This window comes from Pristis pectinata, chromosome 13, assembly GCF_009764475.1.
Source record: "Pristis pectinata isolate sPriPec2 chromosome 13, sPriPec2.1.pri, whole genome shotgun sequence".
In the NCBI taxonomy this organism is placed as follows: Eukaryota; Metazoa; Chordata; class Chondrichthyes; order Rhinopristiformes; family Pristidae; genus Pristis; species Pristis pectinata.
In genome coordinates this window covers 29,741,951-29,867,088 of record NC_067417.1, presented here as the reverse complement: position 1 = coordinate 29,867,088, position 125,138 = coordinate 29,741,951, and the positions used below count along the sequence as shown (strand labels likewise).

The 125,138-nt window shown below is 39.8% G+C and overlaps 1 protein-coding gene across 2 annotated transcripts; it reads left to right on the top strand.

The window, feature by feature from the left end:
* The first annotated feature begins 16,623 nt into the window (after nucleotides 1-16,623).
* On the top strand, nucleotides 16,624-103,025 carry abcc12 (ATP-binding cassette, sub-family C (CFTR/MRP), member 12). 2 transcript variants are annotated; one of them, XM_052028072.1, is made up of 30 exons: nucleotides 16,624-16,713; nucleotides 32,426-32,559; nucleotides 32,654-32,812; nucleotides 32,911-33,058; nucleotides 34,622-34,855; nucleotides 36,339-36,512; nucleotides 44,507-44,654; nucleotides 45,054-45,202; nucleotides 45,308-45,415; nucleotides 45,560-45,823; nucleotides 45,931-46,002; nucleotides 47,200-47,324; nucleotides 57,523-57,595; nucleotides 58,562-58,765; nucleotides 60,333-60,467; nucleotides 63,148-63,247; nucleotides 63,965-64,054; nucleotides 67,168-67,257; nucleotides 69,684-69,787; nucleotides 77,066-77,266; nucleotides 86,373-86,599; nucleotides 89,649-89,786; nucleotides 89,907-90,093; nucleotides 93,101-93,190; nucleotides 93,282-93,471; nucleotides 95,722-95,881; nucleotides 100,461-100,539; nucleotides 101,579-101,692; nucleotides 102,350-102,514; nucleotides 102,807-103,025. In XM_052028072.1, exons 2-30 carry the CDS (start codon nucleotides 32,465-32,467, stop codon nucleotides 102,897-102,899), a joined length of 4,116 nt encoding a protein of 1,371 aa, XP_051884032.1. In that variant the 5' UTR covers nucleotides 16,624-16,713; nucleotides 32,426-32,464; the 3' UTR covers nucleotides 102,900-103,025. The 2 variants fall into 2 exon arrangements, with proteins under 2 accessions (XP_051884032.1, XP_051884033.1); XM_052028073.1 differs by lacking the exon at nucleotides 32,426-32,559 and having other exon boundaries at nucleotides 16,649-16,713.
* The last annotated feature ends 22,113 nt before the right edge of the window (nucleotides 103,026-125,138 follow it).

The following is a 125,138-nucleotide window of genomic DNA, read 5'->3' as shown; positions in this document are numbered from 1 at the left end:
GGCAAATTCAGGATTGTTTGTTTTCCTTGTTACTGAGAATTCAGTGGTGAAGTGACTTCTTGAACCACTGCAGTCCAATGTACTGAAGTACTCCCGAGATAAGTGATGAAGGATCAGCAATATATTTTTAAGGCAAGCAAATGTAGAATTTGTGGTGGGGGTGAGTGGAGAGATGGAATGTGTTGGGGATGGCAGCTTGCAGCGTACAAAGCTCTCAAGTTTCAGCCTGTCTAATCCTTCTGGATCAGAGAAGAGGTTGGTTTGGGACATGTTGTCGAAGAAGTCTTGAAATGTTGTTGCACTACATACTGGTGGTGGAGGGAGTGAATGTTTAACATGGTAGAAGTGCTTCCAATCAAGCAGCTGCATTGCCGTGGATGATATTGAGCATCTTAAGGGGGTGTTAGACCTGCACTTAGATACAAATGGAGATTATGACAACATCTGGATGATAAAAAGGCTTCATAGGATCAGAAGGTGAGTTACTCACAACAGACTATCTAGCCTCTCCAGGAGTCAAAGTAACTGATATTGCAGTGCAGTACATATAAATAGGAGTGTACCCATAAGAAAGGCATACCATATATATGATGTCTGATACTTTGTATATGAGCCCCAATATTGATTGAATATTGAGTATCATCATTAAGTTATATTTTGTTGCTCGCCCTATACTTCAGCAACAATAAAGAGCCTACAGATACTACATGCAGCAATTTCAGGCACATGAAGATTCATCCATATTATGTAAATCTTAATTATACTGAACAACCGGTCAGGTGAAAATGTTAGATAATGAGTCAACATCCGGAGCTGGAAATTGCTTCTTATCTTTCAATGCCATTAAAACAGTGCTGTGGATTTATCCTAAAACTGTGAAAGAACAGGAACAGGCCCTTTGGCCCACAATGTTGTGCCAAACTAATTAAACTACTGATGTCTAATTACACTAATTTCCTCTGCCTGCACATGGTCCATACCCCTCCATTCTCTGCACATTCATGTGCCTATCTAAGAGCCTCTTAAATGCCGCTATTGTATCTGGCTCCACCACCACCCCTGGCAGCACATTCCAGGCACCCAGCACTCTCTGTATAAAAAAAATTTCCCCACACATTTCCTTTGAACTTTTCCCCCTCACCTTAAATGCATGCCCTCTAGATATTTCGACCATGGAAAAAAGTTACCAGCTGTTTGCTCTATTTATGCCTCTCGTAATCTTATAAGCCTCTATCAGGCCCCCCTCAGCCTCCACCACTCCAGAGAAAACAACCCTAGTTTGCTCAATCTCTCCTTATAACACATGCCCTCTAATCCAGGCAGCATCCTGGTAAACCTCTTCTGAACCCTCTCCAAAGCCTCCATATCCTTCCTATAATGGGGCGACCAGAACTGAATGCAATACTTCAGATGCAGCCTAACCAGAGTATTATAAAGCTGCAACGTAACTTCCTGGCTCTTGAACTTAATGTCTCAATTAATAAAGGCAAACATGTCATATGCCTTCTTTACCACCCTATCAACTTCTATGGCCACTTTCAGGGAGCTATGGACTTGGACCCTAAATTCCCTCTGTACATCAATGCTGTTAAGTGTCCTGCCAGTAAATGTGTACTTTCCCTTTACGTTTGATTTCCCAAAGTGCAACACCTCATACTTGCCCTGATTAAACGCCATCTGCCATTTCTCCATCCATATCTACAACCGATCTATATCCCACTGTATACTTTGGTGATCTTCTACGCTATCCACAATACCCCATCCAATCTTTGTGTCATCTGCAAGCTTACTAACCCAACCATCTACACTTTCATCCAAGTCATTTATCACAGACAGCAGAGGTCCCAGTACGGATCCCTGTGGAACACCACTAGTCATGGATGTCCAGGCAGAATAAGAAACATCGACCACTACCCTCCGTCTACTATGGGCAAGCCAATTCTGAATCCAAATGGCCAAATCACCATGGATCCCTTGCATCTTAATCTCCTAGATGAGCCTACCATGAAGGACCTTGTCGAATGTCTTACTAAAATCCATGTAGACAACACCCACTGCTCTACCTTCATTGATCACCTTTGTCACCTCCTCAAAAAACTCAATCAAGTTAATAAGGTATGACCTGCCCCATACAAAGCCATGCTGACTGTCCCTAATTAGGTCATGCTTTTCCAAATGCTCATAAATCCTATCTCAAAGAATCCTCTCCAATAGCTTCCCTAACACTGACGTGAGATTCACTGGTCTATAATTTCCAGGGTTATCCCTATTTTCATTCTTGAACAAAGGAACAAATTAGCTACTCATCAGTCCTCCAGGACCTCGCCTACGTAGCTAGAGAGGACACAAAGATTTTGGTCAAGGTCCCAGCAATCTTATCCCTTGCCTCTCTCAATAACCTGGGGTATATCCCATCATGCCCTGGGGACATATCCGCCTTAACGTCTTCAAGAGACCCAACATCACTTCTTTCTTTACCTTAAAATGCCGTAGCATAGTAGTATGCTCCGCACTGATCTCACTGTCCTCCACGTCCTTCTCCATGGTGAATATCAACACAAAGTACTGATTTAGGACGTCACCTACATCCTCCACCTCCAAGCACATATAAATCTGCATATAAATAATGGTCTTCCATTGTGAGGTTTATAGAAATGTTGTCAGATTTCTATGTATATTACCATGCACTAACATCATCACTTTTGTTGTCCATTCCACATTAATTCCCTATTAAGTTCTTGCAGCTGCTGCGATTGGGCTGACTGGTACCATCGTAGCTGCCAGCTCTTAAAGGGACCCACCACAATACAAGCAATGCTCTTCCAGCCACTGAGAGAACTCATCTCTGAACAAATGAATGATGGTAGAGGCATGGGAGTGTGCTCCCAAGAAATCAAATAGACTTGAACAGGTTGGTGAAGACCAGCGTTTGAAGGAAACACGTTCTTTGTACAAGGGCACCATAGAAACCTCTTGACAGGACATCCTTGGCAGGAGATGTTGTCAAGGAAGGTTTCTATTCGGACATTAGTGCAGGTTATGAATTGCCTGTTCTATGGGAAAGCCTAAAATACAAGCAAAATTGCCATGTCTGCACTCCCTGCTCGTGTTGACTGAAGGCAAAGTAAGTAAAGTCCTCTCTCTCTCTCTAATTATGGAGACAGGATGCCTTCCTTAATGCAGCAGTGAACAAAGGCTGTGAAGTGTGGCAGAATTCCAAACCTACACCATCTTTTACAAATAGAAGTTTTTCCTCAGTTTAGACTGGTAGGGTCTGGGTCTAAGTTTTAAACTATGCTCCCCAATACTAGACATGCTGATCAACAGAAACATTTGCTCTCAAACTACCCTAATCAGTTCCGTTGAACTGCTCAGACCAGTTCTTAAACTTTCAAATTCCAGGAAGTTCAAACCCAGTGTCGGTATTCCCTCCTCACAATTTAACCATTGGAGTTCAGGCAGGGTTCTGGAATAGGAACACTGCCATCCTTCCAAGTTTGACGTATCCTTCCAGGCTGTGGTGTCCAGAAATGTCACAGTCCTCCAGGTGTCGTCTAACCAGGTGTTTATGTAGTTGCAACATAACTTCTATTCTAGACCTCCACAAATAAAAGCCAGCATTCCATTAATCTTTATAATGATTTCCTGTTCTTGTTGATGACATATTAATGATTGATATACATGGCTGCTTGCTCTCTTTGCACCTACGCTGTTATGTCATTTCACCATTTAGAAAGTACTCTGTTGTAAATGTACATACGTTGAAATCCATGTGCAACAGTTTAGCTTATTTGCTTATTTATTTCAATAAAGCTTTGGAAAACCTCATGTGAATCACATTCATCTTGTCACAACTCTTCAGAGTCCTGATGCCCATGTTGTCTCAAACTCCTCAGCTGCCTGCATATCCTTTCTTCCTTTATTCCTGGCTTCTCACAATTTCTTCATTGGAGCACTAACAAGGACAAAGCTATTTTCATCTGTCAATTTAAATTAATACAAAGCACTTTTCCGTATTAAAGCAAAACACTTTCCATTTCTGAACAATGCATTTACAGCACTATTTTTTTAAGTGTATGATTAATTGAAATTATATTTTGTAATCACTTGACAGCTCTTTGTAACTTTACTCTTCTATTTAGCCAGTTAACAGTACATCTTATCTTTATGTAATAGGCAAGCTTAGGCTTGGACATCGGGCTTTTTAACAAATTACCTAGATCACAATACATACGCTGAATTGTTGAGGTGCCAATACAGATTCCTGAGGAACACAACTAGATTCACCCTGCCTGTTATTTTCTCTCTCTCTCTCTTACCAGACACTTTCTGTAAGTCCATATAAACACCATTCATAGGCATTCCCCATTAATGTTGTTAGACACAAGCTAACCTTTACAATCCACGCTGGTCCTCTCTGATCAGCTGAAAATTTTCAAGGTTTTCAGTCACAGTTTCCTTAATTACAAATTCTGGTCATTTCCCAACAACAGATGGTAATTTTCTTGACAGCAGATGTTAAATGACATGCTTTATAATTCTGTTTCTCTCTCTCACCTTCTTTAAATAACTGAGTAACAAGTGCAGTTTTCTTACATGAATGAATGGTTCCTCAATTAATAAAACTGTGGAAGACCGTATTCAGTGCATCTAAAATGTTCTCACTTACCACCACTAAAACCCTGGGATCTAAACCATCTGGTAATGGGATTTGTTAATCTTAAATCCCATTATTTTCTTAATTACTGTTATTTTGTTTGTGCTCTCATCCCTGAATAATGAGAATATATCGCATTCCCATTTTGGTTTCCTAAGGACGTCTCACATATTTTCCTTGAAGTTAAAAATTGTGAAAAAAACATTTCAGGGCCATCTCTCACCAGTCTGAAAATTTGACTGGGAACTTCTTGGGACAAGAATCATGTCAACGTACATCAGTCCTTGCACACGATCCTTTTGAAACATTGCAGAGAAGGTTATTCCTATTATCTTGGGTTGTCCCAGGACCAAAACTGTTGGGGCACCACGAAGGTAAATTCCATATTTATCCTTCAGCTGACCCCTCCCACAGTACCAAAACCTCCCACATATCCATCTCCTCCCCAACCTTCTGATCCCTCCCACTGATCTCCGCACCTACCACCACACCCCACCCCCACCCGACCCTTCCGAGACCTTGAGGCATCTGACCCAGCAATCCTCCAATGGGCCCATAAAAGCACAGAGCTCTACTACTGACCCTTTTTCCAGCCATTTATTTGTTCACCTCCCCCCACCCACCCCACCTCACACCACACCCCACATTACTTATGTGATTGTCAAACTGACCTCAAGTTTTTGGCCCTCATCAGGCCTCGTGATCAGCCTCCTTCCCCCCACCCCCCCACCCTCATTCTTAGTCCTGCTCTGAAAATTTATGTTGCAAAAAGTGCAATTCTTTGGGTCTCAGACACAACTGAACTTAGCAGTGGTGGGCCTACAACTCCCAAACTGCCCATGGCTGTACTGTTATCTTGACCACTTAGGGCACCCATTACATTGTACAAAGATTTCAGGCTAACACTTCCAGACTCTCCTTTTTTACATTTACAGCAGCAACTTTATCAGGTCCGCAGCACTCCTAAAATGTTCCTCCTCACTTGTTTCAAAATACAACGGTAAAAATATTTTGTGTTGATTTTGAACTTCCTTTTCATCCTCCCTTTTTGAATTTCTCATTAATTCTGCTTTCCCCCTAACATCAGCACGTGTTAATTTTTGGCTTCTTGTGGTTTTTATTTTTTACGTTTATGTTCATTCTTACTTCTTCAGTCATCCATTGCTGTTTTATTTGACAAGTAGAACTCTTCCCCCTTGGAGGTAAACTAGTTCCATATCACATTACATTTATCTTCAATTTGTCCAACAAATCTTGTGCTTTTTTTCACTCATTAACAGATTTTCCAAGTTTATTGTTGATATCTCTGTCACATCAAATTGAAGTCAAGCTCACCTAAATCTAGAATCTTGGTAGTTATTCGTGTTTCTCCTTTTCAGACATTACATTAAGTTTGAACTTTTTAGATAAATATTCACACACCATTAGGTTGTTCATTAAATCTAGCTCATTACAAAATCTAATATGGTCTGTCCATTGTCAGCTCAGTGACATTTTGTTCCTATCTTAAATCCTTTTCTATTTCTTAAATCTATTCATTAAGCATTGACTGCCTACTTACCTCTCTTTATATTCTCTCTTTTATCACTGAAGTTACTTTATCCTTAATCACCAAGCCTACTCCTCCTCCTTGAACGTTTTTCACATTTTACTGCAGTCTTAGTGACCTGGTACACTTAGTTCCCAGTCCTGACCCTTTTGTAGTTACATCTCAATAATAGCCATTATGATGTATCTTCTAAATTGAATTTGAGCCTACAGTTTATTTCTTATGCTCTGTGAGCTAATATAAAAGAACTTATTTGGGCTAAAATGGCACAATATTTTACTGGCATGCTTCTTATACTTTTTTTTGAGTTTGATTGCTTTACATCTAGTTTCCATATACTTCTTGCACCTAAAGCACAATATTATTTAACTTTCTTCTATTTCATTTGTTTTAGGACTATTATGTACACTGCATTTCCCCCTTGTATCCTCTCTGCCATTTACTTGTTCAAAGTTCCCATGCCCGCACAAATTAACTTGAGGCCTTAGTCCCAGATTGGTTCAGGTCGAGACTATCTCACTGGACATTTATTTCTTGTCCCAGTGCTGTTGCTGGTATCCCATTCCACACTTGCAGCCACCTATTTACCTTTATTGTCCAATTATTTCACTGCCGATTTGCAACTAATGAGTAAAAATACAGTTATATCCCTTTGTTCTTATTCTTTATTGAGCTCCTAGATCCCAACATTACCCAAACTTGCCCCCTCCTCCCCATCCCCCACCCCCACCCGTTTCCCTGCTTAGTGTTAACATGGACCATAATGAATCCTTCCCCTTTCTCTCCAAGTTTCATTTGAGGTGATTTGAGCTATCCCCCACCCTGACACTGGATCCTTCACCCTGGCACTCGGGTACACATCCTGTGGTATCCTCATGATTCTGCACATGGAGAATGCTAATAATTGAAACCTCTATAGCTACAATATCATGTGCTTTCCTTTCTCCTGCTACTCAGCAGACAACAAATTTTTGCTCTCTGCATTTGTGCCAGCCTGCACAGTTACCATTGATCTGCTGGCATTTCCCTGAAAATCAGTCCTATTGATTGAAATCATGGCCACGCTCTCTATTAATATAAATTATTTTCACATAATATTCAAGTTATAAAACTCAAACACCATCTTATTTATTCAAACGACTTAACAAATTTTGGAATACAATCCACTTGAACAAAAAAGCCCTATGGAAAATCATCTTTAGCTAAATTGTGCTAGAGCCTGGCTACCCATTCTGACCCTGACAGAACCTGACTATGTTTTGGATCGACTGTTCACTCTGCTAAAAGCTTTGCATTCTGGTCAGGTTTGGCTGTGCTGTGCCAGCCCAATTCAGTACTTTATCCAAGTCAGAGTGATTTACTTAGTATTACTGCGTATGTTCTCTGTTCTTGATCAATAACAATTTAGATGTAGCATAGCAAGTCTTTTTTCTTGCTTTTGTACAAAGACCTCTGGGTTGGGTCTGGTATGGAAGAACTTATAAGCATGAAGCTCAGATTGGGTGCAGATTGGTTGTGTTCTGGTTGGGCCAGGTTTTAATTTTATAGCCAAACAACCTCTAAATTCTGCAGTCTGATTTATTGGACAATGCAGAGTGCAGACCACAAGGGGGCAGACTTGTTTAACTAATACAAAAAGGTGGATGCTGGCAATCCGAATCCTGAACTTCAGGTCATCATTAACTTTGTTCTCGTTTTTATAGATACTGTCAGAACTACTGAGCAGTTTTGGTATTTTCTGTTTTAAATTCATGAATTAAAAAAATCTTCAGTGATAGCCTTCAACATTTAATCAGAATTGAGTACTGAAAGAAGATGCAGCTCTCCCATTGCCAAGTATTTCACCCAAATTTGTTCTCGTTCAGTTTCTAGCTTTTAAAAAAATTCATTCGTTGTCAAGTTATGATGCTATCTGTTGTTTTCACTGATTTGCAGCACTACCAGGAATACATGCTTAGTAAACAAATAGGACAGCTCACGAGGGTTTATAGTATTAAATGTAGGTCTATTGGCACATCGTGCCTGTGCTAACTCTTAGATTAAGAAATTAAAAGCTAATTACAGTTCTTTGCTCTTGCCCCATGGGTCCATTTTATTCTCTGCTCCAAATATTTATCCAGTTTTCATTTAAAATATATTATATGCTCCAAACCAGCCATTCACTTCTGGTAAAGACACTGTTCCTAATCTCTCTCCTTAATCTTTTTTGACCAGTAATCATTTCTAAATCAATAAGCCCCAGATATTGGCTCCCTAGCTCAGAGAAATAGGCCCAGAAATTCTAGTGGATGTGCTCCATGTGTTGCCATGGTATCTGGCACAACTGAATGGGTGCTGCATGCTTTCCTGATTGAAAATGTGCCTCCAAGGAACTGGATCCAAGTCTAGATTCAGGGGGTCAGGATTGCCAGAGATTGTAACTCTGATTTGGTTTGTCCCTTAGGTCAGTTGAAGTGGGGAAGAGGGACTGGAAGTGATGTCGCTGGAAGTGAGAACTGGCTCAAGATCAGATGTAGGATTGTGGTGAGAGTTGGGGCAGGCAATGAGGTAAATAGTCAGAGGAGGGGCTGGGATTGTGGCTGGCAGTGGTATGGGATTTCATAGGGCAGAGTGCTTGAATAACACTTCGCTATTCATAGGCTATTGGGCATAATGTGGGTAATCAGGGTTAATTTTAGATTGAATTTGATCAATACCTGTAACCATGCTGTTGTGGTAAGGTTAAGTGTGTAAAGGGAGCAATACATTGTTCAGAAAATGCTGCAGCAATCAAACATTCAATTGTCAGGCAAGAGGTACAGAAGCCTGAGGTCCCACACCACAAGGTTTAGGAACAGCTACCATCAGGTTCTTGAACTGACCTGCACAATCCTAAACCAACCTCAGCAATGGAACACTATGGGCCACCTCTTGCACTACCATGGACTTGTCTTCAGTTGTGTCTTTGTTTTTTTTGCACTAAGGTCTTGCTTTTGCACAGTTTTTTTTCACTGTATGGTATAATTTTATGTATAATTTATATTCAGTATGTTGTCTGTACCTTTGTGCCTGTGATACTGTTGCAAGCAAGCTTTTCACTGTACTGTACTTCATACTTGTGCACTTGACAATAAACCCGACTTTGTAAGGATATGAATTCTGGGCTCTAAGCAGTTAAAATGGAAAATAAAGGAATTATGGTTAAAATCTGGTCGCATTTGCTTTTAAAATACAGAAATGCTTCAGGCTTTCAAGCAATTAACAAAAGTTCTTTGCATAACACCGCAGTCTGGGAAAAGCTGTTCCATTTTTAACAAGAGCAGGTAGGAACTAAAAGATGTAAATTTCTTTCTCTGTCATAAAGTAACTGTGCACCCATGATGGAAAAAGACAATAACCTCTCCAGAAAGCAAACAAGGCAAGATCAATAAGAGCAAGTTATGCCAAATATTTTTTATGTTGCCTGAAAATTGGCTGAGGGATCATAAAGCAGAGATGGTTTAAAAAAAAATCAAAAGAGTTTGCTGAGATATTTGCAAGGTATTCCATTTCTAAGAGGGGCTTCGAGAACTTTTCACTACGTGAGCTGAAGTGTAAAGAAAGCAAATGTTAAAAGCAGAAAGAATTGGTGATTACTTAATATTCAGCCGCGTTTGAATTTCAAGGCCCTGGATAGTTTGTGGTCCATAACTGAAAGACAGGAAACATATAGATCAAAGCAGCTGTGTCCTGCAGAACTGCTACTTTGAGGGGCATGAATATTTCAGCCTAACTCAGTCTTTGATGAATGGTGAAGGGGTGGCATAGGAGAACCAGGAGAGTCAGAAGGAGATATGATGGAAGATGCACAGATACGTTATCTCCAAATGTTTTTTCCAGTTTCCATCTCCAGGCGCACACCTAAACCCATTCCCTGGTAAAAGTACCACTTAATGCTGTCTCCACAAAATCTTCCAAATGTTCCAAATTCACTAAAAAGTGAACCACCATCAGTGCCCTCCCCTGGCCAACATTCCCAGCACTGTGGCCCAAGTTATTTTGTGGAAATCACATGCTGGACACTGGACTCCCAAACAGACACTCTGTTCTGAGCTCTATACTGGGAAGAGATTACCAACCAGGCAGAGGTAATCTGTTCCTGGTATAGAGCTGAGAATAGAGTGTCCTCAAAACATCTTTGAAGAGATGTAATATCCCCACTGTCTCCTGGGTATCTCTGGCCCATGACTGCCCAAAGTGGAGATGCTATTGAGAACCCTGAGGCCATGCATCAGCAGCACACAGATGCTCTGTGTAATCTTTGAAAAGGGCCCACCACTTCACAAAACACCCACCCATCTTCCCTGTCGGCCATCTTTTTACACCATCTGTTGGGATTTACTTGCATCCGCTCTGGTTTTGTGGATTCTGAGGTGGCTAATGAAGCCAATGTGGCAACCATGGACTGTGAGGTAGGAGGTGATTGATGGACCAGGTGTGTTGATGGTTTCTGCTCTCCTTCTGCTGCTTACCCAGGACTTTGGTGTGCTCCTGATGCAGGGTTTCAAGGTTCATAACATCATCCCTAATGGGCAGTCGTAGGCTAGGGGTTCCCAGGAGTCAATAGGTTGCACTTCTTCAAGAAATCTTTGAGTCTATTCTTGAATCTTTTTCTCTGTCTACCTGGTAATCTCTTCCTATGACAGATCTCAGTGCAAAGCAACTGTTTTAGGAGTCCAGTTTCAGGTATGTGAGTGACGAGACCTGCCCAAATGAATGTAACTAGGGCCTCAAGACTGAGGATATTGTCCTGGTAGAGGCTGCTGATGCTGGTTCACTTATACTTCCAGTGAATTTATAGTGTTGATAGTATTTTCCTAGTATCTTGAGGTGCTTGCTCTAGGTAGTCCAGATCTCAGAAGCACATGAAAGGCAGGGATCACTGCTGCTCAGTAGACCACAAGCTTTGAGCCAGCTCTGAGGTCATGATCTTCAAAATACCTTTTCCGTCAACCACACATTGAAGGCAAAAGTGAATTTCATCATCAACATCTGCATTTGCCAAGAGGTAGGTGGCTCCCAAGATATGGGAAGTGGTTCTTGTTTCCCTGAGTCCTGCTTGAACCTTTATTGTTAGAGAGCAGCAGGTGCAGGTTAGTAGAGTACCTTGGTCTTGCGGACGTTGACTGTAAGACCCATTCTCTCACATGCTTTGGTAACAAATATCCAATGTCTTAGAGCTCAGTTTCCAGATGTGTGCAAACACAGGCATTGCCAGAATTTGGAAGTTGGAAGATTCGCAGGAGCATCATGCTTGGATGGGGAGGGATGTCAGTACAGTGTGGGGATAGGTGGGTGAGATGGGAGCAGAATGATTAAAGGTAACTAATGGAGCAAGTTAATAGAGGTGCCTGTTTAGCAGAGTGTTGGAAGGACCTAGTTATTCTGGGAGTGCCCAAGGATGGTGTGGCAGCATAGAAGATTATCTTGAATATCACAATATAAAAATACATAGTAAGACAAAAATGTATTTCTGCCCCATAAAAGGTAGGCTCTGTTTGTACAGCTGAAGTAGAAGGTTTCACTTAGAAGTAAGAAATAAACCCTCCATTGGAATGTTCTTTTAAAGATAACCTCTCTCTTTCAGAGATCATGGTATTATTCTCATTTTAGTAGCAATTCCATGGCAAATAGTGGCCTGGGTTAGCACAAGGACATGTAGGCAACACGATGAAGACTTACTTTACATATTTGGAGTCAAAAGTATGTGCCACTATTTGTCAATATGAGTGGGCTTTGGGAATAGAAGGCCCCTGAGGAATGTGGAAAAGAGAGTGTGGGTCTTTCTGGAAATACATAGCCATTGTAGGCTTGTCCCAGGGATAATTAATTGCTGCAGAAATGTACATAAGTGACAAATCTGTTATATATGAAGGTCACCAGCTAGGAATAACTGAATAACAAATGTCTCTGAAGGAACTGGTTAATAACGAAGTATATATTGAAACAAAGGAATTCATTGTTATGACTGGGTATTGACCAGTATCTCCAAGGTCCAGGATAGTCACCTGGAGAAGGTGATGTTAGAAATAGCTAATTATGCACCTTCTTGCTTTGGATTAGATAAGCAATGTAGTTGAACCTCTATGTATTGGCCAGTTTATGGTATCTCACATCCAAAATGTAGCTAAAACAATTAAGGAGAGTGTACAATTAGGGAGAGTGCACAGATCTTGTGCATAAGGTGATTGCACCCCTTTCCTTCCTGTAGAAGAAAGATCTATCAAATAAATATGATTCTGTTTGACCCAAGAATGGACTTGTGTGAGTAATGTTTTTGCTCCAAAACCGATGGCATGGTCCCAGTTTCCTTTGCAATGCTTCAACGCTTTTATAAGTATCAGTCCTGTGTTGGAATGTGCAGGGATGGCTCGAATTTCTGGAGTGACTACAAAACAACCCATAAATAGTTATTATTGTGTTTCACTACAGGAAAAAAAGTCTTATGTGATTGAATTTATAGCCAATACATTTTGTTAATAATTATAAAAACCTCTATTAAATTTATTTCTACCCATCCTTATTATGAATTCTGTAGCATAAAGCAGAGCATGGGCATAGTACATGACAAGAAGTGGGGTCATAAGTAGGTAATACAGCCCTTCAAGCCTGCTGATGTTCAATAAGATCATAGCTCCAAAGCCACTTTCCTGTTCAATATCCATATTTCTTGATTTACTTAGTAAATAAGCATCCACAAGTCTCTGGAAAAGAGAAGGAGAAAAATCTGAAAGGTGATAAGGTGAATTTTAACTTCTGGCAAGAGTTAAATGTGAGTGGGTGTGTGGGAATAGAAGCTAGAATAGGTGGCAGTGAGCCATCTAGCCCTATCTGCAGTGCAAGCTTAAGCAATTTAAACTCATTTATGTAGCTGACTCCCAGAAATTATGTAACCTTGGCCAGACCAATAGACTAATCACTTTATATGGAACAGGTGCTGGGAGAAAGCTCGCCATAAGAACATGAAATTTCCCATGAAATTTGTTCTGTATGACAAAGGTATCAAAATAAAATTTGCACTTTGCAACAATACAGCCTCTAATCTCCATAAGGTTAATCTAACTGCAATGTGCTGTGTATCAGAAATGTGATCCAATATCACAACCAGCAAACACCTTCAATGAGGCTTCCTGCAATAAGATAAGATAAGATTAGATATCTTTATTAGTCACATGTACATCGAAACACACAGTGAAATACATCTTCTGCGTAGAGTGTTCTGGGGGCAGCCGCAAGTGTCGCCATGCTTCCGGCGCCAACATAGCATGCCCACAACTTCCTGACCTGTACGCCTTTGTAACGTGGGAGGAAACTGGAGCACCCAGAGGAAACTCATGCAGACACGGGGAGAACGTACAAACTCCATACAGACAGTGGCCAGAATTGAACCCAGGTTGCTGGCGCTGTCATAGCATTACACTAACCGCTACACTACTGTGCCTGCCCATATCTAGATTTCAATCACAGGGCTGAACAAGAATTGACAAATTTGCAAATAAGTTAACTTCTGTACATTGCAAGCTATGACTTATACATGGCGTGACAAAGCAGTTTTAATCTTTGGATGACTTTAGCTTCTAAACTTTCAAAGTTGTGCAATCAACTAATTTACAACTTATCTCTGCTAACTACACTTTTGTGCTGCAGTTATAACCCTTGGTCTAATTGTACTGATGTGTTACTGATAAACCCATTGAAAGTTTGTCAAATTATCTAATGTGGACAGAAGATTTCAACAGGTCAATAGCATCAGACTTGCTGAGTTTGTTAGGAGTTGCTCAAGTTCATTCAACTTTGTACAAATTTTGAGGTAAACAATTTGCTTGAGGAGTGATTGGGGTGATTTTCCAAGAACATCTGTAACACTAAGTTTATCTGTCACTAGTGCACACCTGAAAACTGCAGACATGATGTGCATAAAGCTTAGACTACTAATTTGGACAGAACATGGTTTTGAATCTATGATTTTTTCAAATAACTCTCAGCTGGCAGTGAATGACCTTGAAAGGCTGTAAATCCTCTCAATCCTGCACTACCATTTAATAAGATCATGGCTGATCCTTGCTCACTTTCTCACCTGACACCAATTTCTATTAAGTGTCCAAAAACCAATTGATCTCAGTCTAGAGGAGCCTCAGCCCTCTTAGAAGAGATTTCCAAAGTTTGACAACTTTGAGAGTTCTTCTCATTTCAGTCATAAATAGACAAACCCTTATCCTGAGACAGTGCCCCTTGTGTGGATTCTCCATCCAGAAGAGACAGGCAGATCAATTCTCTTTGAATCTCATATACTTCAATGAGATCATTTTTCTAAACTCGAGGGAGTTTAGGCCCATCCAACTCAATTTTTGCTCATAGCACAATACCAACTTCCCAGGAACCACATGAATCTACTCTCTCCTCCCACAGATGCTGCTTAACCCACTCAACAGATTGTTTGTTGCTCCAGATTCCAGCATCTTCAGTCTCTTGTGGCTCCATTGAATCTACCCTGCACCTATTCCAAGGTAACTGAACCCTTCCTTCTTTATGGAAATCAAAGCTGTGAATCCTGGTCCAGGTTCAGAATGACTTCCTTATTTTTGAACTCCTAACCCTCTGTGTTGTTGGCCTTTCCAACTGCTTGTATTTCTAATTGCCTGCTGTACCTGCACGTTTACTTTCCACATATTGTATCAGTGTATCCAGATCTCTCTGCAAACCTACATTTACTCATTTATCAATTTTAAAAGGATATCCTGATTACCTATCTTTCCAACCAAGTTGTACATGAAAATAAAAAAAATGATGCAGATACTGGAAATGTGGAACAAAAAACAGAAAATGCTGGAAACACTCAGCAGGTCAGGCAGCATCTGTGGAAAGAGAAAGAGTTAATTGTTCAGACTGAAGACCCTTCCACAATAATATGTTTCTTTTTTCCATATTTCTTTAAATAGTATCTAGGGTGTGTCATCTCAGGGATGTCCAAGGTTGAAAGTTAAGGGACATTGTGCATGAAACAGGCCCTTTGGTCCACTGAGTGCACATTGACTATCAACCACCATTTCTACTACTCCTAAATTAATCTCATTTTTCTCCCCACATTCTCATCAACTCCCCCTGATTCTATCACTCACCCCCTCACTGGGGGAACCTTACAGAGGCCAATTAACCTGCCAACCTGCAACTCTTTGGGACGTGGGAGGTAACCAGAGCACTCGGGAGAAATGTACATCATCACTGGGAGAACATGCAAATTCCACACAGATAGCACTGGAGGTTGGGATTGAATCCCTGTGACTGGAGATGATAGGCTGCAGCTCCACTAGCTGTGCCACTGTACACCCAAATATGTGGTAACTTTTTACGCCCTAGGGAATCCACTACTTAATGGAAGATGTGCATATATCCCATCCATGGCTCTTTCCACAAGTCAACTGTTGAAGATGGAGCTTGGAGCTGCACTGCCCTACCTTTACCTCTAAGTGAAATGTTGTCTCTGATCCAGATAATAAATGGAAAATATCCTGAAAGAGATGGAATAAGGTTATGTTTCAGAACTGGCGGAAGAAGTTTTCCTGGACATGTCTAAGTACAACTCCCATGTTAGTGACTCCTGTAACCAGAATGTTTCAGGATCTTTTGCACCTTTTTTAGCCCCTCTGAATTCTTCTTTGTCACTTTACACAGTGCAGAATGTTTTGGAATCCCAAAGGAACTCATGCTTGGTACTTTCTGAAGCATTGGTAGGGAGATAAAACCAAACGTGCAAAAAAGAAACTAATGCCTGGAGCAAAATGCAGTCAAGGAAAACATACTGAAGCAATCATAGATTTGGATACCAGTACTCAAGCGGCTTTGTGTCACAGTATTCCAGTAATCTGTCCTTCAACATATTACTAAGATTGCTGTGGTGCCAATCCAGGGTTCTGTCAATGGGTTAGGAGTATGAAGTGGATAAAATGTGTTGTGTGCTCACCCCATTGGCACCCTGCCAGTGCCCCTCGCTGCTTATCAGCAAACTAGCTCAGGACTGCTGCCAGATCATTTGTATGCTAGTTACAGAACACTTACATTGGACTTATTGAACCCAGTGAAGAAATAACATGAAAAATGTCGCATTTGGCACTTTGGAAATAATACAGTAAAGAAGAGGATTAAAGCTAAAGTCTCTGTGAAAGAATTCCTACTTTGACAGACATAAGCAGTGACATAAATCACATTGAAATAATTTTTACTGATGAGAGTATTCCTTTAAATCTGGGGTAGTCATTCCCTGTTTTCATGAACTTCATACCTTTGTACAGAATAGTTATTGCCCAAAATGAACTTTGAAATGAGGAGATTGAAAATGAAGGTTCTTATGGAAGCATGACTCTAGCAGATTGTCATTTAAATGGGAATCTCTCAAGCGATGAAAGCACTGATTATTTTGGTGGTGAATTAAATGCAACATAAAGATCTGAAGGGAAAGAAAGACATACACAGAGCAAATCAAGCTGAAGTGGTGAGTCTGACAATGGCTAAACTGTTAATATCATTTTGACTGTTACTGGAACAATAAGCTTATATCTCATATGAATAGTATTTTGCAGAAACAATGCTGAATGAAATTGAGCAAGAAAACTAAATTAAATTGTTTGTATGAAAAACTTGTTCATAATGGAAATTTCCCCATAACCTTCAGAAGAGTATATAAATTCAGACATGAATAACTTCACACAGGACTCCAAAGGAAGGAAATAACAAATGACAAAAAGTGACATTTAGAATATGTGCATGCTGGTAATTTCTCACTGGCAATATTGATCTCATTTATTTATATACGCTAACTTCTTTGATGTTAGTGCTCAGTTTTGAGAATCTTGTGATATATTGAGGTTCAATGTCATTCCAGTTTTTTTGTGTAAACAGGGTGATAGTGTGAGAAAAGAAAATCAAAAAATTATCTCGGATGTTAGATATCTGAAATAAAACAGAAAATGCTGGAAACACTCAGCAGGTCAAGGCAGCATCTGTGGGAGGAGAAATACTTGACATCTCAGGTCCAGGGCCCTTCCTCAGAACGGGGTGATTGGGTGACAAATATTGTGAAGAGGAAAAGCTCCAAATTACTGGACAGATGCCTACTTGATATTATTTTCAATCAGAAACAGGCGGAAGCCAAACAAATATTTTTAACATTATTTTCTATTGACGCAATTACGGTATAAACATCTTTCAAATCAGTCTGTGCTGCCACAATTGCTTCCTGAAATTCAATCACAAATCACGGCTTGAATAGGGCAAGAGATAGTCAGCTTCTGCAGTATTTGAAAGCAAATTCACCTGCTATAATTTAACCACTATGAATGTTTTACAAGACAGTAGCTTTGCTCATTTAGGATCTGGTGCAGTAATATTAACTATTACATTGTTGTTCCTGCAAATAAGCCTCCTGTTTTTCAGGGCAACTTACCATGTTGTGTTCAGAGTAAGAGGGATAGGAGGGGAAGTTAAACTTCTTCGAGCACTGAAGCTTGGTTCTGTGAGTGATCCAGATGGCACTAATCTACTCCCCACCTTACCTGCTGACTTATTTTTCATGGAACCCACCTAGAACAAGACTACCCAGCTCGGATATCTTAGAAGCACCTCTGCTACAGTGGCGGAAGACCAGGATGCCATGTCCATTGCCTATGTACCTGTTGCCCTACCAAAACCTATCAATGTGTCAAAACAACACTTTCCCTTTGAAGATGGCTTTATGATGTTCCCTCTCCCCCTATACAGTAAACACCTTATATACACACCATCACTCAAGTTTATTCAAGGTTTGATCACAAGAATTATTTTGGGCCTCCCGTCCAAATCAGTGGGAAGCAGGACCTCCTCATCAACAGAAGTATATTCATTATAAACAATCTCCACCACAGAAGACAGCGGAGGCCGAGTCATTAAATATATTCAAGAAGGAGACAGATATAATTCTGAATGCTAAAAGGATCAAGGGATCTGGAGAAAGGGCGAAAACAGTGAAATGGATGATCAGCCCTGATGGTGTTCAGTGGCTCAGTTTCAAAAGGCTGTATGTTCTATTCCTGCTCCTGTTTTCAATGCCTTTATATAACATATGAACCTACTGCTAACTTTCACCTAACATGGAATGGACATCTATCATTTTCCATGTTACAACGTGTGGCAAGAAAAGCTTCAGAAACCCCAATCATATAATTTCATGTCTGACCTTCAGGTAATGTTTGTCAGCAGTGTTCATCCCAAGTCGCAGCAGTATTTGTTGAACATCTTGTTCCTGTAGAGCAGAAAGACCTTGCAACATGCAAACAGTCTGCAAAAGGACTTAGGCATTCAAGTGCAGGGATATTAATCATGTCTACTCATCATCAACTACTTGATATTGGTATTTGTATAAACAATTTTGCTTCTGCCATAATTGGGCAACATTTACTAATAATTAATTTAAACGCTTGGTAGAGCATATTAAATCATTGGTGCATGGCGAGGCAACAGATGTTTTTTCTGAGGAGCCACTACTGTAAAATTCTTTTGCACACAAGGCCAAGTGTACCAGAATAGACCCTGAAAAGTTAACACAGAGAGAGGCCTTTCCATTCCACGCTCCACCATTGAAAACTACACAACAGGCAGGAATCTTGTTGAAGCTCTGGCACCAAGGGTTGGGTGTGGGGGTTCAGTGTCACAGAGGTGAGAACCTGGGTGAGGGGCAGGGTGGCTATGGAGATGCGAGATGTAGATCTTGTGATAAAAATGTTGGGTTGAAACTTTGGAGCTGTCTTTCAGTCATCTAATTGTAGGGTGATTTGGGTCACAATTGGGTTGGCGGGTGTGAGGAAAAGACTTGAGATCAAGTGCTCAGTCTGGTCCATTTTAACCAATGATGAATCAGGTCTCACCTGCTACAAAGACATGCTTCTGCAATGAATAGCCCATGCCATCCATGAGTCACACAGACTTGGATGAAAATCATGGAAATTGCATCCAGGCATAAGTTGCAAGCCATCAGTGTGAAAAGTGGGCCTTGCGCAAGTCTACATGCCTCCACGCACAGAAGATCTGGAAGTAATACCTCAAGTTTTGTGATCCATCTAATAAATCCATGATTTTCTTTAATAACCGTTCTTCATTTAAATTGTATTTTGTGAAGCATATAAACGTCATGCCATGCATTGGAATTTCTAACCCATAATTTTAAATGGCAGAAAGATAAACATAAAACTGGTGCTGGCCAAATCTGTTTCAAACATTAATCTGTTTGCTGTAATGGTACAAGTAATTTAACAAATCAGAAGGTGCAGTCTAAAGCTTTTTAATGGACCCTATCGCAGGTGTTGGGACTCACCTCTGTGACGTAGGTGCCTTTGACTATATTGAAATTTACAAACATCATCATTGTCAGAACCATTTGGAAATGGGGTGAGCTGAGGAGCCAAAGACCAGATGGCTGAACAAATTTCTGGCCACCTTCAAGATAATGGGAGGAACTGAGAAACCCAGACCCAATCCTCAGTTTGGAAAAACTGAGTGGCCGGTTTATATGAACTAATAAAAATTCCCATCTTGCTAAAGAAGTAGTGAATAAATTTTCATGTACACGAGAAGAACTCCAGACAATAGCTTTACATCTCCAGAGTTCTGTTCAAAAGGAGGCCAGATTAAAGCAAAAGTCTGTAAAATTCAAGGGAGAAAACTGACATGCATTTTGAAGCGTTCTTCATTATTTCTAAATCTTTCTTTTTCTTGGTAAATTAGATTCCTGCAGAATAAAATGTCTGTTATCATGCTGTAGCCTTTGTTTCCTTTTAGTTTGAGCAGAGTAATAAGCACTTTTCATGGTTTCTGGAGTATATAGAATTTAACTGTCCCTGCCCTTTTCAAAATGATTGAAGATACGATCCCAATAATAGTTCTATTATTTAATTATTATTTAAACAGTATCACTTATATAAATTCAGAACATGTTAACAACATGTCTTAAATTTGAATTCAATTTTAACTGGAATGCCATTTTGAAATATAGTTTAAGTACTGTCCATAAATCATGGAAAACTGCCTCTATTTTACATATAATTTTCATTGATGGTACATTATTTACATTTGTGTTTATTAGGTAGGGGAGGGGGAGAGGTGGAGCTGGGAGACAGAGCGAAGAAGAACTTCTGCCTGGAAAATGGATTGCGTAGAGCCAAGTTTTTTGAGTGCCTTGTGATTTGATTCCAATGTAGAATGAAAAATAGTTAAACATCTGCTCTCTACTGTGCACTGCATGGTCTGATTTTCCTTCTATTCATCTGATGCACTAATGTACAGATGCCAGGGCACACATAATGGCACCCAATGCACTCATGGTAGCCAATTATGTAATGTTCATGAACGTATGGCCCACAATATCCACAGATCTTTCATGCAGTTGAAGGCCTGCACGACACTTGCGCTTGATTCAATGTGACTTAAAGAGGAGCTGCCAGGAGAAGACCCCTGTGCTGGAACTTCCCTCAAGTAGGTTTGCTTTACGTACTGACTAGGCTCTTCTTCATGTACCCTCCTCCCAAAGTAGTGATCAGTAGAAACCCCAAATCTTATGACTTGTTGCATAACTCTACTCATCAGAGAAGTGATGAGCTGAGCTTATCTAAACATCAACCTATCAGTTGATCTGACCTCCACCATTCACCTACATTCTGACCTGAACCGTTTTCACCACTGACCTTCCTCTGATGATTAATCCACCCCCATGACTTCCAACCTCCCTTTCTGACTAATGATCTCTGCTTCTGATTTCTGACACCACCCTCCCAATTACCGTTCCAGCATCCCCAGCTACCAATTCATTCCCTCACTAATCCATGCCACTTGACCTATTCTGACCATCCTCTATCAATCCTTGCCTTGAGCTCTTTACCAACATTGCTTTACCTATCTCAGCCCCCCACACTTCTACTTAGCCCTTGACCCTGACCACTCTAAAGCCAGTCAACCCGAATCCCATACCAATCCCCAATCTTCTTCTCTATCCCTTGGCCTCACTGCCCAATGAACTTCTGGATCTGGAACCAGCCCTGGAACTACTGACCGTGTCTTTCATTGTACAAGGTCTTTTAGTAGCACATAACAACTTTGTCCTCATGCATTACTGAATTTCCCAGCAGAGAGTTCTAGTTAGTTTGCTATAAATTGATTATTTAATGCAATTAAATGTGGGCTTCTTTCAATTACTCTCTAGAGGAGTGATCACTATTTTTAGAACAGGGGCCACTTTGGCATAAAAAGCTTTCAATAAGAGCACCTATAACTCCTTTCTGGGGTTTGCTTCAGCCTTTATATTTCTTTATTTCTTTCATTTCATTCTATCTCATTTTACCTGATACCACGACTACTCTTCTCTTAATATTACACTCTACCTCACTCTTGTTCTCTCTGTTCCTCTCTTTCTTCCTTCACATTCTCATGCTCATTTATTTTTCTCTTTCACATCTTGTCCTCTTTCTCTATTTATTCTCTCTCCCATTCCTCTCTGTTCCTGTGTCCTGCCCATTCACACTAATTTTATCTCTCAAACTTTCTCTCTCCCTTTATTAATCCTTTGCCTCTGCCTTTCTGCTTTTCTATTTCTCTCTCCTCTTATCCTTCTTTATCTATTGATTTTTCTGCCTCCATTCTGTTTATCTGTCTCTCTCAGTCTCTTTCTCCCTGATGTCTCTCACAGTCTGGGCTCACACTAAATCACTCTTCTTCTTTCTCAATGTCTTTTCCTCTATCTATCTCTCTGTCCTTCTTTTTCATTACTCTGCCATTGTTTGTTGCTCAGTATTATACTCTCTCCTTCTGTGTGTGTGTGTGTGTGTGTGTGTGTGTGTGTGTGTTTGTTTATTTGAGTGGCTTTCTGAATTTCTGTTTGCTTAATCTCCTCTGTTTCTCTGCTTGACCTGTACTTCCCTCCAGTCCTGCCTCCTATCATTTTTCGCTCTGAGGGTCTCACCCTCAATCCCTGTCTTACAGAATATGAGTGAGCATGTACTGTATATTTCTGTATCTGCATATTCTCTCTCTTTCTGTCTCTCTCTTTCCCTCTCTCTCTCGCTCTCTCTCTCTCTCTCTCTCTCACACACACACACACACACACACACACACACACACAAACACACACACACACACACACACACACACACACACACACAAAATCTCTGACTCTCATTTTAATTACTTTGGAATTAAATACCAAGGGAAAAGTACTGCAGTCACAAAAAAAATTAGGTAATTGACTAAAGGGAGACATTGAGCGATAATCTTAAAAAGTGGGAAGATATTGGAAACATGCCAAGAAGTATGGGCAAAGGATCAATAAAGAGAAAAAATAAATATGATGACAAATCACGAAAAGATGAAACAGATTATAAAAGCTTCTAAAAGGATATTAAATGAAGAGATAAGAAACAGTAAATTTTGGTCCCTTACAAGCAAAGGCAGGAAAATTATAAGGAAAAGATGAAAATGATAGCAAAAATAAACACATACTTTGGATCTGTCATTCTGGTAAAAGTCACAAAAGCATTTTGGAATGAGCGGCAAAACAAGGAACTATTCAGATTGAGGAACTATATGAAATTAGGGCTTGGAAAGTAATGAGACAATACATCTACTGGATTTGCCATTCTATTTCCCGGGAATTCAAAGAAATCTCACAAGGGACAGTGTTTCTTTCTTTTTCCTAACTTTTCATAGATTATGGAATGGTTCCCTTGGATTGAAAGGTGACAAACACATCCCTATCATTCCAGAAGGTAGGGAGAGGATGAAACGGAACAGTACATTAGCTTGATGCCAATGTAAGGGCAGATACCGAGTCTAGTTTTATGGACCTTTCTAAATACCGGTGCCAGGGTACCGAGAAAATCAAAATGATTAGGAAGAATCAAAACAGATTTAAAAATAAAATAGATCAAAACTGCTCTCGTTTCCAGCCACTGTCTCTCCACACATCTCTGCCAGTTCCCATCCACTCTCCACACACCTGTCCCCATTCTTGACCATACTCTGTCCACACAGCTGACCCCAAAACAGAACATGCATCTGCTCCAGGCAGCCGTGAAAGCTGGTCTTAGCATCGACGGGAGCTGCCACTGAGAGGTGCTCGAGAAGTGCAAAAAAAGAGAGGTACTGTCACTCCAATATAAAGAATTCCAATGGGCTTGATAGGGTAGATGAAGAAATAATGTTACCACTGGCTGGATTGTCCAGAAGCAGGGGTCATTGCCAGAGATGAGAACACATTTATTCACCCAAATGGTTGAACCTTTAGAATTCTGTATCCAAGAGGGTTGTGGAGCCTCAGTTATTACATATATTCAAGACAGAGATTGATAGATTGTTAGATATTTAGGGAATAAATGAGGTCACTACAGGAAGTCGTGCTGAGGTAGAAGATCAGCCATTTTATTGAATGGAAAAAAAGGCATGAAGGACTGTATAGCCTTCTACTGCTTCTACTAATGTTCTGATGTTCTTAACCCCAGTTTCTCCATACTATCTATGTAATTGAAGTTCCTCATCCCTGGATTCAGTCCAGTAAATCCCTTCTGCTCCCTCTCTGACTTCACCATATCTTTCCTGAAGTGTGTTTTTCAGATCTTCCAATATTTTCGTTACAACACTCATCTGATAATTTTGCTCTTTCACGTTTTGCCTCAATTAATAAGGCCCATGCACACGTCTCAACCTGCTGCAGGTGAAAGTCCCTCAGGAACAATGTGAGGTGTCACTTAGGAGAAGGGCTACATTTGGAACACTGTTGGTGATTCCTAATTGAGAGGAGATTGTTGTGAACACACTGCAGTCATTGACTCTTCCTGCATGAGATGTGAACCTCTCCACATCATTTCCATTCATTATCTGAGTGCACTGAAAAACACCTGAGTGGTCCTTGATGAAGAATTATCTTCCCCCAGGTGCTGCTCTGAATCAATTTGCATGATTTATAATATGCAGAATGCCATGCAGAGGTTAAGCAGCTGCAAAGAAAAGTTAATGCTGCAAGCCAGTGAAGTTTGTTTTCAATTGGTAATGAGACAACCTCACAGAACTGGGAGTCATAAGACTCAGTTAGAATAACTGAACCAAATGAATTGTTCAAGGTACAGAATGCACAACTAATGGTGAAGGCTCCTAAGAAGCATATCTTTTCATTATTATTCAATCATTTTTCAGAGTCTGGGTGTCTCTGAGAAGGTTAGCATTTATTTCCCCATCCTCAATTGTTGGTGCTAATCATTGTCTGTTACTTATGTGGGAAAAATGTGTGTCGGCATTTATTAACTTGTTCTTCATTGCTTCACTGATCTTGCTGCATGCAGGCACAGGCTGAGGTGATGTGAATTGAAGTGAATGTTATACAACCACCAGCAAACAGGCTCACTTCTGACATTAAAGGAAAGTAGATCATTGATGAAGCAGCTGATCCTGCCTCTGGCACTGTCCTAAGGAACTCCTGCAGTAATGTCCTTGGACTGAGATGATTGCCCTCCAACAACCACAACCATCTTTCTTTGTGCGTCGTATGACTCTAACCACTGGAGTATAGCTCATTGACACCCATTGATTTCTGTTTTACCAGTTCTCCTTGATGCCACACTTGATCAGCTGATGCCTCAATGTCAAGGACAGTTACTCTAGCTCTCCTCTGGAATTTAGCTCTCTCGTCAGTGTTTGGGCCAAGGCTGTGTTGAGGTCTGGAGTCACAGAGTCCAGGCAAAACCCAGAATGAGAGTGTAGATTATTGGTGAGTAAGTGATACTTGATAGCATTGTTGGTGAACCTTCCATCACTTTGCTGATGATTGAGGGCAGACTGATAAGCTGGTGATCAGCTGGATTCAATTTGAAATCACCCATTAAATGTGATAACTCTTTATTCACACAATCCTGGGCAAGGAATCACTTTTGACTGACATCATCTGACCTGTTCATGCAGCATTTTTGAATGGACATGAAGCCTCACAAAATATGGACAACATTGAGTAAATGCAGCTTCTGCTCTGCTGCTCTATTCTTTTCCTTTAACCCTTTGTAAAAGTCAATAGTCGCTCCTTCCGAGTTTCCTTAAGAGCCCTTGCGGAACACACAAAGAATCTTGAGAAGAACTAACTTGAATTCAAGGATTGCTGGAAATATACCATAGGTCGCGGAACGGTTGTAGTAATTTCACACTTATGTTTATCAGTGCACTAAGGGAAATCTCTTTAATCTGGAAAGCATCCCCCTATGGCAAACAACTATCTACTCTAACGGCAGCTTTTTAATAGTTGCTTTTCAGTATTGAGCTTTTTTTCCCAGTTGCAGCAGGCAGAGCAGCAGAGGAGAGGAGCCAGCAGCTTTTTGAAGTTATTTTTTGTAGCTATAAAAGGGAAGCAGGCTCTAGCAGAGCAGCCATTTCTGGGAGTGGCCATGTTTGAGTTGTGAGAACCATAGGTGCTGAGGCTTTGTTTCAGGAGGCTTCGGTGAGAGGAGATTCAGCAGGTAAGTGCAGGTAAGGGTTTCCTTAGAATTACTCTTCCTATTAGAGTAGCTGTGATGGCAGTTAGAATCAGAATCAGAATCAGATTTATTATCGTTGACATATGACGTGAAATTTGTTGCTTTGCGGCAGTAGTACCATGCAGGACATAAAATCTATAAATTACAAAAATAAATAAATAGTGCAAGGAAAAAAAGGAATAACGAGGTATTGTTCATGGGTTCATGGATCGTTCAGAAATTTGGTGGTGGAGGGGAATAAGCTGTCCTGAATCATTGAGTTTGGGTCTTCAGACTCCTGTGCCTCCTCCCTGATGCCATGTTCTGAGGGTCCTTAATGATGGATGCCACCTTCTTGAGGCACCGCCTCTTGAAGATGTACTCAATGGTGGGGAGGGTTGTGCCCATGATGGAGCTGGCCGAGTCTATAACCCTCTGCAGCCTCTTGCGATCCTGTGCATTGGAGCCTCCATACCAGACGGTGATGCAACCAGTCAGAATGCTCTCCACCGTACTTCTATAGCAATTTGTAACAGTCTTTGGTGACATAGTAAATCTTCTCAAACTCCTAACAAAGTAAAACCACTGGCGTGCCTTCTTTGTGATTGCATCGATGTGTTGGGCCCAGGATAGACCCTCTGAGATTTTGACACCCAGGAACTTGAAGCTGCTCACCCTTTCCACCACTGACCCCTCAATGAGGTCTGCAGTGTGTTCTCCCGACTTCCCCTTCCTGAAGTCTACAATCAGTTCCTTGGTCTTGTTGATGTTGAGGGCAAGGTTGCTGTTGTCGAGGGCAAGGTTGCTGCTGTCATACCACTTAACCAGCCAATCTGTCACTCCTGTACGCCTCCTCATTGCCATCTGAGATTCTGCCAACAACAATGGTGTCATTGGCGAATTTATAGATAGTGTTTGAGCTGTGCCTAGCCACACAGTCATGACTGCAGAGAGAGTAGAGCAGTGAGCTAAGCACATATCCTTGAGGTGTGCCTATGTTGACTGTCAGCGAGGAGGAGATGTTGCTACCGATCCACACTGACCGTGGTCTCCTAATAAGGAAGTCAAGGATACAGTTGCAGAGGGAGGTACAGGCACCCAGGTTCTGAAGCTTGGTTATTAGTAGTGAGGGAAAGATAGTGTTGAACGCCGAGCTGTAATCGATAAACAGTAGCTTCATATATGTTTGTGTTGTCTAGGTGCTCCAAAGCAGAGTGGAGGGCCAGTGAGATTGCGTCTGCTGTAGAGCTGTTGTGGCAGTAGGTGAATTGCAGTGGGTCCTCATCCTTGCTCAGGCAGGAGTTAAGTCCAGCCATAACCAACCTCTCAAAGCATTTCATCACAGTAGATGTGAGTGCTACCGGGTGATAGTCATTGAGGCAGCTCACCCTGCTCTTCTTGGCCACTGGAATGATCTGGGAGACTGCCAGTGTCCTTGATAACTTCACCTGTAGGAAGTGCACCCAGCTGCAGCTCCTGACTGACTGTGTGGAGGAACTGGAGCTGGAGTTGGACATACTTAGGATCGTCCGGCATGATGAGAGGATCATTGACAAGAGTTTTTGCGAGCTGGTCACACCTAGGTAGTGCAGGATTCACTTGTGGCCATTCCTCTCGGCAACAAGTATACCCCTTTGGATACTGCTGGGGGGGTGGTGACCTATCAGGGTACAGCAGCAGCTCACAGGTCAGTGGCACTGTGGCTGGCTCTGAGGCTCAGCAGGAAAGGGTGAAGTCAGGCAGAGTGATAGTGATAGGAGCCTCGATGGTCAGGGGGACATTCAGGAGAATCTGTGGCCACAAAAGAGATGTTAGGATGGTTTGTCGCCTCCCGGGTGCCAGGGTCGAGGATGTCTCAGAGCAGAAACTAGCATGGCAGGGGAATGGGAACCAGGGCAACACGTCAGAAAGTGGAGGGATTGACTTGAAGGTAGATGTCACAACCAGTAAGTCTGTAAGGAAGAACAGGTAGGAGCAAGTTGATGGGACGGACGGGTAGAAGTGTATTTACTTTAATGCTAGGAGTATTAGGGGTAAACATGATGAATTTAGAGCATGGAACTATGATGTTGTGGCCACTTCAGAGATTTGGTTGAGACGGGGATAGAACTGGGTGCTTAATGTTCCAGGTTTTTGATGTTTTAGAAAAGATAGAGAGGGAAGTAAAAGAGGGTGACGGGGGTGGGGGGAAGGGGAGTTGCATTATTAATCAGGGACAATATCACAGCTGCCCTCAGAGGGGACATAATGGAGGGTTTATCCACTGAGTATATAAAGGTAGGACTCAAAAATAAGAAAGGTGCAATCACTCTGATGGGATTATACTACAGACCCCAGTAGCCACTGGGTCATTGAGGAACGGATATGCAGGCAGATTAGGAAAAGGTGGTGTCATGAGTGACTTTAACTTCCCTAATTTGGACTGGGACCTCCTGAGAGCAAGAGGTTTAGATGGGGCAGAATTTGTTAGGTGCAGCCAGGTGGGTTTGTTAAATCAGTATGTCGATAGTCCAACAAGATGAGGGGCCATACTGGACCTGGTGTTGGGTAATGAGCCTGGCCAAGTAACTGACCTTTCAGTGGGAGAACCATGAGGGAACAGTGACCACAAATCCTTAAATTTTAAGATAGCTATAGATAAGGATAAGTATGGATCTTGCTGGAGAATATTAAATTGGAGCAAGGCAAATTACGAGAGTGTTAGGCAGGAACTAGGGAGAATTAATTGGAAACAGCTGTGTTCGGGCAAGTGCACATCTAACACGTGGAGGGGTTTAAACTGCACAGAGGACAGGACAGGACAGGTATGTTCCAGCAAGAAGAAGGGACAAAGATGGCAAAGTAAAGGAACCTTGGATATTGAAAAAGGTGGTGAATTTAGTCAAAAATAAAAAGGAAGCGTGTGTAAGGTTTAGGAAACTAAGATCAAATGGAACCCTTGAGGATAATAAAGAAGCTAGAAAAGAACTCAAGAAGGGAATTAGGAGAGTCCATGAAAAGTCCTTGGCAAGTAGGATTAAAGAGAATCCTAAGGCATTCTATACATACATAAAGAGCAAGTGGATAACTAGGGAGAGGGTAAGACCACTCAAGGATAAAGGAGGGAACATGTGCTTGAAGTGGAGGATGTGTGCAAGGTCCTAAATGAGTACTTTGCAAGAGTATTTACCAAGGAGAAGGGCGTGGAGATAGTGAGATCAGTGTAGAGTGTGCTAATATGCTAGGACATTTTGAGATAAAGAAGGCGGTAGTGTTGGGTCTCTTAAAGAACATTAAGGTCGATAAGTCCCCAGGGCTTGATGGAATATACCCCAGGTTATTAAGAGAGACAAGAGATGAGATTGCTGGAGCCTTGACCAAGATCATCACATTCTACTTAGCCACAGGCAGACAGAGTTTAATCCGGCCAAATGTGAGGTTGTTGCACTTTGGGAGATCAAATGTAAAGGGCAGTACACTGCTAATGGCAAGACCCTTAACAGTGTTGACGTACAGAGGGATCTTGAGGTCTAAGTCCATAGCTTCCTGAGAGTTGCTGCACAGGTTGATAGGGTGGTAAAGAAGGCATATGGCAGGCTTGCCTTTATTAGTCGAGGCATTAAGAGTCAGGGAGTTATGTTGCAGATTTATAAAACTCTAATTAGGCCACATCTGCAGTATTGCATGCAATTCTGATCACCCCATTATAGGAAGAATATGGAGGCTTTGGAGAGGGTGCAGAAGAGGTTTACCAGGATGCTGCCTAGATTAGAGGGCATGTGCCATGAGGAGATGTTGAACAAACTTGGGTTGTTTTTTCTGGAGCGGCGGAGGCTGAGGGAAGACCTGATAGAGGTTTATAAGATTACAAGAGGCATAGATAGAGGTATCTATTTCCTTAGGGTCGAAATGGCTAATATTAGAGGGCGTGTATTTAAGGCGAGAGGGGATAAGTTCAAATGATTTGTGCTGGGTAAGTTTTTTACACAGAGAGTGGTGGGTGCCTGGAATGCACTGCCAGGGATGGTGGTGATGGTGGCAAATACAATAGAGGCATTTAAGAGGCTCTTAGTTAGGCACATGAATGTGCAGGGGTTGGAGGGATGTGGACATTGTTTAGGCAGAAGGGATTAGTTTAATTAGGCATTTAATTACTAGTTTAATTAGATCGGCACAACATTGTGGGCCGAAGGGCCTGTTCCTGTGCTGTACTGTTCTATGTTCTAAACTGACAGCATTTAAATTGGAATTCAGCCATTAGCCCCTTTATGGAGGGATCATCGGGTATGAAGCAATGCCACGGACTAAGAGTCTCCATCTTACTGTCCTTACATCTATCTGTTCTATGCACTGGAATATCAACAAGAAAAAGAACTCACATGTTACATGAACCGATTTCAAGGCCAAATGATTGGCTTTAGTTTCTGCCACAGAAGGAAATGCTTGTAGAGAATACAATGAATTTTGAATTCAATGCTAATGGTGAAATGAGAAGAAGGAGTACATAGGAAGCACATTTGGATATTAAGGGATTAATCAAAAAATTTCCCTGTGAGGGAAAATATAATGAAATAGTGATCAGTTGCAGAAAATCGGCACAGTATTCCAAACTTCAAAAGCCATTCCTTATTTATGCAGGCATTTCCTTCAGGCGACTAAATTATCTTCCATATATGCATCACACTGCAGGAAAGAAAATTTCTACTGGTCTTTTTTGAATTGAGTGGCTTAGTCACAGTTCAACACAAACGGTTAATTGAATTTGCATCCCCAAAGGCCTAAATCATCTCTCAACTGGCGCCTGAATTTTTGACTGAGATATGTGGGCTGCCAATCTGGGAGAAGTCATTCCGAGTATAAACAGTTTGATGATTGAGTTTTGAATTGTTCATTCATTGAAATGGTAGCACAGATGGCCTGGAAATATTAACTCCAACACTCCTATTATGCTAGTTGTGTTTTTATACACCCAGTTGAGATGGAATGCATGACTGGAGAACAATGGTAATCTAGTGTATCTTAAAAGTTTTAATAAAGTTTTCAATATTTTCCAACAATGAAAATAACAGTTTTAAACTCTCAAAGTGAACCAATGTTTGCATGTTTTTAAAGGAGCATGTTGGAACATCTGAGAAGTGATGCTCCTATTTCAGTCTTACACAGTCCTGATTTCAATTCGTTGGTGCGGGGATGTGTGGTATGGGCTTCTTCTTTTTCTTCAGCATTCCCTCATGGTCAATCATGATTTGCTTTCACTCCAGTTCTTTAGATTCTGAGGTGCTAATCAGTACAACATGGGCCCACAGATTCTGCCACAGGTGGGATAGGGTAGTTTCTAATGTATGCACTCCTTCCACTGTTTACACTGAGCTTGTTTGTACTCCTGAAGAAGGGACTCGAGGCTATCAATATCAATCCAAATTCTTCTCCATTTTGTGCATTGATGGGCCAGGGATTCTCACAAGTCAGTGGGGTGGTGACATTTTTCCAAAGAGGTTTTAAGCGTTTTCTTGAATAGTTTTCTCTTTTCTCCTTGTAATTTCTTGCCACGACAGAGCTTCAAGCATCTGTTTTGAGCAAGTGAGTGATGTGACCTACCCAATGGAGCTAACTGAGTGTAATCAGGGCCTCAGTGCTGGGGATGATGGCATGGGAGTGGAGAGTTGTTGCTTAACTTGCCAGTGGATTTTGAAGATTTTGTGGAGACAGATTTAGTGGTAGCTCTCCAGTGCCTGCACTAGACTGTCCATGCCTAAGAAGTGTACAGGAGGACAGGGATCACTGTTGCCTGAGTGGCTGCAAGCTTGCACCAGGTTTAAGGTCTTGATCTTCTTTTCCTTAAATGACCAAAAGCTGTGTTGGTACACTGAAGGAGACGGTGAATTTCATCATCGACATTTGCTGTCATCGAGAAGTGAATTTGTGACTGAAGTTTGTCTCTGCCAGGAGAGGCCATGTTGAGAAGTGATGACCAGAGCACACCTGGAGACCTCAAGATGCTAGTTTTGGGAAGCATTGTGTGACTGATTCCGGGCTATCAAGAATCTTTGAGGAGGTCCAGCAGGGATCCCTGCCAGACCACAGGCTTCAGAGCTGACGAGAAGTTCCTCAGCCAGCCACAGGAACCGCCTTTCAAAATACTTGCAAAGAATTCTAATGTCTCGTCTGCCTCAACATTGCTTGTCATTTCAATGATTTCTAGAACCTTCAGTCCAAGCATTTAACATTTCCAATGAAAGCACAATATTTAGCATAACCATGTAAAGAGACATGTAAAGAGAGCTAAGTAAAAGGACATATTAAGATTTCTGGTTTAACAATTAAAATGGAGTGAATTCCACTTATTAAGTACTGGTGGCACAGTGACACTGCCTCACAGTTCCAGGGATCTGGATTCAATCCGGACCTCCGGTACCATCTGTGTGGAGTTTGTATATTCTCCCTGTGACTGCGTGGGATTCCTCTTGGTGCTCCCACTTCTTCCCATATCCTAAAGACGCCAGTTTGGTAGGTTAATTGGTCACTGTAAATCACCCCTAATATGCAGCTGAGTGGTAGAATCTGGGGGGAAGAATGTGGTGAGAATAAAAAATGAAATTAATATAGAATTAGTGTAAAAGGGTGGTTGATGATCATCGCGGACTAAGTGGACTGATAGGCCTGTTTCCATGCTACACGAATAATTAACCCTTAAGTTTTTAATTTCGGGTGAAGCTTTCCCAATATTGATACATATTGCTGCAAGTCAACAAAATGGAATTGTCAGAGACAAACGATGGGGCTCCAAAGAAGCAACACAAATACTTGCAAAGTTTGAAAACGATGATTCCTATTCGTCCAAAACCAAAGTAAGTGAAAGAATATCTGTTCTGCAATGTAAAATCCATTGGGATTTTCAGAATTGATTATACTTTATCATTTTGCTACAAAAATATTTCCCAGGAATCCATCTCCTGACCCAGTAGATGATGCTGGGCTATTTTCATTCATCACTTTCCAGTGGCTGACGCCAATGATGATGAAGGCATCCAGAAAGAAACTGAATCAAGATACAATTCCTCCCCTCTCCAAGTTCAGCTGTTCAGATGTCAATGCCAAAAGGTACGTAAATTCAGAAATATATTCTGGGTGCTCAGAAAGTACTATATATATAAACAAAATGAAAATGGATTTTGACATTTTCTTATGAATTTCTACAGATTTTTGCATCTTTGGGAGAAAGAAGTGGAAAGAGTTGGCAATAAAAAAGCTTCTTTGGAAAAAGTTACTGTACAGTTTCAACGAACAAGGCTTATTATGAATATAATATGTACAGTTATTTGTATGACTTGTGCTTTCTTGGGACCGGTAAGCAGATATTGAATGTAAATTAGCTTACTCATTATTTCAGTCTTACTTTTATTCAAATACCTTCAGATAACAGAAGCTTTAAGTACATCACAAATGACTAATAAACCTTAACTTATATTAATCCCACCTTATGAAAAATGATTATCGCTGATGCAAACCTGCCTTATTTATATCACCCCCACTTAGTGAAACATTTTCTCTGTTATTTAGGATTTTTAAAATTAGTTTTTATGGAGCTCAACATTTTTACAATCTCTTTGTAACATAATGGCTGAAAATATCTGGAACTATTGTAAACAAAATACACATAAAAATCAAACATACCTTAAACCTGAAAGCACAATGACATTGGTTATATTTTTAATGGAACCCTAAAGACCTATTTAATGGAATCCTAAAGACCTATTTAATGGAACCCTAAAGACCTATTTAATGGAATCCTAAAAACCTATTGGATCAGTGTTTCCTGTTGGATGTTACATTTTCAGAAGAAGGTCCGTAGGTCTAAATCAGCAGCATCATACAAATCACAGTAACAGGACAAATGTTTCTGCTAGTTTTAAAAGCCATTCATAAAATGAATACAAGCACAACTCCTGGAGGCCAGAGAATCAGGGAAACAAGCTATCACTATTTGGCACCGATCTGGCAAAGTCAGATTGGGTGGGATAGTGGCAGAAACAATTGAAACATGAGGATGTTAACCTCCCACTATGCCCCTGTCTCAGCTTTAATTTTCCTCCCCACCTATTGCCAGTGGGAATGTAAACTGTGTGGCACAGTGGTGCTGCGCTCCTGCAGTCGTCTCACTGATCTTGTGACCTGGGCTCAATCCTGACCTCCAGGGCTGTCTGTTGCTTGATCTTCCTGTGATGACCATGTGGGTTTCCCTGAATGCTCCGGTTTCCTCTCACATCCTAAAGACGTGTATGTTGGCAAATGTAAATTGCCTGTAGTGTAGATGGGTGGTAATAGTATTGGGGGGGGGGGGGGGAGGAAGGATTAATATGTCACAGGGAAATTAGCGGGGAATAGGATTAATGGGAGAGTCAGCTTGGACTTGTGCACTGGATAGATTCCTTCCATGTGATAATGAAATATGAATATAACATGAAAAATTATGCTGAGGAGATGAGGCTGTATGGCTCATCCATTTCCCTGCTTCTATTGTCGTAGGATCCATTAGAGTGGGCACATCAGTTACTTTCATTCTATCTGTAATGGTTAAACTTCAATCACTTGGTTTTGCTCCCTGGAATTTCCATTCTAAACTTCTTTTTGGTTTTCTTTAAGAACCATGAAACTTATCTCAACCCAAATTTTTTGTTCACCCCTCTGAATCCCATTTTCTTGCCTTGCTTCCTCTTTCTATTCCCTTATCTATGAAGTTCCTTGGACTTTTTTCCCCCCACAAAAGATTCAGGGTTTGCTTCATATTGTTGTATAGTCACAAAACAGAACGCTCCATTCTTGGACCATTGAAATGTTTCACCATAGCAAGTACAAAAATGGCACCATGTTTTTACTGTGTAATTGTTACTTCTGCTTCTTAATTTATAGGCAGTGCTGACTCATGCTATACTCCAACATGTTGAAGAAAAGTCAGAAAATCTTGTTTATGGAATTGGTCTGTGCTTTGCACTATTTATAACAGAGTTTTTTAAAACCATGTTCTTCTCAGCATTATGGGCTATCAACTATCAGACTGGTATCCGATTAAAAAGTGCCATCTCTACATCAGCATTCATTAAGCTGGTTCATCTTAAAAGTTTAAACAACAATTCCATTGGTGAGGTAGGCATTGATCAGCAATGTAAGATTATAGTAGTTGTCCTCTGTTAATTTTATTCAGTGAACATTAAAGCTGTGAGAAGGCATGTAGGCAGCCTGATGATAAATGTCTCTCTGATTTTTCCTGTTTTATTTCCTCTGGATAGGTATCAACCCTCCGTTTCATAAGTCCCTGTAATAGATACAATTAAAACTGTTTATACATAGTTACTTGAAATATTGGCTCAAACTATGTGGTTATAAATAATCTATTTGTATCTTGGCTGTGCACTCAGCCAAGTCCATTGCATTCTTTCCCAGCTTGCCACAACCTAGTCCTCCGTGACCTTGATGTGATTAAAGTTAATGAATGCCATGTGACTTTGGGCCAAAGAGGGAGTCTGATGGTTGTTTCTCAAATCACTTCAAATGTATTTCATTGGCATTAGAGTCTTTGGGAAAATCTAAAGCCATGAAAGGTGCTATATTATTGAAGTCTTTCTATTGCCTAATGTACAAGCTGGATACAGATTGGAGCAGACTCTGTTTGGCCTACCTCCTCAATCAAGGCACATTGAGGTCCAAAGGCTTTTCGAATTGGAGTGCCCTAGAAAGAAAAAAAAACCTCCTCAGTGCATCAAGATGCTAAGAACCTGCACAGTACCTCTAACCTTTAGTCTGTCATTTCTGGTCCAAATTTCTTCTATGACAACAGATTCATGGAACCTCTTCCAATATCTGAGCCCATTCCACTACCAGTCATCACTACAGTGTCTCCATTCCCAGTCTGCCAGACACCAGGAGCTCAGTCAGACTCACCTCACCTCTAAATGTTCCAGACCTGATGCATTACACTTGCCGTACCGCCATCATGGGGTCAGTCTGTGAAACTGTGATGGTATCTCAGCAGGCTCATCATTGAACAGTGAAGCAGTTCATGTGGTAGCCACAAAGCCACTGGGGACTTAGGGGTGGACTCTTAATTGAACAATTCAACCCGTTCAGATAAATATTTAATAACATAGCCTGAGTTTATGCTAATTCCTGTGCTTGGAATATAGAATGAAAGATTTTAGATTAGAAAGTTCTGCTTCTGAGAATTACAATTACCTATACTTAAAATATCAAATTTGGATCAGTAAATGGCCAATCAAGTAATTAAACATGTAATCACCATTTGGACTAAATATACAATTTATCATACTTTGAAAGGAGTTGTGTCTTCTAAGATTTGTTTCTGAAGGTATATGTGTCATTTAAACGTAAAATTTACCATTTCAATTACTACGGTATAATTCTGATCCTTTATTATTTTACTGGGACTTAAGGACTGTAAGTCCCTCCCCAAAACAGTAACAATATGTGACAAAATTTGTGATTAAAATGATACTGTCCAACTGGAATTTTATAATATTTTAGCACTAAATACAGAACTGTATGAAATCAGGGTCAAAGGGTGAATAAGTTATTTGAAATTAAGATAACACATTTTATTTTGTTTACACAGGTTATGAACCTCCTGTCAAATGATGGTCATCGACTATTTGAAGCTGCTTTGTTTTGTCCTCTTATATTTGGTACTCCAGTGTTGCTGATCAGTTGCACAATATATTGCTATGTTTTACTTGGACCTACATCATTATTGGGAATTGTTGCTTATATTTTATTAATGCCCTTTCAGGTATTTTACTGAAGTAATATGTCTGGTAGAACATCTTATTATAAATAGTAATACATCAAACAATTTATATGTGTTAGCTTAAATAACAAAATCATTTTAATTTTTAAGCCACAAATCAAAAAACTTGCAGATGCTGGAAATCTGAAATAAAATGAGAAAAGGCTGGAGACAATTAGCAGGTCAGGCAGTAACTGTGGAAAGTGAATCAGAGTTAACATTTCAGGTCAAAGGCCCTTCATCAGAACCAGTAAAGAGAGGTAACAAATTAGTTGGAGAGTAGGTGGGGGAAGTGTAGATCGGAGAAAGGGAAGATCTCATGTCGGGAGAGGCCAGTGTTGCTTTGTTGATACTGAGGTTTACAAAACTATCTAGTTAATAGATAGCAGGGCTATGGTGAAAAGGCAGTGGAGTGGAACTACTTGGATTGCTCTTAATAGAGCCAGTATAGGCTTGACAGTTTGAATGGCCTCCCTCCATGTTAAAATCATACTGTGCTTCTGCAAAAAAGATGGTGGCGTATTGAGAACCCATGTTACACTCTGTCCATTTCTATCTTCCAGAGTGCAAAATAAACAGCTGTACACAGATCTGTTTTGTGCTATACCCCAACTCAGATATCACTCCATTTGTCTGTGTCTGCTTCTGATGCTATATAAATCCAAGAATGTTTTTGCTGTTGTACCTTGCCTCACTTCTAAGGCGATGGGATCCAGTTACATTTAGGAGGTCTGGCTGAATGCTATCTATGTCATATTAAGTTTAGCTGTAGAACAATTAGCAATGGGTGGCATATTATTGGTATTTTTAATGAATGCTACTAGGAAAAGAATCATTTTGCATTTTTCATTCATATTGAAACCATCTTGCTATTAGAAAACAGTAAAATTTCTTGCTGTCATAATTGGATTCTATAGCTATATCATGTTCTCCATTAAATTTTCTTCCCATTTATTGTTATTTCATTTCATTATCAGTAGTTTCCTTCACTGATCTACCCAAAAGCTCTGATGATTTCTTTTGTTATTTCTCTTTATTGTTTGTCTCCAGAATCTATTGTGAGGTAGCTGACACTTACCTTCCCTCTGATACTATAAAGCCTCAATTCAACCTGGATAGGGTAAAACTGCATAAGGATCACAAAGCAATACAATCTGATGTTCTTTAAGTAGCTAATTTTACTTACAAATACTCTATGAATACAAATTTGCTGTTCTTCTTAACTTCAAACACTGAATACATACCGTCCTCTTTAACTACAGTATATTTGATTTCAAACTCTAATCACACACCAGTGATCACTGAGAGAAGTTTGCTTGCATGCGTACAAGTGATCAATCCTGTCTGCAGCTCCCTTGCAAGTTGCCTAGGTTTGCCTCTAAAACTATTCTTTTTATCATTTAATAGAATTATCACTGACAATTGATTGATAGAACCCTCATTTCCACCTCATCTCTTTTGATTATGCCATCCTAATCCTAGACTTGCCTTTGCTGAAAGTTCGTAAAAATGGTTTCTTGCCACTCCTACAGAACTCTGGTTAGACCACACTTGGAGTACTGTTCCAGTTCTGGTCGCCTCATTACAGGAAGGATGTGGAAGCGTTGGAAAGGGTGCAGAGGAGATTTACCAGGATGCTGCCTGGTTTGGAGAGTATGGATTTTGAAGAGAGACTAAGGGAGCTAGGGCTTTACTCTTTGGGGAGATAGAGGATGAGGGGAGACATGATAGAGGTATACAAAATATTAAGAGGAATAGATAGAGTAGACAGCCAGCGCCTCTTTCCCAGGGCACCAATGCTCAATACAAGAGGGCATGGCTTTAAAGTAATGGGTGGGAAGTTCTCCCTTTACAATATTTTTATTAAATCCATGAAAAATCAAGAAAGAGAATAATCAGAAGCCTTCAAAGTTATATCTTTTTCTCCAACGATCCCAAATAATGCAGTCAAAGGATTAAGTTTAAAATTTATTTTGAAAAGTACGGGAAAAGTTTGAAAGACCTCTGTCCAATATTATTAAAGACTCTGACACGTCCAGAACATGTGAATTAGAGAAGCCACTCCATTATTACGTTTGTCACAGGAAGGAGATATATCGGAATAAAAACGGGATAGTTTATCTTTAGACAAGTGAGCTCTATGGACTACTTTAAATTGAAGGAGAGAATGACGGGCGCATAATGACGAACTATTAACCAATTTGAAAATTTCATTCCAAGTTTCCTCAGAAATTGACATCTACAAATCTTGTTCCCAAGCATTTTTAATTTTACCTAGTGGCACCTTACTCATTCCTAGCAATCTATCATAAATATCAGATATTGAGCCATCATGAAAGGGTTCCAAATTAAAAATTACATCTAATAAATTTTTTATCAGGGCTCAAAGGAAAAGAATGTAATTGAGATCGAAGAAAATCTCTAATTTGTAAATATTGGAAAAAATGAGTTTTTGGTAAATTGCACTTGGTAGACAGTTGTTCAAACAAAGAAAGGTTTCCTCCAACAAACAGATCCTGAAAACAAGTAATACCTAATTTGTCCCACTCTTTAAAAACTACATCAGTCATAGAAGGTTTAAAAAAATAATTAGAGAAAATGGTACTGGACAAAGAAAAACTCAATAAACCAAAATATTTTCTAAATTGTAACCAAATCCTCAAAGCATGTTTAACTACTAAATTATCTGTTAGTTTATTTAATGATATTGGAAGTGAAGAACCAAGCAGAGAAATAACAGAAAATTTTTTAGCAGAGTTAACTTCCAAAGAAACCCATACTGGACAAGCCTCTTGATTAATGTAATGTAACCAAAATGTAAGATTTCATATATTGACTACCCAGTAATAAAATCTAAAATTAGGTAAGGCTAGACCTTCATTCTTTTTAACCTTCTGAAGGTGAACTTTATTTAGTCTGGGATGTTTATTATTCCATATGTAGGAAGATATAATTGACTCAAGAAAGTCAAAGAAAGACTTAGGAATAAAAACAGGTAAAGCCTGAAATAGATATATAAATTTAGGTAAAATATTCATTTTAATAGCATTAATTCAGCCAATCAATGCTATAGAAAGGGGAGACCAACTTGATAAAACCCTTTTCACATAATGCAGTAAGGTGAAAAAATTTTCTTTAAATAAATGTTTATAATTTTTAGTAATTGACACCCCCAAATAGGTAAAATGATTTCTTACAATATTAGAAGGAATGTTAATATCAAATGGTACCAGGTTATTCAGAGGAAAAAGTTCACTCTTGTGTAAGTTCAAATTTGTAGCCTGATAAATGACTAAAGCGAGAAAGTAAAGAAAGCATAGGAGGTAATGAGGCTTCAACATTAGATATAGAAAGTAATAAATCATCAGCATATAAAGAAACTTTGTGGTTAATACCTCTTCTGGAGATACCAAGGATATCCTCAGATTCTCGGAGAGAAATAGCCAAAGGTTCTAAGGTCAAATCAAAGAGCAAAGGGCTCAAAGGACATCCCTGTCTGGTTCCACGTTGAAGTTTAAAAGATTTAGAATTTTGAAAATTAGTAAGAACTCGAGCAGAAGGGTATAAATAAACTAATTTAATCCATTGGATAAAATCAGGCCCAAAATTAAATTTCTCTAAAGTTTTAAATAAGTAATTCCATTCAATCTAATCAAAGGCCTTCTCAGCATCTAGAGATATCACACATTCCGATATTTCCTTAGAGGGAAAATAGATAATATTCAGTAAACGACGAATATTAAAATGAGAATATCAATTTTTAATAAAATCAGTCTGATCATCGGATATAATTGAAGGTAAAATATTTTCCAATCTACGAGCTAGAACTTTAGATAAAATTTTAACATCCACATTAAGTAACAAAATTGGTCTGTATGAAGCACATTCTATTGGGTTCTTATTTTTCTTAAGAATAAATGAGATAGAGGCTTCATAAAAAGATTGTGGTAGTCTACCCAATTTAAAAGAATCTGAAAAAACTGCACATAAATGAGGTACAAGCAAAGAGGAAAAGGCCTTATAGAATTCTCCAGGAAATCCATCAGGACCTGGAGTCTTTCCAGAATGTAAAGATCGCACAACCTCGGCGATTTCCTCGTATGTAATAGATTGATCCAACTGTTTTTGGTTTTCAGAAGAAAGTATAGGAATGTTTATTTGCTCAAAGAAATTATTCATTACAGTATTATCTTTAGGAAAATTAGAACTGTAAAGTTTAGAATAGAATTCTCTAAAAGTATCATTTATTTCTAAAAGATCTGTTGTCCTCTCACCATTGGCTTTCAAAATTTCTTTAATTTGCCATCTAGCTCTGGAGATTTTTAATTGGTTAGCCAGTAATTTACCTGTTTTATCTCCATGGATATAAAATTGACTTTTATCTTTTAAAAGTTGGCTTTCAATTGGATATGTTAAAAGAAGATCATATTTAGTTTTAATTTCAACTTGCCTTTTATATAAAGCCGGATCTGGATACAAAGTGTATTTTTGATCTAATAGTTTCAGTTGATCAACTAGATCAGCTCTTTCTCTGTTAGCTTTTTTCCTAATGCTTGCCGTATAAGAAAAAATTTGACCTCTAATAAAGGCTTTGAAAGTATCCCAAACGATAATACTAGAAATTTCTTCCAATGAATTCTCTTCTAAAAAAAAGAGTAATTTCTTTCTCCATAATTTTAAAAAATATTTTATCAGATAACAAGTTTAGGTTAAAATGCCAAAATCTGTTTGTCTGAGGGAGCCCAGGGAGATTTAAAGATAGAAGCACGGGAGCATGATCTGAAAGAGCAATCTCTTTATAGTCACAGGATCGAACAGATGAAATCATTTGATTATCAATAAAAAAGTAGTCAATCCTGGAATATGTACGGTGAACATGAGAGAAAAAGGAATATTCCTTATCTTCTGGGTGCAAAAGACGCCAGGCGTCAATGACACCAGTTTTCATTAAAAATGATTGAAGAAGTAAAGCTGATTTATTAGGAGCAGCTAATTTAGTGGATGACCTATCTAATCTGGGATCTAACCAGCAATTAAAATCTCCTCCTAACACCAAAGAGTAAAAATTCAAAGCTGGTAGGAGTGACAAAAATCGTTCAAAAAATCCTGGGTCTTCCGTATTTGGAGCATAAATATTAGCCAAAACCATTGGTCTATTATTTATTTTCCCTGATATTATAAGAAAACAACCATTAGTATCAGTTATTACCTTATGTTAATCAAATGAAATTGTCTTATCTGTAAGAATTGAAACCCCTCTAGATTCAGCTTGAAAAGAAGAATGAAATTGGAGCCCATTTCATCGATTAAAAAAACATGCATTATCACAGTTACGAATGTGAGTTTCTCGTAAAAAGATAATAGAGGCTTTAAGTTTTTTAATATAGGCAAAAATCTTATTTCACTTCAACGGATGATTTAAGCCTTTCACATTGAAACTAAGTAAATTAATAACTCGATCTATTATAATATTATTTAAATGTAGGTTAAAAAAAAGAATAATGAGCAAACCATTGGAATGTACCAGCAAAAAGTACTACAGAGGAGTTACAGATAAGGTAGCTAAGCAACAGATTTGGCTGACAGCCCAGAACAGCTTCCCAGAAAACCCCCCACCCCCCTCCCAACGCCCACAGAAAACAAGCCAGCTAAGAAACAGCTGGCACCTACCTAAAGACAGTATAACCCCAATTATCTCTGCTCAATAACTTCAAGGTTAGTAAAATTCCAACCCAGACATAACAATAAAATAAACAAAGAAACCACAGTTACAAATGTAAAAAAACAAGTGTTCTTAGTTCAACACAGCTCTTACATGTTGCTTTTTTCTTATTTCAAACTGTATTGAAAAAAAAGATTTAAAAAAAGAACAAAACAAAAAAGAATCAAAAAACATAATCATCCCAAGTATTAGTAAGTGATTACTAGAAAAAAAGAAGAAAAAAAATAGAAAACAGAAAATGTTCATAACGAGGAATATGAAATCATTCAGTGGGAGTTTCCAGAAAAATCTGGGCTTCTTCAGACGATCAAAACCATTTTTTCAAGCCATTTTTCAGTACGATTCTGAGTCTTGCAGGGAAGCAAAGTGACTGCTTATACCCTTTCGGATACAGATCCGACAAAACCTTTTTAAATTTAACCCGTTCCTTCATAACCTATGGTGAGTAATCTTCAACGATTCTGATCTGACAATCTTGATAGTTAATCATTCCTCTACAACATGCTTCCGGAATTAGAAGCTCCCGAGTTTGAAAGTCATGGTAATTGATGGTAGATGATAATTGATCTGGGTTTGACTTGCCTAGGAGGTTTAAAGAAAGGTATTCTGTGTGCTCTATCAATCTTAGGCAAAGATTCTAGAATACCAGGGAATAACTGAGCCAAAAAATTTGCAAAGAATTCTGTAGGTTGATTACCTTCAGTCTTTTCTGGTAATCCTAGAATTTGAAGATTGGATCTTCTGCTCCTGTTTTCTAAGTCAATAATCTTCAGCTTTAATCTTTCATTGTCTTTGGCTTGCTTTTTACAAAGGTTCTGTAAATCATCAATTTTCCCATCCAAAACCGAAAGAGAGGCTTCGTTCACTTCAATTCGTCCTTCATGATCTTCCAGGCTTCTTTGAAAAGAATCGAATTTGGCATTAAGTTGTTGAAGCTGCTCAAAAATAGCTTCCAGAGTTGTAGGAGGAACATCTTCCTTAGTGGTTTTCATAGCCTTAGCACCTCTTGTATTCATAATAAGATAAAATCACGTTTAAATTTACTACTGAGGGTGAAAAGGAAGGATTTCAAATTGGGTTGAAGAGGTTAGATATAGTGAGAGCAGCAGCAAATAGCTGTTACTCCATCAACGGCTAGCAGAGACTCCATGGGAAGTTCAAGGGAGATATCAGAGGGAGGTTTTTCACCCAGAGAGTGGTTCATGCATGGAATGCGCTGCCTGGGGTAGTGGTGGAGGCAGGTACGTTGGTCAAGTTCAAGAGATTGTTAGATAAGCAGATGGAGGAATTTAAAATCGAGGGATATGTGGGAGAAAGGGGTTAGATAGTCTTAGGTGTGGTTTAAAGGTTGGCACAACATGGTGGGCCAAAGGGCCCGTAATGTGCTGTATTGTTCTATGGTTCTATGGTTATCTCACTCAGTTTGACGTTTTGACCATAATCACATAAAGGTACTTTGCTGGGAAAATGCTCTAGATTTATCAGCATATTGAAAGGTTGGCAAATGGGTTTTATTCTAGGGATGGCTATAACTGCAATACTTTCAAAGGCTGTGCGGCATATCCAGATCCACTGGGACCATCAGTAAAAGAAAATTTAAAAAAATAACTTCAAATGCTGGAAATCTGAAGTAAAAACAGATGCTGCCTGACTTACTGAGTGTTTCCAGCATTTTCTGTTTTAATCCCTGTGGGACCATGGCTGTTACATGTCTTTTGTAACATAAATTTTGTTAGCAGCCTGACAACAGGACAGTTGGATTTGAACAAATTCATGTCATTGTGTGATGTTTATTCTAGCCACTTCCTAAGGTTAATGTTTCATAAGCTCAATCAGCTGTATCTATGTCTTTGTGCGAATAACTCCTATATTCCTTTCACCTCACAGCTTATTTAAAAAATTCATTTAACAGTCCCAATTGGTTCTTCATGGCATGCTGCAAGATGAAGCTTGTCCCAATTGTTATTTGTGAAGATCACAAAACTGCTGTGACAATCCAGCTGCCTGACCTCCCCCCACCCCCACCCCCACCTCCACCCCCACCCTCTTAATATTGATTTATTTTGAGTTAAACGTATTTTTGCTGCAGGTCTGGTACAGTAACTAATATTAATCTTTGCTAGTTAATGATATTTATTCTGCATCCTAAAATATTCTATTTGTCTTTAGTTGGTTTTCTTGAGAGCTCTCCTGTAACAAAGTACCTTGTTCAGAAATTGATTTCTGCAATTCCTGTACAGGAAGGGATGTCAAATGTAATTTTTATTGGTTTCAGATGTTAATGGCACGATTAACCACGGCATTTCGAGGTAAAGCCATTGGGCAGACAGATACTCGTGTGCGATTAATGAATGAAGTATTGACGCATATAAAACTAATAAAAATGTACGCATGGGAAAAATCATTTGCTCATTCTATAAGTGGTAAGGTGCAGTATTTTTTCAGTTAAATGAAATAAAAAATAACTATGCATGATCTTGACATAAAATTTACATATAAAATAAGAATATCTCATAAACACAACTTGTTCCACATAAATAGCTATTTTAAAATACTTGCTATCTATGAAGTTTTGTACAAATTGCTAAAATTGCCTTTGGTTTATATAGTACAGTAAAAAAGAATGCCTTTAAAGCTGTTTTCAAAAGCAAAATGTGAAATAGCATCATTTACTAGTATAAAGCTTTTCAATAAAGCACATTATAAACAATATTAAGCATCATTTACTAGTATAAAGCTTTTCAATAAAGCACATTATAAACAATATTAATGTTACTTTAAACTTGGTGTTGATCTGGATAATTATTCATTTGCTACTATAGATGTGCGGAAAAATGAACAAAAGATTTTAGAAAAAGCAGGATACGTACAGAGTGTAAATTCTTCACTTGCCCCAATTGTACCAACATTGGCCACTGTCCTCACATTCGTTGTGCACACACTTTTGGGATATGAGTTGACAGCATCTGTGGTAAGAACAAATAGAAGGAATTTTGCTAATGAAAATACAGGTAACTCTGGTTAGTAGTAAAATAATTCCATTAAATTTTCCACTTTATTTCTCTTATCATTCAAGGCATTCACTGTGATCGCAGTTTTCAATGTAATGAAATTCACTTTGGCCACTCTGCCCTTTTCAGTTAAAGGATTTGCAGAGGCCAGGGTTTCTTTAAAAAGATTAAAGGTAAAAGAAAGTACTTTTGCTAATTTTACACATTAGTTTTTAAAAAAATGAAAGTTATTTTGAAAAGCATAATTGAACAATTCTGAATGTTCCCATTAATATTTGTACATTGCATTTGCATTCAATAATTTATTTACTTATTAGAAAATGTTGGTCATGGAAAATCCTGAGGTATATGTGAAAACTTTGCAAGACTCACCTTATGCAGTGCTGATGGAAAATGCATCACTTTCATGGAACAATGTAAATGGAAGTGAAGGAGAATCTGATCCTGTTGACAAAGTCTCAAAAAGAAAAGATGGCTTTAATACAAATAAAATAAATGAGCCCAATATTAATGGTGAAGTACTAGAAGTTACCCCTAAAGCATTAACGATTCTTCATAATCTTAGCTTCTGTTTGGAGAAGGTACATACCACATACATTTCAGCTGTTAAATTGTCATATTTATATTTATCTTGTTTTTGGGGAAATGTCCAAGAAGTTAACTAAATAACTTATGATAATTTTTTTAGGGATTGCTTTTAGGAGTTTGTGGAAATGTAGGAAGTGGAAAAAGCTCTTTAATATCTGCTGTGCTAGGACAGGTATGCATTTCTTACTGTTTAATAACAAAACTAATTCCATCTGAGTAGTTAAAAATAATACATACGTAGATGTATTTGCATACTTAAGCCAATTTGTTTTCAATCTATATTAAAGGACTAGAAAGTAAAGTTATACTTCTTCTAAAATCTATTCCTACATTATTCATTTATTATTTGTGATTGGTGCTGCAGGAGGCTTTCATCCTACTTCATATCCAGGAGCACAGCTGGAATCACTAGTCCTTGTTATCAAGCATAATATTTTAGTTTCTCCGCACAGAAACAGGAATTAATGGGCGGAAGGGGATTAAGGAAAAACCTGTCTTTAAGGGAGGAGAAATCTATCTAAAGGTGGGAGGATAGTGTAGATGGGGAATGAGATCGACAGTCATTATTAAAGGGGAAACGAAACTGGGTGGACATCGTATATAAAGGTTAAGTAAGGGGGAAGGGGATTGGTAACCAATGGGTAGATGGGAATAAGAGCAGGAAAGGCCAATTACTCATTCTACATCTGCGAGTCAGCTATACTCCTTCTCCCTGTCCAACAAGCAAGCTGCTTCTAGAGGAAATAACACCATCTGTAGCTCTCCAATAATAAATGAAAAAAGGCCAATGGACACATTTGTTATGTCTTTCCCATTGCTGTTATTTGGTAGGAAAGTGTGTTGTTCTGAGATTACGCCCTAATTTTGGCAGATAAAATGTATCTGCTCTTGACTACATTGATGGATACAATCTCTTATTGTGAAATTGCCTGAAGAATTCTTTAATAATCTGATTCATGTGGGATGACCCCATGCACTGAAATCCTTCTTAAGAAAGTGCATTTGCCATGAGTTAATCCAGCAAAATTATCCCAATATGGCAGAACAATCTAAAATAATAGAACAAAATCTGCTGCCAAAATAATGGTGAGTTAAATTCCCCCACCATTCCAGCAACCTGCGCAAAAATTCCAGCAAATTGTGTAAAGAAGAGATTAGTTGTAAATTGCAACAAATATGCCATTATTTTAGAAAAAATGTTACTGCTGCTCTCTCAATGAGCTTCAGGAAGTTGTCGGATTTGCCACTAAATCTTAATTGCACTCATCACTGAAAATTAAGGCAGGTACTTTACAACATTAGGACAATTTTCATGTTGAAAATGCTGTGCTATATGATCAATTTTAATCATTTATTTTTCTTGCTGCAGATGAATTTGCATAATGGAATTGTAGCTGTCAATGGATCACTGGCCTTTGTGTCCCAACAAGCTTGGATATTTCATGGGACTATCAGAGAAAACATATTATTTGGAAAGATGTTTGATGAGGAACGGTATGTGTGCTGTACAGATGTAATGTATTTGATTGATTTGATATATATTATAAAAGTACTGTGATATTGCAAAAGAAAACCTTATTTATAGCATTTAGCAAAATAATCACAAATATTTCAAATGCACCTCTTTGTAAATGTGCCCTTGTTTTTCCTTATATCAGATAACTAATGCTCTCTGATGTGATTTGAAAACAACATTTAAAATATCAATGCTTTCCTCTGGCCAAAATTATAACTAAATTTCAGCAAAAGAAACACATACCTTAATAACACTTCTGAGATCCTTCCAGACATCCCAGAATGCTTTGCAGACAGGGTAATATAGTCACTGGTGTAATATCGGAAACACTGCCACCTTTTTATTCTTACAAATCAGATTGCTGTAATATTCAGATTGTCTTTTTAAGAAATGTTTATTGATTGATAACTATGGGCCAGCACACCAGAAATAGTTCTACTTTTCTTTAAAGTAGTGCTAAGGGACTGACCACTTGAGAGCCAAAAGATAACCCATCTGACAGTGCAGCACTCCTTCAGAACTGCATTGGTGCATCAGGATGAGACGTGCTCACTTTTCTTCTTCCAAAAGGTGCACAGGGGGAGCTCTGTGATTCACGGCCTTAAGGAAGAGGACGGCTCAGTAACATCCTTGCAGACGGACATTTTAAGGATCTGCAGATCCTTCTATGCCAGTCTATACAATAAAAAGGCCACAGACAGCACCACCTCCCAGAACTTCCTGTCCCCTATCATGGAGGTCTTAGATGACAGCAAGCGGGAGAATCTGGACCAACCACTGACCCTGGAGGAGCTGACTGGCTCTGTCCGTTCCTTTGATTCGAATAAAACTCCCGGAAGCGACGGCTTACCGGTGGAGTTGTACTCGGCTCTGTGGGACTGGATGGGCCCGGACCTGCTGGAAGTGTACAATGCTATGCTTCTGTCTGGCAGCATGTCAGAATTCATGAGGAAGAGCATCATTTCCCTCATCTACAAGCAGAAGGGGGAGATGGCGGACATCAGAAATTGGAGACGCATCTCACGGTTGAATGTGGATTATAAGATCCTGTCCAAGGCCATCACCCACAGGGTCAAGTCTGTTCTGGGACAGGTGATCCATCCAGACCAAACCTGTGCTGTACCTGGCAGGAAGGTCTCTGACAGCCTCATGCTGCTCAGGGATACCATCGCCTACGTGCAGGACAGAGGGGTGAACACCTGCCTGGTCAGCTTGGACCAGGAGAAGGCCTTCGACAGGATATCACACACGTACGTGTTGGACATGCTCTTCAAAATGGTCTTTGGGGAGGGAATCAGGAATTGGATCCAACTGCTCTACACAGACATCTGTAGCACAGTTCAAATCAATGGGTGGGAAACAGACAGCTTCCCCATCAAGTCTGGAGTCAGACAGGGCTGCCCTCTCTCCTCTATCTTGTTTGTGTGCTGTATAGAACCCTTTGCCGAATCCATCAGGAAGGACAAGAGCATCAGAGGGGTGACATTGCCAGGCAGTGAGGGCACCCAGGTGAAAACCTCCCTGTACATGGACGACGTTGCTGTCTTCTGCTCGGACCCAAGGTCAGTTCGCAGATCAGCATCTGCAACCAGTTTGAATTGGCTTCAGGGGCCAGAGTCAACTGCGCAAAGAGCGAGGCCATGCTCTTCAGCAACTGGTCCGACGGATCCAATGTCCCCTTCATCATCAGGCCTGACTATCTGAAGGTGCTGGGGATCTGGTTCGGAGGAGCCGGGGCGTGCAACAAAAATTGGCGGGAGCGGATTGGGAAGGTGAAGCAGAAACTGGGACTGTGGGAATGGCGCTCCCTGTCGATAACTGGGAAGAACTTGGTCATCAGGTGTGAGGTGCTCTCAGGGCTGCTGTACTTGGCGCAAGTGTGACCTGTTCCTCGCTCCTCCAGCTTGGAAATCACCCGTGCCGTCTTTCAGTTCATCTGGGGATCCAAAATGGAGTGGGTCTGACGGGTCACCGCTCCTGGACAATGGGGGTAAAGGTGTCCCCAATGTCACCCTCATCTTGATGACCACCTTCGTCTGTCGCTGCATCAGGCTGTGCATGGAACCCAAGTACGTGGGCACCAAGTGTCACTACGTACCGAGGTTTTACCTGTCCCTGCTGTTGCAAAGGATGGGCCTGGCCCCGTGGCCACACAACGTCCCAGTCAGCTGGATGTTGCCGCACTACCTGTCCTTCCTGGAAAAGTTCTTCCAGACCATCACCTTTGATCTCAAGTGCATCAGGCAGTGGTCAGCACAGAACATCCTGCAGACACTGCAGGAGAAGGACTCGATAGATACTGTGGGGTGGTTCTCTAAGCAGACTGTCCAGACCATCTGGCGGAATGCCTCATCACCAGAACTCACCAACAAGCACCAAGACCTCACTTAGCTGGTGGTGAGAGAGGCCCTCCCAGTCAGATCCTTCGGGCATGGTCGGAACATCAGTCCCAGCGTGCGCTGCCCCTGGGAGGACTGCGCTGCGGACGAGACGGTCGCCCCCTCTTTGAGGGCTGTGGGTTTGTGAGGAGAGTGTGGTGAAAGATGCAAGGGTCCTTGTCATGGTTCATCCCCAGCAGCTGTGTAACAGAGGATTCTCTGATCTACGGGCTGTTCCCGGGGACACACACAGAGACGGACATCAGCTGCTGCTGGAAGGTCATCAACTCGGTGAAAGATGCCCTTTGGGCTGCCTGTAACTTGTTGGTCCCCCAGCACTGCGAGATGTCCGTAGGGGAATGCTGCTGACTGGCACATTCCAGGCTGCAGGAGTACATGATGAGGGACTCACTGAAGCTGAGTGCAGCCAACGCAAGGGCTCAGTGGGGAAGGATGACAGTTTAAGGTTCATCTGCCACTGGAGAGGGAGGGGCGGGGTCAGGCGAGGAAGCCCCTTAAAGATTGTAAATATGGGATTGGGGTATCACCCCAGGGAGCCGCACAAGTGGCATTGATGCTGTAGTTTGTGTAAAAAGTAACACTAAGAATTGATCTGTACACAAATGTAAAGGTTTGCACTGTTTTATTATTGTATACAGTTTTTTATTATGAATAAAGTTTATTTTGTTAAAAAAGTCAGCCTAGACTTTTGTGCTCATGTTTCTGGACTGAGATGGGAGGCTTTAAGTTCTGAATCAGAGGCAAGAATACTACCAAGTGAGTCACAACTAACCATTGATATAGAAACATATGAATAGAAAAGTACCTTGGCTCTGTGCAACTGTATCTTGCATTATATTGGCCTAATCTATTTCACAAAGAACCTTCTTAGCAAGTTGAAAAAAAATCAGTCTTTAGTGTGTCACAATAATAAGGTGCTGCCTAAGACACTAATATTTTTACTTATTAAGTTAATTAATATTGTTATATGGCCAGATGGTCTAGGTCATCAGATGGTTTTCTACTAGCTTACAGTAAATGCATAGTTAAGGTAGCATGAATATAGAGAGCAAAGCAAATTATGATTCTGATCTGGACCTTTTTTTTCAGAACTGAATACCATGCTGCGAACAGACACATTAATATAGAATGAAATAGAGGCAACATAATGGAAAAAGCAATCAATTCCGAGAGGAATTGTAAATGGAATAGTTGAACAGATCATCTCAGTCAAATAATGAGCAAAAGCATTAAATATTGAGATGCAAAGAGAATATACAGCTGAGAGGCATTGAAGTGTTTTAAAGCACACAAACTTGCGCATACCTGTCAAGCCCACAGACACTTGGACACAAACAGACGTGAAGGTGGAAACTCACAAAAAGAGAAATAGAACAGCTTGTGCTGCTTAAGTGGAAAACAGGGCAAAATGGTAGAAGTGGTGTTAATGAAACAAGAGAAGGCTTTAGGAAAAAACTAGAGGTACAGAAGCTGAGAATGACATTGTTGCATAAACATGGTTGGTTGTACACGGTATCAAAATTCAGTTGGCTTGGGAGGACCTCAGAGGATTAGAAACAAAGCTGATACATTACAGTAGACTGCAGTGAACCGAGGCCCAGATACACTTCATCAGTTTTTATCTACTCCTTTGTCGACCCTCATCCCACCACATCAACTATTCACACTCTCTTGCATTATGCTTTTACCAAAGTTGCACTATTAAAAATTGATTTGTCTCTTTGTGAAACATGTTAATGACCATTTCCAGGTCATTTTGCCTAACCTGGAAAATTTGACTGGGGCACATTCTGTTATTACTCCATCCTGGTGACTCAGATGCAACTTCTGTATCACAGGCACCTGGGATGTTATCATTTTCCAAGCAATGCATTGCTTCGTTGACTGCAGTGAGCCAAGGGTCTGGGAAAAGAAAACAAAACTAAGCCAACACCAGAGTGCAGGCAACTATCGTCATAGTATTTGATGACACTTGGAAAATTGAAATGCTCACTGTTGATTTTCAACTGCAGTCTGGATCAAGTCCAGTCACTGTTTCACTATCACTAAAAGAAATATGTCTGGAAGCACCAAGTTCTTCTCTCCAACTGGATGGAGTCTGATCTTCTCCTTCAGTGTATAAACTAAAAAACAGCCATGAGTAGCTTAACGTCAGAGTCAATAACAAGCAAGGAATAATTTCCTAGCATAATAATCAGCAACAGAATTGATCATAAATAGGTGAAATAAAATACATCTGCCTGCTGCAAACATCATTGCTATAATATTGGATATAATGGAAAGGGTTACTTATTTTTAGCCGAGTACTAAATTTTCAATGATCAAGTAAGGAGAAGTAGGATGGAGAATTGTGTTATTACACATAGGGTCAATTTTATGGGTACCTGCTGGCAACAGTATATGTTGTCTATCAGACCAATGCTGTAAATTGTGGGTGGATACAGAAGATGTTTTATGGTATGACTTCCAGGTTTAGCATATCTGACATGTTACAAAAGATCAATTCAAAACATTGTTGCATGTTTACACATGGGTCATTTTGAAGCCACTTAGCTTTATTTCCCATTCTGGCAAATATTTGACATGAGGCTTTGCAGCAATCATTGTCTTTACCTGCTCAGGATTGACTGAAAAATACTGAGGTGGGTGAGTTTTCCCACTGTAACTGCAAACTCATAAATTACCCAATGAGATACCAGTGCACAAAAAGACTCAAATTACTTCACTTTTAAGAAATTGAGGAATTATTTTACTGTGCACCTACTAATCCTTGCAAATATATTTTATAATAATGAATAATTTATACTTTTGGTTAAATTTAGTTTTGTTTACTTCATTACTTTTTATTACCTCCTTAATCATTACGTTATAAACAGAATGTGCTTCTGAGCACTCTTTTTGATGTCCTCTGCTTTTGTCACTGCCTCCAGACACACACTAATGCACAATAGCAACTCAGAATCAGAATCAGGTTTATTATCACTGATATATGTCGTGAAATTTGTTGTTTTGCAGCAGCAGTGTGGTGCAAGACATAGAAATTACTATAAATTAAAAACATAAATAAATAGGGCAAAAGAGGAATAACAAAGTAGTATTCATGGACCGTTCAGAAATCTGATAGTGGAGGAGAAGAAACTGTTCCTGAAACATTGAGTATGGGTCTTCAGGCTCCTGTACCTCCTCCCCAATGGTAGTAACATGAAGAGGGCATGTCCCGGATGGTGAAGGTCCTTAATGATGGCTGCCGTCTTCTTGAGGCACCACCTTTTGTCCTCGATTGCGGGGAGGGTTGTGCCCGTGATGGAGCTGGCTGAGTCTACAACACTCTGCAGCCTCTTTCGATCCTGTGCATTGGAGCGTCCATACCAGTGATGCAACCAGTCAGAATGCTCTTCACTGTACAACTGTAAAATTTTCAAGAGTCTTTGGTGACGTACCAAACCTCCTCAAACTCCTAGTGAAGTAGAGCCGCTGGTATGCCTTCTTCATGATTGCATCAATGTGTTAGGCCCAAGATAGATCCTCTGAGACGTTGATGTTCTGGAACTTGAAGCTGCTCACCCTGTCACCTTTGACCCCTTGATGAAGACTGGTGCGTGTTCTCCCGACTTCCCCTTCCTGAAGTCCACAATCAATTCCTTGGTCTTGCTGATGTTGAGTGTGAGGTTGTTGTTGCAACACCACTCAACCAGCCGATCTATCTCACTCCTGTATGTCTCCACATCACCATCTGAGATTCTGCCAACAACAGTGGTGTCATTGGAGAATTTATAGATGATGCTTGAGCTGTGCTTAGCCACACAGTCATGAGCGTAGAGAGAGTAGAGCAGTGAGCTAAGCACGCATCCTTGAGGTGCGCCTGTGTTGATTGTCAGTGAGAAGGAGATGTTACTACTGATCCGCACTGACTGTGGTCTCCTGATAAGGAAGTCCCGGTTGCAGAGGGAGGTACAGAGGCCCAGATTGTGAAGCTTACTGATTAGTACCGAGGGGATGATGATGTTGAACGCCAAGCTGTAATCCTGATGCCTGCTTGTGCTCCTGGGTTTCAACAGCAGATCTTTGAAGAGAGAGTATTGAGACTCCACCAAGACCTGTACTTCAGATGGCCTGCACTATTCTTCCAGTGGAAACAGAAAATTGGTGCAACAGCCATTTCACTGTGTCAGTGTCACCTCCTGTTGTTATAAATCCTGGCCATACCAGCAATACCCAGATCCTGAAGATGAATTTAAAAAAGGCACCCACTTAACAAGGAAGAGCTCTTGACACAATGAAAGTCAAGAGAGGTTGGAGAAGGAGGTCTCCACATTTCTTGATGTCTATTGTAGACTCTCAGGCAGGCTATTCAATACACAAAGCATATTCCGTCTTCCCATGTATTCTGCTCTATTTTAGTCTCATTCAAGTAATCCTGAGCAGAACTGCTGTTTGCCACTCCTCTGGGGTGTTAGCACACCAGTTCTCTTTGCCCTGTGTCCTAACTGCAGCCCACTGGACCCAGATGGCTAATTATGTAAAATGTGCACCTCCTATCTAGCCTTAGAGGTGCTTAGTGATGTTCTGAAAGAGTTCACAGGTATATTGTACTCAAGTGCTACAAGAGAAATACCAGAACTGTCAAAGCTTTCAAATATCTCAAACCACTTAACTGTTACTGAATGTCCCAATGTTCAAAAAAACAGAGAAACATTCAAAAATTAAATCTATTTAAAAAATCCTTGAATAAAAATATCTTAATTAACTGGTATTTACTTTAGTTCTTCTTAGCTCTTACCCTACACACAAATCAATGGTCAAACAGTCCCATGCCAAGTTCAGCTTGGCACAGGAGTTGGCACATCATTTCAAGTCTAGGTTCCTTCACAGGATTCCTCCATGAGAGAGTTCCGAAGAACTTTGGAGAATCACTGACTGCAACTTTGCAGGAAATCCCAAAGTTGCTCACAATTATGCAAGGAAATGTCAGCAGTAGGCCAGCTAAATACTCACAATTTCCATAAAACTCATGCCAATGACTACTATAAAATGAGATCAACTTGCATAACAATTGGTTTCTTTTGCTTCCATTTGAAAAGCAAACCCAGTATTGAAGACAAGGGAACTAATGCAAGGATTAAACCTCTACAGAGATATTTTCAATTACCCACCATAACTTCCATAGAAACTATGTAGAAAAATTTTGTTTGCTGCAGAAATGTTGCTTCTGCAGGGATTTCATGAATCTTCTGTCAATGTCCTGGTGGATGATTGGGGAAATCTCTGTGGAAATTGGTGACATGGTAATTTTATGTATTCTTTCTGAAATCTGAATGAAGTTGCAGCATTTTATGTGAATATACAGACTAGCACCCAAAATGTAATTAATTGAAAAATTGTATGTGAAAGGAATTGGATACAAAAGATGATTGTGGTCCCCTCAGCCAATTTTTCCAGTGCAATCAAGCCAGATTATCAAAAAATTTAACAATCACTGTCTGTGCTTTACATTGTACTTGGATATTCTGACTACATTTTACTGATTGGAAGTTCAATGAAACGCAGAAAGAAACAAGTTCAAGCTCAGATATAGCAAACTGTCAGATCTCCTTAAAATTCATGTCACCTGAAAAAATGCTTCAGTAATTCTACAAGCCAAAGATATTTTTCATTCTCTTGCTTCAGGTGATAAATTAACTCCACAAAACTGCTTGCAATCTTGAAACTGTATCCTACAGGGTAGTTGAAATGAAAAATATAATTATAGGGTAGTCAGTACACTGAGAAAGATTGGTCCATGACTGTAGGGTCAATTTCCTCTGAGCTGTGAGCAATACATTGTATCCCCTGATGGCATCCCTGATGGCATAGAAAATCCAAGTCCCCATACTTACAGTATTTGTATTTTTTATATTAGCACTGTTACTTTACTCATTTCCATTGTAAATTAAATGTGATCAATCCAAATTATTTTACTTTATCTAAGATCCCTGAAATTGAGTTCAATGCAATAAGATTCCGTTCAAAAATTATGTAAAAACAAGTAATTTGACAAGAGATTTTAACAAGAGGCACAATGGGCACCTAAATTAAGGCTAGACTGCAGAAGAAATAGGAATAAAAAAGAAGTGATCTATGATAATAGTTTTCCAAAGATTTAGGTGCATGAACCATGTGTCAGTCCCTGGCACATTTAAAGCCCAGGCCTTGAAAGGGAGAGAATGTAACTCTTTTCATCTTTTCCAAATTTGTGCTCTGGTTTCTGTTTTCAGAGCCAAAAGAATCCAAACTCTGGGAAGTGTGAAATGGAGAAAGAGATGAGACACAAAACATTCAAAAGATTTGATATTTGGATTAAACAATATAAAATTAATCCTAAACTGAAGAAAAATGATGTAGTTTAAATGAGTAGACACTCTAGTCACGACTCTAAATGGAACTTCTCATGTAAGACTAGCATTAGTATCTTTTCTGATTATGGAAAGCAGTAAGTATGCTATATAAAGCTTGCTATGTGTAGGTTAACATTATACATTAACATTTATGCAGCACACTTTGGTCTATCACAAAGCACGTTACTGTTAATAAGGTGCTTCTAAAGTGAGGTCATTTATAGCAGCTGATTTGAGCACAATGAGCTCCCACAAATAACAATGACTTAATAGCCTGTTTGAGATTGAAGGATAACTATCATTCAGGGCACTAAGGATAACTTCCCTGCTCTTGGTCAAAATTATTCTCAGGTATCCTTAATGTAATATACCAGCCAACAGATAGCCACTGTGCACACAACTCCCTTAGTACTGCATTGAATTGTATGCCTACATTTTTGTGACTAAGATAGCAAAAAAAGTATAATTTGTACTGAAAATCTAATGGAAATAGCAATCATCTCCCAGCATTTATGTTTTCTTAAACTGTACTCACAATAGTTGATCAGATTCATTTAATTAATTGAATTGAAACTGTCCAGCTACCATAGAAAGAGATTTGGATTTGTGCTTCAAGCATTCAGGTGACTAAGACAGTCTCTGAATTTTGAGACTGGTCAGGTGACGCAGTGGTGCCATGTTCCTGCATAATGTATACCATGGAGGATTCCTCATTCAATGGCAAAGAAAAAATAAAAAGTTGGATGGGACATTACACTAAGGATACTTGAGAATAATTTTGACCAAGAGCAGGGAAGTTACCCTTAGTGCTCTGAATGATAGTTATCCTTCAATCTCAAACAGGCTTTTTAGTCATTGTTATTTGTGGGAGCTCATTGTGCTTAAATCAGCTGCCATAAATGATTTCACTTCAGAAGCACCTTGTTAACAGTAAAGTGCTTTGTGAGGGACTAAAGTGTGCTACGTAAATGTTAATATACCTTGTTAAGATGTTTATGGATATGTTTGGTCCCTATATTAACTTCTGTATTGTAAACATAGCCATTTCTTTATGGAGCTCCTCAGTCAGTCCCGTCTGTGATTAGACATTAGGAATACATCAGGCACAATTTAATTGTATGGAAGTATTCCATTCTTTAAATGGATGTAAACTATGCAACTGACAAATGCTGCACTGTAGATAAAGGAAGGGCTGCTCCATGTGATTTGGGGAGGACTGTAGAACCTCACCATTTGACTAGGGGAGTACAGACTACCCATTGTAACCCTTTATGTCACTTAAGGGGAGGAGCAGAACTGAACTGCGCTGCACCATGGAACGATGAGGGGAGTGGGGCAGAATCCCACTGCATCCCACTGTGGTTGTAAGAATGTAATGATTCCACTACTTTCCAAATGTACAGGTATGAGAAGGTGGTTGAAGTCTGCAGTCTTGAACAGGATCTGGCTATGCTGCCCTTTGGAGATTTAACTGAAGTAAGAAACTCTCAGAGTCATAGAGTTGTACAACGTAGAAACAGGCCCTTCAACCCAACTCGTCCATGCCAACCATGATGCCGATCTACACGAATTCCATGCGCCGTACTTGAACCATATCCCTCAACTCCTTTCCTATGCAAGTAACTGTCTAAATGCCTTTTAAATATTGTAATTGTACCTGCCTCTACCACTTCCTCTGGCAGCTTGTTCCATATACCCACCGACCTCTGTGTGAAAAACTTGCCCCTCAGATCTCCTTTAAATCTCTCCCCCTCACCTTAAAACAACAAACTCTAGTTTTAAACTATCCCACTGTCCCCAGGAAGAAGACTCTGACCATCTACCCTATCTATGCCTCTCATTATTTTATAAACCTGTACAAGGTCACCCAGCCTATGCAATATCTCATAAGTAAAGCCCTCCACTCCTGGCAATATCCTGGTGATTCTCTTCTGCACTCTTTCCAATGCTGCCACATCCATCCTATAGTGTGGCAACCAGAACGGTACAAGTGCAAGTGCACTCTGACCAATATTTTGTACAACTGCTACACAACATCCCAACACTAATACTCAGTGCCTTAGCCTATGAAGGCAAACATGCCTCACTACCTTATCCACCTACGTCACTATTTTCAGGGAGCGATGAACTTGCAGCCCAACGTCCCTCTGTATCGCAACACTCCTGAGGTCCCTGCCGTTTACTGTATACACCGTGTCAGTGTTTGAAGTCCCAAAATGCATTACCTCACACTTGTCTCGATTAAATTCCATCTGCCACCACTCCACCTAACTTTCCAACTGACCTACGTCCCTCTGTATCCTTTCACAACCCCCTTCGCTATTTACTACTCCACCAATTTTTGTGTCGCCAGCAACTTTAGGAGACAAACCTCAGAGGCATTTGATCAGATGTTCTGTAATAAATAAAAATGTTAATTAAACTTTTGAATTTAAATCAAAGGTGGGAGAAAGGGGCATCAACCTATCAGGTGGACAGAAGCAGCGAGTCAGCATTGCTCGTGCTGTGTACTCAGACCAAGATATTTATCTACTGGATGATCCCTTGTCGGCTGTGGATGCCCATGTCGGGATGCACATCTTTGAGCAGTGTGTCAAAAAGGCACTCAGAGAGAAAACTGTGATTCTAGTCACTCATCAGCTGCAGGTGATCCATTTCAGCCTTGGATTTGTTTTGGGATAAGAGGAACAAATATTGAGTGGAGGGCAGGGTGCTCAGCTTCACCAGGACTAGTCCGCTCCAGACCTGATCAAAGCTTTGGTCCAAACATGGAACAAAGAGCTAAGTTCCAGTATGAGGCAAGAGTGACTGCCCTTTACATCAAGGCAGCATTTGACCGAGTGTGGAATCAAGGTGCCCTGGTAAAATTGAAGTCAATGAGTATCAAAGGGAAACACAGTTAGAGTCATTCCCAAAGGAAGATGTTGTGGTTGTTGAAGGTTAATCACCCCAGCTCCAGGACATCACCGCACAAGTTCTTCAGGCAGTGTTCCGTCCATCTATGGCTGAATTATCAATGACCTTCCTTGCATGATAAGGTCAGAAGTGGAGATGTTCACTGATAATTACATAATGTTTAATTCCTTTGCATCTCCTCAGCAAAGGGAATTTGCCTGCAGCATGACTTAGACTACATTCAGTCATACGTGGCAAATAACATATACACCACAAAAGTGCCACCTCCAACAAGGGAGAGTCCAATCACCATTCAATGGTCCTCCACCATCAAAGTCCTGGGGATCATCATTGACTAGAAACTCAAGTGGACCACGTAAACAAATACCCTGGTTACAAGAGTAGGTCAGGGTCTGGATTTCCTGCAGTGAGTGTCTCACCTCCCAACAATCTAAAGATCAGGAGCGCAAGGAAATACCCTCCATTTGCCTAGGTGGATGCAGCTCGAACAACTCTCAACCGGGATAAAACAATCAGCTTGATTTTCACCCCATTTATCACCCTGGCTATTTATTCTCCTCACCAGCAGCACACAGTGCGCACGATCTATAAGATACACTGCAGTTACTTGCACTGGCAATTCTAAAAACACCTCCTAAACCGACATTTACATCACCAAGAATGACTAGGGCACCAAGTGCCTGGGGCTACTATCACCTGCAGGTCCCCTCCAAGCTGCCCACATCCCAATTTGGAAATATATCATAGGTCCTTCATTACCACTGGGTTTAAATCCTGGAACTTGCTAGCCAACAGCAGTGTGGGAATACCTTCCCGAGAATGACGGTAGCAGTTCAAGAGGTGAATTGCCACCATCTTCTCAAGGGCACTTAGGGGCGGGCAATAAATGCTGGCCTTGCCAGTGACACCCAGATTCTGAAAATTAATTAAAAAAGCATTAATAGCAGCAACTTTTAATATTGAATCCTGGGTAGATATACATTCATTCAAAACTACCAATTTTCTCCATTGAAAAATAAGGTTTTCAGTGAATGTTAGCTCTAAAATAAAATTTCTTTTAAAAGAAGCAACTTGGATATATTTCTAAATTTATCACGCTGTTTAGATCTGTTTATTACTCATTTCTGAATAGTTTGTTACCTGTCAGAGTATACAATATACCATCTCCTGCTCTTAAATCCATTATGATGTTTGTGTAGATTTTATCCCAGTGATGTGGGAGTTCATAATTAGAAGCTTGTAGCAGTTTGCAAACAAAAAAGATAACTGATGTCCACATTTTTTTAATAATCTTTAGTACTTGGAGCACTGTGATGAAATCCTTTTATTGGAAGATGGAAAAATCAAGGAAAAAGGAAAGCATGAGACACTAATGAAAGAAAATGGACACTATGCCAACCTGATCAGTAATTACCAAATGAACCAACCAAATGTAAGCAAGTCACAGGAAGTTTGCTTTGCAATGTAAATTTACACTTTAACCAGTTTTATGCCTTGTAACAGCTTAACTTGGCATGAAATTCAGCCGCCCTTTATTTTCAGGCTTGTGAAAATTACATTCTGTTTATTCGTTTGAAGTATATATCCAGGGTTAATTTTACAAATGTACATCAGAATTATTCATTAAAATATCCTTAATAAATCAGGCAAAAACAATATAAAATAAAATACAACCTAAATTAGGAGTTTTCGAGTCAAGGTAGGAAATTTCAACTGTTCTCTGAATTTGTGCAAATATGTTATTAGGTGACTTGCAGTTTTAATTTGGCATATTTCTCACTTAGCTTTTGTGAGGAGAATAAACCCAGTTCAATGTGAAATGTAGGAAAGCAAGCCAAAATCAGCACCATGCATACTTGAAAATGAGCCACCAAGCATTATTAGTGTTCAATTCTATTTGCTTCTTGTCAGGTAATAAAATTCATGCTTCAGCTAATAAATGACACGTAATATTCACACCAGTTAAGTGCCAGTTAATGATGATCTGCAACAAAAATGAATTTAATCATCTCCCTTTTACAATCAATGGCATTGCCATCAGCTACAATTAACATTCTGAGGACCTCCATGGACAGACGTTAGCTGAACCATTCAGAAAGATACAAGGGTCACAAAAGCAGGTCTGAATATTTTACAGCAGTTGGCTCATTTGTTGGCTCCATAAAGTTTTTCACCATCTACAAAGTACAATGCAGGAGTGTGATAAAATACCATTCACATGTGTAAATAGGTGTAACTTAAAGAGCACAAAGAGGCTTGATATTATCAAAGCAATACTGTCACTTGCTAGGCACATCAGCCATCATTTTAAACATGCATTCCCTCCACTATTATGGCACCATGGCTGCAGTATGTTCTAACTACATGCTGCACTGCAGCAGCTAGCCATGGTCTGTTTGACAGCAGCTCCAAACCCATAACTTTGACTGCCTAGAAGGAGAAAGGCAACAGATACTCGTGATCATCACCAACTTCACATTCCCCTCTAAATTACACACTGTCATGACTTGTCATGATCACTGCTCCACTCAGTATCACTGGGTTTAAATCCTGAAATTGCTTAACCAACAGCATTATGCCTTTACCTCACAGATTGCAACAGTTCAAGTAAGCACCTTCCTTACACACTCTGTTCTCAATAATGACTGGTCTTGCTGGTGATACCCACATCCTTTGAATGAATAACATCACTTTAGTCAGTTATCCAAGATACTTGCGCCCATGCTGTTCACCAGTTATTCTAGTCATATCTCATTTATCCAATTCTTACTACTCTGACAATCTCAATTTGAGCAGGACTTTGTCTGCTCAGGAAATTCAGCTAATAAAGTTATTATTACAACTTCAACCTAACAGTTTTGGCTTAAAAATGATCTAAAGAAGAATTACAGGAATTATCATTCACAAGAAGACAAGGGACTACAGATACTAGAACCTGGAGCAATGCACAAAGCACTGGAGGAACTCAACTGGTCAGGCAGCATCTATGGAGGGAAATGGACAGTCAGCGTTTAGGGTTGAGACTCTTCATCTGGACTGGTCCCAAACCAAATTGTCCCAGAGTGTCCCAGTCCAGATGAAAGGTCTTGACCCGAAGCACAGATTGTCCATTTCTCTCTATAGATACTGCCTGACCTGCTGAGTTCCTCCAGCACTTTGTGTGTTACCATTCAGAGAGTAGTCTTATTAGGCCAAGGGGCCTTTTCCAGGTGGATACTTTATTTCCTTTTTTTTGGTACCAATTTAGTTTTCCTTCACAGTCAAGTTGTAAGCTTCTGACTAAAGGGTTGGCCTGTCGATTGGGTATTCCTAGTGTGGACAGCACAACACTGATGATTGTATAATTATCAAACAACAACCAAATGACAATTAGTTCTTAAAAATTGAGAGAATAGGTGATTAGATGTCTTGACAATGAAACACAAATTGATGTTGGGGAATTAAAGATGTGGTTGAGGAGTTCCTAATTCAGTTTCAACAGTTGCCAATCATTCTCTGCAGATAGCACCTGCTCAGTATTCAACACAGGACGTTGACCTATGTGATAATATTCTAAAATACCATGTCACAGATTCAGAGAGCTAGGTCTCCAGAAGAAATCCTTGGGATGGAAATATTCACAGTGTTAGTATTACCTAACATATTGGTAATGATATGCATCAACTCTTCAACTCTCCTTTTTGATTTAGCCCAGGTTTGTGTCTGGTTACTAAATCTGTAAAGGATCAGAAAACTTTGTCTAAATGTAGTTTGAAAGGCTGAAATCTTTAAGTATTATTTTCTCATGCCCATCCTCTTAAATGTACTTCTTACACTTGCTTTAACTTATTTAAATAGAGACAAGCAGACAAGCAGAGACCTAACAGAAATACTGAAAACCAAGAGTGAAGTAAATTGACATTGCATAAATATCACATTATTGCAAATTAACACAAGATGATTCAAATCGCCAGATTGATCCCGAGACCCAGTCATGAGCTCAGAACTGATCATTTTCCCTATGGTGGAGATGGATGATTTCCTAAACAGGTCTTTGTAGGATTCATGTGTTAGAAATGCTTGTGCTGCTGGAATCATCATTGAGAGTTTACAGTTCAGTATTTCTTTTGTAGGAATCAGAAAATAACAAAACAATATCATTAAGTTCAGAAAAAGGAAACCTAGATGGAACTTACCTCTCCAATACAAGACTACAAGGCTTGGACAATGCTGGTAAAAGCAGACTATTTTACTTAGAAATGTTACACAAAGAAACAGAGGTAGTTCATTATAGCTGATCAGTAGATCAGCTTTACCTGTCTTTGCTTCATATTCTTAAAACTCTTACCAAACCAAAAGTTACTGATTTCAGTCTTGGAAATTTTAATTGTCCCAGCCCCATAGTCTCTTGGATGACAATATTGCACATTTTTACTACTCCATGCAAATAAAACATTCACTTTATTCCTAGCCGGCCTAGTTCTAATTTTACTATTATCCCCTACCAGTACCCTCAACCCTCCCAACCGCCATCACCTACTACAAGATTAATGCCTCTTCCTGGAGGTTTGGTGCTTAAAGTTGCAAGAGGCACCACAGATGACATCTAACCAAGGCTCAGTTGAAATGAAGTATTATCTTCTCTAATATTATACTCCTCTTAAGAAAAACACCATTAGATCTCTTGATAACTTCTTGACCTTGTGTTTGTGTATGTTGAAATCTAAGTTATTTTAATTATTATCAGTATCTAGTTTTTTTTACAATGAGGCAAATTTTCACTTAATAGAGGGCATCAAGTGCACAACACAGTAACATCTGGGCATTGTAGCCTTCTAAAATTCATTTCTATTGATACTATTATATTGTGTGTTTAACGTGAAAATAATTTCCCTGTAAAATGTAATTTCAAATATAAAGCTTGTATAAAAATGTCTTGTAATATTTTAGCATTTGATATGACTGATGAGAAAAATGTTGCAACAGAAGAAAATATTGAGAATGCAAAGGTCATGCAGCGGGAAGGAAATCCTGAAAAAGGTAAGGTATTTAGAATCATATTATATTTCTTTTATAGGTTTCACTGAAACATACTGATATTTTCCCATGGGAATAAAAAAAAATTCAGATGTCACATACAGTTGTCACATAACATGATACATTATTTTCTTCCAAATCACACAAAATGCTTTCTGATTCAAATTTTCTTGCTGTTTTTCTTTGTAAATAAACTAAATTCAGTGGCCCCACAAAAAGAGCCTTGTGAAGCATGTTTAACCTTGTCCACTGCTTACAACGCAGGCTGCACACTAGCTTTGCACTGTCTGTTTATTACAATGATTCCTGCATGCAGCCAGCAACCCCCAAACTGCTCCTTGGGTGTACATAACAGCAAAGGGCCCAATTTGATAACTAACTTGGTTTATGTAAAGCTGACCCTCAATAATTAATGGAGAGAAGTTGGGATGGCAGAATTAGATGCAGAAATTTGCTCTACCAGTGAATTTATTCTGGAAATAGTGAAGAATGGCTGGCAAGAGAAGGGGGTAGGCACTCATGTTTTTAAATTCTGCACTTGGTGGAGAAAGTGGAAGGGAAGAGAGATGTCCTTTTCTCTCAAGGTGTCAAGAAACCCTCTGGATACATGAGAAGGTGGCGGGAATGATGAATAACCTGCAAAAACAAACCGGATGGGCTTTCTTTTTGTGGTGCTTAATGCATTGGCATGCCTGTCAAATTGAATTCAATCATCATGGGAGGAATCCAACAGCGACTTGGCACAAGGCTTTGTTAAAAGCATGCAGCCCAAGAAGCCTGTAGTTTCTAGTATGAAGCACCCACATCCAGAAGTTGGCAGAAAATCCTACAGCCTTTGATAAACCATTCCCTGTGCAACATGAAACAGCTTTAGAAAGTAACGTCATAGCATCAGATGGAAATAATCAAGTAGTAACTAACCTGTGAGGTATTACTGATCCCTTTGAATAGTGCTGAAGGCTAGATGGTGGTGGAGTTGACACTTCATCTTGCTGCTGAATAAATGGGAAGGTGAGAGGTGGCATTAGCTGCATTATTGTACTTCAATATGGCAGGATAGGTACAGAGCCATGTTGCACTGAGTTATATCATAGCCTTCTTGCATTCTTTCACAAGGTGTTTACACTGACCCCATAAATAGTGGACACAATGCCAATGCCATCTTAGAGCCCCGAGTATACCCCAGCGCCCAAGAGAACTCTGATAATCCCAAGTTTCACTTTATATGTAATTGAAAGATTATAAACTACTTTCCTAATACATTCAGATTTATTCTTGTTGACTTTTATAATCATTTGGATGCAGCATGGGATGTCAGATGACAATCTCAAATTCAAGGTCAGCCTATCCAGCTAGCCTGCCCTACCAAAGAATATCTTAGTAAGTTTAAGTTCAAAGTTAGAACCAGAAGGCTGATCAACAAACTTATTATATGGTTAAAAATCCCAGTTCACTGTTGCTAAACAAGTCACACTGAACTGTTTTTAACTATATAATAAGTCATAATTACATAACTTCTATTTCTCTGACCCTGAATAATTTTACAGATGTGGCTCTGCATTCCCTCAGAAAAACATTTTAAAATAGTAAGATTCCTAAAATAACAAAAGAATAATTTTAAAGTTTATCATATTTCAACTTCTGCTTTAATCCCAGTCCAAATCAGTTTACTCACTAACATAAAACAAAGTGATGAGTTTCTTTTTTTAATTTTACAAGACAGAGTTTCAAGTTAAGTGAGGTGTTAAATTTGACAACAATTTGTGGTTGTAATTAATTTGAAGTTGTCAGCATTTTCTGTCATTACTCTGTGGAACTGACATCAACATCTGGCATCCATACATGTGCAATTAAGGATGGAAATCTAGAAGCTGCAGTCACTATTCCCTCTGTTCCACAGGTTGTGCTATTGCAGTCTTTGCAAATGTAATCAACACAGAATCAATGATGGTGTGACTTTCAACATCTTATGCATTATCCTTGCTGTCAAAAAAAACATAGAAAGTGATAATCCTTGTTTAGTCACACTGAGTGTGGTTCTTGACAATATAATAAGTCATAATTACATAAATTCAGTTACAGATGTGGGTCTGCATTCTCTCAGAAGATCATTTAAAAATAGCAAGATTCTTAAAAATAACAAAAGGATAGTTTTAATGTTTATCATATTTCAACTTGTACCTTAATTCCAATGCGCAAGTCATTATTTTGCTTTCTGTACAATGATTAAAATATGAATTAGAACATATGCCTTTTAATTTTTCCATACCGTCTTTGAGAATCCTTCAGTCTGATTGGCTGATCAATCTGCCTGCTCCATGTATCATTGCTGGGTGGCACAGACGACATCCAATTGAATATCAGACCAGGGTAGAGAAAATTCAGATCACTAAGTCTTTTTGGGCAGTTCTATTTGAGGTCAGTCTCTTCACTGCTGATTACAAAATCTGGGTCTACTCTGTTGTTGTCTGTAAAATACCTTTCAATGCTTCATATCTGGCACTGCCTTACTGAAATATTTTAAATTTACCTACTGCAAGATTAGGGCATTGCATGTGAGTGCATTTGGGAAAAGCACAGTGTGCAATTCATACAAAGGTTGGTGGTTTAGGAAGCACCTTCCTCCCATTCCCCACCTCCAGGCTGTACCCACATGACAAGACACTTGTCTTTGTGGGTCAATTGCTTAAGACAAATTCACTGATGACAGCGGCTAACATCATTGAACTAGAGAAATGAATATAATCCCTTGCATAAGAGAGGACTCTTGCATAAGAGTGCCCTGTGTAAACATTTTTCGCTCAACCTGCATTCTATTACAACTGAGTTGGCTAGTTTAATTACAAATTTTGGGCACTGTTATGCTGACAGTAAAATGACCACCAGGAATAGGGTAGACACTGTTTAACTTCATTTTCTGTTTGACCCTTATTATCAGCAGAGCAGAATATATTCACCCTGTCATTCTGTGTTAGAATCAAACCAAACAATGGTGGTAAAATTCTACACATCCTAACTATCTTATTCAGTCTTTTAAAAAATTGCTAGGGATTTCTGAAAATATCTTATGATATTCATTTCAGGCTGAATAACTGACTTTGAATTTATTTCTATAGCACCAAAAGCACAGCTTATACAGGAAGAAGAAAAACAGACAGGCTCAGTACCGGGGAAAACCTACCACCAGTATATCATGGCAGGGGGAGGTAAGAAGAATGACGTCTAATGTTTTAAATTATACTCTTTCCACAAGGTTAACTTCTACTGTATTTCAGTACAGACTCAATCATTAAAATGTAGGACAATCATTTTGTTTAAAGATACCAATGACTTGGAGTTTCTTAGACAATGAAGGGCTTTGATGAAGTAGATTTCCAATTGTTTCAAATTGTGGGGAGGATCCAAAACATGAGATGATATAAACACGGTGTGCAACACATGACACAGTAGGCCTGTCAGGGTAGACAAGGGTACCAGAGATGTGGAGAGGGAGTGATGGAGCAGTGAAGGGCTTCGAGGAGGCATCAGAGTGCCACAGAGTGGGCAGAGAGTGAAGCAGGGAAGGAGCATTGAGACCTCTGGCACTTGTGCCATTAAACATGATTAAAAATATTAGTATCCGCTTGAGTGTAATTAAACAAAATGCATCCTTGTGAGTGATCCTCGGAAGTGGTTTGGGTTGTATACCTAGCCCCTCCCACAAAAGTTGTGCACAACTAGATAGTTGTCAAAATTATTGAAGCCAGAAAAAACATTTTAATGAGTCGGATGAGAACATGGAACTTACCAGGTAGTTGAGTAATCAAGTCAAAGGGTATAAGATTCAATTAAAGGAAAGATGATGAGCTGATGAGGGAGAAAGGAATATATTGATAGATTGAAATGATGAAATATGGGAGGAGGCATGAATGAAGTACAAATACTACCATAGTTGGGACAACTAGCTTTCTCCTTGACCTTCTTCTGTAATTCCATGTAACACTACAACCATCCTCAAGGATTTCATGAAAGTATAAGACATGTGAATTTTATTACACCCTCTCTGGATGCAACTGTCCATCAATTAACCATCCTGGATACTTGCTGCAGTTCTTCTTGGTGCCAATCATCTGACAACATAGAGATCTATTTCAAGTTCAACTCAGGCACATACTATAAACTAGAGAGTTCTGAACAAAATACACTACTCATTACTACTAAATAATTATAAAATTCCTCCAGTGTTACAGCAAGATTTGTTATGGTAGTTCAAATCCTTGTCAAGTTCTGCTAAACTAGATGCCTATACTGTTTCAATGTCACATTAGCTATAATGAGCAGTCCAAAACTGGACAAAGAGGTTTTTTTCAGAACTGCAACCAGCGAAAAATCTGCTGTCAGATGCTTGACAAAATGCTTCAAGATTGCCAGAACTTTGGCCAGAGTTTCTGATAAGAATCACCTTTTTGTTTTAGAGAATTTTGGATGCATCAATCAATACATTTTCCAAAAAATATGAGAGTATTAGACATATCTTTCATATCACTTGTACAGTCTAAGGAAAGATTTTGGGAGTCTGGTGTTGGGCATGTGAACAACATAGCCTGCCTAACATAGCTGACCGAGTATTACTAGGGACACTATTCGCAGTTAAATTTTCTGTTTTAGAACATAGAACATAGAACAGTACAGCACAATACAGGCCCTTCAGCCCACCATGTTGTGCCGACCTTTAAACCACGCCTAAGACTATCTAACCCCTTCCTCCCACATATCCCTGTATTTTAAATTTCTCCATATGCTTATCCAACAATCTCTTGAATTTGACCAACGTACCTGCCTCCACTACCGCCCCAGACAGCGCATGCACCAACCACTCTCTGGGTGAAAAACCTCCCTGACATCTCCCTTGAACTTCCCACCCATTACTTTAAAGCCATGCCCTCTTGTATTGAGCATTGTTGCCCTGGGAAAGAGGTGCTGGCTGTCCACTTTATCTATTCCTCTTAATATTTTGTATACCTCTATCATGTCTCCCCTCATCCTCCTCCTCTCCAAAGAGTAAAGCCCTAGCTCCCTTAGTCTCTCCTCATAATCCATACTCTCCAATCCAGGCAGCATCCTGGTAAAGCTCCTCTGCACCCTTTCCAACACTTCCACATCCTTCCTATAATGAGGCGACCAGAAACTCTACGGAAGTTTTCTGACCTGCTTTGCATTGGCAGCGTTTTCTGTTCTAGCTTCGCACTTACTGCCCTGGCAATAGCTTAGTTTTTTTGTACAATTAACTGACAAAAGAGGAGAGTTTTATTTTGTGCAGATGGCTGTATTTACAGTAGTCTTCCTTTTAAATTTCCCAACTCCAGGTATTTTTACACTTTGAATGCTTAAAACCTGTGTTAACATTACCCAAACTCATTTCACTTTAGACCTCCATTCTACTATGATATTCAGTCATAACAATCCTTGGAATGATTTGCAGAAATGGCATGTATGAAATACAATATCACTATATTATGTGTTTGATTACAGATTTATGGATGGAAATGCATGTTTTCATTTTAATTTAGTTTCATTATTATTGTTGATTGCTTGAGCTTTATAAATTGATATTTCTTTTCAGATGGCCAATTGAATTTAATTTATTTTCCAGGATATGTTTTATTTCTATTTGTTTTCTTCCTGTTCATCCTTATGTTCAGCTGTACAACTTTTAGTGGATGGTGGTTAAGTTATTGGATATCAGAGGGATCTGGGGTAAGTTTCTCCTTGTAAAATCAATGCAACGTTCATCTGTAAAGTTATGAAAAAATAATCCTATAAGTTTAAACATAGCCTGTGCACTGGAGAGAGTAGACTTCCTGAATAGTGAAAAGTGAAAGCTCTGGTATATGATAGAGGTATACAAAATATTAAGAGGAATAGATGGTGTAGACAATCAGCGCCTCTTTCCCCGGGCACCAATGCTCAATACAAGAGGTCATGGCTTTAAAGTAATGGGAGGGAAGTTCAAGGGAGATATCAGAGGGAGGTTTTTCACCCAGAGAGTGGTTGGTGCATGGAATGCACTGCCTCGGGTAGTGGTGGAGGCAGATATATTGGTCAAGTTCAAGAGATTGTTAGGTAAGCATATGGAGAAATTTAAAATGGGGGATATGTGGGAGGAAGGGGTTAGACAATCTTAGATGTGGTTTAAAGGTCAGCACAACATGGTGGGCCGAAGGGCCTGTATTGTGCTCTATTGTTCTATGGTTCTATGGTTCTGTGGTATGACTGCAGAGATAGTGGACCCAATGATAGAAATTTTTCAAAGCTCACTAAATTTCGGGAGGGTACCAGAAGATAGTAAAACAGCCAATATGACTACCTTAAAAAAGGAGGAAGACAGAAAACAAGGAAATACAGGCCAATTAGTTTAACATCTATTGTTGGCAAGATGCTATATTCAATAATCAAAGAGAAAATAACTAATAATTTAGGAACATGGAATATAATCAAACCTAATCAACATCATTTTATGAAAGGGATATGGGCCAAATGCAGGCAAATAGGACTAGCTCAGGTAGCCAACTTGGTCGACCAGTCTGAAGGGCCTGTTTCTATGCTGTATGACTCTATGAATATTTTTGTACAAAGTATGAATCATATTTGATAAACTTGTTTGAATTCTTTGAGGATGTGACAGGGAGATTTGATCGAGGGTAACCTGTAGATGCAATGTATTTAGATTTCCAAAAGACATTTGAAGAAGTGCCAGATAAGGGTATAGATTAAGAGCCCGAGTTATTGGAGGAAGTGTGTTAGCATGGATTGAAAACTAGCTGTCACAGAAAACAGAGATTTGGAATAAATGATCCCTTTCAGGCTGGGAGGATGTAACTAGTGGAGCATCCTAGGGAACAGTTCTTGGCTCTCAATTGTTTACTATTTACATTAATGGAGGAGGGAATGAAATGTAAGGCTTCCAAGTTCAGTGCTAACATGAAAATAGGTGGAAGGGCGCATTTGATGAGGACATTGTGATTCTGCAATGGGATATAGATAGATTGAATGATTGGGTAAAAACCTGGCTAATGGAGTTTAATGTGGGGAAGTGTGAGGTCATACACTTGGGTAAGATAAATCAAAAGGATGATTATTCTCTAAATAGAGAGAGACTGCAAATGAGTGAAGTTCAGAGGGAGCCAGTGTGTTCTAGTACATGAATTTAAAAAGTTAGCAGTCAAGTCCAACAAGTAGTTAAGAAGACAAATGTCATTTTGGCCTTTATTGCAAAGGGGTTGGAGTTTAAGAAAAGGGAGGTTTTGTTACAGTACTACAGAGTGAGGCCATACTGGAATAACGTGCACAGTTTTGATCCCCTTACTTAAAAAAGGATATGGTAGCATTGGAGGAAGCTTAATGGATATTCACCATGCTAATTCTTGTGATGAGAGCATTGACCTATCAAGAGAGGCTAGACAGTTTGGGTTTATATTCCTTGGAGTTCAGAAGAATGACGGATGGCCTTATTCAAACATCTAAGATTCAAGGGCACTTGACAGGGTAGATGTTGAGATGTTTTCACTAGTGGAAGAGTCATGAACAAGGAAACATGACTTCAAAATAAGGGCTGGTCATGTAAAAACTGAGGTGCATAGAAAGTTTTCTCTTCAGAAGGTAGTGATTCTCTGGAATTCTCTGCCCCAAAAGGTGATGGAAGCCAGATCATAAGATGTATTTAAGGTGGAGGAATTGAGGGTTATGGGGAACTGACACAGAAAAGATGGTGAGGCCAGCATAGATCAGCCGTGATGATATTGAATGGCAGGGCAGGCTTTAGGGTCTTGGTGGTCTACTCCGGTTCCTATTTTCTTGTGTTAAAATTCTGTTCATTGTAAGATAACAAATTCTTGTTTATTATGCATCTGCTACAATATATCTGTCAATTTCCAGTGTAGGAAATATAATATAATGGAAAATATCTGAAAAATGTACTGTGGAAGAAAATTTCTTTACTCCTAGTGTCTTTTCAATAAATGTGGATATCACTTCATTTTCTCTCTATGTAAGCATTTAAACACATGAACAACACTTAAAGTTTTGTACCACTAATAGAGTACAGAAGTATAAAATTGAACAAGATTATTTTGCCTTTATTTAAAGAATATTACAATTTAGGAAATACCTTTGCATCAGTGCATTTTCACAAAAATATTTTAACTATACTGTGATTTTCATTAAAAAAACTAAGAGCTGAAAAAATCTAGCCAATGTAACATTGAAGAAGTTTATTGAAAGACACGTAACTTATTCATTTCTACATATTGTACTAAGAGTACTTATTTTCCTGAAATTAAATAATTTACATAGTATGGGATTTTATTTTAATATAGCAATAATACGAAAACGATTTTTCACTGTGTCTGCTATTCATCAATCAACAGGTAAAGTGATTAAGCAACTTACCCTATGAAAAGCATAAGAAAGTTAAACTATTTCATAGCTATGCCTTATTAGTGAATAACAGATGAACCATCCATGACTTGTCAGTCATTAACAGGGCACTTGGTAATGATAGAAACAGATTTCAGTCATAACCAATGTATAAAAAGAGCTGGTGATACAGTGGCTGTTCCTCTTTCTCCTCCATTAACCATGCAGGAGTAGGCAAAACTCAACCCATTTGATGACATTAATTTCTTCTAAGAGGCTGCTGAAATCCAGATAAAGCTTCTTCCTCACCAATCCAGTATTCTGGAGGAAACGACATTTCTGATCTTGTGTTCCTGTTGCTTTTCTGTAATTCCCACTTTAAATATGAAGACTATGAATTTAAATTATCAGGGAACATAAAATAGAAAAATATTTTAAAGATACATTATAAAAAGGAGTGGTTGAATGGGAATTGGACCACTATGGGGAGACACAGGACAAAACATGAAGCACTGATGGGGAGATGACAGAAGTATTAGATCACCATTTCGCTTCAATATTTATTGGGGCCACAGAACAGGTGGACATGATGTTGGATGGTGAGATGAATAATGCCTCCAAAGTCATTGAAAGAATAAGTGAACCAACATTCGTGTCCTCCGTCAGGCCAGACTCCCTGGTGGAAGTGTGAAGATGAGGTTGTGCATTCTGGAGAATGTAAAGCTACGGAAGAGTTGGAGACCGTGTGGTGTGTCGCGGATATAGATGGGAAGGGATTGGACCAGGGGGACTGGATAGTGTCCCTAGTTATATTCAGTCAGCTATGTTAGGCAGGCCATGTTGTTCACATGCCCAACACCAGACTCCCAAAACAGATGCTTTATTCTGAGCTCTGTCCTGGGAAGTGGACAGAGATAAAAGATTTAAGGATATGATCAAATCTCCCTTGAGGAAGTGTAATGCCCATACTATCTCCTGGAAATCTTAGACTCATGACATTCACTGTGGAGAAGAGGCATTTGGGATGGTATTGAGAACCTTGAGGCCATGTATCAAGACCATACAGAAACCTTGCGTAAGCAACAGAAGGAGTGCACCACCTCATAATCCACCTGCTCCTGCTGTAGAAGGACCTGTGGTTCTCACCTTTGCCTCATTACCCATCCCAAATTGTATAAAGCCAGAGCGGCAGCAAGTCATTCTTGATACCGACGAAGAACAATAGAGGTGGATTTAAAATATCATTACCTAGTAAGTGAAGGAGAGGAACATGGAGATCTTGGAGTACGTTTATACCAATTACTCAAATTTGCACCACAGATTGAGCAAAAGCAAACCAAGCATTGGGGATTATTTCTAGAAGGACAGAATTGAAAAGTAGGTTAGCTTTGCAGCTCATTTAAACAGTTAAATAATTTTGATCCTGGCTGCCTGAATCAAGATAGCAGCAGCTCTCGGGAAAGAGCAAATTGAATGACAGTCAATGCCCTGCCATTTTTACTCACTTTTGATCCGGTTTCACAATCACAGATCCCGCAATCACAGAGTTATACAGCATAGAAACAGGCCCTTCGGCCCAACTCATCCATGTCGACCAAGTTGCCTACCTGAGCTAGTCCCATTTGCCTGTGATGGCCCATATCCCTCTAAACCTTTCCCATCCATGTACCTGCCCTAACGTCCATTAAGCATTCTAAGTGCATTTGCTTCTACCAATTCCTCTGGCAGCTCGTTCCATGCACCCACCATCCTCGGTGTGAAAAAGTTGCCATTCAGGTCACCTTTAAATCTGTCCCCTCTCACATTAAACCTATGCCCTCTAGTTTTAGATTCCCCTACCCTGGGAAAAAGACTGTGACCTTATCTACGCCCCTCATTTTATATACCTCTATAAGGTCACCCATTAGCCTCCTACACTCCAGGGAAAAAAAAGACAGCCTATCCAATCTCTCCTTATAACTCGAGCCCTCTAGTCCCAGTAACATTCCCGTGAATCTCTTCTGCACCCTTTCCAGCTTAATGACATCCTTCCTACAGCTAGGCAACCAGAACTGCGCACAATACTCCAAGTGTGGTCTCACCAACATCTTGTACAGTTGTAACATGATGTCCCAACTCAGTGTCCTGACTGATGAAGGTAAGTGTGCCAAACACCGTCTTCAGTACCTTGTCTACCTGTGTCGCCACTTTTAGGAAACAATGTACTTGTAACCCTATGTCCCTCCATTCTACAACTCTGTCCAAGCACTGCCATTTGCTGTGCAAGTCCTGCCCTGCCTGGTTTAACTTACCAAAATGCGTCACTTCACACTTGTCCATCTGCCATTCCTTGTCCCACTGTTGGACTTCATCCAAGGGTTTTAGAAGAAGTGGCCAGTGAGACAGTTGATTTCATTTTCCAAAATTCCATAGATACGGAGAAGGTTCCATTAGAGCTGAAATTAGCAAAATAGCTTATTTGTTGAAAAGGGGAGTCAGAAAGCAGGAAACTGCAGGCCAGTTAGCGTAACATCTGTCAGAGGGAAAGTGTTAGAAGCAGTTTTAAAGATGTTATAGTGGGACATTTGAAAATACTCAAGGTAATCAGACAAAGTCAACATAGTTTTGAGGATTCATGTTTGACCAATTTATTGGACTCTTTTGAAGAACTACTTTTCCGCACAGAGGGTGGTGGGTATATGGAATGAGCTTGTCGAGAGAAGTTGAATATAAAGCCCCATAAATATGTTTGTAGAAATTTCCTTTTCTGTATTTCCAGTACTGATAAAATATGATACAGTAGATGCAATTTAATGTATTTAAGTGTGAAATTATACCTGTGACAGCAGTGATGAAGAGGGACAATATAAATTAAATTGTGCAATGTTAAACTGCAGAAACCAAGTAGTCCTGGAGTGCACATACACAAATCTGTGAACGTGGTGGGACAAGTTGAGAAAGGTGTTTAAAAAACATATGGAGCCCACAGCTTATCTGACAGAGACCCAAGCTGCTCTTTTAAACCTGAGATATTTCCCTTTATAGTAATGAAGGTTAAAAGAAGATTTGACAGAGCTGTTCAATATTATGATGGAGTAAATAAGGATAATTATTTTTAAAGTCAGAAGAGTTGTTAACCAGAGAACAACGTGGTTGATAAATAACATAGAGAAACAAAGGAAAAAGAACTAACACAGTAAATTGTAATCTGGAATGCACTTCAGTGAAGTAAATGAAGTAATAATATTTAAAAGGATGAATAATTGAAGGGGAGAAAGTCAGAAAGAACAGGGGCATAGATCTAATTAGTATAAGCTTTTGGATAGTGTGATTTATGGGCTAAATGCTCCCACCCTCTCCTCCTTGGTTTCATCATTCCACAATTCTTAGAATAAGTAGATGGGTATTTAAATGAAAACATGTCCTTTAATCAGAATATCTATATTGCAAAAAAAACAAGGATATTTCATATTCTTTGACAGCAGAAAAATCTCCAGATGTTAATACTGGGAATAGTTTCTGGAATTGTGGTTTAGTGTATCCAGTGGTTGCTATAATGAATGTGAAATAACAGTTACAAATTAAGCAGTAAACAAATGCTTGCAGCCAGAGGCACCTGTAATGATGATGGATGTCCATCCAGCTCACCAAACACAAAACAAAGCCAGGAGAATTTATATCAGGGGAATAGCTCAGTGATTTTTCATGGATAAATACATGCTCCAGGGTCAGCAACAGACGGTCAATATTAACAGAGATTCTCTATCCAAAGGTCACCGTTTGGGGAATTACGCAAGAAAAGATAAAAAATGTCACTGAAATTGAAGTGTAGAGTACATAGATTCCCTGATTCTGTGTTTTTATTGATTTGTTGGATTGAAACAGATGATTAAAATGGCTCTAACCAAGCATCTGCCCATTCTGTCTCAATCGCGTCTCTATAATTTTGGTCAGGATCAAGATAAGGGTAAAAGGGTAATTGGTTTACTATTGTCGCATGTACCGAGATACAATGATAAACTTTGTTTTGCATGCCATCCGTACAGATCATTTCAAAACATAAGTACATCGAGGTAGTACAAAGGAAAAAGCAATAACAGAATGCAGAATATAGTCTTACAGTTACAGAGAAAATGCAGGTAGAAAATAAGGTGTAAGGGCCATGACAAGGTAGATTGTGAGGTCAAGAGTTCATCCTTATCGTACCAGAAGTTTGTTCAAGAGTCTTATAACAGCAGGATAGAAGCTGTCCTTAAGCCTGGTGGTGCATGTTTTCAAGCTTTTGTATCTTCTGCCCAGTGGGAGGGTGGAGAAGAGAGAATGTCTGGGGTGGGAGGGGTCTTTGATTATGCTGGCTGCTTTCCCAAGGTAGCGGAAAGTGTAGACAGAGCCCATGGAAGGGAAACTGATCTTATGGTGGTTTGAGCTGTGTCCACAACTCTCTGCAATTTCTGGCAATCTTGGGCAGAGCAATTGACATACCAAGCTGTGATGCATCCGGATAGGATGCTCTCTGTGGGCAGAATTAAGTTGTGTCCTGCAGTAGCTCTATTTCTTCAACAGTATAAGTTCAAGTCTATTGTCTGCTTTGTCTCCCATTAATTATGTTTTTGACATTGATACCTATTTATCTGTGCAAAGGCTGACTGTATTGCACAAAGGAATAACACCTCAGCACTGGACTGCACCAGCATCACCAACAATCCCCGCCTTGAATTCTACCAACTGATCTATGGAATATCCATTGTCGTTGTAATCGTTCTGAGTGTCATTAAAGGATTTTTTTTTACTAAATTTGTTTTGAAGGCGTCTTCTACCCTACATGACAATGTATTTTATAAGGTAAGATTATGTTCAATGTATAGATCTCAGTTATTTCCAATACTATGTTAGGATTTTAAGCTAATGCAATGGATTGCAGTCTTTTGTCTAAGAAAATATGAAAATGAAGCAATTCGAATCTAGTGAGGGTAAAGTGGCAAAGATAAAATTAAGCTGTAAAACGTCTGACAGACTTCAAAGTTTTGAACACTGGCAAAAATTTCAGACATTTTGCCTACAAATTAATTTTCTGCACTTTATGGTATTTCCATGTTGAAAATAAGATTTTTTTAAGGATGTAGTGGTTCATCTGGAAGCTTTCATGGGAACATAGGAACAAGAATAGACCATTTAGCCCCTGTCCACTTCTTTAGTCAGTTCTTGAAAAAATTCTATCATGGTTGTCAAGCATGAGGTAACCTTTACAAGTCTTTGCCATCTCTCTCTGATCAGCTAGAAATTTACAAGCTGTTTAGGCATGCTATCGTTCATCAAAAATCAGTTGACTGATTGGGAAACATGAGCCAAGGCTGTCTTTTCCTTTTTATGTTCAAAGGAACCTGGGTGAACTTGCATTGAGAACCACTGAAAGTTAACATCCAGGCTCAGCAAGCAATTAGGTAGTCAAACAGTGGGTCACCATTTATTGCAGGAGGATTTGAATGCAAGAGTATAGCTATCTTCATCCAATTACTTAAGAGTCCTGTCAGACAGCATCTGGAATTTATGGGAGGTTTGGTCTTCCTACGTAAGAAAGGATGTACCTGCAATAGAGGGAGTGCAGCAAAGAATTATCAGATTGATTCCTGGATGGCAGGTTGGTCATATGAGAGATTACATGAACTCTGCCTACACACTATAGTGTTTAAAAGAATTAAAGGTGATCTCATAGAAATGTATAGTATTCTTAAGGGAATTGACAAGGATGTGGAGTTTCCCTTGTTGGGGTGAATAGCATCAGGCATCATAGCGTCAGAATAAAGAGAGGGTTTAAAATGAAGATTAGGAGACACGTTTTCACCCTGAGAGTGGTGAGTAGATCAGCTTTGGCCACTATTTATTCTGTCAAAATTACTAGCTCTAGTGGGAGAACCCTTGAAGAAATTCTATTGTGTCTTTAATATACTAGCACTTCAATCACAAGGTGGTTATGTACTTTAATGGAAGTATTCGTTCTATTGAATGGCATAAACTTTCCTATCAATTAAATCAAATAGATCGATAATTTTTCAAATGTTTGCCAGACGTATTAGTACTGTACTGTGCTCATTTATCAAGATCCAATGTGACAGTAATGGTGATCCCTTGCTCGCAGTAGGTTGTATTGTAGAATACTACAGCTGCATTAAAATCAATGGACGGACAATTGCAGGCAGTGCCTGACTCTAATAAGCTGCCCACACCATGCAAGGGCCTATATTTCACTTATGTGATTGATGGTCTATATGCAGGAGCCCTCACTGGAACCTCTGATGTCAGATTGATTAGTGGCCCTATAACCAGCAAGTATCTAGATTTAGTTATAGGTGGTAAGCTTCTATAAGTTCAGCAATTCAGCACACTTTATGACAAGTCAGAACTGCAGGGATGAGCAAAATGATCCAGTCGATAGTCAATTTAACCCATACATTTCACTTTATAAATATTGCTCAGTATACATGCAATATTCCAGGCAACAATTAGGTTCCTGTGACACTGATATTGTTTGGAACTGGGTAACATATTTGCAATTTTGTGGCAAAGATTTTACTTCAGTGTTTAATGACTTCCACCTTATATTACACAATAACCTGAGATCAGCAAAAACTCTGCAGTATCAAGTCCTATTCACCAATCACCTCTGTGTTAGCTGATCTATTGCCTCTCATCTGTCAATCCCTCAATATTAAAATTCTCATCTTTGTTTATGACTCCCTCCTTATCTCTAAATCTCCTTTAGCTTTATAACCTTGGAGATCTCTGCATTCATCCAATTCCAGCCTTTTAATAAACCCTGAATTCATTTGCTCACCTTTGGCATGTTTTGTGCAGCTTTGTGAAAGATAGCTGGGAATGCAAGGGTTAATGACTGGCAGTGTAAGGGTTAATAGTATGCTTTTTAGTATGGTTCTCACTGTGAAAGGATTCTCAAGGTAAAGAATGATCTCATTATGGTGTGATTTAGTTATGTCTAGTTTTAATAGCAGGTGCAAGTGGGAAGAAGTAGTTTTTTTTACCTATATCTTGTTATGTTTGAAACCTTATGTAAACAATTGCCTGTGTAAGAGTAGTTTCTCACCTAGCTTTCCCACGAAAAAGGATATAAAATACGCTGTAGCCGAGACTTCCTTGAGTGGGTTTCGGTATAGAGTTAGAGTTACGTGGTTTACTCTGTCTCTTAATTTTCCCACTCCCACTAGCGAAAGTTAATAAAGCATTTATCGTAATTTCTTTGGTTCTGCTGTTGTCTGATTCCTTCCAGAAGCGCGGGTCGGTTTTGACGGCTTTGACCCTAGATCTCTGGAATCCCCTCCTGAAAACCTCCTTGTCCCTCTAACATTCTCTCCCCCATTAAAGGGTTCCTTCAAAAAAATCTGACATTACTCCATTTAATTATGCAACTATCTCATAATGTGGCTTGGTATGAAATTTTCTAAGATATTGTTCCTGTGAAGTACTTGAAATACTTCATTATATCAATGGCATGACACAAATGCATGTTATTTTTGAATGTTTCTCCCTGCTTTTCATTTAATTTCTTGGTAAAACTAATTGATGCTTTTTCCTGAAGGAATGCTTATGGAATTATGGGACTGTCTGTCACATGATTTCATCAATGTAAGAGATCAGAATTTACTATCTCCAGTTACCATGTTGAAAACATGTGACCAGTTAAGTCACCAGACACTTTGTTTAGAGGCAATGTAAGTCGGCAAGCATGACATTGGGCTCCATTATATGCTCACCTTTACTTTTTCTGTGATATCAAACTTTCCATATCCAAAAAGATGTGAGTGCACACTCACATCACGCTGAAGTACTAAATCAATCACATTAGCATCTGAGGCACCCTGAGCTCCAAGGAGCCTGAACCCAGTCAACACCAATAGGATATGAGGGGAGAGAGATTTTTCCAGAAATTTCTTGGCTAAAAAAAGGCTTCTGAAGATGTTCATTTCCCCCTAATGTGCAGCTATGTAAAACAAATGAAGCTACAAATTTAATTTCTCTCCCAGCTCTGGGATGAGTTTGAATCATTCAGTATTCTTCTGGAAACCAAGAACATCACAGAAAACTTGTTGACATTGGTTTCCGGAGGGATAGGATGAGGACCTGTCCAAGATAAGCTTATACATTTATTTTTTTATTTAGTGAGACATAGGAACAGAGAATAAGAAATGATTTATTGTTTTTAGCCTTGGAGGCATGAGTCTCAGAAAATTTTTAAGATCCTGCTTTGGCTTTTCATTCTGTACAAGACCACAGAGATACAAAAAGTTATGGCATTGGCCCAAGTACATGTATCGAACAGTAGCAATAACCTTGAAGAAAGGTGCCTACCAAGGAGCTAGAGATCACTGTGAGTTGAGTTTCCCCTTTTCTCATAGGATTCCTAATGCCCAGAAACAGTGATGTTGTCAGGATGGCTGATCAGACAAACCCACAGCCTATAAACCAGGAAGGAGAAAGAACAATTTTTAATTAATGTTTTAAATATTCTGATTGTTAAATAATCATTAGAATATAGAAACATAGAAACATAGAAAACCAACAGCACAATTCAGGCCCTTTGGCCCACAAAGCTGTGCCAAGCATGTCCCTACCTCAGAAATTACTGGGCTTACCTATAGCCCTCTATTTTTCACAGCTCCATGTACCTATCCAAAAGTTTCTTAAAAGACCCTATCATTTCCATTTCCACCACTGTTGCCGGCAGCCCATTCCACGCACTCACCACTCTCTGAGTAAAAAACTTACCCCTGACATCTCCTCTATACCTACTCCCCAGCACCTTAAACCTGTGCCCACTTGAGGCAACCATTTCAGCCCTGGGGAAAAGCCTCTGACTATCTACCCGATCAATGCCTCTCATCATCTTATAAACCTCTATCAGGTCCCCCCTCATCCTCCGTCACTCCAAGGAGAAAAGGTCAAGTTCCCTCAATCTGCTTTCATAAGGTATGCCCTGCAATCCAGGCAGCATCCTTGTAAATCTCCTCTGCACCCTCTCTATGGCCTCCACATCCTTCCTGTAGTGAGGAGACCAGAATTGAGCACAGTACTCCAAGTGGGGTCTGACCAGGGACCTATATAGCTGCAACAATACCTCTTGGCTCCTAAATTCGATTCCCCGATTGATGAAGGACAATACACCATATGCCTTCTTAACCACAGAATGAACCTGCGCAGTCGCTTTGAGTGTCCTATGGACTCGGACCCAAAGATCCCTCTGATCCTCCACACTGCCAAGAGTCCTACCATTAATACTATACTTTGCCATCATATTTGACCTACCAAGATGAACCACTTCACACTGAACTGCATCTGCCACTTCTCAGCCCAACTTTGCATCCTATCTATGTCCCGCTGTAACCTCTGACAGCCCTCTATACTATCCACTACACATCCAACCTTTGTGTCATCCACAAACTTACTAACCCATCCCTCCACTTCTTCATCCAGGTCGTTTATAAAATTCACAAAGAGTAAGGGTCCCAGAACAGATCCCTGAGGTACACCACTGGTCACCGAGCTCCATGCAGAATATGACCCTTCAACAACCACTCTTTGCCTTCTGTGGGCCAGCCAGTTCTGGATCCACATTGTAATGTCCCCTTGGATCCTATGCCTCCTTACTTTCTCAATAAGCCTTGCATGGGGTACCTTATCAAATGCCTTGCTGAAATCCATATACACTACATCTACTGCTCTCCCTTCATCGATGTGTTTAGTCACATCCTCAAAAAATTCAATCAGGCTCGTCAGGCAGGACCTGACCTTGACAAAGCCATGCTGACTATTCCTAATCATATTATACCTCTCCAAATGTTCATAAATCCTGCCTCTCAGGATCTTCTCCATCAGTTTACCAACCACTGAGGTAAGACTCACTTGTCTATAATTTCCTGGGCTATCTCTACTCCCTTTCCTGAATAAGGGAACAACATCCGCAACCCTCCAATCTTCTGGGACCAATATTTGGTATGTTGAAGTTAGAAGTTCATAAATTGAAACTAAACCTTTGGGATTGGAATATTATCCACAGTTGTTTCCACTAAACAAGTATTGCCGTAGTGGTTGTGTGCTGTACTTCATTTATTCAGTCTGATTACAATGACATTAACAGGGCCAAACTTCAGAAGCAGGGTACAGTGGCATTCGTAACTTGTATATGGAGGTTTCATGCCAAAGGTTTAATGCAAGGCTGAATCAATGTGTCTTGAAGTATTTATGTGGCAGAATCACAAAGCACACACATAAAACTCAGATATTTTTAGACCAGATAGTTTGTTAAGTAGAATTATGGCAAGATATTCCATACCTCACTTAGACGTCATACAACAAAGTGTAAAATTTTTAGGATATTTAAACCAAATGAGACTTAAGTGTGCGTCAATTCAAGTGATTTGTCTTGATTCCTTTGAAGAAGATTGAAAATATTGCAGTCATTGGAGAGGATTGAATCATTGACAGTGAATTCAGGATTTCTGCTCTGCAGATGTAGAAATCCCAGAAGTGTTTTCAGTATTACAGTGTCAAGGCAGCAATTATTAATATCTTGCCATTGAAGTTCAGCAAATCTGGAAGCATTGGATAGAAACATGTTGGCTATGGCCAACAGTTCTGAAGAAAATGACTGGCATATAGCTGCCCCCTAATGAGTGACTCCAAAACTATTAGGGTCTCACTGTATGTCTGGGACATGCTGAGTGACAAATGCTGACACAACTCCCATTCCACTCAGTTGCTTGACCCTACATGGTCTAACAACAGAGCCCTGCCTCAGTGGGACTCCCCAGTTCATCAAGGAGGAGCTCACTCCTCTGGTCCTGTTCCTGCCAGACCTGTCATATGATCACTATCCCCATCTATATTAATGACAATTCCTGTCTTGATTAGGAGGTAAAAAGGAATTATTCAAAAAAATTATTCTTTTTAAATTTTTTTAAAAGATTAATTCAGTGTTTACTGTACATTAATTAATTTTTAAAAAATATTTTTCACTTTTTAAATTATTTCCTGCAGTAGTTTTTAAACATCTTTGAATGTCAGAGACATTTAAAAACCTGCCAAAGGCTGTTAAGGTGTTCCAGGGAGAGACCCTCAGTGGAATATCACCTGGACTTACTACACCTTGTCAGCTGTCTGTCAGGTAAAGACACCAGTTCATTTGGCTCTCTGCATCCTGCTGAGGTGGTGGGGACTAACAGCAGCCAGTCCAGGCAGTGGATCAAATCCAGCTCATTTTGGTCCAGTGTCTCAAAATGCATTTTGTTTAGAAATTCCTCTCTCTGTTAACTATTTTTTTTCCATTCTGCCTTGTGAGTGTCCAGTCCAAACTGAGTGCTAATAAGCAGATGATTAAATGTGTTTGTGGCATCCATTGGGAAGAGAAAAAGTATACACCATTTGTAAATCCTCAGGGATTATTGTTCATGAAATACATATTAACAGGTTGTTCACCATTATTTACCCAATTGCTTGTAAAAACAAGTACAAAAATTAGAGAGGATAAAATGGTGATGCATCATTTCATCACATTCACTGACCAGCAATCTTCTATTTAACATTTTTCTTTTCATAAGCAAGACTATAATTTACTTACTTATTATGACAGTACAGGAGACCATTGAGCCTATTGTCTCTCCCAGCAGAACTATCCTATCACCCCATTTCCCCTTTCTCCTTCTTTCTCTGGAGCCCTACAACTTATTCTCTCTCAAATCCCCCTTAGATTCCTTTCACTATTTGCATTAGCCAATTAACATAACAAGCATCTTTGAGATATAAGGGGAGAATGGAGCATCTGGCAGAAATCCACAGGGTCACCAGGAGAACAAGCAGTATCTGAATTCAGGATCAAACCCAAATCCGTCGAGCCACAGGGAGCAGCACAAATTGCTGTGCCACCCTGTCCACCAACCCCTTCTGCCTATCTGTATGCAAGAGCAGCAACTAACTGAATTTTATCAGTTTATACTTTATCATTTCTGTCCTGCTCTATTATGTTCCCATTGTAATTCTCTAATTAACAAATGATTGCTTGTTTTCAATGTCAATCCTGAATCCAATATTCTACTGAATACCAAAGATTTGACATTTTATTTATAATAACAGATGCTAAGTTTAACTTGCCTGTTTTTCAAATTTATCATCAATAACCACTTGTTCATGTGCAAGGGTCAACTTCTTTTGAACATAGAACATAGAACAGTACAGCACAATACAGGCCCTTTGGCCCACAATGTTGTGCCGACCTTTAAACCTCGCCTAAGATGATCTAACACCTTCCTCCCACAAATTCTTCCATATGCTTATCTAGTAATCTCTTGAATTTGACCAATGTGCCTGCCTCCACTACCACCCCAGGCAGCGCATTCCATGCCCCAACCACTCTCTGGGTAAAAAACCTTCCTCTGATTTTGCTTGGATTTTTATTCTAAAATTTCTCATGTTAAAGTTCACAGATTGGTCCCCAGTAAAGCCCACAGCATTATTTATGTTCGTGTTTTTGAATGCAACATACGTAATGTTGTAACAAGAAGAAAATTTCAACCTTTCCTAACAATTGGTCCAAGGACAATATTTGCATTGTGTTTGGGAGTAGTTCCCAGGGGTGTCTGGGAATCCTGTCCACTCACCCTGTTAGGCTTAGCAGATCTCAGAAACTAAGCAGACAAGTTGGTTAGTATTTGGATGGGAGATAGGAGATTCTAGAGGGGAGGTAGGTGTCACTAAGGTTATAGAATTGCATACAGTGGAAAACACATTAAGATGCCCTGATGGTTGCAGTGGCCTTGGACTGACCTTGACTTTGATAGTACCATATTCCCATACTTCATTAGCTACATATTTTACAGGAAATGGTTTGAATGCCTATGAGTTAATTCTCTGAAGGTGATTGGGGAGGAATCTAGCTAAGCACAGCAAGGAGATAATTAGGGGCAAAACCTAGATTTCTTTCCATCAAATATTGCATGTTGAAAGATTGGGTGCTTTTTCTATCTGTCCACATTACATCCAGGGTTGTGCCCGGGAGTGGTTCCCAGTGATGTCTTGGAGTTCTGCACTGCTCACAATGTGAAGTCTACTAAATCTAGACTCACACAGAGCTTCAGCAGAGGAGGGAGGCCCTGGGGGTTTAAAGGCAGAATGGGAGAGGAGTCCCAGGAGTGAAACAAGGTAGCATAGGAGACATAGGCAGGGGTTTATAGGCAGCAAGGAGAGAGCCCTGGGGAGTTTCTAGATAATGCAGGAGAGAAAGGTTTACCTGGTTTCAAAGTTGTCGTTGGAGATGAAAATGAAAAAAAAAACGGAATCTAAAATAAAACCAGAAAATGCTGGAAATACTCAGCAGGTCAGGCCATAACTGTGGGAAGAGAAATAGAGTTAACATTTTAGGTCGAAGACCCTTTGCTTTCATCAACGCTGTGTTTGAAAACAAGGCCTTGCCTCCAGTTGTCTTGGATCTCCTCCCCATTAGAGCAAGAGCTTGATCCATCGGGTCTGTGTGGTTGCTGGTGGGTATACATGCACAGGCATCTTCCACCGCTCAGAACAAAGGGAAGTATATAATCTTTGTTAGCATGTGGTATAGAATGTGTTAGGTGTTTTGTGTTACTTGATATTGTAGTGCAATTTTATATTGAATAACATATGCTTCTAAGTTATTTCTCCAGATACATAGTTGTAGTTTCTGCCCAGTTTTCACTATAGAGGGGAGAGAACCTATAAGTGAATAGTCCTTATGTGAACACTTGACAGGTTACATGAACATATTCAGTGAATGGGCAGTCAAAATGTGTTTGTGATGTAGAGAAGCTCAGTCTGCAAATGCTTTGAAAAATACTCATAAAAGCATCATGGCAACTGGGTCATGAAAACTTAATCTGGAAATAACATTTCTTCTTTTCTCTTTGATCCAAAGATCTTACACTGTCCAATGAAGTTCTTTGATACCACCCCAGCTGGAAGGATTATCAACCGTTTCTCCAAAGACATGGATGAAGTGGATGTTAGACTACCTTTTCAAGCAGAGAATTTCCTCCAACAGGTGGTGATGGTAACCTTCACAATAGTAACCCTGGCAGTAGTGTTTCCATACCTACTCATCGCAGTGGCAATCATAGCTACAATATTTGTATTATTTTTCAGGTTAGTTCCATAAGTTTTATTTAAATTAATTCATGGGATGTGAACATATTGGCAACGGACACTTATTGTCCACCTACTTGGCCCCCATATAGATAAGGCAATTCAGAGTCAACCACACTGGTAGGTTTGGAGTGACAAATACACTAGAACGATTGAGGATGGCTTTGAGATCGAGGATATCCTTTTCTGAAGTACATTAGTGAACCAGATGTTTTTTATTTCAACAATTCAACTGTTTCATGGTTACTGTTACTGAGACAAGATTTTTTTAAAATTCCAGATTTAACTAATTGCTAGAATTTTAATTCCTCAGCTGCCACAGTGGGATTTGAACTCACAGCTTTTGATTAATTGTCCAATAACATAGACATCGACATAGTCATTGAGCCACCATATTTTATGCATCTGACAAAATTGGGTGGAGCCTAAAGGGCAGGGCTGTTCAGTTATAGACTCTATGTAAATTCAGTTCAATTTCTTCTACAAAGGATTTGCTAGTGTATTTCCATGTCAGAATTCCTAATGTACAATCTTGGCAGATGAAGCTCTGTGTGAGGATCACAAAATCATAAAGAATATCCCATAGAGAACAATGTTTAAAAAGTTATAGATGGTAAATTGAAAAGCTAAGTTCTCCTTAGGAAGATTTAAGTGACAAATTGAGGTTATATGTGAGTAAGTTGTAACCATACATCAGAGCTGAAAAGGAAAACTGCAAATTTCAAGAATACATGACAGTTTTACCAATATTTGAAGAGCTGGTTTTACATATTTTGAATTCATGCTTTGAAAATCTACCCCCCCCACCCCCCAAGTATTCTGATGAAAGCCCTGTACTTGAAATGGTAACTAATCTTTCCTCCTTTCAAGTACCAACAGGCTTACTGTATACTTCTGTTTTAAAGTCATAATTCACGCCTCACTGTCAGCCACCTTCTGCTGAAAGTGTCTCAGCACTTGTGATAGTTACAGGTTTAGTTATTTTGGTCTGATCGGAATGCTACAGCAGCTGCATTTTGCCGGGGAGACTTTCCAGTTGTACTTCGTAATGTCACTTCATTATGATGATCATTTTAACAATGGCTGAATACTCACATCTGAATCAGCACGCCATAGATCAAGTTTAATTCCAGATCTTGAGCACATAATCCAGGCTGACACTTCAACACAGCACTGACGGAGCTCATCTTTGACACCTGTGCTTTCTTTCCAATGAAACATTAAACTCAGACTCATCTGCCATTTCAGCCAAAACAGAATTCAAAAAACATCATGGGTGTTCCCATTCTGGTCAGTATACCATTGGTCCTATCTGGGCTGTGAGACCATGTGCTATAAAAATGCAGCATCAGCTTTATCCAGATTGTTTGCTGGACATTGGAGATTGGAGCAATAATGAAGGACTACATTGGTTTACAGTGGTCCTCTCCCACACAAATCATTTAATGAACTGAGGGGTGTCCTGCAGACTTGGAATGTAAGTAGTTGCACAGATGGGGCTGTCTGTCAGGGCAATGCTGTATCCTCCCTCCCCAGTTCCCCTGTAATGTGATTCAGAAGGGGTTAGATATCTTGATGGACTGAGCAGCCATTGAAGTATTAAAGTGATAGTATCGCAAGGCTTGGCACATGGAAAAAGCTCCCCCCATGAATAGAAAAGAAAATTGATCAAAATCTAAGCCAAGCATCCAGGTAATGAAAAATATGATAATAAACTGACTATTATATATACACATATGTAACTGGTCCTTACAATATAAATTATTTACAAAAACAATGGGCCAATTCTTCTCTTCAGAACACAGTAAAAATAGACTGTCAATCACTCTGGCACAAAACGCAAAAATTGATACCACCTGGTACTTAAGTAGGCTTTGACCTCTCATTGAAAGCAATGAGCAAAACATGCATTGGTACTCTACACACGGAGCATGGGCTAAGATGTAATTCCAGGTGAATCAGGAAAAGCAGCCCAACTGATTCATTAAACATCCACTCAGCTAATCAACATTACCAGTTATTTCCCAATGTATTCTAATTACAATCTTAATTAAAATAAAAATTAAAAAAACAATCTGCAACAAATTCCACAATCAAGTGCATGTTTTATTTGGAGTTGGTGCTGAAAGTACTCAGCTATTTCCTTGTTCAGTTTCTCATTGGCATATTTACAAGAAATCTTCAGCTGATTTTTAACATTGCTATTTGGAAATAGGAAAGGCAAGTCTACACGATTTTTGGAAAGAGAAACAGTCAACGAAGGGTCACAGACCAGAAACATCGACCGTTTCTCTTTCCACAGATACTGCCTGACATGTACAGTTGTTGCAGCATTTTCTGTTTTTGTTTTAAGTTTCCAGCATCTGCAGCTGTTTTGATTTTCATCTACACAATTTTTAATGCACTGAATAAAGTGTTCCCATAAATTTTCATTGATTGTTATTTTTCATTAATAAGTTAAATTCAGTGTCAAATTAGTACAGTTGCTCCTCAAGGGTCTGCATTCTGTGTCAATTTGCCATGAGTAATTAATAAACTAAAGCCTGTCATTTTTGATTTTTTTATTCATCAACAAAGAACATAGTAAATGTTAATGGATATTATAATCAGATTCATATGAGTGTTTAAAAAGAAAATAGCACACAGAATGCTTTCAGAACTCACATGTCGTACTAAGCATATTGTCAAAATAATCCAACTGATGAGGAAGACTTTAATTTAAGTTTGTGAGTTGAATCATCATGTGCAACTTGATGAGATCAAGATTATGGTTAAACATAGTGGAATATAGGTAAATATGCTTCCAAAATGCAACGTGATGTGGAATGGATTCATTCACTGAAGGCCCAGCAGCTATCTAAGCATGTACATGTTGAGATCTTTGTACACATTGCATTTCTAGAAGCCAATTATATTGATAGAAGTTTCAAATTGGACTCATCTGTCCTTTCAGTCCTTATTTTGGAAATTAATGACATAAGAGAAAGTAATTCAAAGAACGGTAGGAAATCTATAAAAAGAAACCCTGAATACTACTTTTATTTTGTAGACGCTTTCGAAATAGTATCAGAGAATTGAAAAGAATAGAAAATATTAGCAGATCCCCCTGGTTCTCTCACATCACTTCAAGTATTCAAGGTCTGAGCACAATACATGCCTATAATAAAACAAACGATTTTATTGAACGGTAAGTAGAGCTTTTATATCTTTGATATCATGCTCAGCATAAGAGGCTGATTGATTTTTGGCAGGCCAACTATTGTTTCAATCTAAAATTGTTAAAAAAGTGTGCATTGTCCTTTTACAGATTTAAAGACTTAGGTGATAAGAATTCTAGCCATTTGTTACTGTTCCATTGTTCCATGCGATGGGTCGCCGTGAGAATCGATTTCCTCACAGCTCTCATAACTCTTACTGTGGGTCTCTTTGTCATCCTAAGTCCTGACTCAATTCCTGCATCAAATAAGGGTCTTGCTTTATCATATGCTATTCAGGTGAGGAAACTAATTCAATTTTACTTGTCTTATTTATCCTATTATCTCCTGAAGGACAACAAAATTGTTTCTGGGATAATACTAGTCAATAGAATTCTGGACAAAAGCAATTTCAACATGTTTTTACTATTCAATGAAAAGACATTGGACTCGACAAGAAGAGATTGATAACAAAGATTCAACCTTGACCACATGACAAGACTATAAAAAGAATTATCTGTGCTGTGCTACAAACAATTCACATTTAATGGTGTTTTCTTGAAGAGTAAATTTATAGATTTCAAATCATATTCATACAAAATGAAAAGAAGTCCAGCCCAGCTTTTTTAAATTTAAGGCATTATGTTGTTGAATCCTTAGAGCAAAAGGGCACTCAAAATACAAAGTGCAGTGAGGTTTACTTATAAATTTATCTTCAGATATGTAATATTGTGTCTCTGGGGTCTTTAATAGAGTTAAAAAGTTTCACATGTTTGATCAATAGAGTCAAATACATATCTTTCATTCTGTATCTTTTAATTCATTGATCGTATATAAATCTAACATAATTGAATTGCTTCTAAAATCCTGAGGATAAATAGCACCATATTTCCATGTAGGCAGCCAGGTTCGTATATGCATGGGTTGGAGATAAAATCAAATCATTGACATTCTAATTTCCTGATCTGTGCTCTTGTTGAGTGCAGCTCTCCTCTGACAGAATTAGTGAATTTAAACCTCTCTAGGGTATACACTGATGTTCCTTGCAGCCATATAAATTTTATTGACCGGGTGTGACATCAAGGTGCCCTGGTAAAACTCAAGTCAATGTGCATCAAAGGGAAAACACTCCATTCTTTGGAGTAGTACTTCACATAAAGGAAGATGGACATTGTTGGAGGTCAGTCATCGCAGACCCAGGATGTAACCCTTGTTAGGGTCATTGACCTGATAACATTAATTCTATTTCTCTTTCTACAGGTGCTGCCTGATCTACTGTGTGTTTCCAGCATTTTCTGTTTATTGTCCAGTTGAGTTCCTGGTCAGAGTGGGGTGGGGGGGGGGGGGGGTCCCAGGAATTGAAGGTGGGCTACTCAGCGAAGGTAATCCCATTGAATGTCAGGGGTAGATTGTTAGACTCTCTCTTGCTGGAGATGGTCATTGTGTAGCATTTTTGTAGGACAAACGATACTTGCCACTTATCAGCCTGTGTCTGAATGTCATCTGGATCTCCCTGCATGGAGGAATGGACTGCTTCATTTGCTGAGGAGTCATGAACATTGAACAATGTGCAACAATCAGTGAATATCCTCACTTCTGACCTTATGATGGAAGCTCATTGATGAAGCAGCTGAAGATGGTTGGTCCTAGGACACTGACCTGAGGCACTCCTGCAGTGATGTCCTGAGGCTGAGATGATTGAATTACAGCAACCACAATCATCTTTCTTTGTGTGAGGTATGACTCCAACCATTGGAGTGTTTTCCCTTTGGTGCACATTGACCAAATGCAACAATGCTACCTTGGTGTAAAGGGCAGTCACTCTCTCTTCACCTATGGAACTCTGTTCTTTGATCCATGTTTGGATCAAGGCGTTGATGAGGTCTGGGTCTCAGTGGTCCCAAACTGGCCATTGGTGAGTAAGCTCGACTTGATAGCACCATTGACGATCAAAATGGACTGATTGTGCAGTAATTGGCTAGATTGGATTTGTCGTGTTTTTTTTCTTGTTAATAGTAAATATCTGGGCAATTTACCACATTGTCAGGCAGATGCCAGTGCTGCACTTATACTGGGACAGCTAGGCTAGAGACACAGCTGGTTCTGGAGCACAGTTCTTCATAACTGCGGTTAGAATGTTGTCTGGTGCTGCAGCCTTAGTTGTATCCAGTGGTCACTGATTATTTATTAATTATCATGCGGCGTGAATCAAATCGACCGGAGACTGGCTTTTGTGATGGTGGAGTTTTGAGAAGGAAGCTGTCGAGGATCATCTATTTGGCACTTCTGACTGAACATAGCTCAGCCACAGTTGGAGTGTTGTACCCAGTTATGGATACCACACATTAGGGAAGATTAAAGGCTTTAGACAAGGAACAGAGAGATTTTCAAAATTACTCCAGGAATGAGCGACTTTAATTTTGCAGATTGACTGGACAAGCTAGGGTTGTTTTGCTTGGAACAGAGGAGCTTGTCTTGTTTGGTCTGATAGAGGTAATTCAGATCATGGTGGGTATAGACAGACAGAAGCTGTGAAGAGCTAGGAGACATACAATGAAGGTGCTTGGCAAAAGAATCAAAAGTAACATGATATATGTCGTGGGTGGTTAGGGTCTGGAATGTGCTGCCAGAGATAATAGTGTAGATTTTTTCAATTGTTTTTGAGGATTTTTTGAGTTATTGAGTTATTTTTGAGTTATAAAATTATTTTGAGTTATATAAAAAAATTAATTTGTATTCATATGTACCTGAGCAGTTGTGAACTCGATGAACTGAATGGCCTATTTCTATGCTGTATCCATTCTATGATTCAAACTGTTCAATACTCAGTTATTATCAAAAAAAAGGTGCCTTGATGGCATTAGTGCCCATGAATTTCAGACATTGGCATTCTAAAGAATATATAAGTAGGTTTCATTCAAACAAGGACCTTGACACCTTGAGGCTCAGGGTATTCAATCAAGGGACTTGCAACAAAAAAATCACACAGAGCATGTTAGGGGTATGGAACCCGTTGCCGAAAAGGCTGGTGGAGGTAGAAACCTTTATCACAATTAAAAAGTACCTGGATACATACTTGATGACCCATGGCTTGCAGAGTCATGGGCCCAGTGCTGGAAGGGGGAATAGGTTAAGTGGCTTCTTTTCAACTAGCAAGATGCAGGGGGTGTCCTTATGAGATGTTAATTTTCTTTGAATCTCTGATTTCTATTTGATGAAGCTTGTAGGTTTACTTACTATTTTCTCATTTTATATGGATAATTTTACAAATATATAACACTGAATCTCAAATGTTCTGTGCTCATAGCTGACAGGATTGTTCCAAATGTGCATACGAATGGGAATTGAAACAGAATCCAGATTCTTATCTGTAGAACGAATAATGGAATACATACTGGTGAGCACATAAAGACAGAAATAAATTCTGAATCCCAATTCATTTAAATGTTTCTGTTTCATTGTTATTTACATTTATATATCTTTATCAGACTGGTATTTCAGAAACTCCACTTCATGCTATAAAGTCAAATGTTCCCAAAAACTGGCCAAATTGTGGTGCAATCACATTTAAGAATTATCAGATGAAATACAGAGAAAATACTCCAATAGTCCTAAAGGGACTGAATTTAAATATTGATCCTCAGGAAAAAATTGGAATTGTTGGAAGAACAGGATCTGGTAAGATATAACTGCCCTTTGTTACCACTTTTGAGTACATTGGCAAATTGAAGGTCTTGTTCATTCAGAGCCTTTAACAAAAGAAATGATTGTGGGTGACAATAGTGTATGGTCACTCTTTCCTAAACGTCATCCCTTATATTACTCACATAACCTATATTATTTCCTGAAATTAGATGTATCACTGCTACCTTCTTAGTCAGTCTAGGAACAATTCTGGTGCCCTGTGATATTCCTACCTCTAACCTCAAACTACTGTTGACTAATTACACTCACTTATGTAGAACCTGACTTTTTTTCTTATTTAGCTTCATATGCGTTTTCCTACTTAATTTACATTGTTCAGTAATGCACAATTTAATGTAAATGTAAGAACTTTTCTCTTCCTATCCTTTAAGTGTCACCACAGAGACTCAGGTTTTGCAGGATTCCTATTTCATCCCTATGACCTAGTGCTGTTATTGAATGTAATGGATCCACATTACTTTTCTTTTTTCTGTTATGTTGTAACCAGCATTGTTCAGCTCTGAATATTGACTTTTTAACCACAACTTTGGTTTATTAAATCCTAGATTCTAGCAGATGAAAAATAAAATCTGCTTTTAAAAAGAATAAGGCCAGTCACTGACCTGAAATCTGAAATCTTGAAATATTTGCAAGTACTCTTTCATCGATCTCAGGAGTTTATATTGATTCAATTTTCCATCTAGTAGAGTCACTGAAGGCAAAAACAAAACAGGCAACTAGAATTTAAGGGTGCAAATTGAAGGGCTTACTTTCAAACATATGTTCCAGATCCAAGATGAGACAAGAACAAGTGTACAGCAGCTTCTATAGTCATGGGCAGAAAACTATTAAACAACTTCAGTACAATTAACACTATTATCAGAATATGTAATGGAAGTTTTTGTGGAGGAGTGCTTAAATTACGAATGAAAACCCATAACAAATGTTCACACATTTAAGAATGGCAGTGTTCCTAAGCTAGTTTATATCACCATATATTGTAATGACTTTAATGATGCATTTACGGCAGAACAAATCCACCAAAGTTAAAACTATTAACATTAAAACTTCTCCAGGTTTCTACTTGTAAAGCACAAATAATTAATTTAATAGAAATTGAATATATAAGGAAAAAAATGAGCAGGGGTTAAGATATTTGCAGAGCTGAACTAAAATCTGAAAGAATTCAAAGTTTTTAGGATTGATTAGGAGAACCAAAGGAAGTAATCCTTTTTTAGCATTAACCTTGGTCACCCTGCTTAGTTGTGTTAAAGGATAATTTTATGATTTTATGTTACTGTTCTCAGTATATTTAAGGAGCAACAGAGGTGTGGCAATGGCAGCATTGCCCCATTCCTGCAATCCATGACTCCTTTCTCTATCCTGAAAGTAACCAGCATCAAAGGGTTCAGATGAAGTTGTCAGAACTTAGCAGGAGAAAGTTGGAAATTACAATATGCAAAGTATTGCCTCCCTGCATTGTTGTAAAAGATCTCATGGTACTATTTCATAGAAGAGCTAAAGTAGTTTTTCCCAGTGTCTTAGGTGATAATTATCTTTTAACCCAACACCATAAAAAATTATCCTTTTCATTCTAATGTTGCTGCTAATGGAAATGTGCTGGTTGTGTATTGGTTGCTATGCTTTCGAACTCACTGTACTTCATTGGTTGTAAACAGGACTTAAATTGTTAAGATTTTATTTTTGGTTCTCTTTTTTCGGGGGGAAGAGTTGGTGTTTATTAGGCATTTGACAAAGAGCATGATTGAATATTAAGGAAATGTCACTCAAGGGATCCATCAATTTTTGGTCTCTATAAAGTACAATTAATTCAGAAACAGTAATAGTAGCAATTAGAGAATTGTTCAGGCTTAACAGGTCACTGGCCAGCACATCCCATGAACAAATGAGATTAATAAAGTAGTTTTATGAGCATTTCGAAAGCCACTTGAGGCACATTTAAAGGAAAAGGAATGGAAATATAAGTTCTGTATTGTTTGCATTATCTGTCTGCTTGGATTTTCACCTGTGAGGAAAATTTTTTTAAAAATTACTTTCCAAGAGGTCCTTTGGTGGTGTTTTTACCATTTTTGTTTGTTAAAGCAAAAATTCATGCCTCAGCTGTAACGCCTTTACATAATTGCAAGTTATTTTCTTTCATGATATTCCTGAAGTCCTGGTTGAGCTCCTTATATTGATATGACTTAGATAATATACAATATACTAAGAAGTTTATTGTTGCAGGAAAGTCGTCATTGAGTGTTGCATTGTTCAGACTGGTTGAACCAGTTACGGGAACAATCCTGATTGACAACATTGATATTTGCACTGTTGCTCTGGAAGATCTGCGAAGTAAACTTTCAGTCATTCCACAAGATCCAGTTTTGTTTGTTGGTACAGTGAGGTAGGATTCTTCATATATTCCACAATAATTGCCAGATATTGATGGCACAATACAGTTTTGCTTTACTTTTAATTTACTTTTAATTTACTTTTGTGGAGATTTTTGTATACAATGCATTTTCCTTGGATTTGCAGAGAATTATTCCCAGCTTTTCAACCATACCACTTAGAGTTATAGAACTGGAGAATGGTGACAGCACTGAATCATCATTTGCCGTATCAAGCCTGCACTGCTCTTTGGAAGTGCAATTTAGTTAGTCCCATTCCCCAGCTCTTTCCCTGGAGTCCTGCAATTTATGATAAGTGATAATTGAATCTCCTTACAACATCTTTCAGGTAGTGAATTACAGATTTAAAATAGCCTCATGAAAAATAGATTGTCGTATCATGCATTGCTCTTTTGTTAACCATTTAAATTCAATATCCTCTGGTTCTCGGATTTTCTGCTGATGGGACTGGTTGCTCTTAATTCACTTTGAACTTCTGCTTCAAGATTTTGAACACCTCCATCAAACCACGTAAATTTGCTACAAAGAAAACCATCCAAGGTTCTCCAGACCCTTACACCCAGAACCATACCACACTGACTCTCACGTGCACTTTCCCTATGTTTAAGGCACTTGAACAGCAAGATGTAGTGAGACAGGGACCTAATGCAGGGAAATATGATTTGTGTAGATGAGCAAAAAGCTCAGCATGGATGCTGTGGGCCAAAGGGCCCCTTTCTGTGCTGTGTGATTCTATGACTAAGGATTTCACATAGAAAATAGTGTGGGACTATTTGGGTGGGAGTTTAAAATGAACTATTTGGGTGGGGGTTTAATCTCTCTTTTGCAAAAACACTTCATCACTGGTTGGTAAATGTGGTCTATAATAACAAATTCAGATTCACAGCCTCACAAATTCACAGTCTCATCTCTCACATGTGCAACTGAGGATATGCCAAAGGACCTCAGAGGTACAGTAATCACAAGGAAAGAGACAAATGTTGATTGTAGTAACTACAGAGGAGTCTTCATCAGGAATCTCCTCAACCACCTTCTCCCAATTGCTGAAGAGCTGCTCTTTGAATCACTGTGTGGATTCCGCCTATCCAGAGGGACAATGAATGTGATTTTCACTGTGTGTCAATTCCAAGAGAAATGTGGGAGCAGCACCAACCACTATACATGGCCTTTCTCAACCTCACCAAAGCCTTTGGCTCCAGCATTGAAAAGGACTGTCAAACACCCTCCCCAAATTTGGCTACATGCAAGAATTCCTCTCCATCTATTGCAATATCGCATGCAAGTGTTATTTTAATGAACAGATCCATGACAAACCCAGACACAGACTGTTGTCAAGGAAGACTGCATCATCGCCCCATCACTTTATATAATATTTCTAACGGTTTTGCTGCCCCTCATCTCCAACAAGTTTCCCACTGGAGTACAGCTGACCTACAAGACAAATTGGAAACCATTCAACCTACATCACCTCCATTGCAGATCCAAGGTCACCTCCACTTCAGTAGTTGAGTTGCAATGCACAGACCATGATTGCACATGCATACATTTGGAGGCCGAGCTCTAAGTCATAGTTGATTTGTTCACTAAAGCATATGAGCAAATGCTCCTTATAGAACATAGAACATCACAGCACAGTACAGGCCCTTCGGCCCACAATGTTGTGCCAACATTTTATCCTTCTCTAAGATCTAGCTAACCCTTCCCTCCCACATAGCCCCCCCATTTCTCTATCATCCATGTGCCTATCTAAGAGTCTCTTAAATGTCCCTAATGTATCTGCCCCCACAACCTCTGCCAGCAGTGCGTTCCACGCACCCACCACTCTCTGTGTTAAAACTTGCCTCTGACATCCCCCCTTATACCTTCCTCCAATCACCTTAAAATTATGCCCCCTTGTGTGAGCCATTTTCACCCTGGGAAAAAGTCTCTGACTGTCCTCCCGATCTATGCCTCTTGTCATCTTGTACACCTCTATCAAGTCACTCCTCATCCTCCTTCACTACAATGAGAAAAGCCCTAACTCACTCAACCTATCCTCGTAAGACATGCTCTCCAATCTGGGCAACATCCTGGTAAATCTCCTCTGCACCCTCTCTAAAGCTTCCACATCTTTCCTATAATGAGGTGACCAGAACTGAACACAATACTCCAAGTGTGGTCTAACCAGAGTTTTATAGAGCTGCAACATTACCTGGCAGCTCTTGAACTTAATCCACCAACTAATGAAGGCCAACACTCCATATGCCTTCTTAACAGCCCTATCAACCTGCACGGCAACCTTGAGGGATCTAAGGACGTGGACCCCAAGATCCCTCTGTTCCTCCACACTGTTAAGAGTCCTGCCATTAACCTTGTATTCTGCCTTCATATTCAACCTTCCAAAGTGTGTCACTTCACACTTTTCCATGTTGAACTCCATCTGCTGCTTCTCAGCCCAGCTCTGCATCCTATTAATGTCCTGTTGTAATTACAGCAACCTTCTACACTATACACACCACCAACCTTCGTGTCATCTGCAAACTTACTAACCCACCCTTCCACATCCTCATCCAAGTCATTTATAAAAATCACAAAGAGCAGGGGTCCCAGAACAGATCCCTGCAGAACACCACTGGTTACCGACCTCCAGTCAGAACATGTTCCGTCTACAACCACCCTCTGTCTTCTATGGGAAAGCCAGTTCTGAATCCACACAGCCAAGTTTTCCTGGATCCTATGCTCCTGACTTTCTGAATGAGCCTTCCATGAGAAACCTTATTAAACACCTTACTGAAATCCATTATACTTAACATCCACAGAACAAAGGCCTTCTCCAAACCTGCTCCTGCTGTACAACACTGCCTCTTAATAATAAATGATCACAATAAGACACTGGATTATGTGGGGCACTTCCCAAACTTGGGATCCACCTCTCAGTGAAGGCAGATATCAATAATGCAACATCATCATTTTGGCTGTTTGAGGAATTGAGTGCTTGAAGATCAAGACATGAAACCTGGCAATAAGCTCATGGTATACTGGGCAGCAGTGATCCCTATCCTTCTTGTAAGCTTCTGAGACATAGACTACCTATTGCAGGCATCAGAATAAACTAAAGGGATACCAGTAAACAGTCTCCCCAAAATCCTCCCACTTTCAGTATAGGTGAGCCAGCATGCTCTTCCAGGCTAACATTCGCGGCACTGAGACCCTATTACACTCAGTCACTTCTGATGGGTAGGCCAAGTTGTTCGCATGCCTGACACCAGACTCTTGAAATACTCTGAGCTCCATCATAGCAAGAGAGTTCTAGGTGGACAGAGCAAATGACTCAAGGATGTTCTCAAAGCCTCCTTGAAATAATTGATATCCCCACTGACTCGTGGAAATCCCTGGCTCACAACAACTCAAAATGGAAAAGGAGTATTAGGGATGGCACTGAGAATTCAGGTCCATTCAAGTAACATTATGCATACATACACAACACAGAGAGCAGAAAGAGTGCATCAGATCTGGGCCGAATGGCCTAATTCTGTTCCTGTGTCTTATGGTCTTAAGTCATTCTCAATGTCAAGGGACTGCTAAGAAGTATAGTCTTGCATTCCAATCCACTTCTGAAATTCAATTCCATTGACTTTAATATAGAACACAGAGCTGCTCTTATATAGAGCATCTAGTAATACCATCCTGGGAAGAACATCTATGTACTTGATTTTTGTGCCTTTCACATTCTGTATGAAAATAGGTGGTCGGGATTTAAAAGCTTTCCATGTGGTACCAATGAAATTCCTCCCAAAGCTCTGATTCAAGGTTCAAAACACTTCATAACATTAAAGGCACATCATACAATTGAAGAACGAGGTAGTAGAAATAATGTGCAGGAAAAGTCAAGAAACTAATTCATAAGCCATCACAGTTTAGTCAACATTAAAGGGTTATGATAGTATCAAAGCCAGGTACACATTATTTTTATGGGCCAATGTTTCACATGAGATGACTTCTAAATTTCACTAGCATTACTAAAGACACAGCTGTTTTTTTCCTGGAAAAATATTTCAGACGTTACTACATCAAGTCTAAGTATCAAAACTTTGACGGCCCATTTTCCTCAGTGGACACCTTACACTACTATTCGCCTATACCTTCTTTTTTTGATGGATCAGGAAACATTATATGCTGCATTAACTGATGTCAAGGTTCTAATCCATGAATTGGAATTTACTATAACTAGAAAATGCTGGGTAAATTTGAAATATTGTAACTATTTGCATTACAGAAGTATTATCTATCAGGCTGTGTATTAAACAAGATAGTGTCCCTTAATAAAAACAGATTAGTTAAGATTATCAGAATGTTTTAATCAATAACATTGCCTGTATCCTGCCCTATTACTTTGCTCCGAATGTTTTATGACTCTTCACTAAACCTTGCAATATCTTATTTAAATCTCAGAGGTATTCAGCATTCTGACAAAAATAATTGTTGGCTGTTTTAAAATAATGTACCTTACTTCAGTCCCTTAGGCAGTTATGCAAATCTAGTCAATGAACTGAATTTATCTAGAGCTGAATAAATTTTGCACTCTTTCCACAGGTACAACTTAGACCCTTTTGGGAAGCACAAAGAAGATGCAATTTGGGATGCTCTCGAAAGGACTTACATGAAGGATGTTGTATGCTTAAAAAATTCAAAAACAACATTAATTCTCATTAATATTAATAAAGCAGATGATTATACTTTAAGTAATAACACTGGACTGTCTGTGGTGTTTAATTCCATCAATATATTTTTCATAATCACAGTTGGTGTTGATTTATAAATTATTTTGATAAGAATTATGGATAATGTGTTCGGTCATGGTTTAGGTAGCAAAATAGGTTTACTATTTACTTCAGTGAATTGGTAACTCGGATGTTATATAATCTCTTGACAGAGCAGCTTGCAAATGATAGTGCATGCATAATTTTTGGCTAGAAAAATCATATTGCTATACCATCTGTTTATTATCTAACCAACACTACTTAAAAAGTTTATCAAATTCAGCCCAGTCCACATACTATGTAACCTCTATAAAATAGAGCCCACTAAATATAAATAGTCATCTTGATAAAATATAAAACACTAAGACTATGAAAATATTTATTCCGTTATTTAGGAAAGCACAGTTCAAATATTCATTTACTTACTTGTTTTGTAAACTAGCCCAACTCAGAAAATCCATAGACAATCTGTAGCAGCAGTACAGAGGTGCAGCCAGTAGAGCCACTGCCTCACAGCTCCAGCAACCAGGGTTCAAACCTGACCTCTGGGGCTGCATGTGTGGAGTTTGCATGTTCTCCCTGTAACTGCATGTGTTTCCTCCAGGTGCTCCAGTTTCCTCGCACATCCCAAAAATGTGCAGGTTTGTAGGTCAATTGGCAACAATAAGTTGCCCTTAACGTGTAGGTGAGCAGTAGAATCTGGGGGAAGTTGAAAGGAAGGTGAGGAGAATAAAATGGGATCAGTGTGGATGGGTGCTTGGCAGTTGGTCTAACTCACTGAGTTGAAAGGCTATTTCCATTCTGTATGACTGTAAGAATAAGGCATTGAATATATTCCCCTACAAACACTGGTTAACAATCGCTGTTGAAATTTATGGGATAAACACAATCATTATCTGAGTAAGAAAGTTATTTCTGAATGTTCATTGTAAAAAATTAACTGTTTTGAAGGTGACAAAGCTTCCAAAGAAACTGGAATCAGAGGTGGTTGAAAATGGAGAAAATTTCTCTGTTGGTGAACGTCAGTTACTCTGCATGGCAAGAGCACTCCTGAGGAATTCAAAGGTAGGAAAAACAAAATGGAAATTAGACTAAAGGAGACAAAGAAATAAAGGGGTCCTGGATATTCCCAAGAAAAGTCTTGTAGCTGACAAACAGTTACATTAATGTAGGAATCCATCGTTCTGATACCTGCGCACTGATTTCAGGTTATTGGGTTTGCCACAATGTAAATGTTTTAAAGCACCAAAACTTGAAGCATGGATGGTATTAACCCTATATGGCAAAACAACTTCCTCATTTAGACCATTTATTATACTTCTCATAACTTGCTGTGCAATAAAATGAATTGCTTTTCAACCTGCTTCTGTTGTTACTTAGAAAAAAAAAAGTTTATAAAAATTAAATGAAATAAATTGGGTAATTTCAAGTGCAATATCTAGGCTCCTGTAAGGATGCAATTATTAGGATAAACTCATGTATACGTGTGAAACAAAACTTTGCAAATGTGGTCAGATATTCAATGAATTTTTTTAAATCACTGAAACCTTTAATTTCCTCACTGTACCCAGCCCACACAGTCCAATGCTGCATTTGTCTAGCTTATGAATGTCTCCACTCTAAAGTAATGCAGTGCCTTTGAACTGCATTGGGGTATCCAGAGTATGTAAAAGGTTTTTGTTTCTTTCTTCTGACTAATTTATTGTAAAATCTATCCATTAGATAATAATATTGGATGAAGCTACAGCCTCTATTGATTCAGAAACAGATTCATTGGTTCAGCACACCATCAGAGAAGCATTCAAAGACTGCACAATACTAACAATTGCACATCGAATAAACACAGTTCTGGAATGTGACAGGATTCTAGTTATGGATAACGGAAAGGTGAGGATTATCCTGCAGAATATTATTTTTATATTGCACAAATGCACCAAGCTAGTGTTATGTTATTAATACTCCTGACAGTACCTATGGGCTACCTTACAAATGGATAATTGAATGCAAAACTGCAAATAATATAAAATATTAGTGGGTATAAAACTAATCTATGACTATATCCCCAAGAATAAGAAAATGAGGTGATGGAGTATTAGCTGACACAAACTATTGTTTAAAATTTGGCTGTTCTTGTTAGAAAATTAATATCCTAATACTAATATTTTGCTATCACTTTCAGGTTGTGGAATTTAACACACCAGCTGTGCTGGTACAGGATCAGAATTCAATTTTTACATCAATGCTGGCTGCATCCAACAAAATGAGGTCATAGATATGCAGAGATAATTCAAATCGTTGGTCCTAACTTCTACTGAAAGATATTTTGATTAGATCAGAAGATTGACTCAAAGGACTTTGGATATAAATGTTCTTATGGAGCTGAATGCATTTATTTGAATAAATCAATCAATGTAATAAGCAATTACTTATATAATCTCATGTTTCAGCTGTTGTAAGTTGAAAAGAATAAATTGGTTCCTAGTACTATTATAGTAATAATATTAAAGTTATACATTATTGGTTTCTGAGGTAATTTATTTCAGGAATTAAACTATTAGAGGCCCACTGTAAAACAAAATGCTGATATACGCTGACATTAATTAGTTTATTAACCGAAGTTCCTCAATACTGTTACAAGTACCCACACAGATCAACTGCCACTAGCTCTCCCCAGGAAGCTGAAAGGAACTTAAATTGCTGCCTGACAAATTTTCAGACCAAAGTAGAGAGAGGCAGAATTAGCATGTTCTTGAATGGGCAGATTGCTGCAGTTTTGAACGGTAAGGAACCCAGGCAAGTTACGAGAGAGAGGTTTTCATTTATTTATTCATGGGGAGGTAGGTGGAAATGGGTTTGGGAATCGCTGTCAAAGCCAGCATTGGTTTCCCACCTCTAAATGATCTTGAAAAGGTGGTGATGAGGCGCCTACCTGAACTATAGCAGTGCTTGTGGCAAAGGTACTCCCAAAGGGCTGCTTGGTAAAGAACATTTCTGCACTGCAGACCAAATCCTTGAGATCTTTCTCTCCAGATTACCCTGGAGGCTATGACATGACAGCGAGCATCACATAAAGAGGATGCTCTGCCACATGGATGCCATACTTCTAATGTTCAAAGCTAACTACCTAAAACACAACTATTCTCTGATGAAATTTGACAACACTGACATCATAAACAAGCATATCTTATAATTAATTAATCCTTCAATTGCCTGCTTGCAGCTGCAATATTGTCAGTGCTAGCTCAAAACGGCTCAACCATTCAACACCATTGAGCGTTGCATTCTTCAATGATACAGTGATTAATAATGCTTGTAGATTGTTCCTTGTCAGCACATAATCATCCAAAATTACCAGCAATAGAGTAAAAGTGATAAACTCCATTTTCCCTTAAGCAGAGATCTAGCATTATGCCTCAGCAAAGAATGAAACAATGCGTGGATGATCTGACTGCCACTGCTGCTTGTACTTACAGAAGTTTTAGATCAGGAGGTGGGGTGGTTAGTGGGGGGGGGCGGGGTGGGGGTCAGCCAAACCTTTTGGCAATCATCAAACTGCTGACCTTCCAAATGCCTGCTGACTGGTGAAATGGTGCCTTTCCACACCATTGGGAACTGAATCTCTACCTTTGACCTCTTTTTCCAATGATCCATGCTCTGCTAAGAACAGTGTACTTTGGTGGTCATGGCCCAGAAGATGCATGTGTAACCAAAACTACAGCCCCAGACTTCTTTTGTACAGCTTATTGTTTCTCTTGGTTTGTTTAGTATTCTGCTTTTGCCTCTTTGTTTCTGCATATTTTCTGATCTGTAAATAAATGCAGCAGTATAATATAATGTGTTGCTATGATATTTCTGATATCCAGGATGATAGGAGATGATATCCTTCTTTTAATGCTTTAGCAATTACGTCTGAGGTACGTTAACACAAATGTTGCAGAATATAGAGGCATCTTATGGAAAGAGTAACCAAGCTCCCAAGATGAGGGAAATGTCTGAACTATTATAATGTGGTAAGTTGTATTGTGAACACTTCTAGGTGGATAATTTAGAATAGATGAGTACAACCTCACTCTTATCCCAACTCATGGAATAGGATTCTTTCATATGAAGTGGTTGAGTATCTGTCAAATTTCCAGTAATCCTTGTAATCTATTCCATGGTGAATCAACATTTCTTCAGTCAAGGAAGAAGACTAAGTCTGTCTCAAGACAGGGAACTTTTCAAAACCAGACCTACTTCATAATCGCATTCCAAGTAGGGTATTGATCAAATATTGGCTTTGCTACAGCCAGGACGGCTTGCAAGAGTGCTGTTCAATGAAGATGCACTTTTGATGGGCTAAAGGAGGTGGAACTTTATCTCTGCTAACAGCACAAGAGTGAAATTCAATAGATGCCCACGTCTGCATCAGAATTTCTCATTGTGGGGCATAGGGACAGAACCTTATTCTGGAGTCCCCCATTTAAGAATAAAAGAAACGTGAGCAGGAGTAAGACATAGAGCCCCTTGAGCCTACTCCGCCATTCACTGATTACAACATTGTTGTTGGGAAATGGTAATATTTCTTGGTGTGCATTTTGAGTAGCAGTAATGCACTACATGAATGCTTCACATTTTGGCCTAATGCCAGGGATTGGGTTTTTTTTACAAGATAGCATAGAACATGATATACAGGAAAATCACATCAACATCAGCTTTACACAAAAAAAAACTTTAGCAACTAATATAAACTTTGGCTGGATTTCCACCACATTTTTAAATTCTTCTGAAATCATCTTTTATAAAATCCATTTTTTCTCCTACTGTTTTCTATAGCACTTATACCAGGGGAAATTGAGCCACCGGCATCCTCTGATGCTTCCTTTTGATGGCTATTCTTCATATTTTAACAGAGATAATGTATGTACCTGGTCTATTTGAATGTGGAAGGCTTCACAGTTAAACACTTTCCCAACAATGGCATCCATGTATTTGAATTTCCAGCGAGGGACTGATGCAAGAGGAACGCTGGTTGATTTCTCCATTCAGTAGCCCCCAGGTATTGAGTCTGATTGTAGGGTTCTTCTCAGGGTGCTCCCTGAACTTAATTAATAATTATAAATTTGCATATAAATTTTGGCAGAGTTAACTGCATTAAAAACAATCTGATGTAGCGAGTAGTGAGAAATTAATTTAGCAACTTATGATATCTGATGGATCCCTATTTAATATTATTTTCTTGCAATCATTCTCACTGTGGGAGAAATTCCAGTTCTATGGTGTATCCAAAGAGAAGTCCAGGGGAAATTATTGCTTTGTTTCTAATTAAAAGAAACTCCATTAGTTTCCAAGGTAAATCTGCCCCTTGGATCTACAAGATTACAAGGGCTCTGCTGCGCTGATTGATTTTAGTTAGTTGGTCTTGTACCCTTATGTCAGAATAATTGTAAACTCACAGATTATGTTTTCTGAGCTTAATCTAGCAAGTTTTCAGGACCAAGACTTTGTGGAGTTAGAGGAGATAGATAGGATGCTAACAGTATGCTGGCTAAAGAGGAATTCTGAAAATTGAGGCTTTTTAGTAGCTTGATTTGAAATATTTAAATATTATAACATTTCTTGTGGTCAGAGTAGCAACAACTAACACCTATGATGGGATGGAAAGGTGGAGAAGGGTGCAAGTTTGCATTGTCTCAATAAATAAAGTTTAATTTAATTTGTTCATCAATGGGTTTTTGACATACTTTCTGGACAGATAAAAGCTAGAAATCATTTTAGGCTGCTTATTTTGTCAAAAAACCATGAGAATTAATTGCCTGCATTTTACACACGGAGATTATTATTGATTTATTGTAGGAGTATGAACAGAAACCACACTATTGATGAATTCTGGTATTGCTGTCTTATAAACATGACTAAAAATCTCAGAATTTGGCTTTACATGGTTAAAATAAAATATATTTTACACGGCCCCCTGAAATGGACTGGATTTTCAATCTGTCCCCATCTCAAAAAACATTGCACATCACTGGTATGAAAGAATTCAGGATTTTAACTTGCCAACTATGAAGAAACTGTGATGTAATTCCAGGTTGATTGGTGTCTAACCTGGAAGAAATTTTGTGACTGGGGCATTTTCATTAGATGGCAGAAGGTGATGGGTTTGGCAGGAGCTGTTGAAGAAGCACCTTAAGTTGCTGCACTGCATTTTAAGGATGCTACAAGACTGAGTCCAAGGTTCACCACTACTAGAGAACACGAACGTTTTGGGCAGTAGATAGTGTCCCAGTCCTGAGGCTACTCTATCCTGGATGGTGTTCAATAACTTGATTGTTGCTGCTGCACTCATCCGTTGAAGTGAAGACCATTCCATCATGCTCCTGATGTGCTGTGTAGAATGGAAATGAGACACACTGCAGAGGATATTCAGCTCTTGACTTGTTGTTGTTGCCAGAGTACTTATTGGTCTGGTCCAGCTAAATTTCTGTTCAATAGTAAGCTCCAAGAACTTGAACAAGCAGGAATTCAACAACGGGAATCACCTTGAGTGTCAAGAGTCAGTGGTTAGACTCTTGTTAGGAATTGGTCATTGTCTGATACTTTATGTGGCATGAGTGCTTCTTGCCATTTAGCAGTCCAAGTCCATAGATCACCCAGGAATTGTAAAGTCATTTCCAGCCCAGTTGGCCTTGTAAAGGTCTCACAGACTCCCAGGGACCAGCGCCTAATTTGGGAAAGTTGTCCCACAGACTTGTTAAGCAACTGCCTGACACAGTCATCCTCACAGAATTATACCTTGCAGAAAATGTGCTAGACTCTTCAGTCACAATCCTTGGGTACGTCCTACCCCATTAGCAGGATAGACACAACATAGAGGGTGGGATAATGGTGTACTGTCAGGAGGGAGTCATACTGGGAATCATCAACATTGATTCTATGCCTCGTGAAGTTTTCTGGTATCAGATCAAAGCCAGGCAAGGAAACCTCCTCCTGATTACCACCTACCATGCTCCTTCAACTGATGAATCAATGCTTTTCCATATTTAACAAACCTTGAAAGAAGCACTGAAAGTAGCAAAATCACAAAATGTATAGTACCTTAGTCACATGATCACTGACTGAGTTGATTGATTCCTGATGCACATAGCTGCCAGACTGGGTCTGCAGCAGGTGGTTAGTGGTATTGGTATTGGTTTATTATTGTCACTTTTACCGAGGTACAGTGAAAAACTTGTCTCGCATATCAATCATACAGGTTAATTCATTACACAGTGCAGTTACATTGAGTTAGTACATAGTACATTGAGGTAGTACAGGTAAAAACAATAACAGTACAGAGTAAAGTGTCACAGCTACAGAGAAAGTGCAGTGCAATAAGGTGCAAGGTCACAACAAGGTAGATCGTGAGGTCAAAGTCCATCTCATCATATAAGGGAACTGTTCAATAGTCTTATCACAGTGGGTAGAAACTGTCCTTAAGCCTGGTGGTATGTGCCCTCAGGCTCCTGTATCTTCTACCTGATGGAAGAGGAGAGAAGAGAGAATGACCCGGGTGGGTGGGGTCTTTGATTATGCTGGCTGCTTTGCCAAGGCAGCGAGAGGTAAAGACAGAGTCCAAGGAGGGGAGGCTGGTGTCCGTGACGTGCTGGGCTGTGTCCATACCTCTCTGTAGTTTCTTGCGGTCCTGGGCAGAGCAGTTGCTGTATCAAGCCGTGATACATCCAGATAGGATGCTTTCTACGGTGCATCGATAAAAGTTGGTGAGTGTCAAAGGGGACATACCAAATTTCTTTAGCCTCCTGAGGAAGTAGAGGCGCTGGTGAGCTTTCTTGGCCGTGGCATCTACGTGATTTGACCAGGACAGGCTATTGGTTATGTTCACTCCCAGGAACTTGAAGCTCTCAACCCTTTCGACTGCAGCGCCATTGTTGTAGACAGGTGCATGTACACCTCCCCCTTTCCTGAAGTCAATGACCAGCTCTTTTGTTTTGTTGACATTGAGGGAAAGGTTGTTGTCATGACACCATTCCACTAAGCTCCCTATCTCCTTCCTGTACTCCGACTCATCGCCGTTTGAGATACGGCCTACAACGGTGGTATCATCTGCAAACTTGTAGATGGCGTTAGAGCAGAATCTGGCCACACACTCATAAGTATATAGGGAGTAGAGTAGAGGATGAACCTACTTGTCCTCACCAATCTAGCTGTGACCGATACATCTGTCCATGATAGTATTGATAAAAGTGACTACTGCATAGTTTTTGTTAAGACTAAGTACTTTCTTCACACCAGTGGTAACCTCCATTGTGTAGTGAAGCATTGCAACTACTCTAAACTGGATTTCAATGAGAGTCTGAGAAGGGTTGGCAGTGAAGATTCTGAGATAATGTTCCCCTCATGGGGGAATCTAGAACTAGGGGCCATAATTTTGGAATAAGGAGTTATTCATTTAAGAGCATTGTGAACCTTTTAATTTGCTACCTAAGAGCTGTGAAGACTGTGCCATTCAATACAGTCAGGGCTGAGATAGATATATATTTGAATTATACATGAATCAAGGCTTACATTGTCTGAAAGTGGAGATGAGGCCAAGATTAGATCAGCCATTATCTTATTAAATCCTGAAGCTGACTTGAGAGGTTGCAGGGCATATTCCTGCTACTATTTCTTACACTCTTCTGACACAGGGTCTTGGACCTGAAACGTCAACTCTGTTTCACTTTCCACAGATGATACCTGACCTGCTGAGTGTTTCCAGCATTTTCTGGTTTTTTTATGGGTGAGGATGAAAGATTGATTTTCTTAAAGGATGTTGAAAGAGGATGGGTTTTGCTGATAGTCCAATTGTTTCACAATAACCATTATTGGTATTTGCTTTTTAATACCAGATTATTTAACTCACAATTTATTTATCTGGAGCAACAAACAATCAGCTGGAGGAAATCAACGGTTTGAGCAGCATCTGTGGGGGGGATTTATCTGGCTTCATCCATTCATTAACATAAGCTTTATGCAACTGCTCTCTGCATTGAGACAAGCAAGGAAACAAAAAGTATTTCTGGTGGAAACCTGAAGAATAGCAGAAGTTACATAAACCACATCTGCTGTTCATAAAAATGGGAGTAATGATTATGATCTGAAATAGCTGAACTCAAAGTTGAACCTGGAGGGCAATGAAATGATGTTCTGTGTCAGCTGAAACGTCTGTGATTGCATCATTTCCTAAGCTGTCTATAAAAAAGATGAATGCTGATTCTGATTTGCTGGAAACAATTTCAGCAATTTAAAAGGTTAACTTTAGGTTGGAAGATAATTTGTCTCTTGGTTTCAGCTAAAGTATCCAGGTCATTGCCTTGTATTCTGGTAATCTATTTATTGTGTTTCTTTATTTTTGTAAATTACAGACATTAGTTTCAGTGTTTCAATGATGTTAGCTGTGTTTTCCAGATGAAAAATTATCACAATGTATTGCTGGTGTGGAGCCGCAAATCCCATCAGTAGCAGTGAGATATGGCAATTTTTAACAAGCATGGAAGACCAACATGTTAGGTGTGGCACAGGTCCGAGTGAATTATGATTACCCTTACAGGAAATGCCTGGATATCTAGGTAGAACGATAAGTCTAGAAATTGGATTGCAGGATGCATTCCAAAACTGATATTTGCAGAGCAGATTGCATTAACAATCATTTCCGGATGAAATTGTGCCAGTCACAAAATTGGACTGTGCATTTCCTGTCAAGGTCCATGTTAGTGTGCCTGACCTTCCTGGCATCAGACGCACACTTCATGACAACACAGAATTAGAAACAAAATCAGAATCAGGTTTATTATCACTGACATACTGTATGTCGTGAAATTTGCGGTTTTGCGGCCACAGTACAATGCAAAGACATAAAAATGACTATAAACTACAAATAAATAAATAGTGCAAAAAATGGAATAATGAAGCAGTGTTCATGTGTTCATGGACTGTTCAGAGATCTGATGGTGGAAGGGAAGAATTGGTCTCTCAATGCACCTTTCCCCTTGTTCCGGCATTAATTGGAGTTTAAAGCTCCACACACTAACTGGTGTGAAATAGTCTCACTTGAAGTTGAACTTATCTTTAGCTAGGATCTTGCGTTCTTTATTATATTAAGGGATCCTCTGCTGATATTGGGAGACTTGACTGGGCAGCCTCAGAACTGGCTTTGACCTTCCCAAACACCTTCTAAAGTCCACAAAATGCACTACAGCAAACAGGGAGTGTTCTTGAGGCTTTTCATTGCTGAGTTATTCATTGGATGCACTAATGGTGACACTGTTAGCAGCACTCCATTACTGGTGGCTTTGGGAAAATTGTGCAAACTCCCCGGGAGGGTCAGAAACTTTGGGGCAGGAGGCTAAGTTACACCTACCTGTGAAGAGCCTAGTTCCAGAGAGTCTTCAAAGACACCACCTAAAATATGGACCTGTCTAGTGAGCAACATATTCACAGGCTCATGTTTCCAAAGTCTGTATTCATGGAGAGAAGTGACAGTCTGCAGGATGAACATTCACTATGCTTTTCTAATTAGACATCTCTCCTTACGGAGGTCAAGGTGATGGTGACTCTCAGCTTCCTGGCCACTGGCTCATTCCAGGCAACAACAGCAGATCCATGCTATACTCTTCAATATGCTGATCAACACAGCATCAGAAGGACCATGAAGGCCTTCTACTCAAAGGAAGGATTGCATCATTTTTGATTTCTATGTGGAGAAAGTGGCATTTGGGCATTGAACTGTTCACCCAGATGCAACCAATAGCTCACAGCTTCCCACAACTATCCTCCTACCTACCTTCCTGCAACAACTCTTCCATCCTCCCAGTTTCTTTGGCTCCATTGTATCTATTCCAATGATGACACTTCCACACCAGCGTTTCTGATGTATCTTCTTTTTTTCTTAATTGCTCCTAATTGGACCACATCTGATCCAATTCCAACACTTCTGTTCTCCACCCCTTTGTTGCATCTAAAACAGATACTTTACTTTCGATCCACCTAGAACACTACAGCACAAAAAAAAACAGGCCATTCGGCCCTTCTAGTCTGTGCCGAAACTGTATTTCGCTAGTCCTATTGATCTGCATCCAGCCCATAACCCTCCGGACCACCTGCCTCCATATTCAAGGGGTTGTATTCCATAATTTCCACCACCTTCAGCAGTATGGCACCACTAGACACATTTGCTTCATCCCTTTCAGCACTTTCTAGTTCACTCTTCCATCTCCACCAATCGCCACTCTCCTTCTCATGCCTGTGACTGCAGGATCTGCAACACCTCCCTGTTTAACTCTTCCCCTCCCAATCACTTCTTCCAGGTAAAGCAGTTTAGTCCAGCATTTGCTCCCTACACTGGAGAAACCAAACACAGAACACCACTGTATAAAACACTTCTGTCTACAAAGGGTGACTGATTTTCCAGTTGTCTGTCACATTCATTCTGCTTTCATTAGAATTGGTCCGTTCTGACACAACTGGAAAGGCCAGATATTTCTGCCTGAAGGGCCATGGTAGGAGGTAAATGGTTGACCTTATGAAGGACTACATCAACCTCTGGAACCCTGGTACCTGCTGCTTCGATCTTCTCCTTGGATGAAGACACTGCCCATGATGAAGGGTGTGTGAGTTAGAGAGGAGGGACTCATCTTGGCTACTGCAGAAGAATGATGAGCTCATCTGCTTGGGTCGAACACAATCTGCCCTCATCCCCCTTTCACAGGAATCTATCTGTTGATGCTTCATTACTCTCCCTCAATCACAAGAATTTCCTTGAAAATCAAAAAACTTGCAGATGTTGGAAATCTGAAATAAAAACAGAAAATGTTGGAAAGAATCAGAACTCAAGCCTCTTGGGTGGTCCTGGACCTGAAACATTGGCTCTGTTTCTTTTACTACATATGCTGCCTGCCCTGCTGAGTGTTTCTACCATTTTTTGATTTTTTTTCACAAGTATATCCTTCCTTAGGTAAGGAGATCAGATCTATCTTCTAGTTCAGTCTCACCAGGCCCTACACAGCAGCAGTAAGAAGTCTGTACTGTTGCAATAAAGGCCAACATACTGTTTGCTTTCTTTATTGCTTGCTGTACTTGCATGTTAGCTCTTGAGTACAAGGACACTTAGGTCACTCTGAACACAACACTCTTACCATTTAAAATGACTCTGCTTTTCTATTATGTTAGAAGTGGATGACTTCTCATTTCTCCACATGATATTCCATCTGCCATGTCCTTGCCTATTCATTTAGCTTGTCCATAATCCCTTGAAGCCTCTCTACATCCTCCTCACAATGCACATCACCACACAGCCTGAGGGTAGCGAGCATGATCCCAGGTTTACTGAGTGGGACTAAGAGATTGGTTGACCATGTTACCCAAAGGAGTGAAGGAATCTGTGCAGGCATTACAGGGCTACATGTAGGCGATACTGACAGGTTGACAGGGAGCTCCTTGCTCGGAGCAATATTCCCTCCATTGCTGGCTAGTGTTGCAAAAAATAACATGATGTCACAAAATCGGTCAGGGTGAATCTACACAACTAAAGACTTCATCACATCTACAACCCTTAAGCTGCATAGCCTGGACTTGAGTGAAGTAATCGGTGTCTGGAGCTGGGTTTTGTTAGGCAGGGAAGGTGGTAATTCTTTTAGCGATTATGCGAATTCCATGATGCCCTTCTAATTCCCAAATTTTCTTGACAAACCTTTTCACTATCCATCTGCTCTCATTGCCTACCACCAATGCTCTATCCTAAATAGTCTTGATTTCTTTCTTAAAACAAATAACAATTGTGGCTCCTTTGAGTCTTTTCATAAAACAGAAAGAAACTGGTTTCTATTTAATAAAAATACAAATATTGAAAATACCTATCTCACAAAGCACATGCGGGAATTCCTTAATGGCAGCCACAAACGGGCATCTGAACTTAAAGCTGACATATTGAATTGAAAATGCCACTGGGACTTGTGTTCAACCAGAGATATAAATAGAGGACTTGTAAAACTCAATGGTTGCTAAGAAATGAAAAGTTGCTCCAGAGAAGTTTCTTGCATTTTAGCATCAGGTTCCCCATGAGGAAGTGAAAATTTCCTGTGAACATATAAGGAAAAGTGTACCTCAGTCCTTGTTGCATTTATACTGCTTTTTCTTGCAACTTTAAGTTGTCAGTGCAAACATTGTTGAAAATATTAAGCTTTTATTATATTTATACCATAAAGTCCTTTCCACTCCTCATTTGTAAAACTGACCTTTATCACTGTACTCCACATCCCATCAAGTAGTTGTTCCACTTCTTAAAATTATCCTGTCTTGAGCTTCATCTTCTATACTCTAATATCTTTCTCATTTTCAGCTCCCCGTTTAACCATTTAACAGTTCTATACTCTGTATCATGCACCGTGGTAGCTGCCTACCCTGAAGTGGTGGCCTGTTTCCTACATCATAGTCTTCAGAGGCATTTGAATAAGACCCAGCCCCTTATTGATATCCCCCCCTCTATCTCTCCTGTATTTCCAGTTGCAGCAGCCAGAACAGCAGAAGGGACAGGGCAGCAGCTTTTTAAAAGTTATTTTTTGTAGCTATAGAAGGGAAGCGAAGCAGGCTGTAGCAGAGCGGCCATTTTTGGGAACGGCCATGTTTGAGCTGTGAGCACCATGGTTGAGTAGAAGTGTTGAGGTTTTGGTTCAGGAGGCTTCAGTGAGAGGAGGCTGAGCAGGTAAGCGCACGTAAGGTTTTCCTTAGAATTACTCTCCCTATTAGAGTAGCTGCAATGGAAGTTAGGGTTGGGCCATGCTCCTCCTGCAGGATATGGGAGATCAGGGAGACTGCCAGTGTCCCTGGTGACTTCACCTGAAGGAAGTGCGCCCAGCTGCAGTTCCTGACTGACTGCGTGAAGGAACTGGAGGTGAAGTTGAACGTACTTAGGATCGTCTGGGATGCTGAGAGCATCATTGACAAGAGTTTTAGCGAGGCAGTCACACCTAAGGTACAGGCTGCAGATAGCTGGGTGACCATCAGGAACGGAGAGCAAGCAGGCAGATAGTGCAGGATTCACCTGTGGCCAATCCTCTCAACAAGAAGTATACCCCTTTGGATACTGCTGGGGGGGGGGGCCCAGGGGGTGGTGACCTGTCAGGACACAGCAGCAGCAGACAGGTCAGTGGCACTGTAGCCGGCTCTGAGGCTCAGCAGGGAAGGGTAAAGTCAGGCAGAGCAATAGTGATAGGACACTCAAGAGTTAGGGGGACATACAGGAGATTCTGTGACCACGAAAGAGATGCCTCCCAGGTTCCAGGGTTAAGGATGTCTCAGACGGCTGCAGAACATTCTCAAGGGGAAGGGTGAGCAGCCAGAGGTTGTGGTGCATATTGGCACCAACAACATAGGTAGAAAGGGGGAAGAGGTCCTGCACAGTGAGTATAGGGAGTTAGGAAAGAGGCTGAAAAGCAGGACCAAGAAGATCATAATCTCTGGATTACTCCAGATGCCACGTACTAGTCAGGACAGGAATAGAAAGATAGAACAGATGAATGTATGGCTGAGAAACTGGTGCAGGGAGCAGGGTTCCAGGTTCTTGGATCATTGGAACCTCTTCTGGGGCAGGGGCAACCTGTGCAAGAGGGACGGTTGCACTTTAACTGGAGGGGAACCAATATCCTGGCCAGGAGGTTCACTGGTGCTACTCAGGAGGGTTTAAACTAGTTTGGCAGGGGGATGGGAACCAGAGCACCAGGTCAGGAAGTGGAGGGATTGAGAGGAAGGTAGATTTCAGGGCCAGTAAGTCTGCAAGGAAGAACAGGCAGGAGCAAGGTAATAGACATGATGGGATGGATGGGTTGAAGTGTGTGTATTTTCATGCTAGAAGTATTAGGGGTAAGGATGATGAACTTACAGCATGGATCAGTACATGGAACTATGATGTTGTGGCCATTTCAGAGACAGTTGAGAGAGAGAGAGAGAGAGAGAGAGAGGATTAGATGCTTAATGTTCCAGGGTTTCTAGGGAGGTAAAAGGGTGGGTGGATGTGAGTTGCACTATTAATCAAGGATAATATCAGTACAAGTGAAAATAATAAACTAATACCAATACCAATACAGCTGCACTCAGAAGGGACATAATGGAGGGCTCACCCACTGAGTCTATATGGATAGAACTCAAAAATAAGGAAGGTGCAATCACTCTGATGGGATTATACCACAGACCCCCCAATAGCCACTGGGACATTGAGGAACAGATATGCAGGCAGATTAGGGAAAGGTGTAAACACATGGTCTTTGTCGTGACTTTAACTTCCCTAAAATAGACTGGGACCTCCTTAATGCAAGAGGTTTAGGTAGGACAGAATTTGTGAGGTGCATCCAGGAAGGTTTCTTATATCAGTATGTAGACAGTCCAACAAGAAACGGGGCCATACTGGACCTGGTGCTGGGTAATGATCCTGGCCAGGTGACTGACCTTTCAGTGGAAGAACAGTTAGGGAACAGTGACCACAACTTCCTAGGTTTTAAGATAACTATAGATAGGGATAAGTAGGCACCTTGCGGGAGAGTATTAAATTGGAGCAGAGCAAATTACAAGAGTATTAGACAGGAACTAGGGAAAGTTAATTGGGAACAGCTGTTTTTGGGCAAGTCCACATCTGACACGTGGAGGGTGTTTAAGACCAACTGCACAGGGTACGGGACAGGTATGTTCCAGTAGGAAGGAAGGACAAGGATGACAAGGTAAGGGAACTTTGGATGATGAGAGAGGTGGTGAATTTAGTTAAGAAGATAAAGGAAGTGTATGTAAGGTTTAGGAAGCTAAAAATCAAATACAGCCCTTGAGGATTATAAAGAAGTTAGAGAAAAACACAAGAAGGGAATTAGGAGAGCCAGGCTGGGCCATGAAAAGTCCTTGGTAAGTAGGATTAAAGAGAATCCCAAGGCATTCTATACATACATCAAGAGCAAGGGAGAGGGTAGGACCACTCAAGGATAAAGGAGGAACATGTACTTGGAGGCAGAGGATGTGGATGAGGTCCTTAAAGGGTACTTTACATCAGTATTTACCTAGGAGAAGGGCGTGGAGGATAGTGAGATCAGTGTGGAGCATGCTAACGTGCTAGTGCATTTTGAGATAACGAAGGAGGTAGTGTTGATTCTCTTAAAGAACATTAAGGTGGATAAATCCCCAGAGCCTGATGGGATATAGCCCAGGTTATTGAGAGAGGCAAGAGATGAAATTGTTGGGGTCTTGACCAAGATCTTCATGTCCTGTCTAGCCACAGGCAAGGTCCTGGAGGACTAGTGAGTAGCTAATGTTGTTCCAAAATTTAAGAAGGGACATAGGAATAATCCTGGAAACTATAGACTGGTGAGTCTCACATCAGTGGCAGGGAAGCTATTGGAAAGGATTCTTAGGGATAGGATTTATGAGCATTTGGAAAACCGTGGCCAAATTAGGGACAGTCAGCATGGCTTTGTGTGGGACAAGTCATGTCTTATTGAATGCGTTTTTTGAGGAGGTGATGAAGGAGATTGATGAAGGTAGAGCTGTGGATGTTGTTCACAGGGATTTTAGTAAGGCATTTGACAAGGTCCCTCATGGGAGGCTCATCCAGAAGATTAAGGTCCATCAGATCCATGGTGAATTTGGCCATTTGGATTCAGAATTGGCTTGCCCATAGAAGATACAAGGTAGTGGTTGATGGGACTTAGTCTGGCTGGAGGTCCGTGACTAGTTGTGATCCGCAAGGATCTGTACTGGGACTTTTGCTGTTTGTGATATATATTTAATGACCTGGATGAAAATGTAGATGGGTTAATAAGTTCACAGATGATACAAAGATTAGTGATGTTGTGGATAGTGTAGAAGGTTGCCAAATGATGCAGTGGGACATAGATGTTGCAGATATGGGCTGAGAAATGGCAGGTGGAGTTTAATCCAGCCAAGTGTGAGGTGTTGCACTTTAGGAATCAAATGTAAAGGGACAGTACACTATTAATGGCAAAACCCTTAACAATTTTGATGTACAGAGGGATCTTGGAGTTCAAGTCCATAGCTTCCTGAAAGTGGCTGCACAGGTTGATAGGGTGGTAAGGAAGGTGTTATGGTACGCTTGCCTTTATTAATTGAGGCATTAAATTCAAGAGTCAGGGAGTTATGTTGCAGCTTTATGAAACTCTAGTTAGGCCACATTTGGAGTATAGCATTCAGTCTTGCTCGCCCCATTATAGGAAGGATGTGGAGGCTTTGAAGAGGGTGCAGAAGAGGTTTGCCAGGATGCTGCCTGGATTAGAGGACATGTGCTACAAAGAGAGGTTGGACAAACTTGGGTTGTTTTCTCTGGAGTGGCAGAGGCTGAGGGGAGACCAGATAGAGGTTTATAAGATTATGAGAGGCATACATAGAGTAGACAGCTGGTATCTTTTTCCCAGAGTCGAGATGTCTAATACTAGAGGGCATGCATTTAAGGTGAGATGGGGTAAGTTCAAAGGAGATGTGCAGGACAAGTTTTTTTTTACACAGAGAGTGTTGGGTACCTGGAATGTGCTGCTAGGGGTGGTGGTGGAGATAAATACAATAGAGGTGTTTCAGAGGGTCTTAGGTACATGAATGTGCAGAGAATGGAGAGATATGGGCATTGTGTAGGCAGAAGGAATTCATTCCATTCGGCACTTAATTATTAGTTTAAATAGTTTGGCACAACATGACGGGCCAAAGGGCCTGTTCCTGGGCTGTACTGTTCTATCTACACACACACACACTACTTCTGCTCCCTCAATCAGCCTTCCCACCACATTACTGCAAACACACAACTTGACAGTCACACTATCACTGCACCAGCTCACTCACTCACACCCCGACTCAGCAGTACATTTTGTCCATTACCCTGTTAATCCCTCTAAATCCACAGTCTTGATCTCCCTCCTTGGATGCTTGTGTGGAATAAAAATGGAAAGCCACAACATCATGTCTACTCAACCCCCTTTCACAATTATTCTCTGTTGAAGCAAAGACCAGGGGCAGACACCAGGCATTCCAGATTGAAGAGGCCCACGTCAGCACAGCAGGTTAACTCTTTTATAGGAGAGACTGCTGAAGCTGATGGGTGCAGAGAAAGGCAAGTTCCAGGCATCAGGAGAGGCAAAGCTTCCCCGAGATCTGTTGGGCATGAATTCACTGCACTCAGCAAAACCTTACTCATTAGTACGTTGTTTCTTTACCTGCAGGACAGAACCTGTAATTAAGAGGATTCATTTCTAATCAACCTCAATTAGCAGAGCCTTCATACAACGATGGGATATTAAGTCAGTACATTAGCCAGGTGCAAATAATGTCCCATATCACACACATCACTGAGGTGCACTTGGACAAGCAGCCCCCACAACAGAGTAATAGGTTATGCATTGCAAAGTCCAGATATTTGTACTTCCTTCACAATCCAGCATACCATATCAATAGAACATCAATCCTCCAAATTCACTGGAATGATAAGCAAACCAATGAGCTCAACACTCTGGCATAATTAGCAAATGATTTCAAAGATGCCCAGAGGTCAATACTTGCAAAAGGCTGCAGGCTGTAGTACACACCAAGCATTCTAAATGGTGATGGTATATAATACTTTTGGCTCAAGTTGCTGCTGTAACACCTAGTATGTGTTGCTCTTCTTTTTAGGCTTTCTTCAAAGAGGGAGGGGAGAGCTGAGCCACAGTCTGCTGCTCCAGGGGAGCCACTAGAATTACCTGAAGAGCGGAAGAAGATGGCACAGGCTCCTGCAGTCAGAGAGGAATGCTTGCACCCACCTTGCCGTACACTAACTCAGACACTGGCAGTGGGAGGGAAGAGGATAGACTAGAGGGGAGTATCCCACAAGGGCAGACAGCTGAGGTGTAGTTTGGCAGAAGGGAAAGGGGAGCAGCTGCTTCAGTTCCACATGGGTGTAGTCCAGTTAAATAGTGCTGGCCTCGGAGGGTTGAATGAGCCCTAGAAGGGCTTTGGATAGGCACTCTAAAATGCCTGATGCAAAATTCAGCTTGACAGACTGGCAATACATGATGACTAGGAGGGTAGAGGAGTCCACATCCCCATTCTTTCAGGACCTGGAAGTGTTTCACTATCATCCCAGAAGTAATTCACTCCATGAGAGGCAATGGGAATGCCAAGGAAACATGGAAGGTGAGTGAGGAGTTTTCTGCCCCTATTGAGGCATAGTTCTTGTCCTCCAGAGCTCTGCTAATACTGAAACAGCAGCAGACCTATCCGGAAGGATGGCAAATTGCTGCTCTTCAGGGTGTCTGAGTCAGTCACATTCCAAGGTTTATTTGCCAGTCCTGGCAGGTTTCAGAGGTTATCACAGCCACCATGCAATCAGAAACACCAGGTCCACACACTATTGTCTTTGCCTTTCTTGTGTAATATTTGAGCATTCCTCAAATAATCTTCATCTGATCATTCAAAGAGGAGGGACTGTGAGTTTAGCAGTGTGAAGTCAATTTGGGATGGCAAACATGATATCATGTGAAGTTACCCTGACTACTTTATGGAGTCTGTCCTCAGCCAGCAATCAATACTACCAGCGGGGGCCTGCTGTTGTTGGTTTCCCGTACAGCACAATGTTTTTATTTCAGCAATTATAGAGGACTTGTGCAAATGGCTCAAAGGTTTATAATAGTTTCTGAAGAAATGTTACAGTATTACAGAGGGAAATCATGACAAGAATGATCTCAGTGGCAGAGCGAGTAGCGGGTTATGAACAATGCCTTTGGATGCCTGACTTCAAATGAACAATTCTACCAACCAATGCTAAACCTTAACACATGCCTTTCTTTCTGAGACCTATCATTGAAAAATTATTACTGTTTATATTGTTTGAGGGTTCACAGAAGGGTAGTAGTAGATCCATCTGACTGAAACACATTTTTGGATATGTTTCTTTCAGAGAGGAACAGGACCTGAGTGTGCTGTCAAATTCTGAAGCTAAGCCTGTAACCAAGGAGACTGATGGACCACATTGTTAGGGATCTGGTTGCCATTTCAAATGAGACCATGAGGCTACTGTCTATAAGTTCTGATGAAGTGAAATGATGATCATTTGCATCTGCTGCTTTAGTATTTGAACCAAGCAAGATTATTAAGTGCCCTGTGAGCTCATTGAGTAACCTGGCTATCTTGTATCATTTCTGATCCTAAATGTCCATTACTGTATTTGACTGAAATGCTAAGCAAGCCATTTGATGACTACCTGCAAGGTTTGCAAAAGCGAAGAGCTGCTTGCTAAGATGGTATTAAGCCTGTGTGTGTGTGCGTGTGAGGAGAGAGAGGGAGAGAGGGAGAGAGGGAGAGAGAGAGAGAGAGAGAGAGAGAGAGAGAGAGATTTAGAAGAAGAACAAGAGCAACATAGAATTAAAGAGAAAGAGGGATTTTAGGTAGATCCAAGCCAGCCTTGGCTTAGCACTTTGACCAGCTCAAGAGGATGAGCAAGGAAAAGCTGCTGCTAAAACCTGCTGCTTCTTAGCCACCTTGTTCCATCTGTTACAGATTTTATGTCTATCTTATTTAATCATATTTTGATAATTATGGTAACTGGAAGTTTAAAAGGGGTGGGTTGTGGATGGAAGCTGTTGGATAGGAACACAAATGAGAGTAGTTACTTTGAACAAAGCCAGTGGCAGACTGAGTGTGTTGCTGTGGATTTCTCTTCCACCACAATGCTATGACGCCCTGTAATCTGTCAAGAATCCAAAACTTCTTTATATCTTAATATTTCTGATTATCTTTTCTTGTATAAAAGATTTACAGGTTGAATTATATTTGTGATTTCTTTTAAAACTCATGTATGATCCTTTTACGAGGATGAGCAAGGACAGTGAATGATTCATAATCTTGTTCCATGCAGTCAACCAGCATTTGCAGCCAGTGTGGCAAAGGTGATTCAATTCATGGCATAAGATGCCTGCAGAGAGCACATCTCCCCTGAGAAGGGATATTCAGTTTCATTGACAGGCCTGAAGCAAATCTCTGCACGGTGACGTGCTGGAGACATTGACCCTCAGCTTTCTGCGGTCAAAAATGAAAAATAGCTTCTGGGAGGCAATCAAATTTTGAACTAAAACAGGAGGCGCAGCTCCTGGGCCAGCGCTGGAAGCTAATGAAGTCAGAGATCAGGACTTGCAATTATAAATTGGCTAGAGAGAGATATGCCAAAAACAATCACGTTAACCCATGTAAAGGCCAAGGGATGTGATTTATTACTTTTCCCAATTATTTAAAAGGAGAAGTTAAATTTAACAGAATTTGATTTACTGATACCCTGTAAATTCATTTATTGCCTGTGAAATAAAATGCTTTCATGGTATGTATTTGGTTTCATCTCACATGAGGTAAACTTAATTGCCCAGGTCAGAAATAATTATCTCAAAGACATCTGACTGCAACAAGAAGGATTTTATAAGGAGATTTCCAAAATACAGAGGAATTATCTTGAACATAAAGTTAGAAATCTTTGAAAATAAGTCAGTCAATTAACCAACCTGAACAGCTGTCACATAAAATATCCTATTCACTTTGTTAAAAGGAAATGCATTTAAAAGATTAGACATGATTGCAGGTTTCCACCATTTTTAAACAATATCTGCAACAAATATTGTAATGTCAGAGAAAAACAAGTGTCTACATGAAAACTGATTTATCCAAGATGATGACAGATTTACTGGTTCTTTCATTTTGTTGCACAACTACAGTCTTCCATGTTTGCAGCATTAGAATAAATACTAATGTTCTTTAGTCACTTTGAATAATGAATGAACATTTTTTAGGTTAAGCTTTCAAACAACTATAAACCTTGATATTCCATCTAATTAAATATTAGCTTGGAAACAGCATGCAGGCAAAGTTGAATTAGTTAATGGTCTTTTTTATGAGGTGCTGCAGGAGCACAATTTTGGAGCTTTAAGAGCTTGTGTCATATAGCACAACCATAGTAAGATGCCCAATTGTTGAGGTGATCAAACTATACACACTGAAAGAAGGTTAGGAGGTTAAGGAGGTTTGGCTTGTCACTGAACAGTCTAACAAACTTCTATAGATGTACTTTCAAAAGCATCCTGACTGGTTGCATCATGATCTGGTATGGTAATTCGAATGTGCAGGCAGAGAGTAGTGGACTCTGCCCAATACATCAGGGCATATCCCTCCCCACCATTGGTACTATCTACAGGAGGCGCTGCCTCAAGAAGGCAACATCCATCATCAAAGATCCCCACCAACTGGGCCATGCCATCTTTTTGCAGCTACCATCGGGCAGGAGGTACAGAAGCCTGAATTCCCACACAACCAGGTTCAAGAACAGCTACTTCTCTTCAACCATGGAATTCTTGAACCAACTGGAAAAACCCTAATCACTACCGTTTAGCATCACCATGACCACTTTGATCACTTTGCACAAAAACTTTTTTTTGTTCTAATTGTGTTCTTCCTTATAAAAATGATGTATAATTTATGTTTATGTTTTTCTTGTGAATGCTGCTTATATGATGCTATGTGCCTGTGATGCTGCTGCAAGTAAGTTTTTCATTGGACCTGTGCATAAATGTACTTGGGCATATGACAATTCATGTGCAATGAAAAACTTACTTGCAGTAGGTTTTGCTGCAAGCAAGTTTTTCATTTTAACTTTGAATGCAGTTTAGGTATTTCATGACATCAAACAGGCTGCTATTTTGTAATCCAACACTTCAAGTACCATGGAGACACAAGAGACTGCAGATGCTGGAATCTGGAGCAAAATAAAAACGCTGGAGGAACTCTGTGGGTCAGGCAGCAACTGTGCAGGGAAATGGACAGTCGATGTTTCAGGTCAATACCTGTCAGCTGAAAGATCTCGGCCCAAGGTGTTATGCCATGTTGATGATTTATTTGCAACTACAGTTCCTCACGGTACTGAATAGATAAGAAGACATCCCTTGCCATAGAACAAGGCTGAATGAATAGACATAGGATATGCAGAAGAAGACAGGTGGAGTTGCCCCGGCAGTCTGAAAGGAGGCAAAAGTAACAGATGTTGCAAATAGTAGTAATTGTGGAGAGAACTGGAGTTTACAGAGTATTGGTTGCTGTGGAATGTTGAAATGGAGAATGGATCAGAAAATGTGTTTGGTGGTGGCATTGAACTCGAGGTGTTGTAAACTTTGGAGGATAATCTATTGAATATGGTGGTCATTTTATGTTGAGGACATAGAGTGCCCTATTATGGTCCTGACAGGAAGATTAAAGATTGAGAGCAGAAGTGTGGGTATTTCAATGGTGGTGGAGGGGAATTCCTAGTATGGAAGGTAGCATTATCGATACAGAAGTGATCTTAATGATTGATGACCAAATAATCACCTCAGTTGTTCTGTCATCCTTGAGATTTCAATGTAGGTTTGATTAACTGTGAAGAAAAAAAGAACTATTCCATGTTTAGAACACCTTCTAACATTGCTGATGTTCATGTTGCCTGAGCCATTATTTTGTAAATTGCAGTAAGGGGACGAAGAAAATAGGCTCACCCAGACTAGCACGAGCATTTCTAATAGTTAAAAATAAAATCACCTAGTTAATATCTTCCATGACATCAGGATATCCCAAAACACATTACACCCAAGGTAGTACTTTTGATGTACAGTCGCTTACAGTCTTTTGACCAGGAGGGATAATTATTGACCAGGACTGGGAATAATTCCAGTGCCAAGAGATCTCTAATGACCATAGAAGCAAGCAGACATGGCCTCAGTTTATCTGAGTGGCAGCATCTCTACCCGTGCAGCTCAGTCTCATTACTAGCCTGGAGTTTCAGCCCAAGTCCCTAAGAAGACTTCAATCTACAAAACTGTAGGTTCCAAGGCAAGAATAGAATCGCATGAGCCAGTGTTAATTATGAACCTAATTTTCACATTGAAAACAAATAAAATTGCAGATGCTGGAATCTGAAACAAAAACTGAAGTGCTCAAAGAATCCAGCCTGTCAAGCAGCATCTGTGGAAAGAGAAACCAATCAACGTTTCAGGTCAATGATCCTACCTCAGAACAAAGGGAAGAATTTCCCCATAACTTTCTGAAAACAAAAATTGACAGAATCTTATCACTTCTGGGAGAAGTTCATAAAAAAAACTCTCCATTCTCGAAGAAGTCATATGGCACCATGAAATCATTTGGGTCTCTCAACTCAAGTTCATTTGGTGTGGATGTGAGCATTATGCTGCATCAACTGACAACCTCTCTTCATGAAAGATATTAATATGGTAAATGTAGGGAGAAGAAAAATTCTGTTAAGCTTCTTCCAGGCTGATGACGGCAAGCTTTACTTTCTCGGTTATAAAGGAATGACATTCCACTTTTAAAAAAATCATCAACAAGACAGAATCATGCAACTGTTCATTTTGGAAAAAAGAACAATGGTTAAGCACTTTATATAAGGAGCTGAATCTAGAGAGCATTGCAGTAGCAGGGATGTACAATGAAATGGGAACAGGACAGTTAGCCAACT

Coding starts and splice junctions, on each gene's coding strand:
- abcc12 (XM_052028072.1), top strand. CDS start 32,465: ATGGAATTGTCAGAGACAAACGATGGGGCTCCAAAGAAGCAACACAAA. Junction 44,655..45,053: donor ATTTGCTCATTCTATAAGTG/GTAAGGTGCAGT, acceptor TTGCTACTATAG/ATGTGCGGAAAAATGAACAA. Junction 89,787..89,906: donor ACAAACGATTTTATTGAACG/GTAAGTAGAGCT, acceptor GTCCTTTTACAG/ATTTAAAGACTTAGGTGATA.